This window comes from Accipiter gentilis, chromosome 9 (assembly GCF_929443795.1).
Source record: "Accipiter gentilis chromosome 9, bAccGen1.1, whole genome shotgun sequence".
Taxonomy (NCBI): domain Eukaryota; kingdom Metazoa; phylum Chordata; class Aves; order Accipitriformes; family Accipitridae; genus Astur; species Astur gentilis.
Window position 1 is genome coordinate 32,595,722 of NC_064888.1, and position 136,978 is coordinate 32,732,699.

Below are 136,978 nucleotides of genomic sequence, written 5' to 3' on the forward strand. Positions count from 1 at the left end.
GCTGGAGGCTGAGGCTTTGCTGCCTGCGCAGGCATCACCAACCTGGTTGTTTTGAATTTTTTTGTTATATGCTTTTCTGACCCTATTCTGTTCCAGACTACACCTATGGGGAAAGTATTTGCACTTGGGGCTTTCCTCAGTTAAGGGTGTTTCACAGAGGTCGTCATACGTCTTCTTCAACTGAAAAGCAAAAAATTGCTTTTCAATTGAAAAGACCATGGATGTAGCTCCAGGAAGAGGCTTGACAGAGCTTCACACGTTTTACAATATGTTTCTCAGCAAGATGTAAAACTTTCTGCCTTGTTGCTGTTAGACTCCTGCCATAACCACATGGGCACACAGGCACTTAGATCCAGTCTAAATCTGTTCTCCCCCATGCCAGTGCTAGTCCTGGTGTAGCCCTGTGGTTGTGGGCACACAGGGTACCACTGCAGGGAAGGCTGAAGGAGGGAGCCAGGGAGAGGGCAGGCACTGCCTGTCTTGCTTCAGCTTGGATATCTGCAGTTTCAAGTGGCTGTTCCTTCAATAAAGTTGTTGCCCTTGCCATGGTGCAAGGCATTTTAGCAGCTACCCATCATCAGAAAGAAAATCTTTTTCCCCTACAGTCCTGGTCCTTGTCACCTTCTCCTGCCATTGACAACAGCTCTGGTGCTCCTTGAATGCTTTGGATGAGCTGGTTAAATTTGCTATGCTAAAAAATATCTGCTCATCACTTTTATATTTTTCTATATTTTTTATTTTACATTTTTCTGAGCCGGGTGTCTTGCAGGGCTAGCAAGCTAGTTTACCTGGAGAATATGCTGGGCACTGAGGCTGCAGGAGGTAGCAGAGAGGAGCAGGACCTTTTCTGTTTGGGCTCACCCCACATTGTGGGGCCCCACATGATGCTTGTCCCCATGCCTCTCCCCAGCTGGGTGGATGGCAGGCTCTGTGCTGCTGTGGCTGTGGGTCCCTGAATGAGCCAAGCGACGGCTGACTTGGGTAGATGGCCCACCAGGGTTTAGTTACGCTTTGCAGATCCTCCCTCTGGCAGCAAGGAGCAAGTGCATAGTGTGTGCTGGTGTCTGCTCCACCAAGTCTGGGGTCTGTGGCCCCTGGAGAGCTCATGGACAGATATGGGCCAGTGCTCTGCTCCCCATAAACCTGTTCACATTGCCTTTGGTCATGGTGAATAAGCATTGGCTGTGACACCGACACCCTTCCTGTAGACCTCTAAGACTCACAGTGACCCAAATTAACATCACTTTTCTCAGATGCATGTGTCACTCATCTCATCTTCCCTCTTATGTCCATCCCCACAGCCCTCTGGGCACATGAGGCTTCTACAGTCCTCTGGCCTCTCTCTCTTGTCCTGGTGTGGGCTCAGGACGTGGAGGCAAGCATGCGGTGCAGCTCTGTGGGACTCTGCCTTCATGCAGGATCCTCCAAATCATGCGCGACAGGAATGGAAAACTGTCACTTGATCACTAGCTGGAGGAACATGTCTTACTGAGCCAGCTGACTGTGCAGCTGGAAGAGGTTAAAAATCAACCCTGCAATAATATATGTGGGTAATTGACTTTCTGTTGTTTTTGTAAGTAGTGCCGCTGTCATTCAAAGCGACCTGAAGCAGGGCAGGGCAGGGGGAGAGGGAGGAATGGGGTGGGGATGGGCAGGAACTGGAAATATTTGTGGTTTATGATATAAAACAAAGAAGAAAGCCTTTGATTTTTGTAAAGGGGGAAATGCTTTGCTAACGTTCCTCTGTATAGCTCTGTTGAGAGGGATTTATATATGTTTTCCTCCATTATACCAAAGATACACTTATCTGCCTCATTTGCAGTGCCAAGAATGTCAAGCCTTCTCTTCATCATTCATGCACTGATCTTCCTCAAAGGACATAGACATGAAGAGAAGACTCTTTTGAACATCTTCGCCATGCAGGGACCAGGTGAATTCTTCTTATTTCAAAGGCGCTTAGCTAGCAAAACCATCAGAGATTTAACGCAAACATCAATTCACCCACCAGGCTTCATTTTCACTGCACAGTTAACCTGGCCTAATTTCAAGTAGAGACCTGCCCATATTTCTGTGACCTTGCTGATGCTGTGCTAATCTGTGTGTATCTGGCCATGGAGCCAGACTTTTCTGGTGCTCGGAGGCTGTAGGATTCTTTCACAGCCACTTGGCTGCCACAGGGGAGCTAAAGGAGGTGCACTGGGGAACCACCAGAATTCAAGTGACTTTAATTTTCCTGTCTGCTGTCACAGTGCAAAACAGGTAAGGATCAGTCCCAGATTCTGCCCTCTACAGCCAACCAGGTAAGCTGGTCTGGACTGGGAGCACGTGCTGGCCCAGTCAGAGGTTTTTCCTCTGTGTATGACAAGAGCCACTGATTTTGTGTCAGAACATGAGTTTGCTGTGCAGTGGAGAAATATCCCCAGAGCGGCTTCTCGGGATGTCATCATAAGTCTGTAGTTGTGGAAAAACAGGGTGATGAGACCTGAATTTCTAGTGTTAAAATTGGAGAGGAAAGATATTGCAGGGTTTTTTTTTAATTTGTCAAAAAGAAGTCACCTTTGAAGGTCACCTTTTAAGAATTCCTTGGCTGTTCCTGGCCAGACGGTATGTGAGAAGCAATACCATTTTCTGTGAAAACAGCTCTGTAGAAAGGGAGCACTTTGTTTTCACAAGGGAGAAAAAAAAATAAAATACAAGTCCCTGTGCTGAAAGGTCTGATTATGCTGGACCAAGCACAGAATCTATTACAGAGGTATTAATTGCCTGCACTGTTTATGTAGTCACACATTACACCTGCTATTTCCCATAGGAGTCTAACACCAGCAGTGTTTTCCATCCCAAACTGGATATGATGCTGAAATACCACACAGAAAAGGAATTTGCGAGGAACAGGCCTGAGCTGTGTTAAACCAATGACTTAACATGACTTAAAAAGAAAAAAGCCACCCAGGAAAACCAGATGATGAAATTTGCCACCATTCAATTAAAAAGTCATCCTTTCCTGTTGTTCAGTGAGCCCTGGGCTTTCCAAGTTCACCAGTCTTTCCTGGGATGACTGACTCATGAACCTGATAGGAAAATGCACCTGTTTTTAGCCAGAGGTTAAAGCAGCTCTCCAGTTACCACAGTAAACAAAGGATTTATTTCTGTCCTTAGCAGTTACCCTGCAAAGTCCAGGAACACAGGAAGGGTGGCAGGAGCAATTAGGTTTGAGCCAAGTTTGCTGAAGTCACTAGAAGGTCTGTGAAGGTTCATGCTAAGGTGCTCGTAGATTCCAGTGGGACTTGGCCCATGCCTTTTGCTAGAGTGAAAATGGGAAGGAAGTTTGGTTGCAGTGATTGTGCTGACTGTTGAGGACTCCAAGGAGCTGGAAGGTGTCTGCCATGGTGTGGGACACATATTCTCTCCTCTGGCCTGGAGATGTCCATCTGTACTCTTGGCAAAAGAGTAGTTGTCAGCCACAGAGTTGTGATGGGTATATATGTATTTGAGACTATGAAACTGATCAGAGACTGCAGTACTGGCAACCATGAAAGTGGCTAAAGTATTTGGAAATGAGAGTGTTGGATATATTGGTATCATGGAAGCTGAGAGGTTCAGTTAGCCAGGAGTCACTTATTAATCCCAGCATGAGAAATGAGATGTGTTCGATCTCCACTGCAGAGTGCTGAAAAATGCACACACAATTCAGGTCAGCACTCAAGATGGTATAAAGACAAGATGGATTTTAGCCTTTATTTAACTGGATTTAATTATATGCATGAGCTTTAAAGTGCATAAGGCCTAATGGATGGTGAACTAAGGTCTGGTGGAAAAGGCAACAACAACCTAAACCTTAAGCTTGTTTGTTAGACGATATGGCATGACTGGACCATGTGATGTTTCAGGGAGAGATGTTAGGAATAAAGCACCCAGTGCATCCAAAGCATTTGCCAAGATTTCCAGCTTCACTCAGAAGACTCTGAGCACCGACCTCGCCTGCCTTCCGTACCAGTGTGGCTCAGGAGCTTGGCTGGGACAGATAGGAGACAGTGTTTCAAACCAGGCTTCCCTGAGATGTCTCTAGGGCCCTCAAATAGAGCATGCTGACACTTGGAGAAGAACAGGAACACTTGTATTTTTGGTTTGGAAGATCCGTGTGGCTAGGAAATTCCAAATAACAAAATTTAAGGAAAAGAGGCAATCATCAAAGGCTCGTTAACTTCATTTAATTTTGTTTTAATTAGTGTTAGCATGCCAGCTACTGTGACAGCCATCTATTTGTATTTTTGGCTGTGCTTGGTTTCAGAGAATCCTATTCTTCAGTCTGGATAAAGTACAAAGTCTCTCTTTCTCCTTCAGATAGCACAATGTGGTTCCAAATAAAGAGGAGAGCTACCATTAAAAAAATCAGAAATTATCGTAAAAAAACTGCTCATGGAACTAAGACCTGCCGAGACATGGCTAAATGTAATTGCTTGTGGCAGATGTTCATGAGCAAACTGGAAGTTTTTAAATTGCTTAATTATTGGATAAGCAGTAATGCTCAGAAATGAAAAGGATACAACTTTAGTGTGCCACTACTTTAAATGACTGCAGCACGGTTCTGTCCATCTCAGGAAGTCTGTGCCATGTTGATTCACAGCCTGATCTAGCTTAGATGAAAAAGATTGTTGTAACAAATCACCAGCTGGAATGTTTTGAATTTCCAGTGCCTGTGCGGTGCTTGGCATCCACACAGAGCAGAGCCACCCCAGGTGCTTCCACTTTGAAGATGATCAGCTCCAGACCCTCACTTTCATCTTGGTCACATATCCAGTTGAAGGGACCTTGATGTAACTGTGTCTGTTTCACATTTAAAAGAGAACTGCTTAAAGCTGTTTAAATAATTTGTGCACGCATCTAAGAATCTAAAATCTTTGGCCATATCAATTAATTCTTGAAGCAACCTCATGAGGTGGATATTATCCTAATTTATATAGGAGTTCAATGAGGCACGGAGAGTGAATGTTTTGGGTTGTGTCAGTTCTGTAGCAGGTAAAGGACACCAGCCCTTACCACCCTCCATGAATCACCTCAGTGGGCTGACTAATGTCCACCTGGTTTGTGTCTGAACGATACAGCTCAGAAATGTCATATTTGCATCCTCAACACATTGCCCCTCCTTCCCTGCTGACTGCTACCCAGACACAGCATGGTGAGGAAACCTGATGGGCTGTGCTGGCTCTGCTCAGTGGGGTGAGATTTGTTGGCTCCCGCGTGCAGCAGTGGACCCAGATATGTTTATGGCATAGTCCTGGGGTTCCTCCAACACATGCCCATTTTCTGGCAAGGAGGAGACCCAGGAACATATTTACATTAATGTCCAAGGTCTCAGCCCCTCTCACAGCTCCTTCATAATGTCTTTTTGGTTTTGCATGCTGGGGTGAGCTTCCAGCTGGTGGTTTTCCCTCCGCATCCCCCAGTCTTGGAAGTCCCTCATCAAACTTCTTCCTGGGAAAGTTGGTAGTTTGTAACAAGAAGGCAGGGAGTCCCTGGCTCTGGAGCCTGTCTTTGCTAGCTGGCATCCCAGGCTGTGTGCAGTATCACCCATACCCTCGGTGACTCGCTTGGGTCTGCCTTCACTGCCTGAGCCGGCTCACCATGGGATCAGGCAATGACCAGCACTGATGCAAGGAACGGGGCAGCAGACCCTGACCGAGGAGAAGGGAAAGGTCACAGCCTGGTCCTGTTGAAAGTGTCATGAAACTGCCCCCTAAGACTGATCATTCTTAAAGAGTAATCCAGTGCGGAGTTCCACCAGTAACACCAACACAATGAATTTGTTTTGATTTTCTACTATGGCCTGTCTCTCTCAAGTGCCCCTTTTACATACGGATCATCCGAGGACCCCACGAACTCTGGCAGCCTCCTGCTTTTGCTGTGCTTGAAAAAGTCTTATTCAGTTTTATGCCTTTAGCAAGGTGCTTTTCACTTTCTTGTACTTTTTTGTAGTTTCACATCCACTTTGTCAGACTTTGTGTTCTTTCCCATCTTCCTTAACTCCCTGTTTTTTGAAAAAATTATTTTTACATCTCAGAAGTGTTACGTGGTTTAATCACATTGGCTTACTTTTCCTTTGAATATTTTTATTTGATGCTGAAGCCTGCTGTAGAGTATCTTTAAACAATCTTATATCAGCTACAAGTGCTTTGCTGTTTTTAGCTGCTGATTTCAGTGAATTTCCTCACTTTTATGTGGTTCCCCTTTTTAAAGGTAAATATTTAATTTGGTACATTCAGGCTATGTAGATCTTCTGAGAATTTGAGTCACTTATCTTTCTTTCCCTGGAGTGAACTGTTCTGACATTTATACTGTTTAAACCTGGTATAATAGTATTTTACTAATTAGCTCTTTCTAGAAAGTTTCCCAGATATGTGTGTTGCCAATATCCTTATTTAAAGGCAGGCATTCTAGTTCACCTTCCTTTATTTTCAGATGCCTGCCATTTGTACAGAAATGGTTTTAAATGTGGTCATAGGCTAGCTACCTATTTTTGTGTGTTTTGTGTGTGCGTGTGCATGCACCTTACTTAATTTGGGCTTCATTTATAGAGACTGATCTTCTCTGTTTTCCACTTATTTCCATTGCCTTCTGTCCTATCCTTTTTCTTAACAGAGAGATTTGAGAGCTTCAGCCAAACTGCATGTTCTTCCATTCCTCTCCCTTAACCCCAGTCTTTAATTTAAAACTCTCCTGCACGTCTAACTCCATTAAGTCCTAGCTCCTTTCTGTCTTGCTTAGATCTCTTTATTTTACATAGGCTCCACTTTTCTAAATAGCTTTCCCCTTTTTTAACAGACACAGCAATGTCTGTAACAACAGCCTTGCAAGCTTCAAACATTTATTTTGCATACATAGAACTATTTAATATCACTTATCGTTCATCTCCAGGGTTTGAAGTGCTCTCCCTTGCCTGCCCACTTGTGCTCTTCCCTTTGCCACAGTTAATAGCACAATCAGTCATGCTGGAAAGTTACACCCAACCAATATTAGGAAATGCTCCCTGCTGCCTCGTAAATCCCTGGTGCCACCAGTAACAGCGGAGGAGGTGGAGGACGAGGAGGCGGAGGAGGAGACATTCCAAGCATATGGACTCTCAGGCAAGTGAAATGAAGCTGGGTAGGTCACACGCACTGCTTATCATGGTCACATTCGCTCATGGTGAAATCTTGCCCACTCATCATCGGCTGGGAATGTCACCATTTGCCGTTCCGGTGGGAATTCTGTGTTCTTTGGAGACTTTAGCCTCACACTTTAGCATTTTGACAGTACCTCTGAGGCAATTGAGCAGCCCCCTCCCTCTGCCCCAGCTGCATATCTCTTCCCATCCCTCCTTGGTGCGGGCACAGACGTTCATCTGACCCACTGTGAACAGCAAAGAACAAGGTATCACATCAGCCTCACTGTGTTGTTAAACTACACCTCTTCCACGCTGAGTGTGAGACAGGGTCTTCAGTGTTCATAGGCTCTGTATTTACAGTGTTTTCCTGTCCTTTGGATAGTTTCCTGTCGTAATGCACAGGGACCGATCAAAATTGGGGTGCACTGTCTCAATGAACAAGACGAGCGCAGGCTAAGGCACAGGGATGTGATATATGCACAAGGAGAACAAGTGTGACTTCTCTCCTCTTTCCATCTCTAGGTGCTCCCCAAAGCTCTGCACTGCATCTTGCTGCCATGCTGGGCTCCCTCTGATCCATGACCACAACTCTGTGCATCAGACGTCACTCCAGAACAGCACAGCTCTTTCCCAGGAGATAAGCAAGGGGGTTTTTTGCCTACACAACAGCTCTCCTGAGCTTTCCCATGCTGGGAGGGAGGAGATCCAGCTTCCTCCCTGTCCAAGTGCCAGCCCTGTGGGCCTGCCATGCCACGGCTGGGAACATCCAGGGGCATTATGCAATTTGCAGAGGCGGTTTTTCATGCAGCCTGGCAAGGCAGGGGCTGATAATGGCTCTCCCTTTGTAGCACACAATCCAGCTCATGATCTTCTCTCCAGTACGGGCAGCCCACGGTGTTATGTCCTGTACTGCTGTGATGATGAGAGCAGGGCTGTGCACAGGACAGGGAGCCCTGCAGCGCTTTCATCAGTGAATCACCTACCCTAAGTACTAGTTAGGCACAAATCATTAATGGTCTAAAAAGGGCTGGAATAAGCTAGCTCAGCTCCAGTGGAAGTGCAGTTTGTGTCTTTTTCAGGAGGCATGGGAAACCCTTCTTAAGTCTGTTTTTAAACTTCTCAACTTTGGCTTCAGAGTAATGCCACTGATTTCATTTTCCAAAGGTCACGGGAGAATTCTCTTCTGCTATCTCCAAAGGGCATGACAAATGGTCCTCTAACAAAGTAATGAATTGTTCAACACAATGCACTTAGCAATTACCTTACCATAAAGGTATTTACAGCAGGTATAGTAAGATAAACCAGTTTGTTTCCTATTGCTTTTCAAAGGGGGGGGGGGGGGGGGGGGGAAGGGAAAGGCTGTAGCCATTTTGTGGTGAGTTTAAGGGATAAATATAATTTGATGTCTTTACTGAATGCTTTCACGGGTCTTAAAATATATTTTAATATATTTTAGACCTAAAATAGACCTAAAAGTCTATTTATAAACTATCCCTTTTAGAGATCAGAAAACATATTCACTTCTGTATTCTGTGTACCTATTTAAGTTGTATCCAAATTTAAAGTTGTTCATAACATATTAACTCAGCACCTTTTCTGAATGCTCCTTCCCATGCAGTCTTTATTTACAGGATCCTGTGCTGTTTGCCCCAGTATCATTCTGCCTCCTGCATGATGTTCTTTCACATTTTGGACTCAAATTCCCTTCTAACCTGGTGGGCAAAGGAGTCAGCCATGCAAGAAATTAGAAGCAAACACTACACTATGTTACTGAATGCAAATCTGTTACCAGCACAAGTCTAGGTCCCTTTGGCAGGAGGGAAACCAACCTTGCACCAGCAGCAGAGTGTTTGCTGGCCTGTGGGTTAGAAACACAGTGTCACTGCAAATCTGGTTAGACAAGTGTGTGCCTGCCTCCCTGACCTCCCACTTGGCAGTCTTTTCTTTGCATTTTTGTCCGAGAGGCTGATGTGGGAGTGAACAATGGAAACCAAACTGCCCCTCCAGGCCTCAAGCTGGTCCCAATACATCCTGGTGCACGTGCATTGGCTGGGTGAGGTGAAGGAGAGATTTCATCACTGCAGCATATGGATAAGTAGAGTCCAGTGAGTATTTTTCACCAGCATGAAATGAAAATGAGGAGAACATTTGATGTAAAGGCTGTCTGTGGCTATGCAATGGGCGGGTGATCATATCTACTTTTGCTGCAGCAGAGAAGGCAGTGTAACAGCTCTCTGGAGCGAGTATCCCAGGAGAGCATCTATTTTCTTGGGGCTGGGGGCTCAGACGTAGCCCTGGGCCAGAGGCAGTACATCCATGCAGGATTTCCAGCTCCTATTTGAAAGTCTGGGTGACCTTCAGCATTCCTGCTATGCCTCTGCAAGCAAAGCTCCCCACTCGGAACTTTCTTTGGTTGGCACACCACTAGTAAGAGGGAAGATGTTGTAGGTAAAGCATCGAGAAATGGGTGGCAAAGGAGAAAGGGTCTGTGACTCTGCCACCAAGTTCTTGTGCAATCTTGTGCAAATCATTTCTCACATTTGTGCATCCATTTCTAATCTGTGATGTGAAAATAGCAGTAATTCATCTCACCCATGTGCTGTTGTCCTAAATTATAAAATCTTCTGAGGAAAAACTGCTTATTCCCAGGTTAATATACAGAATCTAGCCCCACAGGGCACTTTTTCCCCTACCTGTTTCCTCATGTTGTGTCTGGGCTTTGCAATAACTGTCATGAGGGGTAAACCATGACATCTTTGTGTTACGTGCATTTGTGTCCAGCCTCGAAACGTTATTTCATTCCCTGAGGTGTGTGCTGTTATCAGGCAAATGAAATGTCCCAGTCCCCTGGTAATTATTCATTAGGTAAGACTTAATGTGCGTGTGCGTGCAGGGCTGGCAGCTACAAGTGGATCCCACAGGAGAGGTCTGTGAGCCAAGCTTATGTCAGCTTTAGGGCAGGGATGGGTGAGTAACTGGAGTAAGAATAACAAAATGGTAAGATCAGTAGCAGTTTGCCCAAAACTTAACCCAAACCCTTTTCTTTTCATCCCATGGCAAAACTCACCGTTCAGATCAGAAGGCTATGAGTCTTGGGGTGGATTTGCATGCACATTTAGAACAAATCACAGATCTGCACTGCAGCAAAGCAATGTTTGGGACCCAAATTCAGCTGCCACCTGTAACTGTTCATTCTACCCATACTTCGCTGAGGTCTGAAAGATATATCTAGCTTCTTGTGTTTCTTAAACACTTGTTCCCTGTTTGGTACCAGGATTACTCTTTTCCTGTTCAGAAGACTGCCTCTGCAATATTTCCTGGCTGAGTAAGGGTGGCAGCCTTAGTTGCACCGGTTTTGACCAGAGAGCATCTGGAAGTCCAGGTGAATATAGGCACAAGCTAAGGAAAAGCATGCAAACACACGGTGGACATTATACCAAAGAAATCGAGTGGAAAGAGATTACTTGGCTGACAGTTAAGAGTGGGGGATTGATGAGACACACAAATCTCAGACAAAACCCTGTTCCTCTGGGAGTTCAGGCCTAAGACTGGACTGGTTGATGTCCAGCTGTCCTAAGCTGCTTGATATAAGACCTGGACACTGGTGGGATAGACTGGACTTCGAGGCTTATTTTAAAAGAGTCTGATACATTACAGGTGCGGAAGAGAGCTGCTTGGGGGTTGTGGGAAGCAAACTTTTTCTTGCAGGCTCCAGCAGCAGAGACATTTGGAAGGGGAAGAGCACTGGTGACATTACAGCTCTCAGGGCTCTGGAAACTCTGCCTGTTTAGCTTTTCTTGGTTTCCACCATCTTCTGTTCTGTCTCTGTTGTTCACCCACATAATTACGTAAGATATTACCAGCTAAAACCGCATCTGCCGCCTTAATAGATGGCTCATTATCTAGGGAGGGAAACAGAAAGGGCAAAAGCTTTTATGTGCCAACAGCACATGTTGATGTTCATGTGCACTACAGGAGAAGGAAAGGGTGTAACTCATCTGTCCTGATTTATGGCCAGATGGGCTGAAAGAGTCAAGGTGTAATGAAGGTCAGTGTGGCTGGGAATGGGGTAGAGGCAGTACAAAGTTACTCTCTTGACAAAAAAGCAATTAATTCTCCAACAAAGTCCCTCTTTCGTGCAGCAGAACAGAGTGAAGCAGTTCTTGCTGTATTTAAAAGTACTCCCACAGCTTTGATCTTTTCCTCTTTTCTGGAAATGTAAGCTTGTAAAGAGGGTCTGGTCTCTTCTGGGATGATGTATTGGGCCATGTGGTGCTGGCCTTGCAAAGCAGCGTAGGCAAGCCTGCTGTTGTCTGTACTGCATCATTCTGGAAAAAGTCTCCTAATATTCTGGTTACTGCAGTAATGGCAACACACTGCTGCAATGCCCGGGTACCCTGCCTGCTTGGAAATGCCATGACATCACTCCTTCTCCTAACAGTGTTTTTTTGTTCAGGTTTGGCCACACACCGGATAGTTAGCTATGAGTGAAAATGAAAAAGCAAATGAAAGAGAACAAGTTCTTCTACCAAAACTCCATCTCCAAGGACCTTAAAATGTGGAGTGTGTAACCACACTAGCTTGCAAGCAACCCTTTAGCCCTGCATACCCTTCAGTGTCAGGTATATCCCATTCCAATCAGTATATTGTGGCAACCATCTGTAGACAGGTTTTTCTTTTACTGATGTTTAAAATAAATGCTTGTTTTGAACTCAGGACAGAGCTGTATTGGCTCCAGGTATCAGGCCTGGTTTCAGAAGAGCTTGTGGCAGATATGTACTGATCTAACCATATGGTGGTGGGTTTTGTGCTGCTACCAATGCTGGCAGGAGACCAAAATGTTGCTGTGGGCTTCCCCAGCCATTAAAATCCATGAAGTTTTGCAGCTGTAGTTTCATTTCGTTTCACTGTCTGAGTAACCTTCTTCTTACTTGATTTTCTTTTATTTCCTCTATAGGTTTCCCGCACAGAAAGTCTAAGATTCCAAGTTGCATTTTGAGAAAGTTTTAAAATTAACTTCTCCATTTATGCAAGATGACCGTGGGTTTTGGTAATAAAATGTGCTGGGGGCGGGGGCAGAGGGAAGAAGAAGACTTCTCAATAGGGGGTGAATGCTGATGACTTTAACAAAGTCACGGTGTAATACGCTGTTCTGCTGACTTCTGCCTTCTTTAATTACCTTCTGAATCCTGAGAAGCTGAACCGTGCCTCACCAGCTCATTATGCCCCCCCCCAGGTTTGCTCTCCCCAACAAATAGGTGCTTTCTCTGCAGTCTCTGGAGGCTCTTTGTTGCTGCTCTGATACATCAGATGTGTTTGTTTTGCACATTGATGTTTGTGTTTTCCGCACTGCTTGTGTTTTCCAATTCCTTGGAGCAGTGAGGATGCTGCTGAATTATCAGAATCGAGGTAGGATGCTGACTTGAGGTTACTGTCAATGGCCTCATTATGTTAACAAGGGATATTTTAAGAAACACAAAAGATGTGGCATTTACTTTCTTGGGAGAGGGAGGGGAGAGAGAGAGAATGTGTGCGGATGAATGAACTTACACTGCATGTCACCCCACTGGCTCTCTACACATTGTTTGCTAGCCAGAGCAGCGATGGCTTCTGATGTGTATTCCTGGGCTGCTCGCAGTGTGCTTGGCTCGCCCATGCATGCAAGGCAATGCGACCTTTCTCTCTGAAGAGCTCCTCATCTCTGTCCTGGGGCGTCTGGGTACCTGAAATGGGCACAGCCTTAACCGGCACAGCAATGGGACGTGCAGCATCACAGCATCTTCGTGCAGATGTAAGTCAGGGCTGCTGTGGTCTTGTTCCCTCCTTCGAGCCAGCACTAGCATCGGTGGGGCTGGAAAGCGAGTCAGTTTGGGACACTGAGCTGGGAGAGAAGTAATGCTATGAGAAAAAAAGTAATTAATTCCCTATACACTTGCCTTCTGGAGGAAGACCGCTAGGTGTGGCCAGGGCTAAGGAGAAGGTGGCACCCTAGTCTTCTCTGCTCAGATGGGCTCTCTCCCTCCAGATATTCTTGAGGGAGAATATCAAAGAGGAGGATATTGCCTACAGATCTTCTGTCTTAAATGAAATGGAGACCTGTGCACAGCCCACAGCTCTGAATCAAAGGGAGCAAGTTCATTCCCTTTCTCCCTGTTGTCAGGATGTTGGGAGGTAGTTGGCATAACCCTTATCAAAGGAAATGTGGTCCTTTCCTTAAGCTTGTCTGCTCAGTGGTGTTGTGAAAACACAGATCGATAAGGTGGCACAATTCCTATCCTATGACCAGTATTCAGCAGCAAATGAAGCACCCTTAGGTTTAGCATAGTATCATTTCATGCATTTACAATTAAAGACTTAGATAAGATTAATTACTTTTAGGATGACTCTTTACAATTGTCTCCTTATAATGGAGTTTGTAACCAGTCCAGTGCAGCTTTGTCACTAGGAGAAATCGCAGACAATTTAACAGTTGGATAGAAAACGTTTATTTAACAGGCCTTGAGCTTCTTCTCTCACATTTCCCTTAAGAGAAAAATAAAGCCCTAGCAAAGAGCACATGCAACACTGATAGTGAATTTGATAGAGAATTGTCTACACCTGGGGTTTTTACTTTATTTTTGTTGCTCCAAGCATAAATATTTTAGGCACTCTGTTCTTCTAGATCCCCTGAGTAGATGAAATGTAGCAATACTACAACAGAAAAGAGCCATACATGCTGGATGGAGTGACCAGATTCCAGTACCTATCTCTGACAGCTTTTTTTCTATACAAAATGCTGAGAGAAGAAGAATCTAAATTATACCACAAAACATCAGCTGTGTATTTATTTATTTGTTACTCTGCCTTATGTGCAGCTGAAGGACCAACAGAGTCCAACAAAAGTGCTGGCTCTTCAACTGATGGAGGGACTGCAAAGCAAAACCCAGCATGCCACAAGGAACAGGACATAAACAGAGTTGGGTGGGATTTCCCTGGAGGAGATGCCACTGCCTGAGGAAGAGCCCTTTGACTCCTCCTCAGGCAAAGCGCTGATGTTAGTATGAGGAGAAATGGACAGGCTCTCTGGTCTGCTATCACCTGTAGACCTCGACCACGCCTTGGCCAGGATGGCTACGTGAATTTTATGGTTGTGCCTGGTCTTACAATATATGGACCAGGAAGCATTATCTTTAGGGGTATGTCCTAATTTATCCCACATGGGACAATCATTTCTGGTTTTCTTTCCCAGGGCAACATGCAGGGAGGTTGATTAGTACTCACTGTAACACTGCTCACTCTGCTTGGAGATTAAAGCACAAGCAATAAAAAGCCCTTAGCTACACCCTCCAAAAGCAACAACAAAATGCCAAGATTTCAGGGTGGGTTGTTTTTGTGGCCCGTTTCTGAATTTTAAGCCTTCCTACTGCCCCCATTTTTCAGTCCTGTGAACTAGAAACCAGTGCTTTCACTTTTAATATTAACTCTTGAGAGTCTTAGATATTGCTCTGACTCCCAAGAAGATGGGCTTCCTGGAAAACACCCTATATCACAAGATCTGTGGTAGAAGTCTTGTTTAAGCTATTGAATTGTAATGCAAAAAAACACAGGAGTTGTTAGGTGGGAAAAGTGCAACTGCCCCTCAATCCGTTCCCATTTTCTAACAAGCTCTCATTTGGTCCCTAGTTACAAGATCACAAAGCAGTTGCCTTCTCATGTCTGGAATATCAGCAAATCCTCCTCCACAAAACTGGAAATATTTTTAATAATAAAATGAGGGGTGAGATTTTCCAAGCTTGGCTAGGGGAACAGAAGAACTCATCCCCCTATGATGAAAAAGGACTGGATCTCTACATCGCCTGGGCAGCCCTGCTTGCGACATCATAGCTGGAACTTCTCAGTCTGTCACGTGCCAAGAAGTGACAGCAGCGGAGGACCTCTGTTGTGAATGCTGGCCATGCACAGATAGAAAAGGATCTGTTTCAAAAACAAAGACCTCCTGAGCTGTACTTCTGTGGGTGTCTGATTGCAGTTTTGTTCAAATGTAAGTCAATCACCTTAGTTAACAGCTCTACCCAAGAGGCAGCTGTAGGACTGATCTTAATGCATTGGAAGCATTGTTTTACTGCAGGTTTTATTACACATGGAGTATTTGCATCACATCGGCTTCCCATGGCATGAGGTGTTTATCTCCTGGGTGAGGATTAGCACAGCGCAGTACCGTGAAGTCTAGTATAGCTGAGTAAGTGGTTTAGCGTAATCCTCCTGAGAAGGATTGCTGTCCTGAAGGGATTCTTGGGAAGGCTCTATGCCTGCACCAGGCTTTTAGATGACTTACTCTCAGTCTGGTTTTTAAGGGAGCTTTTTGGAGTTTGTGCAGCTTTTCTGTGAGGCAGTCTGTCTCCAAGACATCTGGGCAGTGGCTGGGTCAGCAAAGACCATCACAAAGCTTAAAGATGATTGGTGTCGCTGTGTGAAGAAGACCCCACCGACTCATCAGACGATCAAAGTATGACTCTGACAAATGGGCACGCCAGGACAGAATTCAAACAGGGTCCTGCCTGGACAGTCGTGTTTGCTCTTGGTGTCTGGCATATATAGATGTTGATCCCCAACATACTATTGTTTTGCATTAAGACACTTTTGGAACAGCAAATCATGCTCGGGACTGCTCCAGGAGTGCTCTGCAGTATCCAGATAAGAGTGCTGCCACTGCATGGTCCAGGCACTTGGAAATCTGTTTCCTAGTGTTTAGAATAAAGAGCACACAGGAGCTCCTCAAAGTCACAGCAATTTGCATCCTATATCCTCTCTTCTTATTTTGTTATTAGCCACTTCGTGAAATTTTCTGGTCTGGGTTATGTAGGAAATTTGGTCCCAGGTCACACATCTCAAGTGCAGAAGAGACCTTTGAATTAAAGTTACTAAACAAAGTTTTCCAACAGGAAAAGAAACCAAGCAATACCACTCTGTGTTAGAGTGACATTTCTAGACCAAGAAGGTCACACACAATGACAAAAGAGAACGTCCTACACGATAACAAAACAGAAATTATGGTAGCTGCAACAGAAGCCTTGATGGTGAGGGAGATTTTAAGCAGTCCAGATATAAAGCATATCCTTGGGGGCCTGGCAAGGATGCAAACTTCTCTCCCACACAACCTCAGTCACTCTTGAAAAGCCAAGTTCTGCAATTTTAAAAGGCAAAAATATTACAGCAACAGGGACAACAAACATGAAAAGCAGATGTTAAGTGATTACTAATGATCTTATCAATATGTTGTATAATCGGGAGGGAGAGGAGGGAGAAAGAAGCAGTCAACATTCTCAGGTTTATTTTTTAATTATTCAACGATTATTGATGGGACTAAAGCAAACTAACACCAGGGTTTTGCAGAGAGGTTTCAACTTTATAATGGAGAAGGCATTGTGGTGTTTGGGGGAGAAGGGCAAATGCACTCCTGCAGTACAAAAGAAGCCAAAGTAAGAATCAAATACCAAGATCTGTGGAAGGATAGGGCTTTTGCCTGGACAGCTAATTGTAGCTTGTTTTTTCAGAACCCGAATGCCTGGAGACACCTACAACAAATTGAAATGTGTATTGGTGGGCATCCCGGCATGGTACCCAAGGGGTGGTCTCACACCCACGCTGTCCCGCTAGCGGTGCTCCGGTGCAGGCACTTGCCGTGTGCTTTGCTGGGGCAAGCAGGTTTGTGACAACCATGTGAACATGTTGCAGAAGCTGCATACGTTTAGCTCTCCAGTTCAGAAATAACCCAGAGAGATGATCAGACAATTGGGAGACATAATTGCTCTGGCAGCCCAGCTGGGCCACAGGATATTTGTGGGCAACAGAACTGCAGCAGGGAAATCGGAGCAGTTGGTGCTTCCCCTGTGCAAAACAACCAGGGCACAAATCCCAGCTGTGTGCTTGCAGCGCTCCTTTTGCTACTGGATCAAGCTGTGAAAAGCACTAGGTCTGGTCAGTTATTTAACTGTCAGTCATGAACTTTACCCTTGACCTTTCTGAAAAACTCGGTATTTTACTGTTGCATTGAGAACCATGAAAAACGCAGGTCCCCTTTTCTCACAGCATTGCAAGTCTCCCTGTGGATCATCTTGTCAAATAATTTAACCCTGCTCCCAAGCATTAAGATTTTCATGCCTTTTCCCCATTGACTCTGCTCTTTGGCAGTCTTAGAAGTGAAAAAGGGGTCATTTTTTCATGAAAATTTGAAGGTTGGCAAAGGTCCCTAGAGTCAAATAGCAAGAAAATCACTCACTCACTGGGAAAGCCACATGCAGCAACTAAATGCACATATTTATGCAGCAATTTAAGTAATTTCTTAGAAACTGTGTTGCTTTGATATGTTGTCTGTGCTCTTCTAGGTCTGGCTGGTTTTCTTCTGTTGCTAAGAACAAAACACACCTTATTTTCTGCAGAAAACAAAGGCTTGTTTGGGATCATTACAGCTGGTGTTGCGTCCAGGCTGCTGATTGCCGTTTCCTTTGGAGATGAAGCTGGTTTGGAAGGGTCCCCCCGCCCTGAGCCCTGCTCTCGTCCTGCCCACCCGCTGCTGCATGCTGTCCCCTTCCTGCGCAGGGCAGCCGTGGGTGGCCCACGCTGTGACCCCAACCACTGAAATCACTGGAGGCGTTTTTTAGGAGGTTACAAAGAGTGGTTTAACCTGGGCTCACAGAGCATCCCAGTGAAAGAAATAACCTAGCAAGTCAAATGAGATCATTTTCTGCTAGATTAATGAGCTGAAGCAGGTCTTACGAGCCCTGAAGCCAACACAAAGGAGGCAATGGGAACTTCTCCCCTGAGCAGGGGTGAGGACAGGGACGAGCAGGGATGGGAGGAGGAAGAGCATTTCCCACTTTCGGTCGCAGCCTCTCCGCCACGACGTGTCATTTCACCCTCTGTTGTGCCGTTAGCGTTGAAAATAGCCCTGCTAAAAAACACAGGCTGCGGTTTGGGTTTGGATGGATTTTCGTGCACACAAACCTGGATCAGCCCCAGAGCACAACCCCACCACCGCTTGCACTGGCCCCAGCAGAGGAAGTGATTTGGGGATGAGGGAAGCAAAGAGGGAGGGAGGGAGCTGGCAAGGGGGCTGCTGAGCTGCCGGGAGTGGGAGGGGGATTCCTCAAACCCCCTATCAGTCAATCGTGACATCAGCTGCGTCGTACAGCCACTTTCCTGCCGCAGAAACGTGCAGCCTGCCCGGCCGCGCTCTCGCCAGGGCCGTACGTGGTTTCTCTCCGAAGCCGCAGGGTCTGACGCGGTGGGTGCGCTCTCCTGGCTCAGTCATGCTGCTCCAGCCCCGCTGTGGGATGCTGCGTTCGGGAGCCTTCCGCGGCGCAGGGCTGTCTGATGGATCTCCCCTGCAGTTGCCGTGACAAAGACGACGTAGACGCTGATGTGAGCCGGGCTGCAAAACCCAGCGTGCGACTTCCTCTGGAAAGTGGAGGCAATCTCCTCCTCCTCCTCCACCTCTGGTGACAAGCGCGGGGACCTGAGCCAGCCTTCCTCCCCGCGAGCACGAAGAGAGCATGACTTTTGGGACCAGTGGTAGGGTCTCCTTCAGCCGATTAAGCCAAGACTTTCTGGAGGTTGTGCTTTAGTCAGACTCCAGCCGTAAGGCTTGAGTGGAAACACCGAGTGACGCATTAAAGCCTACACCTTATAGGAGGTCAGACTAAATAGTCCACTGGCCTTCAACTCTAACATGGGAGGAAGTTCAGTTTTCATTTCACTGCTAGTTGCCATAATGGACTGTCCCCAAAATGTTTCTATCACAGTCCTCGTTGCAATCCAGGCCTTGATGCAACTGAACTTTGAAGAGATTTGGCCCTACTTGTACTGCGGCTTATTTTGCTATTAAAATTAATTTTAATTTCTCATTTGTGAATCTTGTTACTGCTACCGGTCCCTGGTCCTTTATAGATCAATGCAATAGCTGAACGTGTTTAGCTTTGCCTCGTGCCTGTGAGAGAGTGGAGCCTTTTCACCCCAGTTGATAGCTTGGGAAATGGAGGCACAGGCAGACCATTTTAGAAATAAGTTGGGCATTAACTAGAGCCCTGGGTTTACATCCCTGCTTGACCACAGACATGCTTTGTCACCTCACTTACAGGTGTGTGTTTGGTTTTTAATCTGGTCTTAAGTGACTACATACGGTTTAAGGTACCAGACTCAGTTCACTGAGTTAATCTAAGGACCTGAGATGCCAGACAGTTTTTAGTGGTATATGGGCACTTCGGACAAAGCATCAGATACTTTTTTGTGTTCTTAGGGGAAAAAATTGAAACCAAACTTTCTCAGGAAATTTGTGGCCCAAGCAGGAGAGAGGACCCAGGTTTTCTGAGCTCCAATGATTTCAACTTTCTTCCCCACCCCCCAAAGCCTCTCTGAGAACATGTGCTAGGAAGGATGCCTGTTTAGGTACAGTGCAGACCTTTATTCTTCTCTCCTCACAAGTGTAAACTTCTAGGAGGTCATGTATGTTTGGCAGGATCATTTAATATACCCACTTTGTGTACGTAGACAAAACGTTGGGATCAGGACTGAATGTGTGGTACGAGGAGAGAAATCCCATCTGTGCAGTGGAGCAGGAGCTCAGTTTTGGTTAGGATTTCTCCCCACCAGCTGGTCCGGAAAATTACGTAACATAGAAAGCCAAGTAATCCCGTTTTGTGTAATAGGTAAATTGATTTACGACCGTCTCTTAAGGCAAAGAAGATATACACTATGTGTCCTCTTTTAACTGTACTTCTTTTAAGAGTGCAATCAGCAAGCTATTAATTAGTTGGTTAGCTTAACAGCCTTAGGGGAGGCTGTGCCTGTTTTCCTTCTCCCCAGACCACGCATCCCACTCCTGGGAACTGCTGAGCTCTCATGTCAGGAAGGGACAAGAAGGTAAGGTGAAAAAGAGTAAGGTCAACCAAGCTCCACTTCCCCACGAACAGACATCTTAAGTAATGAAGACAAAACCCCAGGGAAGAGAAGACTCCACGAGAGAGGGGCAACAGGTGGAGGAAACGTGAAACACATCCCAGGAAATCCATTATGGACAAGTATTAACACCTCATCTGCCGCACATGACATCGTATCACTGTTCCAGCTGCTGAGGCTTTGGATCGTCTTGTGAAACTTGTTCGAAACCCTGGAGGAGGATTTTGCTCCTAAAGCTCTCCAACCTGTTTCAGCAGGGGTTTGTGGGCAGCTAACAATTACTGGCAGGACAAGGCTGATGACCTAATGCCTGTGCTGGCATGAAGAAGACGAGCTGAGGCTGTGATTTAGGCCTCTTTTTAGGAACTATTAGCAAGGGAGAGCCCGTTTGCCTTTTTCCCTGTAAAATACAAAGCAAAGATGCAAACCAAGGCACACATACACACACGTGGGTGATTGACTTGTTTGGCTCTTGGTGCCTTAGCCCGGGCACCTGCTTGCATAGCTGTGACACCAGAGGTGCCTTTGGGATTTCACGTACTGCAAAGACATGTCACGTACTGGGTGGCATCCTTGAAAATCCCCATGATAAGCAGAGAAAATGCAAAGCTAGAGAGCAGGTGGTGTTGGAAATGAAGAGGCCGATGGGAAGGGAAGGGGGAAGGGAAGAGCTTTTGGATGCCATTCAAGATGGCTGGATAGAGACACCATGGGAGTATTTCAGAAGAGGGAGAACAGAGCTGGTGAGAGACCAGTAATGCTGTGACAGGAAGCCAGTGCCGTTTGTGAGCTTGGGGAAAGGAAGTATAAGGGGGGTAAGGTCTTGAGCCCAATGCTTTTTCCTTGTGGAAGAGAGTTTCCCTTCCTTAGTGGTACAACACCCTCCTTCCCACCCAGTCCCCAGGCTTTAGGCGGTGTCTGTGCGACCGACTGATCTTTGCAGGGACAATTATAGATGGTCTCTTCTGATAATGCGCAAAGCAAGAGCAAGGCATGTCCTAAAGGTCAGGAGCTGGCTGGCCACATTGGGGTTTCACATCTCCTGGGAACCCAAACGCTTCGTGTTGCAGTGAAATGGGAGCTCACAGGTGGGCTGCTGCGGGAGAGGGGAGAGAGGAAGCACCTGTGTCCTGCCCTGGGAGGGAAGGGTCTGGGTACGGCCACGAGCGCCGAGCACGGGTAGTTAGCAGAGCGGCGTGATGCTCCGTGCCGCCCGCCGTGAAGTCAGAAAACCCCAGAGGATTGCCAGCTGCTGGGAAACGCGCTCGCAGTAAGGCTGGAGTCAGCCAGCCTGTGAATAAAATCATCAGCTAATCATCCTTCACTGACAGAACTCGGTGTGCATATCGTTGGGGGATTCCTGTTTTCACAGATCATCTCAGTTGCTTAATCACGTTTGATTTCCTGGGCTGAAGTGCAACTTAATTTCCTAAAATATGTGCCCGACTATATTCTGCAGGTAGCTATTCTTGATGTGCTTTGCTTCCTCGATTTCTTCTGACGTGATGCTTTAGAGTAGGGATAAAGAGAAAACAGATTCCATTCCATTGACATCTGGTTTTGTTTTAAACAGCAACAAATTTAATGGCAATCTAATTTAAATTTGCTTGTTATGGAAAAATTTTAAAAAATTGGGAAAATTAGATATTTCGTTTTAATAACTGGAAACATGAAGAGATCAATCACATTAAAAATATATCAATGCAGGACAAAAGTTTTAAAGTTAAGAGAAAATTGATCTAAATGAGAATGTTGAAAATTAACACTTAAACTTCACTGATACTGACACATTCTTTCTTTGGGGATTATTTTTTTCCCCTACAAAAAATAATTTGGCAGGCTTCAAAGTAAGTATTCTCCCTCATTTAAGAAAGTCGGGAAGGGCTGAGAGGGGTGGAGAGACCTTGAATCAGTGGCAGTTCTTCATTCCAGTTTCACTATTGGCCCCTGCATCCCTACCCTGGATGGAACCAAAATCCCCATTATTTGTACTGGAGATTCTTGCTGGAGGCAGATCAGGATTTATCTTTCCCAGCAGGAACCTATTCCAAAATTACATTGAAACCTGAGGAGAGGAAACAATCTCTGGTTTCAGCTACGGTCTCCCTTTGCAGGGCAGAAAGAGGAGGTAATGAGCAAAGGCACTCAGCCAAGGCTCTGAAATGGGCTTGTGTAGGTGAGGGAAGGGCCCCTTTGTGTCTCAAATGGAGTTGAGCTCCTCTGAAAATCTGTTTGCATCCTTCAATGGGAGCTGCCAGCTGCTGAAGTCATTGAAAAACCATCCTAAGGTGCTAAAACTGCATTTTCACATCTCTAACAGAAGTGACTATTTTTCACGCATGCTGATTTTGCATGATGAACAAAGCCATGGATTGAAATCACCTGGGTTTCTGTAGTGGTGGTGGGGATCCTTATATCAGCATGTTTGTCACAGGACAGAGCAGGGCATGAGCAGTGAAGCTTCTCGGGGTCTGGGTGAAAAACAGCAGTCAGAGGGTTTGTCCTGCCCGCTTTGACAGCAGTTGCCTTGTCAGGGCTTGTGTGTCAGATGGAGAACAAGGGGTGGACGGCTACGCTTGAAGCCTAAGGAGACAGAAAAGCCGAAGGGCAAGGGCTGGCTTACAAACAAGCTTCTGAATGCCCCCGAAGAGGAAACGTGTCCTCTCTCTCTCTAGCCAAGCAGGCTCCTTGCTTTAACAGCCCCATGCCGCAGCAGCTCAGCCAGAGCCACTCGCCCTCAGAGAGGGTCCATCCGTGGCTGCTCAAGATGCTTCCAGGTCCGTGCAGACAAGGCACTGAGCAGTCTTGGTCTCCTCTGCAAGCTGTGCTCCAGAGGCAAGAGGGGAATCACGTCTCGGGCAAAGAACCAAGCAGTACGGCGCCTGTGCCATGAGATGGACGTCACCACTTGCTGGAGATTCGCAATGTGATATTCCCTGGGGCTGGACAGCAGCACAGGCGATGGATCCGTGACTCGTTCTCTGTGTTATATCTTCTGTGCCTGTTGCACCTTTACTTCTCTCGTCCTTTTCCTCCCCATCCATAAAGCTCGACCCCGTAGATGTGGGTGCCTCAACTTTGTCTACTGCCCCAACAGTACGAGCATGGGGAGCAAGTCAGATCCTTCATGCTGGTACAAGCAGAAGCCCCATTCTTCTGGGTCTACATGATTCAGCTGGTGATGTGTCCCCCAGCTGTGCAGAGCAAGAGAAAGAGCAGCTAAGTCAATCTCTGCTGAGCCGAGATTAACTTAGAATACTCTGCCTCCTCATAGCAATACTGGAAAGAAATCATTTAATTTAAGAAAATGTCCACTATCTAAATAACAGCTGCTCTGGGCTAGTTTAATTTGTGTTGTAGCTGTGTGTTTATTTAACATGTGACTTAATGCTACAGAATTCACTGCACATGGGTAGCAACAGCAGTAGCACATGCCACATTTTCTGCCTTTTGAAATGCAAAGCGTTCTCTCACAGAAGATCACACATGCCCTGGCTGATGGCAACCACATCCTTTTGCACAATGATTTAAAAATAACACTTGCACACCCAGAGCGGGCAGAGCGGGCTCAGCAACAAGCCACACTTTCCCCTGTTTCTGCAGGTTCCTGAGAGCACAGCTGGATGTTTTTAGACCATGTTAGGGATGTCCCAGGGAAAGGAGCCATGGAAGGGGTAGCAGAGGTGGCGCTGATCATAGGAGGTGGAGGGAGAAATGACTAAGTAGCTACCAATTTTAGGAGGCAGATCCAGTATCAATTTATTATTGCACATTTGATTGTCTGTTGCAGATTTCTGTGTCATCATTCTGGTGCTAAGTGATTGTATCTTCACTCACTAAAAAAAGACGGCTAAAGGTTATGCTGATTTGAAACTTGACTCAATGTTTTTAAGGCCTGACCAAAGTCAGAAGAGAGAAAAGATGGTTACCTGCATCTGAATCACATATTGCCGTGGTTACAACAGGCAGGGTTCTTCTTTTGTGGGGGATGCTTGGGACCATCTATGATTTCAGACATTGGTGACTTGATCTGCCTCTTTCAATCATAATGGTAGAAAATTGGTAGGTCTTTTTAGAGCTTGACCTTCATGAGCGTCACTATCAGAGACTTCGTTTGCAGTCATCATAGACAAACATTCTCAGTATTCAGTGGTGTATGTGGTAGCACAGGATTTACTGTGCAGCACAGCCTTAGCAGAAACTGGTTTGAGAAGCATTGATCTATAGCATATTCCCTCCTGCTTTGTGCATCTGGTGCAATACATTACCAGCCATGGTCCTCCCTTGACTTCCTTGTGGGGTCTCTTCAACGGATTTGAGAACACAAAAGGACAAAGAAGTATTTCTTCTGGCCCGTCTGCTTGCCACCTTCTATATTTAAGTCCAGTTTTCTTGTAAGGGGGCTGGTCGGGGCCATCCTGGCTCATAACACAACTGAAGGAGCCCTGGGGAGCCACTGTCATCTTGGAGTTGAGTCACTCCTGGAGACATCTCTTTTCTTGCTGCTGATATACACCACACAGCCCTTGGCTGTATGAAAGTTTTGATGTGTCACTTGTTGGCTTATAGCAGAACTGGCAAAGGTAAGGAGAGTGCTCAGAGAAGCTTCTGTACAGAGAGCCAAGCAGGCAAGGTCCGACCAGCTAGGCTGGGGCTCCAGGACCTGTCACATCTGGGGTGGTGCAGGGACAGTGATGAGGGAGTAGTCATTATACTAGGGAGAATCAGATTAAAATATCAGGTAGCAGTTTTTAGAACAATAGAAGACGCTTTTTCACACAATTTGTCTTGCACACAGTGGTGAATGAAAAATCCACTGAGACCTATTAAATACAGAGATAGTATCTTTGGTCCAGGAAGTCTCTGGTATTTCTGGGGAAGTGTCACTACAGGCTTTCCTGGCATTTATATCTTCCCTAGGCATCTGCTACAGGCCACTGTCAGAGACAGGATACGTGGCTACGATGACCAGACAGGTTGGCTGCCCTAGGAACAGCCTGTCCCTGACACAGGTACAACACCCCACTTCAAAAATCCCTGTCTTCCCATAGCTCGTTTGCAGCTCCCTGCTTGGATGGAAGTTTTCAGTGCAGAATTTTGCTCAGTGGTGGCAAGGAAGCCCATCCCTCTCTGAAATCTTCATGCCGTTGGAGTGGGATGGTTGGGTTTGGGAAAATCTTGCTGGACCACAATGTGGACTATTTCTGTGTGACCTGGTCCTGACTAGGTACTAGCTAACTAGCCTGGCCCCGATGTGTGAATGGAGCAATGTTTTGCCAACGTGTGGCTTTTCGTCTGTTCACATAGCCCTGGAATCTTCAGACAATGGCCCTGCCTGTTTTGTCAAGGGCTGCACAAGTCTCAAGGACAGTGTTTGGAAATTTGCTAGATTTTCTAGCAAAATGTGTAGGTTGTTCAAAACGGCAACTTGTCACTTGCGTCATCAGTGCCACATGTTACCAATACAGATTGGTTTTCAAAATGAGACTGGTGAAGGAATTCAGAGAACTTCAAAGGGGTCATCTTAGCTATCCTCCAACTTTTCTGGCCTTACGTTATGAAAAAGAGTGTACAGGACGGGGGAGGAGGTGTAAGAGAAAGCAATGTGCTGGGTTTTGATGGTTCTGCATATCAAACTTGTTTCCAAGATATGGCGATACTCCTCAGCTGCTGGTGTCCATGTCTGGCACTCTAGAAGCGCTGCTGCATCAAGCTCCAGCCTTTCACCAACAACCTTCAGAGCCTGCTCTTTGGAAGCTGCGGCCAAAGGATTTTCTTGCTGAACAAGAAAAGTTTTCTTTTTTCATTAAAGGAACACATATTTGTATGGGCAGGAGGTTGTGATAGTGCCACAAAAGAGTTAAAGGGGATTTCCCACCGGGACTTCTGTTCCCTGAAGAATCCTTGAAATTTGTGGTAGTACCTGTGGGCCAAGGATCATGTGCCCTCCTTGGTGTCTTGATGTAGGAGGTGTAAAACAGCACGGCTTCGTGCAGAGATGCTGTCGAGCTTTCTCACCTGCTCAGGGCTTCATTTCTCTGCTGTGGCCATGATCTCAGAGGCAAATCCTGACCAGTAGCACACAAAAATAGCCAACTGCTTTGGGAATGTCTGGGGTGAACCCTCACTCTGGGGGCAAAGTATTATTTCTACTCTCTCCTACCAGATAGGCATCAGAGGTGAGTCAACCTCACAGAAGATGAATTGTGCAGCCATAAAAATGTAAGCAATAAGGTAAGCAATATGGTTTTCATTACAGATGAATGCTGTTCTCCAGGGAGCAACATTAGTGCTTTAAAGAACTGAGAATTCTTCTTGATGATATTTTATTTTGATTCCTCCTCCAGGCTCTCAGAGCTGCCACTCAGGACTGTTGCTTACTTCACAAAGATTTTATTTCTGAAGCAGCAACAGGACAATAACTAATTCCGTAGGTAATCTAGAAAAAAATTTCCTTTTACAAGAAGACAAATTGGAACCAGGAAAGACTCAGCCACTTGGGAAACTGCATGCCCTATGGTATAAAGCCAAACTCTCCTGTGCCATCATGGTTTTGGATTCAGAGGGGCCAGTTTGCTGCACACAAACACAAATTTGGAGCCAGTACCACATCCCTTCTAACATGATCGTTTCTCCTGGACTTCTCTGACATCTCTGTTCTTCACAGGCTCCCCAGATTGACACCTGCAACCTCCCTCAGCAATCCCCTGCATTTTGGGACTCCTAAAATATGGGCTTTTGAAGAGGAAGCAAGCTGCTCCGCTGCCAACAGCTGCTTCTGGTATTGCCTAAGGAACAGCAGCAGGGGAAAAGCTAGCACTGATGAACCACCACTGCTTTTAGACCAGCACTGACACGAGGTCCTGCATACGTTACTCTGCCACTCACCAAACTGCAGTGGTGTCAGTAAAGCAGTGGATGTTTAAGACAGGTGACATGATAACCTGTGAACCAAGGCAATATTCTGCTGCAAGTGACATCTGCTGACAGCCTTAACTGGCAGCCAGGCTGCATCTGAAGTCATTTATATCTCAATTTCTGGCACAGTGGAAAAGGTAAACTTTGTTTTCTTTAAAGTGAAAAGGGCTTTTTTTTCTTTGGTTTTTTTTTTTTAATTTAATTTGACAAGGGGGAAATAAGCTCCACATAGCCAGTGGAAAGCCTGCTTTAAATGTCAAAGCATCTACAAACACGAAGTGAACACCTAAAAGCCAAAATGTGTGCTGATGCTCTTTTTCCAGTACACTTGGCCATCAAGCTGACCAGCATCAATTCACTGACATTCAGCATTCCCAGATATCTCAGAGCTGTTTACGAGTGCTCATGGATGTCCGTTTGATTGAATAGTGAATGGCAGCCAAGCCAGAGAAACTCTGTCGAGTATGAACTGTTCGTTTCTCCTACTCAGGGCTCCTTGTAAGAGAATTAGTCTTTAAAATATTCCTTTTCTAAAAACAGAGGGGAGGGGGAGAGGGCTTTGGGGGCCAATGAACGAACAGGAAGCTACTTCCAGTCGTTTCTGTGCAGCATTGATTTGACTTTTCACCATCATTGGCTGCACAGAGCCACGGAGCAGATTTCTGGGTGACCTGAGCACAGATGAGCTGATGGATCGTTACTGACACATGCCCTGTGTAAATGTGATGGCTGATCAGCACAGGGACGGGTGAACCAAGGAGGGAGCTGTGAGGGGGGTTGCTTTGGACCCTTCCCCACAGCTTCTGCAAGGGTCTGGGAAATAAGCAGAGTTAAGGTGAGAGTGGCACAGAGAGGTGGCATTGGCAGAGGCGTGGGTTCGTGTCGGTGGTAGCAGCGCGACCCAAATTGGTGAGCGGGGCGTTCGTCCCCCTCCCTTAGCGAGCAGTGGGGCTCGTTCCTCTGGCCAGTGAACCGTGGTGGGCTGTCCAGGCACGAGCGCTGCAGCCGGTCCTCTGCTGACAGGTCCATCATACCTGGCCTCCCTCCATCCACAGGTACCTGGTACATCGCCACCAGTCACAGCCCTGTCCCTTCAAAGCCCAACTGGGTGGCTATGGAGGGTAGAGAGGACAGGCCTCCTTCCCCTTCCTCCCATAAGTCAAACACTTTCTAAATGTGCCACTGCAACAGGGAAATTGGCTTTGTCTTTGCAAACGCTGTTGTGCCAAATGATGCCTCTGAGCCCTCCTGCTCTCTGCTCCCCATGCCCCTGAGTGCTCTGGGGTGGAAATGCAGGAGCAGTTCGAGCTGCAGCCGCAAGCAGCCTCACGAGACGTCAGCAGACTCCCCCTAATTATTTACAGAGGAAACAAGAGGCTTCTTAGGCTGCTACGCATAAGATGAACTTAAAGTCATTTAATATGCTGCTGAGTTTAATGCTGCTTCGAGAGTGTCCTTTTCTACCGTGAAAATGGAAGCGAGCACTTGGCTCATCACAGCAGCTCCTGCATGGAGTCAGCTCTCCTCTAGGACTGGGAGTGCAGGTAAGGCACGGCGAGGAGCCAGGCTGGCTTCCTGGCAAGGATGAGGAGGGAGAGGAGGAGGACTAGGTGAGGGAGGGATGAAGAAGGGCAGTCCTGCCAACACAGCAGGAGTCAGTCTGGCTGTGACGGGGCTTGTGCTCTCTGGGAAGATTTTGGCCTGACAGCACGGTTTGTTGCAGAAATGTGATGGATTTACCTTGTTGAGGAAAGAAAGAAACAGGTTTGCTCAGGTCCCTGCTGCCCCTGGCTCTCCACTCTCAGTGACACTGGAAAAGATGAAGCGGTTGGCCACTGAAGAGGCCACCAGGTAATTTCAGTCTCCAGCAGGTTGGCTGTTGGCTGTCCCACACAGCATAAGTTCCCTGGGAACGTCAGATGACAGGAATCCATACCAGAGGAAGAAAATACACAAAGCTGGTTGAAAATGCTGCTAGCCTGGGCTGGGGTTAAAGTCCATTGCTTTGGTCACACCAATCTTCCCTGTGACTCCTTCCCGTGCTGCTTTCTTTATCACATCGAACGCAGGCTGCTCAGGCTCGTTTTTGAGGCGCATCCCCACCCTCCCTCCCTCATCTCTCTCTCCTGCCTAGGATGTCAGGCCCTACCTTCCTTAGCTGGTGATCCCATTACTCAGTTGTTAAATCCTTTAACCACCAGTACGTTATTCTCTCCCAAGGTGCCTTTAATACTCTACAACTAGTGTAGTGATTCTTACCGCCTCCTAGTATCTCCCGGGGCACCTGTCTGCCTGCATCCATCTGTTATCTTTTTGTCCTAAATTGTAAACCTGTTGAGACAGGGGCTTTCTGTTTCTTTTGCACCTGGAAAGCCTGAGGACAGAGGGTTCCCAGCTGGATTCAGGCCTTACATCTGGTAACAGGTGATTTATATTTCACGGCTGCAGAGTTGTTTGGCTTCTTGGGGAAATCTCCTCCCTGCAGTAAAGACCAAGTCCTCGTTACCTCACAGCAAATAATCAGATGAGTAAATGAACCTGAAATTTCAGCTTCTAATCAGAGGGTTTCCTGAGGGAGGACAGCCCTGGTCCCCCATGGCCAGAGGTATTCATCTCTCCTTCCTAAAAGAAGAGACAAAAATATTGGCTTAAAGGCAGGCAGGTTATACATGAGTGACAAAAAAACCCCACCAACTTGTGCCCTATTTGTCCCACATACACGGAGCAAAAAGGGCAATCCCTTCGGAAGAGCCTGGGTGCAGAGCGAGGACAGCAGTCCCACGCCATCGCAGTCAGGGAGTCGCCTAAACCGAGAGCACGAAGCTCAGCTCCGCAGCGGGTGTTTCGCTCCCACCAGGCGAGAGCAAGCCGAGCAGTGGGGCCACAGCACCGACCTCCTCTGCTCCCCCTTTTCGGCTGCCCGGGCTGCTCCCCACTAGCAAACCCCCAACCAACGGTGCAGCGCCGCAGCGTTTACCTGCTCTCGGCGTTGCACCGTGTCAGCCCTCCGGCGCACCAGGCACGTCGGCGTGCCCCGGCTCGCGTGAGTCACCCCCGTCACGGCTGTGATCTCGGGGTGCCCGTGGGTCCCGCTGGGGAAAGCAGGCTGCTGTCTGCAGAGGTGACGTTGCTAGAAGAGCACTAGCCTGGTTTCAGTGTCCTGGTTTTATTTGTTCGTTCAGTGGTTCCACCCTGCACCCCACCCCGACGGTGGTTAGTGCGGCTTTAATTACTAGACGTCCCGGTGGGGATTGCGTTAGGCTGAGGAGATTAGACCGGTGTAGGTCACTCTGCCAGGGCAGGTGAGCCATGGTCAGCAGGATGCCGTGACACACTGCCCCGAGCAGCGGCCGGCAGGATCCGGCACGGCTGCAGCTACTGAGCCGTGCCGGGGCAGTGCTGGCAAAGCCGGGGCACGGCCGGAGCGCCTGGCTGAGCCCCACGTACGTGTGCCCCTTGCACGGGCTGTGGCAAGCAGTACCAGCGCAGGCTGGTATAAAATAACTCCCTGGGATGTACTTGTCTCAACAAGCCTCAAGGGCATGGTTTTTCCCAGAGGCTTCTAAACAAAACTGATCTCCCCCTGCCAAGACAGCCTAACTGTGTAACGGTGATGGGTTTGTGGCTAAAGCCCGGGACAGGGGTCCACGTGATGTAGGTGCGGAACCATCCCTGCCGCTGCCGCCTTCTGCGCAGCCTCAGGCAAACCCCTTAGCTTCTCCATGCATCGGTCTCCGCGTGGGTCTGGTTATGACCAGAGGGTCAAGAGGCTAGGGAGCCTCGGGGGTTCCCCCAGGGGAAAGTGCCCCACGTGCACTCAGAGGGGTTGCTAGTAGGTGGTCCTTATCTGTTTCTTGGCTTTTTTTTCTTCTTCAAAATACTGGATCTGGCTGCCCGACTGTTGCAGCTGGATGCAGCGCTGCCCGCCTGTGTGAGCTGTGGACCCCTTTCTCCGGGCTTGGCAGCCCACAGCCCCTCCGCTGAGCAGAGGACCACCGAGAGAGTGAGTCTGGCTTCACAGCCCAGCACAGGGCAACTGCAAAGCTCTTTCTGTTCTTTCAGAAGCTAATGTAAAAAATGATGATAAGCTAAATCTAGATCTATGCAGCAATTATGTGGGATTCCAGACCTTGCACCTGTAGCATAATACATAACAGAGCCAGATAACTACCTCGTCTAATGATTGCTCTGAACAGCATACAAATCACATTTTGCAGGGTGAGCTGAAAGCCATTTTTCAGTCAAAGCTGATGAGCTTGCAAAGACTTTCTTTGCCCAGCTCTCTCTGACTGCAGGTTTGTCCTCTTCTCCTTGGAATCCTTCCTGTTATTTTTCTACCTTCCTGTCGCAGGATGCAACATTCATTACAATAATAGATCAAACTTTGAGTGGAAAAACTCTGCTTTACAGTTGTCTTCAAGATTTCCCAGTTTTGTTCCTGTTTACCGATCCGCAGCCCTGACCTCTCAGCTTGCCCTGCCAGGTACAACATTGGAATAACATGGCAAAAACAAACCCAGCGGGCCCGTGTGCATACCCATTATTAGCAGGTAGAGCGATTTCGCGGGACACGTTGATGGGCAAAAGATGGAACATGAAGCTTTTAATCTGCCCAGCACTTTTCAATCATTACATGTCTAGGCCTTAACATAATTAGGTTTTTATACCGACGGGTATGAAATGATCTTATTCAGCCAGCTCACGGTGGCTAAGAATAACCGAGGCGGAGCCCCGCACGTCAGGGCAGCCCTCCCAGGCAGATATCAGCATTTTATGCAATGCAGGTGGTCAGACACTGGGACAGGGTCCCAGAGAGGTTGTGCAATTGCCATTTTTACTCAAAACTTAACCGGGGAAGGCCTCAACATGCAAAATTATCCCTCCTTTGAGTGGGGTTTGAGACCTCGAGAGACCTTCTGAGGTGTTCTGAGATTCCGTGTGCTCTGTCAGAGCTCTTGGAGCATCACCAGCAGTTGGAGCAGGACTCCCTGCAGAAATCCTTCCTGGTGAGGACTTGCCACCCTGACAGTGACCGAGCTGGAGAGAGGAAGCTCAGTGCTGCATGAGGACATATACAAGGCATCGGGTGTTTGTGCAATTTGCTAAACACACACACAGCTCCTGGGCAGAACTGGGGAGGGGACACTGCTCTGCTGCTTCCCGTCCCTCGTTGCAGTCATAGCTAACACAGGTTTAGAGGACTATTTCCAAAAGCATCTTAAAACCAAAGTCCTGTTACCTGGAAGCAGACCTGAAGTCCTCAGTACTTAAGTCACATATAAAACACAAACGTGGGCATGTGGTAATGAAATTCTTCTCACCTAGTATTAATCACCCAAACACAAGGTGTAAACTAGTTGTATAATTCCTCCTATAGTTAGAGAAGCGCCTGTAAAAGTCAGTGCCCGTTATCCTCTTAGCTGCCATCTTAAGACAGGATAAGTCATTCTCTGGAGGTACCTTTGCTTAGAGACTTAGATACTGGGGAAGACCAAATTCCTCAATATCAAACAGGCATGGGCAGAAGAGGAATCCCGGCCTAATGATGTAGCTTCTCTGGGAACTCAGCCCAAGCTTAAAATTTTTGTATCTATTTCTTAACCTGAAAAAGTCAAGTGTTTTTTATAAACCCTGAGTAGACAGCCTGCTCTGGCTCTCTGCACCTAAATGCTTTTGAAATCTGGTCAGAGGTGGTCTCTGCAAGTGCTCCAGATTCTCTAGCGAGATATATGGGAGGAAGTTTTGAGGCGGAAGAGCGACATCGGTGCAAATTTGTTTGGAGAGGTTTTTGTTGACTGCATTTCTGTGGGGTTTTTGCTTGTTTGTTTCCTGTTACTCTTATGTTATCAGCATGAAAATATTAAATTATGTGACCAGTGTAGCCAGTAAGACTAGCCACAACTATTATATAACGTCTGGTTGCAGTAAACATCTCAACGATTATTTCTTTGATTGCAGTGCAGACGTGTCCTGTGTACAATATGTGGGTTACTGGGTAGAGTTATGTCATGACTCAAGATGAGCCAATATCATAAGCAACTGTTAATGAAGGGTGGGATTTGCATTAGTTTCTCTGTATTGACCTATTTCAGTTCCTACCGAAGGTAGCGGCTGACAGGGGAGGCCCTCGGGAAGGGAAATCTCGGATGATTTATGGTTATTGGGCACTTGCTCGTGTCAGAAGGTGGGGGACGGGTGTGAGAGGGGCGTTTGTCACAGCAGCATCTCAAGGACGGGAGGAGTGGTCCTGCACTCGCCCTCACGCTCTGGCCTCCCTGCATCCCGCATTGCACCAGTCCAGGGCCTGCAAGGATATAGGTGCAGGACAAAAAAAAAAAAAAAAAAAAAATCTGTCAAGGGTGGTTGCACGTAAGCACGGTCTCTCTGGCTCAGGAAACCCTTTGGCCACAGGAGGGGAGAGCGTGCTGGGGAAGCTTCGCTGCCTGTTCAACCTCACACTTCTCCTTTAGGCATCTCCTGTGGGCAGCCACTGGAGACAGGATACTGGGTTAGAGGGATCCTTGGTCTCTCCCAGGGTGGCTGTTTTCATGTTGTATGCTGCTAGATAGTCCAAGACTCATTCCGTATTAAAAATAAAATCCTTGAACTCACATATTTCCTTATGGAAAAAACTAGCTATCTTGGGATCCTGCGTATATAACTGGAATAACTTTTGTTCTCTACCCCAGCAAAAGAAAAGCAAAAGGCTTTTATGTCCTGTAAGATATTAATGAACAGGGTTTCCTCTGAACAGAGGATGTTTGGAGCACTGCTAACATCTCCGCTCGGGAGAGGTTCGGTCCCTCGCACTGGGGACAAGTGATCTTACGCAGCCTTTCTGAGCCATTACAAACCCACATCCCTCTGATTTTAGTAACAACTTTTACCAACTCATCCTCTGGCTGTACCTATTTTATAATAGTGGGGTTTTACAGAAAATAGCACCCAGCTCTCAAAGGAGGAGAGTTAAGAGGCTTTATGACATTTTAAAGGTAGGGATGTTAAATTTTGCTCCCAGTTTCACCTTTCCTTTGAAAAGGGAAAGGAGTAGAGCAGTTTCCAGGAGCCACAACCCAGCCCATTAGAGGTAGTGTGAGATGATTTAACCCATCTAAAAAGGAAAATTAGGCAAAGATGGCAGAAACAGACAGGTAAAAAGTGACTTGCTGACAGGGAGATAAAAGCTGTACCAAGTCACAAGCAGATTCAGGAACAAAGCACTGGTCTCCTGACAGCCAGTCCACCCTCTCTCAAAGTATTATTCATCAGGTAACAAAATTATTCTCATGAATCATTGCCTTGTAAGAAATTTTGGAAAGCTCACAGCAGTGATGGAGTGATTGACTGGATTTTGAGCTTGCCTGCTCAGTCCTGGGAAAGCCCCATGCAAAAGAGGGAATTGGGACTGTCGTGGTTTAACCCCAGCCAGCAACTAAGCACCACGCAGCCGCTCACTCGCTCCCCCCCCGCACACACACCCAGTGGGATGGGGGAGAAAATCAGGAAAAGAAGTAAAACTCGTGGGTTGAGATAACAACAGTTTAATAGAACAGAAAAGAAGAAATTAATAATGATAATAACACTAATAAAATTACAACAGTAATGATAAAAGGATTGGAATGTACAAACGATGCACAGTGCAATTGCTCCCCATCTGCCGATTGACGCCCAGTTAGTCCCCAAGCGGCAATCCCCCTGCCCCTAGTCCCCCCAGTTTATACACTAGATGTGACGTCCCACGGTATGGAATACACCGTTGGCCAGTTTGGGTCAGGTGCCCTGGCTGTGTCCTGGGCCAACTTCTTGTGCCCCTCCAGCTTTCTCGCTGGCTGGGCATGAGAAGCTGAAAAATCCTTGACTTTAGTCTAAACACTACTGAGCAACAACTGAAAACATCAGTGTGTTACCAACATTCTTCTCATACTGAACTCAAACCATAGCACTGTACCAGCTACTAGGAAGACAGTTAACTCTATCCCAGCTGAAACCAGGACAGGTACCCAAACACCTGAAACGCTGTGCAAGCAAACAGAGAGCATGAGAGGTGGGCAGTACACTGGTTCAGGGGCGGGGGTTTATAGTCTAAGAGATTTTCAAGAGTTCCTCTGCAACTGAGAAGCAGAAGTGGTTTGGATTTTCCTATTTCGAAGCCTTCATGTCTATAGTCCAATTTAGGATGTAATTAAGGGATTTTTAAAAGAGAGTACACCAAAAAGAACTTAACAACAACCAATCTCTGGTGTGTCTAATGCTGGAACAACCCCAAACGATGCCACAGATGAAATAGGAGCTTTCCATCTGTACAGTTTCACTGAGGTACATATTTATTTCTGGTAGGGTAGCTGCCTGGTTTACCAGTGTGGCTCACGTACTGCTGGTGCGAACGGGAACTGGCAGGGGCATATAGGGCACAACTTTGTCCATCTGCTTCAGCGTGTGGGCTAAGAGGAGCTCGGTTCACTCTGCTCCACTGTGCGGGGGATGGCTCAGTGTATGCACTGCACTGGGGTGGGGGTGAAGCAGCTAGCTGTTAAATCAGTGCAGCTGCCAAACTGCCCCCTGAGGTGCCCCTCTCCTGCATCAGCAGCCTCCTGGGTGGGAAGGATGGCTCTGTGCTTAGCTCAGGGCTGGCTGGGGCGGTGGGAGGGCAGATTGCCTGGCTGAGCATGTTCTGCGAGAGGTAGACGTTAACCAGAGTTTACTGAAGAGCGAACTAGAGGCATTCTGAGTACCCTGGGAACCCTAGAGTGCATAGCCCCAGCTTGGGAAGGATGTTGGATCCATCCTACGTGGGCATTACAAACTATCATTAGCTTTATCACACCAAAATTTTTCACCATAGTATGCAAAGTTGACTTGGCAATAGCCCAGAATATTTTCCACATTCAAGTGTGACGACTACACCTTCCCTTTGCATTCTCCACTGCTGCATATAAGATTCCTGTTAAGCATCTTATGTTATAAATTCCTTGGGACAGAAATGGTCTTTTGGGTCTGTGTTTATCCAGTATGTGGCTTCCTGCCAGTCTGGCCAAAGGCTGGAGTCCCTTAGTACCTTCACATCACAGAGAAAGATTAATCATAATAATCCTCAGCCTCTTGCGTGTCTAGGTGATGAATCCTTCCCTCACCTTTGTAGTACCAGTGCATACAGGAGATCCATCAGGAGGGTGTGACTTTACAGTGCCCAGGTACAAAAAGTCCACTGATATTTTTCATGCACATTAAGCATCTGGTATCATCTGCCACTTCTGAAGTGCAGTAAACTGTCTCCTATGCTGTGCTCAAGCTTTCCACAAGAAGCACTTTGCCAGCGCAGAGCGGTTTGTGCTCTGAGCAACACTGGCCCCTTTGTACAGATGGGAAAACCGAGATGCAGCGTGGGGAGAAGATAATAACCAGCAGGCGAGAGAGGAAACAAAATTCACCGTTTGGACCTTTATGCTCCATTCAGATCACACTGGCTCCCCTGCAGCTCCTCATCACGGTGTCCTAATTCCTGGGAGCCTCCCGGGCGCAGTTTTGCAAGCTGCCTTGAGCTGGGTGTAACGTAGCCCTTATCTGCTGCTGCAAGCGGCTGGATAGCAGGATGTGTCCTCCTGGGGGTGTCAGGATTGAGTCCCCTGCAGCTGCATTGCCCCGGCTGATAAGACCCCACCGGCCACGCTGGCAGCAGAGATGTCAATGGAGAATTTGAGGACTCAAGGCATGAGGGAGGAGGTTTGTTGTTGGAAAGGCCTAACCCATGGACTGGCTTTTTTGTAGGAGGGAGTACTTGATGTGGGTGTTGCAGAGGAGCCGGGTCTGTTTTGTGTTGCTTGAGTCACGAGGGATCGGTGCTTGCAGGAATAAACGTGCCAGTAGTAGCATGAGTGGGTGGGAGAGGAAAAAATATTTGGGGCTGGTGCCTTCCACCTCCTGCTCTGGCTCAGCCCCATCGCCTCCCCCTCCCCGTTCCTCCTAACCACAGCAAAGGCTGCTTGGCTGCTGCTAAAGGGGAGCAGTTGGAAGCTTTACCTCAACACATTGCTCATGTGCAAATTAAGCAGCAGCATAAACAGGGAGGCGGCAGTAAATGTGCTTTATCTGCCGGGACAGAGTCCCACCGAACCGAGTGGGAGCTGGGTGATAAACGCTCCATCCTTAAGTCAGCCGTCTGGCAACTCTTGCCAAGGGACTCAGCCTGGAATGCGCAACCTGCCAGTTTGGATTAATGGAGTTGGTATAATATCAGGCTTAATGCCTGGTTACGGTCCTCCCATTTACTATTTCCTACACCTCATTCTGGGTGTGTCTGGACCAAGACAAGCAGCACTGACCACTGTAAGGACTTAGCTGGCTAAAAAGGGATGTTGATGCATGAAGCCTTTGGTCATCTTGCAGGTCCTGAGGGTGGCTCAGTGCATTCCTGGGCCTATTTTTTTGGCATTCTGCACCGTTTTGCTCTAGTTCATCTACATCCACTTCTCTCTTCCAGGATCTGGGGATTTCTGTGGCATGGGGAGCGGGGCCCATCAGAGGGAAGTCACCAGGCACTGTGTTACGGGATGTGGGTAGGAGCTGCAGCCAAACCAGGGCAGCTGCATTAGGTCTCTGTCCACCCCGGGAGGGAGCAGCTCCTACCTTTATGTAAGGATGTGGGTGTTGCTGGGAAATCAAAGGTCATCCCCTAGTTTAGGAGGTAGAGGCTTGAATGGAGGAAGGAGAAGCTTAGAGCCAACACCCGACTCTGCCTTGCATTTAATTATCTAATGTGTCAATGCACAAATATCAGCTCTGCTGACCTCAAACATGCAAAAATCCTGAGTCAACCCACTTCCCCTTGTCCCCCAGTGTGGGATTTCCATGCAAAGAGAATACACTGGGGTTCTTGTTTCCTTCTTATGTCGAAGCCTTCAGGGGTCATGGTTTGCATTCGTCTTTAATCAAAGCAGCTGCCTTGAGGTAACCTGTAGGACCACAGGAGATGGGCTTGGAGAACACTTCACAAGCTAATAAAAAACTCTGAGTCAGGTCCTGCCAGCTGGGTCGCTGAGATTTTGTGGTTAAATACAAGGTCCCAGAACCCTGCAGCAACAAGAGGACCGGGGGTAAAGCACTGCGTACAAGTGGAGATGTGATGATGAGAGGGTTGGTCAGGGGGGTTCAGTACAGCTCTGAACAACTTGCTGGTAAGGCTGCAGCCTCTTCCACTTCGTGATCTGGCCACTGCTTCCCTGAGAAGGATGGATGAGATAATACCCACAGGTATCATGGCAGGAAGGCCTCTGGGTTTGCATGTGTTGGGTTTTTTTCTATGCAAGGATTCCTAGCACTTAGGAATGGCTGGTCCTGGTCAGAAACTTATCCCAAGTGATCTGAGGACTCCTTTGTTAAATGACCAGCAGATGTTTGCTGTAACATGGAGCAATTCTCTACAGAGCAATCAGCTTCACAGGAAGCACCTTAAATCTCTAAATCGGGTATCTTGTGCTTTACAGGGACTCCAGACAGATGAGTCTTAGATGAGAGGTTACAGCAGGTGCGATGCCCCACGGCCCAGGTAGCAGAGGGACTTGGGTTTGTCCTGGGGTGTTGTCATGGATGCTGAGGGTTTCCAGCCATACTCCACTGTAGGGATTTCTCTTATGGCTTCTTTGTAAGCATAACTTTATTTTTACATTTCCTTTCGTAGGATTGGTGAAATTCCGTTTTTGCTCACACCAGTATTATCTGATGTGGCTCCACTAAAGCTAACATTTGCTCTTTGGGACTTTTAGAATAAATATTGCATTGCTTTATCCCCCAGCCCCTCAACATATCCATATATTAGCAACTCCAGGCTGGTTTAGGAACGTGTTTTATCTGCAAATTCCAGTTTAGTTTGAATTTTGCAGCTGACTCTAAGCCATATTGCTGGTGGTTTCAGAAAGAGCCTTGAGCACTTTGAATGAGAGGGAACCTGTCAAGACACAGTCTTTGTGCTTAGTGCTTTTACGGCTCTGCTCTGTGTTAACCTGCCTGCACTTGGACCACGAGCCTCTTTATTTCCCCTGCCCTTTCATTGTGGGATTGCTCTTAATGCTGATGGATCAATAAGGCCTTTGTACCCTTCCACCTTCTGCAGGTGCTCCCCTTTATTTAATGCCAGCTAAAATGTTTTAGACAAAGCACAGAGACTCAGCCCACTTGTACTGGTTGGGTAGGTGCTATGAATTAGTTGGCAGGTTTTAATCCAGTAAAGCCTAGTTAACACTGTCCTTGTGCAGTAAGCTGATTATGATAAATAGGCATGCTGTGTCTTAGCAGACGCCTGAAATCAGATCAACCAAATGCAGTTAGACTGGCCAGGCGACTTTTTTTTCCTTTCTTTCTTTCTTTCTTTCTTTCTTTCTTTCTTTTTTTTTTTTTTTTTTTTACCTTTTAACTCCCTCAGTGGTAACACTGCCTTGGCTTTGCAGTGAGGTCTGCTTAGGATACAGTGATGGCAATTGGCTGCCGTCCACCCGCCGAGGTCACTGAGATTAGAGGAGCTTCTGGAGGAATGCTGCGAGCTCACGTGAACCCTTGGCGGCTGCTGGCTCCCTTGCCCTTCACCAGCAGGGACTGTGCATCCCTGCCTGGGAGGAGGCTGGGGCACACTGGCGTGGGGTACATACAACTGGGAGGAGGTAGCTGCAGCAAACCCAGATTTTTTCCTGCCACCGCCGACTTTAACGCCCTCTGCCCCGTGCGTGAGACGGGACAAGTGGGGTGCTTTGCCCTCCACCTTCCTGTTTGCAAGTGTAAGGAAGCCTCTGGCTTCCTAGAAAGAAAAATGTCCTGGTGCTCACACTCTTGAGTTTTCCCACTGGCACTGGGAATGCCCGTGTGCTGCTGCCCTGCTCCGCAGAGGACAGGTCGGAACATAAGAGTTGCCTCCATGAACGGGGAGACTCCGAAGGGTTTGGGAGTCTGGGGCTCGAGGGGGACCTCTGAATCCAGCAAGGAGCTTTCTGGTTTGGGGCATCCCGTTGCCCCTGCCCTTTACAGCTCATCAGTGTGAGAGCATTTTCCGCAGTTCCGCGGGGGTGATCCGGGACACCCCAGGCCTGCGGGGAAGGTTTCCAGTCCAAAGCGGGGCTCCCGAGTGAGTATTTCAGCATTTCATGTCTGAATACAGGCTCTGTTGAGCAGTGCGGAGAATAAAGCTCCCATTTAGGATATTGCTGCTGCCTAAGAGGCTTTAGGGATTGTTAAAACTCTTGTCTCTCAGGAAATAGTCTGGCTTCATCTGTTGCCAATTAGAGCCATGGGGCAGTGTGGAGGCCCAGGGTGAGTGTTTGCAGCTCGCTGACCTTTCTGCCCACCTTCGGGGCCATGCATGGGGGTAACATAGGAGCACAGATAGGAGGGAAGCCCCCGCCACAAGGAGAAGGTGCCAAAGTGATTGGGATGTGGAGGAAGGATCGGGCATCTTTCAGCTCAGCGCTGACATGAATTAGGGCTTCCCGTGCACGCGCACATGGGGGCTGAAACATCATCTCACAGTTTAGATCTGTTTGCCTCAAGGGTATTAAACCAACCTTGAAATAGGAAACAGGACATCAGCCAGCCAGTGGGAGAAAGCAGACCGTGTCCCTCCTGTAGTGCCCTGTCTACGGGGCGTCTGCCCCTGCTTGCTCCCTCCATCAGCGCCCCTTGGGGTAGTTTGGGCATAAACAAGACCAATTCATGTTTGGGTTTTGGGCTGCCGGCAGCGCTGCGGTGAGAGGGTGGCTGTAACCTCTCAGCATGAAAGAGCACCAAGGACCCGCCGAACAGGAAACTATAACAAATTCAATCTTCTGCGGGTCTCCAGGGGAAACCTCCTCCGAAGCGGTTGTAATCCTGCTCTGGGTTATTGCACAGCACGCTGCTGGCTGCGCTCGTGATGAGGGAGCCGGGCGGCCGCACGCTGCATGGCTGGACGTGCGACTGCGGGACGGCTGGCGGAGCCGGAGCTGCGTGGGAAGCGGAATATCTTCAGGTGGTGGGCAGGGTCTGGTGGAGAACTGCCACTCCGTGTCCCCCGTCCACCCTGCCCAGGCACCCTGGCATCATGTGTGCAGGGAGGGGGCAGCGTGGGGTGTCCCTCCGAGCCCCGCGCTCGGCAGACCGAGAACCACAGCTGTGGGTTTGCTTCCTCCCACTGCAAAGCAGATGGTGGGGGTCAGTTTCCAAAGCCTTTTGCTCCCCAAACCCCACAGTGTTTGCGCACTGCTGACACAAATTAGCGGTCAGCTCTCCCGGAGTGCTTCTGAGCACGTTATGAGTTTGTAGCCCCAACTGCCTGGAAACCAGGTACCCCCAGGAGCTTGGTGACTTTGCTTTGTTGTTCATTTTGGATGCCAGGTTTGAAAGGCGACCTGTGGCTTTGTACTTATTTCCAGCTTTTGTTGACCTACCACATTCTTCCAGCTCCAAGAGCCCATGTTTCACTCATCTCGACCTACCAGTCTCCAGGTGACAGACTCATCCCCTGGCAGGCTGCCCCTTGTTCTGCCAAGGCAGCCCTTCCTCTGCAGCCAGTCATTTTCCCCGTCGTATCTGCTTTCGGGGTCAAGTCCCCAGTTCACCTCCCCTGGGTCCTATTGGGCTAGTAAGTGTTGACTCATCTGTGGTTTCACTCCCCTGATTTTCTTCTTTCTTTATGAAATTGGGGCATGCAGAAGGCTAGACCACCCGGGAGATGGGCGGGCTGCCCCTACTGGTCCCAGTGCGGCCATGGAGAGCTGTCAGTGCAATGCAAAGGGCCCCAAACCCTCTCATTTCTGCACACAGCTTTGTGAAGGAAAGCTCCATGGAGGGACACAGCTTTTACGGTGCATCACTCTGCCCTGTCCACTGTGCTTCACTGAGGAGGGGGGAAAAGCAGGGAGAGATCCTACAGATCAGGGAAGGCGCTGAGGTGTCAGACAGATGTGCATTAAACTTTGTAGTGCCTGAGCAACGGTCAAGTGGCAGCACGGTCTTGATGAGTTAGGGAAAGACAACCTTTGCAAGACATTTCTCTGAGTTCAAACACCCTTGGGCAGGCTGGTAATAAGCCAGCAGAAGCGGGGGGGGCTTCCCGTGATAGATACCTAATGCCAGACGCCAGGGCTCTGCTTTATCAAAGGTCCCTGTATGCAAGGAACATCCTCTCTCACCGTGCAGCTGGTGAAGTCCACATGGGGCTTCACAGGGGCTTGAATGGAAGAGGACTCAGAACAATCACAGACAATCTGGCCTAAAGCATCGTCACTTCTCACTCTTGTTTTTAGGTACATCCATGGAGGATCAGTGGGCAGGAGAGGGAACTGGCAGTGGAGAGTCATGCATGCTCCTGAAAAACACAAATCTCACCAAAGTCTGATACAGGAATTACTGAAAGAAAATGTAAGGATTATCTGGGGTTTGGGTTCTTCAGTACCGTGTTTCTCTGGCTAATTGTTGTGGTTTAACCCCAGCCAGCAGCTAAGCACCACGCAGCCGCTCACTCATTCCCCCCCCACACCCAGTGGGATGGGGGAGAGAACTGGGAAAAAAGAAGTAAAACTCATGGGTTGAGATAAGAACAGTTAATTAGAACAGAAAAAAAAAGAAACTAATAATGATAACACTAATAAAATTACAATAATAATAATGAAAGGATTAGAATATACAAGTGATGCACAGTGCAATTGTTCACCAGCTGCCGATCAATGCCCCGTTAGTCTCCAAGCAGCGATCCCCCCCAGCCCCACTCCCCCCAGTTAATATACTAGACATCTCATCACACAGTATGGAATACCCCGTTGGCCAGTTTGGGTCAGCTGCCCTGGCTGTGTCCTGGGCCAACTTCTTGTGCCCCTCCAGCTTTCTCGCTGGCTGGGCATGAGAAGCTGAAAAACCCTTGACTTTAGTTTAAACACTACTGAGCAACAACTGAAAACATCAGTGTGTTATCAACATTCTTTGCATACTGAACTCAAAAACATAGCACTATACCAGCTACTCCGAAGACAATTAACTCTATCCCAGCTGAAACCAGGACACTAATTAATTGCCTTAATGAGGGTGAGGCTCTTATCAGATCCAGGACAGAGCCCACTTCAGGGAGAGCTGGGGGCAAAAATGAAGGGTAGATTAACATGTAAAGAGTGGTAGTGAGAAGTAAAGTTTCCTTTTGACCACAAGCAAATTCAATCAGGCTCTGTCCTTTCCTCCTCACTTTGATGTTGGGGGCCAAATGCTGAGAGCTGCTTGCTGGCTGCAGAGTCGCTGGGAGCATTGCTGAAAGCCGGGGAGGGGAGCAGCGTGCACGGCTCCCTCCCACGCTCGCGGTGCTCACCGGGAACACCGCATCTGCACTGGTGATGTTACCGCATCTCTTCTCACTGGAAACAGGAGCAAAATCCCGGGAGCTGAGGGGCTGGCAGTCCCTGTTAATAAACAGGTATGAGGAATACTTCTAGGCCTGAGCTGCGAAAGCAAAACGGGTGATGCCCAGGCTTGTCCTCTGCGTGTGCATGTCCCATGTGTGCACAGAAGCAGAGCCCGACCCCACGGGTCGCTTCCCAGCAAGTGCTGTGACTCCCTGGGCAAGGCAGAGCAAGAACCCATCCTCCTTCTACCCTCAGAGATATAAAGCCAGGTTATGAATGGTGATAGAAGATGCAAGCTCTTCCCGGTTTCTTATATAGCTTTTTTTTATAAAATACTATCTGGCTGCCTGACTACAGATCTGCGTAGTGCCAAGAGATACAGCTGTGGGTGTCGAACGCTCCCAAACCTGCTGATGTTTGTCGGTGCTGCAGGTGTGCTGCACCTCAGTGGGCCAGGGACAGAAAATGTAGGTGGGAAGTGGGTGTATAATGAAACCCCTGCACCCTCACGCTGCTGTTGGATTGCATCACACTTCAAATCAGACAAACAAATCAATGGGCCGGGGAACCCAGCCGTTCTGCCTGCTGACTAATCTCCCCTCCCCACGCCCCTGGCTGCTGAGCCCTGCCGTGGGCTTTTGGCATTGATGAGCCTTGTGGTGTGGTTTGGTAAGAGCTCAAAGCACCTTGAATGGCAGGAGGAAACCCAAAGCTGGGGACAGTTCGCCAAAGTGTTTCAAGCAGAGTGTAGCAGCAGCAATTGACTCTCTAGAGTGTGCGATGTTATAGAATAAAAGCGTGGGTGGCAGGGGATGTTAATGTGCTGGCAGTAATTCCCAGCTCTGTGACAATGAACCACTGATATCATCACATGCTGGGCCAGATCCAGCATTCCTCCTCTTGCCTGAGACCCTGATGAAAGCTATAGGGATTGCCATCCAAGATAATGATTGCAGGATCAGGCAAATGATGACACCCTCCTTTTCTTTCCTTGTTATCTCTGGCACTGCCTCTCTCTCTCTCTGTCTCTTTCCACTACTTGTGATGTTTCATTCTGTGCTCTCAAAGTGTAAGGAGAGCCCACTGGAGAGCTCTAGAACATACATGATCCCTGCAAACTCCCTGAGCTTATACGGAAAATAGTCTTCTGCTTTGTTTCCAGCAATTAAATTGCATCAGGAGATGCCCAACTCCATGTAATGTCTTGCTGCTGTTACCCTGGCCAAGCCATTGCTGGATGGTCTATAGTTAGGAGCAGCCGAGGAGGTGGGCTGTGCAGCAGCGCAGGGGGAGGGGGTCCAGGGCACCCTCTGCAGTAAGATGTCCTGGAGATCCCCTTCATTAACACCTTTGAGACCCCTCTTGACAAGGCCCGGCGCAGATTACATGCTGAAGAAACCTTACCAAGCGTGTTTGGCCAATTCAAGTGTTTGTATGATTGCTGCTGCCTCTGTTCTCATGGCCTGCTAGGGCTTCCCACGGTGCAAATCTCTGGATCTCTGCAGGTTGAGCTACTCCAGTTCTTTCCCAGCGGATGGCAGAGTGAATTCGTCTCTCCTCCTGCACATTGGGAAGAAATGCAGGCAGCGTGACCTGGATACACTGTTCCACCTCCAGCCTTTCTGCAAGCTGCAGCCTTGGAGAAAGTGAAACATTTCCCCTGCATGTCTCCCCTGCTGACAGGCACCCTGAATTAAATTGGAAAGGGCTGGCGTTTGTGAACAACCCCAGATATGGCCTGGGAGGCTGATACAGCTTTTTAAGTAACGCTGAGCACTAGCTGAACAATGGAATCCTAAATTTGCCTGAGTGAAATCACAGGTAACTAACTGAAGTATCAGTCATGGCCTGAATTGGAAGATGTGCCATCAAAGCTGCCGGCACCGGAGGACCCCCACACCGCTCCCCTCGGGGACGTGTTCCCCCTGTGCTCAGCAGGCAGCTGGAGCAAAAAGCTTTGCTGCTGACCAGCCAGGTGACAGGGAACACAGCGGCCCTGGGACGGGTGCAGTGCGCTTCCATTCCAGGCAGATTCGAGACATGCGTTGCTTTTCATGGCGTGCCGGCTCCCGGTGCGGAGGTTGGCTGTTGAAGAGGGATGGAGGAGGCAGAGCCGTGGAGGTGTCTTGCTGCAAGCACAGGGGCATGAACATGGGAGCCGGCCCGGGGCGGCAGGCTGCACCCTCCCTCTGATGCGGGGGTCAGTGGTGGGCCCACCCGGGATTAGCCGTGTCCATCCATCTGCCTGCTCAGGGATCTCCGAGGCACAAGGCACCTTTGGGTGGGTATTAGTCAAAGCACAGTTACCTTTTATCCCATCTGGTGGCTAAGGCTTAATTGGAAGTGCAAGCATAACCCAGTTGGGTTTTCCATTTGTCTCTAGTATGGCAGAAGGAGAGTTTCTCCTACTCAGTGGAGGACAACTTGCGTCAACCCAACTTGTTACAAATGGAAAATTAATCCAGATTCAGTTAACAGCTTGTGCACTGGTGATCTCTCTGCCCATGGGCAGGCAGGAGACTTGTGTACGCTCACATTTGAACACTCTTCACAGCAGATGCAAGAGAAATGAGAAGTTGAAGAGCATGACGTCCCTGTAAGGGCAAGGTGGTCCCGGGTTTGGGTGGAAGCAGAACTGTGCTTCAGAGACTGTTTTAACAGCTGCTAGTCTCGAGTGGGTGCAGCCACAACAGATATAAGTACTCAAGTTTCTTCCCATTTTTCTGTGTTGTCCGAGGACCTGAGCCGTGCTCCTTATGTTCGGGCCCTGGAGCTGCAGAGCCCCAGGTGTACCTACCACAGCAGACCAAGGGAAACCGCGCCGATGGGGACCTGCCAAAGACAAATCCTCTGTCACTCAGACATGCTGAGGCTGGAAGCATTTTTCATGTCTATTGGGTCACCTGTGTGTGAGCCTTGTCCTTTGAGGTGACAGTGGCCATAGTGAGGCGGATCCTGACTGTGTGGTGGCCTCAGGGACCACCATTCCCACCGTGAGGGCTGGGGAGGCCGGATCCCTCCTAGAAGAGGGCTGGTGGCACCATCCCGCTGCCCCGCTCAGTGCAGACCCTGGCGTGGGGACCAGGAGCTGTGAGATCCCTGCCTCCAGCCCCACACACGATCACACCAGCCAGCTCTGCTCCCCCCTCTCTCTCTGCGGCACGGCATCTTTTTCCTTCTCTATTTCCCTTCTGTAAGCTCTTTGATCGCTGTGTGGATTCAGTGCAAAAGCTGGGTGTTCCCGTACACATTTTTGTCATTTGCCGTTGCAAATATCAGTTGCTTTGACGACACGTTACAAATTTGTCTTAAAAATATTGATTTAGTTTAGGGCTGGTGCTGCAAGCATGCAGGAAGATGTCCTTGTCAGCTTTTAAACACTTATAGCTGTAAAATAGCCGCTTTCCCAGGAGAGCACACCAGCTCACCCATTAAAGGATGCGCTTTCCTGCCTACTCATTTCACAGCGATAAAAAGGCCAGTCTGAACTATTACAAACACGGCTTATTTGTAGCTACAATACAATGAGTTCCTAATAGGTTTTAGCCAGTGTGTCTGAACATGGGACAGCCATGTGATCCCTGCATCTTCACATCATGTATGCGGTTTCATCATTTTTAAGGCGTGATGATCTGATCCAGCGATTCCCAAGCCAAACCCTGTAATTCCTACTTGACTAGAGCATTTTTTGATTTGAGGACATCAAGAGAGGGAAACTCCACCACTTCCTTTGGTAGTTTGTTCCAGTGGTTAATCATTCTCGCTAGTAAAAATGTAAGTCTCATTTCTCACATGAACTTGGTTGACTTTTTCTTCCCATCGCTGCCGTTTTGTGCTGGTCTCATCCATCGTGTGCAGTGGAAATGGGCCAGATGACTGAGAGCATTTCAAGTTCAAATTCTAGTAATCCTGCAAAATTTTCTATAGGACTGCAACTTATTTTCTCCAGGGAAGTGATGGACAAAATATTCTGCAGCAGCTGGTGAGAAATAACCCTTCTGACTTGAAAGAATTGACCTCCACATACTCCTCCCTCTCTGCCTCCAATTCTGCTGCAATTTTTTTCTTCTGCAGCTAATTAAGAGGGAATTCCCCCACTGGAGAGAGAAACAGAAGTAGAAAAATCCCTTTTCGGGAATAGTCACTACGTAGCTAATCAAGCTGGGATTGTATCGTTAGGAGGAACCTTTCATAAATCAGGCCCACAGCAACCCACAGCAAGAGCATCTTTTTTAGTTCTGCTGAATAAGCTGGCTGACAACTTGCTGTACAGATGCAATCCAGCTCTCATGTGTGAGCGAAAAAGAAAATGCCTCAATATGATTAATTACAGTTGTTTTTATAAATCCTTTGCAATGTACATTTCAGCTACAACCACCTTGCAGTTAATCAGGTAGACAGAAGCCTGCTGTAACCGAAATCTGACATAAAATCTGTCTCTGCTTCCATATCCTTTCTTGAACTCTGATCTAAAAAGAAAAGAAAAAAGTTTAAGGAGCTGAAAGAGAGAATTCCTGTATCTGGAGGTTTTTGCAGTGTTGTACTGAGGCCGAAGTTACAAGCTGGAGCTATTAGCATTTAACAGCAAGGAAACATCAACACAATTGCTGCTTGCTGATGGGCTTCATCTCCCACTGACCTGTGCTCACTGGAGAGTTAATGGGATGGTATTTGACGTGACAGCAATGCACTCGTAATGTCTCGTAATCCCAAATGTCGGGGTCAAAACGCATGTCAGTCATTCCTCTGGGCTGTCTCTAACGTATCCAGCTGACATGGGTGCCTGAACTGCCTGGAGTGGAGGGAGGGAATCATTTGCAGCAAAGTGTTTAATGAGTGTCCACCACAAGACAGGGTTTATTTCTGGCTGTGGCTCCTTCTGCACTGAGCTCAGCATGTCACATCACCTCCCACCTCCCCGGACCACGTCTGCATGGTAGCCAACGTGAGAGACACTCACTGTAGCTTCTCCCAGGGTGTCCAAAATGATTTGATTCAGGCTGACAGCTACAATACACAGCAATAAATATGTATTGTAATGATCCTGTCAGTCGTGACTGGACTGGAGAAATGCCTTCTACCCAAGTACTGAATTTGAGGACAAAGAATGGAAGCTGCATAAATGGATAAATTTGCCTGCTGCGAGAAATGGTGGGTGCTAAATCCTGGCCCCAATTAAGTGCTTTAGGGTTGGGGTTTAGGACGGGATTTTTTTTTGTTTTGGTTGTGGGAGGTTTTTTGCATTTCTGTGTCCTTGTGTCTAGGTGCAGCAGCTTGGAGGATGCCAGGATCAGCCAGCCCAAGTCACTCTCTCGTGAGCTAGAAGACTGCCCCATTTATGGCTGGAGGAAGGCATTTCTCACAACAGTTTCAAGGCTCGCTCCAGGTCAGATGCCTGTGTGGTCCCCATCACTGCCTGCCCCGAGCTCCTCTCTCTCTGAGATGTACGAAGTGATCCGTGGCTCCACGCTCCTACCTCCCTCAGACAATGCCACAATTTTTCCCTTATCTTCTTAATTTCAACCCTTCTCGGCTCTTATAACTCAGAGGTGGCAGAACAAGGTGTCCTTTCCACCCTCCAGGAGGGCAGTCGAAGGATCTTGCTGCTGTCACCGACCGGCGTGACTTGTCCTGGGAGAGACAGTCCTGTGTTTGGTCACGGGTATCTGATGGCTTTGGGCATGGGATCTCTCCTCTCTCTCCAGGTCCTCGCCTGCATTAAGAGGGATGTTTGAATGTCCCCCTGTAATTCCTGTCTTGGTTATCTTACTACATGGCAGGAGGCAGGAGTTTCTAGACTCCTGGAGTGCAGAAACTATTTGGAAAGAACAATACACTGTATGTCGTTCTCTGAAACAGGCAGAGCATTGCCAACGTCAAAGGGCTGGAGGATCACAGGTGGCTTTTCCAAACATCAGACCCCATTTTTCCTCTTGTGCACTAGTGTAGATGTGCAACGCAGGAGGCTTTCACTTAAGTGTCAAGTGAAACACAAAATGAGTTTGTTTATGTCTGGCTGCAGAGTATCTGGAGCACTTCTCTTTTTGATTTATGCCGTGGGAAACAGAGAGGATTGGAGCAATAAGGCCCCGACACGTCGCACTTCCACGCTGCCCCAGAGCTCTTCCTGCTGAAGGCAGGCAGCCCCGAGCCCCCATCACTTGTGCCCACAGCTGATCACCCCATTGCATCAAAATCCAAAGTGTCTCAGACAGGCAGAGCGGGCTTTGGCCGCCTTCGGCCCCTTCCTGGTTTCCAGTTCTTTCACAGGGTAAATCGAGCCTTTGTCCTGCTCAGCATCATGAGGCCGGGCTTCCCGCAGGCAGGCACAATGCCCTCTTGTTAAGGAATAAGCCTGTAGGGAGGAGGCTGAGCCTCGTAACACCTTCCAGCACCGGCCCCTGGGGCCTGAGCTAAATAGTGTGAAGGTGAGTGTTAATTGAGGACAGGATGCCTACCTGCTGCTCCTTCAGGGGAGTCGTTGCCCCCCGGTATCCGCACTATCTCCCTCTTGCAGGTTTCTGTCCCCACAGCAAGAGCAGCAGAAGCAGACACATCTACCTCTCACCTGTTGGTTTTTTTTTTTTTTTACAACCTGGGTATTATCTTAAAATAGAGCCACCTACGCCATGCCGGGCTGGATGGCCAGCATGAAGCAGACACGCTGTTTCACCTCTCTGGGCTTAAAGCTGCAGCATGGAAAGGGCAAAGAAAGTTCGAAGTGTGAGCTGGTCAAGCTGAGCCCTGTGGAAATGACAGTCTAACCTCTGTCAGTCAGAGTGAAATCCCACAGTGAAACGTCTTTCTTGTCCCAAATTTACCGTAGGTCTGCCCTGGGCAGAGAGGACTCATATCTCCGCTCAAGGCCCCTGCAAGGAGCTCTGGGAGGCTCCAGACCACCTTGAGGAGAGGGCTTGGGCAGGCGGTGGGAAAGGAGAGCAGATACTTAACCTGCCTTTAGGAACAACGGTGGGATATTGCCAAAATGTGCAAATAGCTCTCCTGTGGTCTCCCTGTGGCAGTGAGGGTGGTTTCTCCCCTCTTTAAACACACCAGTAGAAAATGCACAGGCAGTCTTGCCGTGCTGACTTTGTGACACGGTAGAGTCACCATATGGTGCCACCATATGGGAAATACATGCCGAGCTGTGACTCTCCAGGCCTGTCTCATCCTGCTGCTGCATTTCTGTGGCTACAGCTTTCCTGTCCCTTTGCCTTCCCTCCACAAGAAGGGAGCGGATGGAGGGAATCCCTGGGAAACTCCGTCCCTTCCACATCCCTGGCTGTCTTCCGTCCCTGCCTCTGGAGGTTTCTGTTCAGAGGCTTCACACCATGTGTGTGCTTCTTGGTGGGACACCTCTATGGTCTAATGGTATTTCTGGCTAGCTAGCAGCGCATGATGCACGGAAGGTGCGGCAGCAATCCATGTGGTATAGGTATAGAAAAGAGAGTCCCTATCACCACGCGTTCATAACTCATCGCAGTGCCAGGCACAGCCCCAGGAGCAAGCTAGCAATATCACAAATGTGTTTTATTCCTTGAAAAGCTTTAGTTGTTCTTCATGGCTGCTCAGTTCGTGGGGTTGGTTTAGGATAAAAAAACCCAGAGCAGCAGCTTCAGCAGCCTGTTGTCTGTAGGGTCAAGGACAGGGACGTCCCGGCTGCGCAGCAACCAATTTCTCTAGGACTGACCTCCCCTGGAGGAACAGTTTCTAAAGGCAAAGCTGTTTCATCTGTCTCTAAGTCCCATGAGCTCAGGTGCCCAAGATCTTTCCAAACCAGTCCAAATAAATATTTTTCCCCTTCCTGGTAGATAAGAGGTGTACTGTAAACAACCGAAAACTGTCAGTGATTCAGCCAGTGAAACGTGTGTCAGATGTCCCAATGCCCAAAGCAGCACCACCAAGGTCTGGGTGGTGGCGTGTCCCAGCGACCAGCCTTCCCAACCGGGAAGCTGCCCCTCAAACCACACTTCCCAGAGCACTGCCTCTGGAGTGGATCCCAAGAGGTCCTAGGGGTGCGGGGAAGGGAACGTGCATGTGTCTGTACCACGCTCCTGGAAGAGGAGAGTGGTGGGAATGAGGCAAGGAGGGTCACTTCACCACCCCCTCCCAAACCGGGCTTCCAGTATCACCGCAAGCAATGCTGGACAAATGTTCTGGCAAGTGACAAATTGTTTCCCAGCTCAGCCCCATTCCCTTCCCACCTCTTTTTCCCTGTGAGTCAACTTCTGCCTACATAGATGCTTCCGGACCAGCCTGAGTGCCCTCTTCGTTGCACGCTGATGGGATGGTGAGTTTGTACTGACGAACACTTTCTTTCCCTGGATTTCTAGATTTTCTTGCATGTAGGCAGAGAGCAGCGTGATGCTGTATGACTGAAGTCCCTGCTCACATTTCATGAATAATAAAGACTGCCAAAGCTCACAGCCCGAAAGCCGTGTTTTGTAAGGCTTCCTGCACACATTCACACAGCAAACATCTGCGGTGGTGTGAAATGTGACGGCCCCGTGCTGGTCTTCAGCCAGAGGTCACACTCCCCACCCCGGAGCTGGAGGAAGGTGCAGGATGGTGCAGCCCCTCCAGCACGATGACCTCTGGCTCAGCTGGGACCTTTCTGCAGATAACAGCAAAGAAAATTGAAGCAGAACCCTCTGGGTGCAGGAGGGATGGAGCGAGCAGCAGTTTATAGGGTTAGCATTTTCCTCCTGCTCTGGAGGACTGGCTGCTACTCGATTTATCATCAGGACTGTAGGATGGCACTATCTGGTAGCCATAGGCTATAAGGTAGCCCTAGAGGTCCTTCACCATGGGCAGTCCCTGTCAGAAGGGGCATTTCCCAGGAGGAACTTGGGAAGGGCTAGGGGAAGGGCCTGGCTTTGAAATTTTTTCTTTTTAATTAAAGAAGAGAGTCTTAATAAACCTGGAAATCCCCCTTTTAAATTTGATACGCCAGCCTTTTCCAGGCCCCCAAGCCCTCGGGGAGGACGTCATAGGAAGTGAGATTAAATGCACTTGGAGGGACGAGAGAGATGGGGACCCAAGACCTGCCTGCACTTGTGTCAGCCAAAGCATCACCTGAAGGAGCTCATTTGAAAGTAAGCCCATACAGGAACAGCCTCTTTCTCAGAGGAGACCACCCTTTCCCAGAAACAGAAGCTAAATAAAAGATGACTTTGTCTGTACCTACAAGGGCTTGCTGGGGGGTGCAGTCTGCAAACTAAGTGGCAAGGCAGTTTCTGTTGCAGGAGTTCCTGTGCAACAGGCCTTTTGCCATATCTGCAGGGGAAATCAACTGTGTCACCCCACGGGCTCTTTTCTGCCAGTAGGAAATTGTGGCGAAGACTCGTACTGTGGGCAGCAGCATTGTATTGGGAAGAGTTTCCGATACAAAGTTGACTGAAGAGAAGCCAAGGTGCTGCACTGGTTCAGCTGTGTGTGTCTGATAATACCAGTATAAGTCAGGTCCTGCTGGTCCCAGATCATGCCCTTCCTACGGGACAAAGGTGAGCAAATGCATGGCAGGTATCACCTAATTTTTTTAACTCTCCTGTTTGTAAATGAATGGCATTTTTGTTATTATTTACTTCCACATCTACTTCAGCTTAAAAATAGTTATGTATTTTATGGGCTTAGGATATGATACCCTCTTACTTTGTGAAATACAGGGGTGGAACATAGTCCTACTGGCATGAAACAGTTTGGTGCGTAGAACGAATGCTGTAACAGGCTGAAAGTGATGGGGAAGTTTTATTTTATAAAGATGCTCAAGTGGGCTATGCCATCAAAAGGATACAAAGTCGAAGCCACATCCTGCCGACTTGGCTAATCCATAAAAGAGCTTCCAGTGTTTTCCCTTGGAGTAACAGCTTTAAATTTTAATAAGCTGTAGTGTACTTTCACCGGATGTCATAAGCTGATACAAAGTTTAAATGGGGTTAAGTAAGTAGGAGCCTAGGAGAAATGAACATAAAAGATGTGGATTATTTCCTCTCTTTTACAAGTTTATTTCACTAGGTTTATTTGGGGAAAAAAAATATTTAATTCAAAATTATTTTTTTTCCTCTGGGTGATTCAGATGCCAGGGGAGGAAGACAACAGTTGAAGTAAACATAGAGCAACTTCAGCAGAAAGGACACTCAGTAAAAAGAAATTAATCGAGTTATCAAATCAGGTTACTTTGTCATTTAAAAGATTTTAGGATAGTTAGCAAGTCACAGACTTGTGTGCCTGACCATGATCCACACAAGCCTGTAAAACAGGGACTTATAGGAAGATTCCTTGGAAGGTCACCCAGCTCACCCAGGGCAGGATCGCCTCTACATAAATCTTTCCGGACAGACTTTTGTTCAGCCTGTTCTTGGAGCCCTCAGCGGTGGAGAACCACAGCCAGCGACGCCAGCTCCGGTGCTCTCTGCCGCCGAGAAGCTTCCCTCCACCTACAGCAGCCGTTCCTTCCTTCACTTTAAGTCCATTACCCCTTGTGTTACCCCCGGTGAGAGAGGAGGTCTGGTTTATCTCCTTCCTCGTCGCAGCTCTGGGTAGCATGCTTGCAAGCTGCTGTCGCCGCAGCCTCCCCCAGCCCGCCGGCTCCAGCTGCTTCCTCTTTCCCCACAGCTGCCTTCTAGATACCCTGCAGCAGACCCAAACACCACCCAGAAATACCATCCAGGGTGATATCCAGAGGGCAGACCAAAGCCTAGACCTGCTTTTTGTTTGTGTTCTCTTTGCAAAGGTGGGATAAAAAGCTTTTCAGGCACGGGATGTGCAACGCCAAGCTTGTGCTGGAGTAAGAGAGGGAGTTTGTAGTCTCCGTCGTGACCCACCGGTCACCCTGCCTGTACCATGCCTGGGGACCCCTGAAAACAAGCAGGGGCTGTGGGGTGTGGGGGGGTTCCTGCTACTGGCAATGCTGTAGAAAACAGAGGTATAATGGTTTTTACTGCATGTGCTTGTTTTGTTTGCTTGTATCTGTGTAGCCCACTGAAATGGCTCCAAAACATTCTTGGCTAAAAGCACAAGCTCTCCATTTTGAGCTTAAAAAGTCGTTTCTGTACCCAGGAGCTGTACTTATTCTCAGTGGAGTGGGCATACTAACACGCACTGTGCAGTGGATTATATTTATGTGATTATACCCTCTAGGCAGCAACCTGGTGCTTAAGAAATGAGTCAGTCAGAAAGACCAAGGCAGAGGGAATCAGATTCAGCGGTGATAAGATTTGCTTCCAAAAGATCTGGACCAAAGTAACCAGCGTTTCTCCAAGATTTGCTTGTCCTAATAGTCAATTAAATGGCATGTCTAAGAATATTTTATGTCATTTGATGGCTCCCAACAGTCTAAAGAAGTGGTAACCGCACACAAGGACTAGGATTCTTCGCAGAGTGCGAGGCTGGTTGCATACCAATGGGCAGGAATAGCCAGAAGATGCGAGTGAAAACCTGGCCGGGCTGACGATGGCTGTGTTAGCGGGGGGAGATCTGCCGGTGAGGAATAGGAGCAGGTTCCTGGGAAATACATCCGGGAAAAGGGAAGAGGCAGGACGAGAAGGCAAGAAATGCGTGCGGGGAAACAGCAGCAGGAAGAGGAAAGAACAAATGAGAACTGGCAAGTTGATAAAAGAACAAAAGGGCTTTGTCTCACATTAAAGGCAGCTAACTACACAAATCATTTTCCCATGTAAGCAATTACTGCAGCTACCCCAGGGATAGTACATGGTTGCAAATGGGAAGAGGGGTTCTTAACTGGGTCTGGCAAGTGCTCCATCAATACGGCTCGTGATCCTCTGGGCCATGTCACGCAAGCGGAGAAACTGAAACTTGATTGTGCAGATAGCTGGAATCCTTGTTTTAAAAATTGCCTGTCTATCTGTACGCAGGAGTAAGTAATCAGCTAGTGGAACAGAAAGAACAGTGGCTTCTAAAAGGAGACAGGAGGTTTGGTTTATTCCTCTTTCATTCCTGACAGCGGCTGTTGACAGCAGCTTGCAGCAGTCAGTGGAGTCACGTAGGCATGAGTCAGGTAAAAATCAGACGTAAGTCTGAGATTCCCTTTCAGCCTGATTTTCAGAAGTGGTGAGCGCAGGCAACTCCCATTCAAGCCAACGCACTGTTGAGCTTAGTTCTGTTTTATAGCAGCAGAGCTGGGAATACAAACCAGGTCTCAGAGACACTGGGGCCACCATAAACCGAAATTTGGTTGGTTCTTCCTGATTGTATAGGTTGTGGCATGCAATTTTTTCTAATTTTTTAGGAATAGTCACTTATGATTATTGATTTGTTACAGAATGCAGATTTAAAGTAAAAAATGTATGAACTCTTTTTTATTGAAAATGCCCACGCCATTACTAACCTTTTTATTAGCTTTCTGGGGGAAGAAAAAAGATTCCAGCTCAACATCAAATCACATCTATGAGGCCATGAAGCGGGGGAGGTGGTTGTCCTGCCGCAGAGTCTGTGTCTGAGAGGGCTTTTCGCCCTCTGGAATCAGCTTTTGGCAATGGGTCATTCTGTTGGGACCGAGAGAAATTTGTAACAAGGCTAATGTTCATGATCTGATCTCTTCTGTTAGACTTTGTCTCAAGAGTGACCAAGTCGTGACACCGATGAGGTCTCAGCTTGACAATCTCCTATTGCCACTGCTCGGCTGCCCTTAGCCCTGGGTATAAATTTACCTGTCTTCCAGCTCTCCATTTACCAGCACAAACTTATCTCACTGCTTGTGCTGTAAGTGTTTTGACATCAGCCGCTCCAAAAATAGAAACTGATGTTATGTAAAAGTTAATAACATTAAAGAAATGCCAACCCATCTTCTCTGCTGTCTTGTGCTATGCGTTGTTCGTCTGAGGAATTTCTTGCATTTCACAACCAGCCGGAGGATGCGGGTTCAGGATTGCGCCCCAGCAGGGATACGAAGCAGCTCAAGCCCCAGACTAGGACTCCACAGCATGTAGGTTACTCTCTATACCACCTTCCCCACCGATCTCCCGCGTGACCCTCGATCCGCCTTCCCCTCAGTCTCCAGCAGCCAGAGCCCACTGGCTTTCTCTCACATTTGGTCTTGCTGAAGCCTGGGGTTAACTCTTCGGGGTGACAAGCACACACGCAGCACCCAGCACAGGGCGTCCCTTGTCTCGGCTCAGGCAACTCGAGCCCTAGAAACTTGGTCGATCCTGTCTCTTTTGCTTCCAAAGAAATGCCGTTCGTTTATTCACCTAAGTGCCTTTTTAAAGCTCCTTTTGAATTTTGTTCTCCCCAAAAGGCAGCATTGTGCTCTTCAGCAGTGCCCGCTGGATGCTACCCCACGGATGCTGTGCCCTGGGAGTTTTTACCTGGGGTGGGGGTCCAGCTGTGCCCCCCAGGAGCTGGGGCCAGCCCTCCCCAGCTGCAGGGAGAAAATTTCCCCTCCCAGCACTGAGAACAGGCAGAGACAAAGAGCCCGGAGGAGGTGGGAAGGGGAGAAGGGAAGAATGAGCTAGGTTCGGGGAAATACAGCCTGGAAGAAAAGGAAAGGACCAGCTGATCTGAAAGCCCCGATAAAAGCCCGAGACAAAGGACTAAAGAGCCTGGGAGATTATCAAGGGGAAGCGGGAGGAGGAGCAGAAAGATGCAGCAGAACCTTAAGCGGGAATGATGTAAAGTGCTGCAGGGAGGAGGGGAGTTTCCTACCTAAAGCAGAGGGTGGTTTAAGTTACCCAACCACCTCCATTTACAGGAATCGAGCCCCTTTCTCCCCTCTGGCTGCGAGCCCCTGACAAACGAAGGAGCTGCTCCGGCGCGGAAAAGCATCCATGTCCATCCCACAGCCCCGACAGCATCAGCCCCGATTGTTCATCTATTTCCAAGCACAACCGAGTCATTTCGCTGGTGGGCAGAGGGGTCAGGGACACTCTGCATCCAGGACCCTGCAGTGGAGGAAGCATTAGTACTGCTGTTGTCAGCCTTGTTATTTTCTTCTAATAAAAAGGTGGTCATGACTCACTCCATTAAGAAACAAAAGCAGAGCTGTAATCTACTGAAAGGCAGTTGTTTGGATGCTCAGCATTAGGTGTGTAAATGGAGGAAGGTCAGCTGCAGGTCAGGTCTGGTGATATACACCCGCCAGTCCAGGCCAAACTTCAGGTATTCGGCAAAGAGTTTATTTTCTGAGCTGGTGGGATTTGCCCCCTCCTTCAGACTAGCATTTCCGCCAGGAGGAGTCGGGGGAAGCTCTTTCCCACCCCTCCACATTTCACTTGGGTTTCCTGAGAGGAAATGATGCTCTCGTGTGACTGCGCTGGCCCCCTTCTTCCTCCCAGGAGGGAGAAGCACGCTAGCATCTGCCCGCAGCCCCTCTTCCCCTCCCTGTGCTGCACTGGGACCAGTTCGCCAGCTGGGCTGTTACTGGGGGGCGAGCCCCGAGGGAGCCAGGCTGCTTCTTGGGGAGGAAGAAGCGGGTCCTGAGGCTGGGCGGCAGGAAAGGCAGGTTACGTTCAGGCGGTGCGGAGGTTTCCTGCGTGAGCGGGAATAAGCGCCTGCGCCCCTGCCCGTGCCAGATTCCCACCTAGTGAAAAATAACGGGCCTGCCCGTGGGATGATGTCAAGGGGTTTGGGCACGGCCGTGGCGATGCTTCTCACGGTGGGGATCGGGTTCGGGCAGAGACGGCGTTGGCACATGGGGACGCCTAACCCAGCCCCGCGGTGCCGGCAGTGCCCAGCTGCCTTCCAGGGTGGGCGCAGAAGAAGGGACGGAGCCGGGCGGCCATGGTGGCAGTGGCCAGGTGAAGACAACCCCCACGCTAAGACGCTGTGTGAACATCTGCCCCTACCCACAAGCTATTTCTATTTTTGTTCTGTCTCATACCCTGACTGACTCAGAGGAGGGGAGCGAGGCGGGGGGGCAGGTCAGAAGGAGCCAGCCGAGGGGCTGCAGGGGGTTTCAAAGAGGAAGAGGAGGAGGAGGAGGCGCTTCGAAACCAGTAGTTGCTATTCCTTCAATCAGCTTGAACGTTTTCCTCCTCGCACAGTCTCTTTCACGCTTCTCTGTTTCAGCTGCAGGCAATTTGAGGCAGGGATGGCACTTCCTGCCTGCTTTTGAGGTGAACATACTTTCAGGGCACCATCAGAATAAATGACACCCTGCTCTTAGACAGCTCCACTGTAATCTGCCCCAGCTCTAATGAGCTTGGCTGGAGCTCATCCTTTTGCCTAACTTCTTCCAGGGATTTCCAGTTCTCTTTTTAGTCGCTTTGCAAAACTTATCTAAAAGGAAAGGGCAAGTGCCAAATTTCCCAATTTCTGTGCACCTTAGCGTTGTGACTTGTGGACATAGGCGCAGACCGAGGTCCGCAGTGTAAGTCTTGCGGGTCCTTGAGGCACGGTCTTGCAGCCTAGAAGTTTGCCACAAGGAAAGGGACATAAGACACCCCCCAACGAGACGTGCCAGCAATTTTTCTGTTGCAGGTGGCCCTCCCATCGCCGCCCCCTCCTCCAGAGCGCTCATTAGCTCTGCAGAAATGGCATATCTTGCTTTGTCCCAAGCTGTTACTCCTCGTTTCCTCCTTTGCCGCCAGACTATAAACCTTGGGCCAGGTAACCACATCCTTGGGGGTGTTCCTCTAGCAGCCCACGCTTATCGTCCGGCTCCCAGAGCCACCTTGATGCAAACCGCGGCCCAGGCAGGGGACGCAGCTCTTTCCGAGGGGCTCTAGGAGCCAGCAGCTCCCATCCCCTCAGCAGCTGTGCCCTCGCAGGCAGGTGCAGGCAGGCCTGCCCGTGCGCAGGCTTTGCTGGGGGTGAGGACATCCACAGCGAGGGGGAATAAGGGGAACTGAAACCCCCTTTTGCAACCTGGTGTGAGAAACCCGACCCAGCGCTGCCCTTCCTTCTCCTCCTCCTCCCCCCGCCGCCCCCCGGCACGCTTCCCGGCTCTCCTCGCTGCTGGGGAGGGGGAGCGGTGATGCTGGGATGAGCCTCAGGCCGATGACTAGAGAATTTTTGCGGCGTTTTTCAGCTTCCTCTGCCTCCGAGCCTGACTAACGCTGCCTGCGCGGCCGCGGCCCCCGCCCGCCGCCGGGGAGGGATGGAGGGAGGCGGGGGGGATCCCCGCCAGGGGAGGCGGGGCACCCGGCGGCGCGGGGCGGGGGATGCCCATATTTGGAAGGCGGGCGCGTCACTCCCCTTATATGGGCAGTGTCGTCAGGGCCCGGCCTCCCATTCATATAAATGCCCGGTGGCGGCGGCCGGGATTCCCTGCCCGGGCTCGGCGCGGTGCCGCGGTGCCTCCGTCCTTCCCTTCCTTTCCCTCCCGTCCCGTCGCCGCCGGCCGAGCCCCTGCGGCCCCGCGCTCCCCCGCGGCTCCCGCGCTAGCACCGGGGCTCCCCGGCGGGCACCCTCCTGCCGCTCTTCCCCGCTCCTGCCCCGGCTGCGGCGGGGCGTGAGTCCACGGCCGACATGAAAGTCACGTCCCTCGACTGCCGCCAGCTGAGGAAGCTCCTGCGGAAGGAGCCCTCCCGCTGCCTGGTGCTGGACTGCCGGCCCTACCTGTCCTACTCGGCCTCCTGCCTCCGCGGCTCGCTCAACGTCAACCTCAACTCGGTGGTGATGCGGCGGGCCCGCGGCGGGGCCGTGCCGCTCCACTTCGTGGTCCCCGACGCGGCGGCCCGCGCCCGGCTGCTGTTGGGCGGCGAGGGGGCGGCGGGGACCGCCCGCCTGGCAGCCGTGGTGGTGCTGGACCAGGGCACGGGGCACTGGCAGAAGCTGAAGAAGGACAGCACGGCCCAGATCGTCCTCAACGCCCTGCTCTCCAGCCTGCCGGAGGCCGGGGCCAGGGTCTGCTTCCTGAAAGGTGAGAGGGGTGACGGGGAAACGGGGGGGAGCGGCGCGGAGTGACCCTCAAAGCTCCCCCGGGTGGCGGCGGCCCCGCGGTGCTCCCGTCCCCTCTCCTCCGCCACCGCCGCCCCGCAGTTAACCTGATTATTGGCGGAGGGCAGGGAGGTAACGCCGGGATTTCGTTTCTTTTCCACCCACTGGAAATAAATCCCGGATAGACTCTGCGGGCTGAGCCCAAATGCCTTTCCGCTCACCCCCGCCGCGCGTTTAAGAGGCTGATGGAAAGCAAAGAATATTAGGGAAGAGGAGAAAAAGTTGCAGATTATCAAAGGGGGGGGGGGGGGGCGAGAGAGATCGCGGCTGCGTGGAAAATAAAATCGGCCCGCGGGTAAGAGGAGAGCCGAGGCCACCGCTCCCTGCTCTCAGCCCGGTGACACGGGGCGGCCCGTGTTGGGCGCCCGAAACCGGGGATCGGTGCCCGTTCCTCCACCCCGGGAGGAGAGGTTTATCTCGCCGTCGGGCATATCGAGGCTGGCAGGGGAAACCCATAGCCGAAACTCCGGGGCTTGTCGGGGGACAGAAATACCTTCCCCCCCCCTCCTGCCACACGTGTGTTACAGCCCTTTGATTGCGGTTCTTTGTTTTCCTTCCGTGTAACCCGGGGATAATAAAACGATTAAAAAAAAAACAAAAAAAAACCAAAAAAAAAACCAAAAAAAAAAACCAGCAGCCGCCCTTGCTCTGTCCTCCCATCCCTGCCTCCGCTCCATTACTCCTGGCAGAGCCTTTGTCCTTTTGCCCTCTCTGTTCTCTCAGTCCGTCCCACCCCCCGCTCCCCGGTGCCTCCCCGCGGAGGGGAGCAGTGCCCACCCGGGGACGCTCCCACCCCTAGCCCCGCACACCCGGCTGCCGGGACCGCGGGGCTCCCCGGAGCGGGGCCACGCTGAAGCAGGGGTTCCTGAAGAACCCTTTGCCATACCCTGAGGCCACGGGGAGGCCATAAATGGAGGAGAAAACCAGGCGATGTTTCGTGAATAAACTCTGCCCCTGTGTCCTCACCGGCCAGGGTTAATTCACTTTTATTAAGCCTTTTATCACGCTAGTTTTTGTCCCGATGTGCCCAGTTTGTGCGTCCTATAACGAACAGTGCCTGGAGAACATCCCCGCCAGGGTAGAGGCACCTCCAGCCTGGGTATTGCCTGATACCAAGGGGGAGGGAGACTCCCAGGGCAGTTTGCACCACCATGGCTCTGTCCGGGCACCACCAGCGTGCCCTGGGGTCTGACAGTCTCCCCAAAAAGCACCAATTCTGCTGCTGCAGGGCAGGGATACCTGCACTGTGCTGGGCCAGCCAAATCCTTAGAGACCTCATTAAACTGGAGATGAAGAAACATCTCCAGGGTCATGCTGGGAAGTCTGTGGCAAAGCAGGGGCTGAATTAAGCTCTGCTGACTCTCAGCCTGCTCGTTTAGCCACAAGACCGTCCTTCCCTCCTCGTGTACCAGCCCCACGCTTTGAAGTGGTGACTGTGGCTGTGGGCAGTTTATCTGGGGTGGGGTTCTGATGTAGGCCCCGCTTTGTGCCTTTTGTGTATTGCAAAGTGTCTTATCTTGAAAGCCTGTCGAATTGAGGCTGACAAGTTTCCCCCTTAGTGGATGAGAAAGTTTCCTCCTTTTCCTGCTGCTGTTCCCCTTTGCTAGAAGTGCTCTGAGTCGCAGGATCAGGCCCATGAAGTCCGCAGCTCCGTTTCTGATCCCGTGTGGCCCGAGGAGCTGGTGACTCAGTGGGCAGCGTTGCTGATTCACCGGGGCCACGGACCCCCAGGAAGCTCTTGTGGTCTGGGGAAAGATCTCTGGGACAGTGGGGTTATAAATCATCCTGAAGCACTGGGCACTGATCAGAAGAAAGAGTCCTTCAGGGGTCTGTAGCACCAACCTTGCAAACAATGGGCTGTAAAACCACCAGAAAAAAACCCAACCTCCCTGAGGTTCCCCCTTTATAGTCCTGTTCTCCCTAGGTAGGGGGGGAGCTGGGAGGAGATGTTGGCTACTTAAGGGCTAAGGTGGTCTGGAAGTCGCAGTGATGAGAGAAGATATGAGCAGGTCACCCCCACCAGGTCACCAAGCATCTTGGGGATCTGGCCCCAGGCAGGGCAGCAAGTGCAGAGCAATTTGCACACCAAGTTGCATGCTGGCTCTGTTCCTTCCCTTGCTTTCTGGCAGCTGTGTTGAGTGTGTCACATCTTTCGCCTGTGTAGGTGCAGTTTCATCCTGGGTGAGCTCAGGTCCAGCACAGTGAGAGGGGTTGTGTGTTGGGGGGAAGAGCTTGCAGAAAGATAAAATAACGGATCCTCCCTTGGTGCTGACAAGGATTCTGTTATTTATTGATTAAAACCGAAGTGCGGCCCAGCTTTCTGTGATGAGCAATCTAATATTTGCAGAAATGACCTCAGGGAAGCTAGGTTGAGTGGGGAAGGGGAAGAGAGGAGATTGCTGGAGGATGGGATGACAAGATGACTCACTTTAAGAATGGCCTGCAAATATCCTGATCCCTAAGGCTTGTAATTAACCATTCACCAGCTGCATGCGTTAGCTGCCCCAGAGACATGAGACATGATGTCTGTTCGAACACACACGCTGATTTGGCTGGGGCAGATTTCTGTGTTCATTCAAGAGTAAAAACAACAATGAAGGGCATAAATGGGGATAATGTCTATTTATATAAACTGGATGTACTTTTTCTGTGCGATGGCAGTGGTTGGGGGGGCAGGAGAGAGATAGTCAGCTATGCAAAACAAGAGGTTTTCAAAGTCCACCCCATGAAGGGCAGGTGGAGATCAGAAGAGCAGAGGCATCTGGAGAGCTTCTTGTGTTTGTTTGCTTTTCACACTGCCAGTTGTTAGGGATATAATTTTATCAACCCAGTTGTTGTGGATATAATTTTATCAGCCCCCCCCCCTTATGGTCTCCACAGTCACTTGGCTGCTTGACCCACTGCCTTGCACTGTGAGCTCAGGGCGAGCTGGCTGAATGTAGCTGGGGAGTAGGAGGAAAGGTGCAGGTGCTGAGTGCCAGTTGACTGCAAAGTCACCCTCCTGCCCTCCGTCATGGAAAATAGACTTTCATCCCGTTGAGCGGGCTTTGGATCGTGCCGGCCACTTGCAACACGAGGACCCCACGGCAGGACTGAGTGGGCGACAGTAGCACGTCATGAATTTGAGCACACATCTGCTCAAACATTGCGAACAAATGAGACACCGGCATTAGGGGCTGAAATGTCAGAGGTGGCTGTACCGGGCAGCCCTGGCAGCGAGGGCGGCAGGGGCCCTGCGGCTGCTCAGATATTCAGCGTTTCCTTTGTTTCGAAACCCTTCCTTGTACCGGGGCACCCACACCGACACCGCTTATCAGGGCGGAACAGTTGCAGTTGAATGAATTGCATCGGAGGGTTTGCTTTCCAAGCCTTGTTTACTTGAGGGCCACATTCTGAAGGATTATTGAATCTAGCTGTTCAAGAGCTTTCGCCTTTCATTTCTGTTCTGAAAAAGCACGGCTGGCAGACACGTGGCACGCCATTGATGTTTCCAGGCTGCTTCTGCTACCTGACCTGCTCATGTTCACTTTGGAGATTGTGTGCTTCCGTGCAGCGTATTCCAAGCCTGGAAACAGGCAACAATTTAGCTGACGACAAACTTTGAGTAACAATGTAATAATAGGATTAATTCCTTTTCATTAGCGGTGCACTGAATGAAACGAATACAGTACTTAACCGTGCAGAATAGCTCATGTGGGGCTATTCAGTTGTCAAATGCTGTCACAGGATTTCATTAAGTTTTATAGCTGTTATTTAATAGATTGGTTTCAGTGGGACTGTCTTCGTTACCTTGCTGTCTCGTGCATTGTGGTGGTTAATGGCACATTGGCACAGTTGCAAGCATCTCCCTCTTGTGCTTATGTCCATTCAAAAATGCAAATAACATATTTCTTGTTGTCACAGTGTATATAGTAATGACAGATTTAGGGAGGATGACTCCTGAGTATACAAATCTCGGTCTCTAATGCTGGAAATAGTGCTCATATATAAAACCTGGGGGAGGGAGTTTAGTCCCTGCTGTACTGGAGTTAATGGTTGCTAGACTCAACAGAATTACATTTGCTAACAGTTTTAATGTGCGTCCACTGGCTTTTGGCAAGTTAATAATTGTCAGCTGTATCAGAGTTTTTTCTTCGGGTGCCTGAAGCCTTTTAAACAAACCCATTTCCCCAGGGGAGCACTAACCCTCATTAACCCCCCAGGGCCCATCGTTGTGCAGCACTATCCCACTGCACTGCAAGTGCCGGAGCTTCATTTCTCCTCCACTTTAATTAAGCCAATTTTTGGAAGCACAAATGTTCATGTCTTTTTTTTTTTTTTTTTTTTTTCTTTTTCCCTTAGGGGGATACGAAACCTTTAATTCGCAATATCCTGAGTGCTGTGTGGATGGAAAACTCATTTCCCTGGAGAGGACTGAGGCGGAGAGAAACCTCACCAGCCACTGTGAGAAGCAGAGTGCCAACCACAAACCCGCTTACGACCAGGTGTGTGTCATGACCTTCCCTCGGGTCTTCTCCCTCCTGCCACCGGGCTCTGTTGGAGGCTGGCAGGGTGCCGGTGGCCCTCGCACCGGTGTGGGCTGTCAATAAGTTGTCGCGGTCCAGGCTGGCAGCCTGTGCGTGGAATAAGATGCCCTGTATGTGCTGCTGCTCAACATCGCCTCTGCCCGGCTTCAAAAATTAGGCAACGGCAGGAGGTGTTTCTCCCTGTCTAGCCCCCAAAACTGTATTTGTGACCCATCTTCATCACACAGCCAGGGAGCATGTGATCTGAATGTCCCTCTTCCTTCCTTCCTCACGGAAATCCCTCTACCAGGAGAGATGCTGGGGAAGGGAGGGAGCTTAAACTTTTGCTGTGACATCTGGGAACATGCCTCCTCTGAGACCCCGGGAGCGATCTGAGGCTGGCGGAGGGGGCCGGAGGCCACGGAGCCGCTTCTGAGAAGAGGCAGTGGCTCTCGAGAGCCGCCCTTGGGCAGGGGGAGTGGGGTTTCCACGGGGGAAGTCGCCTCACGCCTGCCCAGCTCGGGGAACACGCGTGCTCCAAGATGTCACCCTGTGGTCGGGCGCTTCCGCCGGGGCGTGCGTTTCCTGGGGCTGGGGGAGCCCCCGGGCGATGCCCCTCTGCTCCCCTGGGAGGACCTCCTGCCCCGGGCTCCATCCCACTGCCCCGGGTGGCTCCTGGCTGTCCCCGGTATGTGTGGGACCTGCCGGGTGGGCAGCTTGGGGTGGGGGGTGGAAAGCCCTATTTCTCACAGCCGGGGGCTGGCGGCAGCTCTTGCGCATCATGGAAAGTTACCTGCGATCTCCGAAACCCTTGTGTCAGGCGGTGGCTTTTTTTTCTTTCGCGGTCTCGTCACCCAGCCTTCGCTTGTGCTGAGGAAGGAGGAACTGAGATGACATCTCGGAGCGGGTGACGTGGCAGGTGCTGCACCCCAGGGAGGTGCAGGAGGACGGGGAGCCTTGCTCCTATTTTTTTGCTTTGCTTCACCTTTGGAGGTGTGAGCGGAGGAGCTGAGCTACAGCAGCCTCTTCCTCTGTCCTCCTCTTCCTTCCTGCTCGGACGTGGCTCCCCGCCTTGCCCATATTTTGGTAAAGCCTCAGAGGGAACGGGCCTCACATATGAAAGTGCTTTGTGTGCGTCCCGAGGGGCAGCACTTGAAAGAAAGCCAGAAATGTCCTGCACTCAAGTGGGCTAGATCTGACTTTGTACCTCACAGATGTGGACAAGAAAATTAAAACCTTTTTCCTGTGTGGGCTTTGCCAGCACAGTCATTCGCTGGACGGCAGCACTGTCGTCCAAAAATGCCAGGGAGGGAGGGAGGGAATGGGCACCCACTCAGGCTCCTGTGGCTCTCTTGGGTATCAGGACTCAAATACCCTTGAAAAGGAATTACATGTTTCTGCTCCTTCTCTTCCAGGGCGGTCCAGTTGAAATCCTGCCTTTTCTCTACCTTGGTAGTGCCTATCACGCTTCCAAGTGTGAGTTTCTTGCCAACCTGCACATCACGGCCCTGCTCAACGTCTCCAGGAAAAGCTCAGAGTCCTTCAAAGACCAGTATTGCTACAAGTGGATCCCAGTGGAGGACAGTCACACAGCGGACATCAGCTCACACTTCCAGGAAGCCATCGACTTTATCGGTAAGTCCAAATGAGCACATTTCCAGATATTCGTGTATTTTAAATTCATTTATTTTAAAATACATATTGGTGGGAAGGACACATTCTTTTCTGTATGTTCCCAGATGTCACAGCAAAAGTTTAAGCTCCCTCCCTTCCCCGGCATCTCTCCTGGTAGAGGGATTTCTGTGAGGAAGGAAGGAAGAGGGACATTCAGAGCAAGGTCTCTGTCCTTCTCTCCAGGCTGGGAGGCCGAGGAAGGAAAATGCCTCCTTGACTGCCATCAGGCAGCTGAGGCGGGTGAGCTGGTTAGCTTTATTTTCTTTTCAAAGCAAGCGTAGGTGTAACTTCAGCACGGCAGGGAGCAAGGAAGTATGGTTGAATAACACCAAAATCTATTGATTTTTGTAAACGAAGAAAACGTACTGGTTCCGTGGACTTGCATGCCAGACACTGTAAAAGCCAGGTGAAGCAGAGTCAGATTACTGCCTCGCCGCGCTGAGATATCCCAAAGCCGGGGCCTTAGAAATCCAGTGTCTCCCCTTATCATAGACCTTTTTCCATTTCTCCTTTTGCTCATGTCGGTATCTCACCCTTTAATCAAATAGCCCAGTGCAAAAAACAATGGGGAGGCCTATAGAAAACTTTGGGCCACCCTCTCCCAAATCTTCCTGCGTTAGGCTGGGTAGGTGAGCAGCACACCAGCCGTGCCAGGTAGCACAGGGAGAGACTCTCCTCCCTGGGAGGCACAGGGTGGTTTAGCGGGGTGGAGCAGCCTGAGCCTGGGTGGAGATGGTGTTGAAATCGGTGCTGTTGCTCTCCAGGAACATTCAAGAGAGAAACAGAATAAAAACCCAGTTACAGACTCGCTGGACTCATTGCTCAGCCGAGTTCAAGTCCTTCCGACAATGCAGGCAGAACTACAAAAACGTGATCTGAGGGTGACCTCTGAGCCCTTCCCCTCCCTGGTAAGGGACTTCTCACACCTTTCAGGGAAATGCTAATTCAGGGCACTATTCTGTCCCATCCCCAAACCCTTCTGACAGTTGTTGAGTCACTTGGAAATTTTGCAGATTTTGAGGATGACTTTAGTTTTCACTTTCTTTTAAAATTGGGCGTGTGGTATAGATGCTGGGGATGACTCAAATCCATATCTTCCTTATTTTGTGCCATGGTTAAATATAACCAGTCGTGGTGGCACCAGTCCCCTGGCAGACAATAGAAGACAGGCAAATGATAACTTGTTCAACTCTGCGTTGTTTCACTAAGCACTACACTCAGTGCAGTTATCCATAAATTGGAGCTTGAACACATTGCTCAAGGCAATAGAGCAGAGAACATCTATTTTTGAACTGTATTTTTGTGTGGAAAGGCTTATTTTAAGCACATTCTCTTTAATCTGATAACAAACATTGTGTTGTGTGAGTAACCACAGTGGCTCCTGTTGTGTAAAATGGGTGCTTTGCATAAGCCTTTTATATCCTGACTTAAGTCCAAGCATCCTTTAACTAGGCTGTAATTAGCAGCTGCCTACCAGTCCTCGTGTGCTTTGTGGTGAGGCCACAGGGAGCAAGCTCAGCCTCTCCACCCAAGGGTACCCACCACCGCTCAGCTCCTGGTGCCGCTGTTTGCTGCTAACTGGCCAAACAGGGAGCCAGGTTCAGACTTTTAAAAGTCCTGTTTTTCCAGCAAAGCTGATGAGAAGGCGGCAGCCCTTCGGCTTTTGAAAGACCTGATGGTGGGAGGGCTGGCCAGGCTGGGCTTGGGTCAGGACTTCGAGCCGCAGGCAGAGAAATGCGGGTACAGCAGAGAAATGCGGGTACAGCAAACACAAGCATTGCCCAGATACCTGATCTCTGTCTCGCAACGCTCTGCAAAGTCAGTTGTTCCAAAAGAGAACTAGGCATGTGGGAAGGAGACAGGGAAAGACTCTGAAAAAATGCAGAAAGAACCAAATCAAGATCCACAAATTCTGAAACCAAGTGTCATCTGCAGCTCAGCTCCATCTCAGGCTAGGTTTAGTCCCCCTTCTCTTTTAACCTCCATGTAACCCTTAGTACCCAACAGAAGAGCAACCTTCTCTTTGCTGGTGGACTGGCTGTGTGCCATGCTCCACCTCCAGCACTGGGTGCATGTCGGAGTGGTCCTCTCCATCCCCAATGACAACTAACGTCTGTAATGACTTTTTTCCCCTAGATTATGTCAGACGAACAGGGGGCAAGATTCTGGTGCACTGTGAAGCGGGGATTTCACGCTCTCCCACCATCTGCATGGCGTATCTCATGAAGACGAAGAAGCTCCGCCTAGAGGAAGCCTTCGATTACATCAAGCAGCGCCGAAGCCTGATCTCACCAAACTTTGGCTTCATGGGCCAGTTGCTACAATATGAGTCGGAGATCTTGTCTTCTACTCCCAACCCCCCCGTTGCCTCGTGCAAAAGAGAAGCTGCATCATTCTTTGCAGAAGAACTGACATTAGGCAAAAACTTTGAAGGCTCATGTTTCGCCTTTCCTACCTCAGTGTTGAGTTCTGTGCCCATTCACTCTCCCGTCCACCAGCTGAAACTCAGCCCAATGACGGCATCTTCATCCTGCTGAATGCCCTGGGGAGATTGGAGCTGGTGCGGTCCTCTGATCCTAACTGTGACCCCAACAAGAACATTTCATGAACGTGCAATAGAGAAACCTCATTGACTTAGTGTGAGATGGAGTGGTTGTCGTGGGTCATACTTCCTGTATGCTGTGACTGTAAGACGCAAGTGCTCTAAGTGTGGCAGGTTTTCTGAACCTCTATTGTCCTTTTTTTAAAAAAAGAAAAAGTGCTTTTTTAGGTTTTTATCCACAGAGCGTGCACCCACTACTGTATTTCCAGATTCCTGGGGAGCAATGAGAAATCCATTTAGTATGTTCTCAGTTCCCATCTCCTTCCCTTCTTATTTTTTAAAAGACCCTTATTTAAAGTTTCAAGCAATAAACAGCAGCAGTGGGGAAGAAAGCAAAATGAAAAGCACCACCTTTGCAACTACAGAGGTGGTGGGAGTGAATATTCATTCTGCTTTTTTTCCTGCTTTCCTCCTCCCCTATCCTGTGTCATGTTTCAGGCAGCAAAGGGCTGGGGTGGCAGGAGGGAGCTCCTTTCCCAGGACACTGTTGCACAACCAGGTGAAAATCCCCTCCTGCTCCAGCCTCTGAAGTGTCAGGTGTTGACCACAGTGTAACTGGATACCAAACCAGACCGTGGATCCATTCAGGTGTGACATTTCCTGTACTTCTGCATTTGCCTTTGTACTGGATGTGCTTTTAACTAAAGCAGGGAACTTAACCAAAGTTATCAGGCTACCCTGCTGAGCTATTATCCTCCCATCTGTTATTTAAGAACAGCCCTAGAATACTTGAATGTCTCCATCAATCCTCATCCAAGTTACTTCCCATCAGATAACACTGTAACTGCTGGATTTTACACCAAATAACCTGACAAGCTCAGCTCCAAGCCAACTCTTCCTTCATCCCTTCCCAAGTGTTCCCGATGTGTATCGTGTGTGGTCAAGTGGTCTTGTTCAATGTTAAGTGGCTTGCTTAGCGAGTGTGGTCACCTCTAGTCAGACTTTGTCCCCAAAAAACAGTTTCTCTCTAGCTCGTATTGGCTCCTGTGTCTGCAAGGAGTCCTGAACGAGCGGCTCTCTTTGTCTGTTGACCTTTTTACTTTTTTAAATATGTAATATGTATGGGAAATGGCAATAATTTCCAGGAGATCTCGTGAATGTGAAAGAAAACCCGCAATGGTTTTTATGGAGTGTAAAAAATAATAAAGGAAAAAAAAAAAAAGCCAGGAAAAGAAAGCTGTTTGTTGTACTTGGAGTGAGCTGCAAAAGTGCTTTGGGAGAGCTCTGTGGCAGGAGAGGTCACCTGAGAAAAAAGCCATGGCCCGAAAGAGGTGTAAGGAGGTAGAAGAGAAGGGTAAGCATCACTGGGCTCTGTGCTGAAAGCCTCCAAGGTGCAGCTCTACAGAAGGGAGAAGGTGAGGGGGAGGATTGTTTTAAACAGAATGACATGAGTCACAGTGGCGTCACTTCCCAGCAGCCAGGCAGGCACTTCTGTTTTGATTCACGCATGTTTTATATAAGATTTGCCATCTTGCTGAAGATGAAAATCTGAACTAAGCACAGCCTCCACTTCCTTCCCAAGCATATGCCATGGGATGCTGCATGCCCTGGTCCCTGGCGTGACGCTCGTGGGTGGCCAAGGCCACCCACGAGCGTCACGCCAGGGACCAGGGCATGTGGGTAATGCTCATCTTTTCACTTTTTTTTAATGAAAAAAGTTAATTTGAAGTGCCAGCACCTCTGAGCCATTTCATACCCCTTTTCAGCTGGAAGGTTTTAGGTTCTTTCCGGCTCATCGCTGCAGCACATTTATAATCTGCATTTCCAAGTTATCGAGTGGGAAAATTTATGGTAGATGTCTGGGTTACAAAGCATCTATGCCCTGTGGGCTTCATCTGTTTGTAACTTCTTATCCCAAGGGAAGCAATTCTGATGGGTGAGAAGCTGTCGCTGGAGATGAGCCTTGGATTTCTTCCCTGTGTCAGGGGGACATGGCAGCTGCCCTGCCTGGGCTCTGTGAAACCCAAACATGGGAACCAGCAGCTGGGGAGGTGAGGCAGGTGATCTAATAAGAGCAGATCAATTAATTTTCTAAGAGATCTGATTGCTCTGGAAAGTGCTCTCTGGAAACTCGTGGCCAGTTGCAGTGAAAAGGCCTCTCAGCCTTCACAAGCTCCCCCAAGCAGAAAGGCTGGCAGGCTTAGCGAGAGGGGCCACATCCCGACCACAGATACCTACCGCCTTGACAGAAACAGAGCAGCCAACAGCTCTCATTAAAACAGCCTAAAACCCCTTCGGGGGAAACGACCAGCTTTATTTCTCAAGGATGAAGAACCTGAGACCCTTTGCAGAGCCGATGATGTTCTGGTTAACAGAGGGACTGCTGGCTTTGGCAGATTTGACCACAGCAGCTGGCAGAGGAGCCAGGTATTTAGCAGAGAGGGAAGGCAGCTGCTCTGGTTTTGGAGAGGGGCTCTGATCCTGGGCATTAGCACAGTGCATCGGTGGATAGTGTTGGCAGGGGGAAGTGCTGGGCTGGGCTGGAGGGCCAGAGCCCTGCGGGACCCTGAAAAGGGGCTGTTATGCCTGGGCACAGGAGCTTGAGGTTTGTGTTCCTGCCCAGGGCACCGTTCCCCTCTGCTTGGCTGGTGGCAATCCATGTCTCCTCCCTGCCAGGCTGAAGGGAGCCCCAGCATCCAGGGCAGAGTGGGATGTGCCTCCCAAAGGTACGTGCTGCCATGCTTGTGCTGGTGCCTGCTTTGCTGTTTCAGTGCTAATGTAAGACCTCTGCCCCCAGCTCAGCTCCTCCCTTGGCCAGCTTGGCAGATCCCACCTTTCTGAGGGGACATCCCAGCCATCTGACTGCAGGGCTCTGGGGAGAGAGTAGGTGCTCACCTCCCTCCCTGGCCACGCTGCTCCCATGGACAGGGAGGAGCTGAGGACCCAAGCACTAATGTGTGAAGGTAAGCGTGACAAATCAGGATGGCACCTACCTGGGAGATGGGCTGTGTGAGTTTGAACGTGCATGGGCAGGGCAGTAACCCTAGTTCTCTGCTTCCAGACACCAGCACACAACAGCTACCACCATCCTTAGGGAAAGGAAAACTCTGACAGTGTTTTGCAGCTTGCGTGCTGAGCAAATTCACCAGATTGGGTAGGATGGAACATTTAGGGGGCTTTTGTAGCCCAGATGGGCTTGGTTTCGGGTAGCTTACTCCTAGGGATGGAAGTTAGATCAGGCAGGTGAGTGGGTAATGTCAGAGGTGAAGGGTGGGGGCTGACAGTGATGGGGGCTGAGCTGGCTAGTTCAATGTGCCTGTGTCCATCTGGCAGCTAAGCTTGGTGAAGGAGTGGGGATCTCAAAACCAAAGTCCTGAAGGAAAGTAGAGACCTACGTAGCTGTAACAGCAAGGGAAGGCTATAGCAGGATGCTTTTAGACATCAGAAAATGCAAGTGAGGGAAAGATGCCAGGAGTGCTGTGCCCTTAGGCAAAACTTTGATTAGAGCTTATTCCTTGTGATACCTGAATCCAAAGAAGATGAGAGGAAATGTCACAGAAAAGGGGATTTTGCAGACTCTACTGCCCATGGAACTGCTGGTTCAGGGCTGGCCTGGGACATGAGCACCTCTCTCCATTGACACGCCTGATGGTGTACCCTTATGTCCTGGACTCCTTGGTGTCATTTGGGAGCTGTTTCAGATTCTGGTGTGGGACTGAAGAAGGCTTGTGCTACACAGCTTTTAGTCCATTGCTTTTAGGCTTGCAAAGAGCAGTCATGTTGCAAGCATGAGTGCAGTTGCTCAGCCTCTGTCTCTGCTTTGCACATGCTGCCTTTGCTTTCTGTCTCCAAGACAAACAAACTCTTCAAAAAACTGCCACAAAAATACATGTCTTTACATCGTTGCAAATCAGATTGTGAAGAGATCTGGGGTGGGGGCGGATGGGTGGGTGTTGTCCTCAAGTGTCCCTATGTGTTCTTACACTTGCTGGTGTGATTTGTACCTACGCTGATTACAAAGGCTTCTCCTGCTTCTCTATTAAAGGACTTTCTAAAAGGCAGAAATTACATCCTGACCAGTAAAACCCAGGTAAAATTCACCTGCTCCATGAGGAGTTTATACTGAGGTGCCCATCTCCAGTCCTTGAGCAACACAAGGTAGGTAGCTCTTCTGAGCTCCTTGCCTTCTAGTGGCGAGCTTCTTTTTTCAGGAGACAAAGCGTGAATGAACAAGGTATTCTGCAGGCGTTGTTATTTGTATGCTAAAAACAATAGTTGCCTTGCTGGGAAGTCAGAGGTCCAAATGTGCGTGTAATATGGCAAAAATAAGTGAGGCTCCAGGCATGGTGAATTTGACCCTCCATCTCCACTTTTCACGGCTTCATGCTAATTGGAGACGAGACACGCTGCCAGCTCATTCTCTGGGGAGAAAAAGGCAGGAACCAATTTGCAGAGCCACATAAATATGGAAGTAGGATTTTTTTGGCGTGGGAGGTGTTACCAGTGCCACACATTACGGTTCCTTGGCTTTATCACATTGTAGGCTTTTACCGAGACATGAGTAAGTTCGCTAAATAAGGAATATGAAAATAGCTTGTGAAATAGGTTGAGTCATCAGAGAAAATCAAACAAAGTTCTGACACTGGGGCCTCAGTTGTAAAGTCCTACTTTGTTTTACCATTGCATTATGAACTATGGGGTCATTTCAATCTGTTTATTTCAGCTTCAGAATTCAAAGTACTCTGACATCTAAGTAAGGCTTACCAAATGGGTTCATTTTTCTATTAGCAGCACTGCTGTATCCCTATGCATCCCACCTATGAACACTTGCAGGGAACATAAAGGTTACCAAGAGAAATGGCTCCTGTGATTATAGCTGAAGTGCTCAGCACTTCTTCCAGCTTTCTCTGGTTATTAAAGAGGATTTATGGCCCCTAGATATCCCTTTCAAGTACTTGCCTATCCCATGGAAGTCACTGACTGTTATTTGTAGCTCCTGGGAAGCCTAGCAGGACCTGCTATGCTAGGAGCTGTACCAACACCAAACCAACCCAGAAAGCCAGCAGCTCAAGACCAGGAATGACCGTGGTAGATAGAAAGGGAGAAAGAAGCTCAAAGCCCCTTAGGGACAGCATTGCCCTAGCACTGTCATATTTCTCTCAGGGATTTTTTGCATATGCCAGAAGACAACCCATGCTAGGGACACCACGGGTAGAAAGCACCTCTAGGAGAGAAGCATGCACGGGATCCATGGGAACCATTAGACATGCTGTACGTGAGCAGAGGTGGGAAACACTTGTAGTATAAATCCTACAGCTACATGATGCAGGGGTCCCTGCCCCAGCCTCAACCCATGCTCGCTGTGGTCACAACTAGGATTTCAGGACAGGCAGCCCATAAAGGTGTCTGATCTGCTGGGACTGTTAGACACTCAGAAATGGCAGGCAAAATGACAAAGACCTCAAACCCCTTTGGCATAACCATTTTTCCAGATTTGGTTTTACTGAGCTACTCTGTTAGTAAAGTTACTCACATGAGTAAGCGTTCATTGGATGAGGCTTAAGTCTCCCAAGTGAAGCGATAAAGTAGTTTTTCATGGGCTTTCTTTTTGTGTGTGTGTGTGAATAGTGGTTTATTTCTGTCACACAAATACTCCATTTCTGAGACTCCTTTGTAAAGCAGACGGCGTTTGATAGTGAGTCATCTCTCGTTATTAAATTGCCCATACACTGCAAGCTGCCTCCAGGCCCTGATCCAAAGCCTATTGCCTTCAGTGGGGAGGACAGCTCCTGAACACAATGGGCCTCAGATCAGGCCCTGGATGAATCTTTACATTAAATCTTTATTTTAAGGAACCGTTTGTTCTAATTGGAACTAAACTTGCTGCTGCATTGAAATGGAACATGAGGTCTACAGGACTCAGGCTGGAACAACAGCTATGTCCTCTCTGCTCTAATGCCTCCAACCATGTTAAGTCAAGTTAACTGGAAAATCAATTGACACGAATTCCAGCATGACTATTAACTGCCATCCGGCAGGGCCCCGAGAGGCTGGCCAAGATAAAGCAGATTTCTAGCAGGGATGGAGCAGAACCATGCGTGTTCATCTCCTAGAGATGCTTTCAACCCGAGGTCTTCCTAGGATTGCCCACGTTGCCCCGAGTAATTACTGTGGCTAACAGAGAGCCCGGGGGGTCAGGCAGTCTGGGATTGATTGTGGGCTCTGCCCTTGGCTTTCCAGGGCAAGCGATGCAGCTGCTCTGTACACTCCTGCTGGCACAGTCACATTTGTCAAAAGCGTAAAGGAAGTGAGTGAGACCTGGACTGACCGAGCTGACCAGATGGATCCCTTGAGTATATAGAAAAGGATTATACCAGCAAAACTCTTTTCTGCAGCACAGCTCATTTCTCCTGCAGAGGATGTTTCTGCTCTGTTGGTAAAATGCAGAGCTTTGCTGATGTGGTTTTGCTCATGCAAGAAGCATTTTGCTGCTAGAGTGGACCTGAATTTCTCTAAATGTTTCTCTCAGGCTTATCCGTATGTCTCTGCGTTCTGCCTTGCATCAGGGATAATGATATCGATCTCATTTTGAGAAAGACATAAAGCTTTTTTCATATGTTTGCAATGCACATTAGACCCATGGACAAAAGCTATCCTAAGCACAAAATCTTGTTACCATGATGTATTTATTGTACTGTGCTTGTGAGGCCATATGTTCCATATTACAAGAGAGAGTTTGTCAGGGTTTTTTTCCCCCCCAGGATATAATGTTTTACTTAGTTAAAAACAAACCCAATCGGACAGTGCTTTCAGACAACCACCGCAGGGTAGAGCAGCCGCTCTGCCGGGAAGCAGGCGATGGGAGCCCTGGGTGGGTGGCAAGAAATCTGCGTGCTACCGAGTGCTAAAGCATTGACATGGTTCAGTTTACTAAATCCAGCTGTGAAGAGCAGCTGGTTTTCTGGCAGTCAGCATGGCATACGCAGGCGGATATGCTCAAGAGAATTGATCAGGGGCCACCAGTGGGGCAAAGTGAGAAGGCGAGGGTATGTTGTTCCCTGTGCTACTAAGTGCTAAAGTGGCTCCTGGCAGTTCTGATTACTAAACCCAGCTGTGAGAAGCTTTTCTGGACTTGAATGTAACATCTGATGGGGATACGCCTCAGCCGTGTGCGTGGGGAAGAAGGTGGATGCAGAGGGCTTCTACATAACCGGCTACTGCCCTGCTTGATGCTCTGGCTTGTGGGATCCTGGGGAAACGTCACTGGGACAAGCGGGGGATGTCTGCAGACAGCAGGGGAGGTGCTGCCAAGAGGCTTCAGACAGTGTTGTTATCCCGGTTTCTCAGTTTCTCTTCCCATTTCCTTCTCTTCAGCCCCCCTCCGGGAGGGAGCTGAGGATGCCAGGGGAGGCAGTGGGCACAGCGGGCCAAGGCAAGGGGAAATCATGTAGAACAAACAGCAAGACGCTTCCTTGGAGGGCTGGAAAAGATAAAAAAGATGCCCATTATCTGGACCGAACTGTGAAAACCTGCACCGGTGAAGCCTGCCAGCTTGGGTGTGATAAGAGAAGGATGTCCTGCTGCCTCTGGGCTCAGCCTGGGAAGAGCCTGAGAAATGCTGAGTGCTAATAGGGAGGGAGGTCCAAGATAATCCCTGGGGTAGTGGTTTCAGTTTCCATGATAAAGCTGGAAGTTATCTTTGCTGTCCTTTGATCTTCAAAGGACAGGAGGAAATTTCACACTTATGGGAGGCCACCCAGTGTCAGGTGAAGTTGCTGCAGCTTGTGAAAGTCGGTCAGATGCCATAAGGCCATAAGGCAGCTCACCTGCCTTAGTGTGAAAATGCCTCGCAGAAAGGAGTCTGCGTTTTCCTGGGGCTGGTTTTGGTGCCCTGGTTAGAAAATCACATTTGTTTGTGGATCTGGAGGCTGCAGATGGATGGCTCAAAGAGGTAGTAAAATCCAGGCAACGTGCTTCGTCAGTTTGGATGTGTATTACTTTGTTGGATGGATGTGGTCAGCCAAAATAATGATTTTTGTTCTAATCTGATCACAAATTTACTGCAGCCACCTCCTTCCAGGGTGCTAATGAGGAGCAGGGGCGGGAGGAAAGGGATTTTCTGGTATTTTAGGATGCTCTGTGGAAGTCAAATGTCCAGTCTGACATCTCTGTCAGACATTATTTTGTTTGTACTGGTCACAAAGACTGAAAAAGCTGCCCCTAAACAAGGCGGCACAGGTCGCAGACCCACGCAGGCTCTCTCTGCCCCTTGCCCCACAGCCTGGCTCACCACACATGCTGAGCGCAGGCGTTCAGCCGCTTCTCTGCATCCACCCGCCGGTTCCCCCAGGGAGTCTCTGTGGCCCTTGGTTAGTCTGTGTCCTGGCACTGCTGGGAACGGGTTGCAAAATATCTCTTTGGTCAATGGTATCATCCAACCAGCAACACCTCTGGGGATGGGACAGGCACCGCTGCTTCCCCTCGGTCCTTCACCCACTCTTTCGTAACAGCAAATAATCAGTCTTTCTGCAGACACAGCTTCAGAGCAAGCAGTCAGCCCCACAGATGGGGTGCATATATTTATGTCTGTGTGGCTCTCTTACTGCCAAGATCACATTTACTGCTCTCTCAAACACGAAGAGATTCATTGGAAGTAAAATTGACTGTTGTTAATTCACCTCCTGATCTCCCAGGCTCGCGCTGCTGTCTGAGCGGGTGATCTTTCACCTGGAGTTTGGGATTAGGCAGGTCTTCAGAGGTCACCCTGGCTTATTATTTATTTTGATGAGAACCCGTTGATCCTGTCCTCCCAGGGCTGTCCCCAAGCCTTGCTGGCGGATGAGCAGGAGTGTCCCCCGACCCCAGGAGCATCATGCAGCCCCCCGAAAGCAGCCACCCGCCTGCCCTGACGCTGGCGAGCTGGCGCCGACCCAGCCCCTCTCTGGGGCAGCCCCCACCGAAGCCAAGGGGTGCCGTGGGCTACCACCCTCGCTGCTGGGGCCGCCACCGGGTGCAACAGCTCTGTGGGGTCCAGAGTCCCTGACTCGCTTCTCCTTCACGCCCGGCCTTCCCAAAAACAGGTCTGGGGGTGCATCTGGGGGTGCCCTCCAGCAGGGCTGACCCCATAAACAGCCCACTGCGGGGCCTTTCCCTCTTCTGGGGGTTAAAAAACAAAAAAGGCGGAGCAATAGTTTCTTTCACTGAATTTCCAAATGCAACAAAGCTCTTTCTTCGTTGCATCAGAGCAAAGAAAAACATAGATGGTTTCCACCCTTCAGCAGGATGAGGCCCCTCTCGCCCCACAGCCGGAGCCGGCCCGGCCCACGCCGCCTGCCGGCAGAGCTCCTGGCACCGCACGGCCGTGGCAGCGTTCGTTTCGTGTGTACGCAATGGCTTGCTTTATGGAATTAGCGAACCAAGTGAAATTAATTCAACCACAACCACATTTTATTCATAGAGAGGCTCGGCTGAAAGACGATGAGCATAACAACTGCTTTCCCTTAATAAATGTGCAGCAGATTCATTCATGATAAAACACACCGTTCTTAAAAGGAACCTTTTTCTATTGCTCATTTTACGCCGTTTTTTCACCCTGCCACTCTCTTCTTGACAAGCGTGTTAGCTTGCTTAAAATGTTGTTGTATGAATGGGTTTATGGATGAATACTTAACAGTCAACAGTAATTATTTACCTTTACACATTCAAAGGATCATAAAAACCGAGAGAAAGTTTTTTTTTTAATTTTTAAAAAGAAACTGCCTGACTGTTTTGAGCTGTTTAAAGTGAATAGAAACAGAGTCAGAAAAGAAAAAGCAAAAAAAAGGCTCCGGTGCTTTTCATGGTCCGCAGAGACACCCACCGTGAGGAAATAACAGGAGAGCTTGGCAGGTCTCCCGGGGCCTGGCGGGACGGCTGCCTTTTCCCCTCCCAGCAGCTTATAAAACACAGAGCAGATGCCTCACAGAGAAAAGCTAATGATCCGCGCACGGCGCTGGGCAGCGGAGGCACAGGGCTACCCACTGCCCGCCTGCCTCCCGGAGCTGGGCTGGCAGGAACGGCTGAGCAGCTACTGCTCTGCTCTCCTCCCAAATCACAGGAACAAGTGTCGTTATCAACACTGATTGCACGTTTGCACTCTGTATATAGGTATATAGACGCCTTCCGACCTACAACCCCTTACAGCGTATCCCCCCTGGCACCCCCCAGGGCCCGCTGCGGTTGCAGGCAGGGAGCTGGAGTGTCCGCTGCCTGCTGCAACGTCGGCATCAGAGGCAAAAAAGAGCAAGAAAATGGTCTGGGGGTGCTTAAACGGGTGCCCACCTTTGCAACACAGGTATTACTGACTAATGCTGTGCAGCCAGCTTCTGAACCTGTAGTTACATCACATCCACCCCTTATCAAACAGAGCTTTTTAAGGGTCTTGCAGGCTAAAGTTTTGACAGGCAGTTGCTCACTGGCAAATTACAGGCTTTTCTGCAGGTTTTGGTGAGGGGTCAGACTCTTGCGCGACTATAGGGCTTGAGGGCAAAAGAGCTTGGTAACTTAGCTCAAGAAAAAAAAAATTCTTGGAAAGGAAACCTATGTGTGGCTGGCTTGCATGTTTTTCAGAATAAGTGTTCTTTGTTCCTCGAAAGCCTGGTGGGTTGAGCGCACTGAGATCGATGCATGTGCCCAGATCTGTTGAGAAAGGGCTGGTTTCTCTCACTTGACCTGCTAGAACCTCCACTGAACTCAAAGGCGAGAGAAAGATGCGCTATGGCCTTGCAGCCTTAGGATTTGCACTTGACATGGGTAGTTCAGGAGGAGAGGTATTCTTGGCTGTCCCACAGTTACCTGGCTTGACCTTGGGCAAGATACCTTCTCACTGCCCTTTTTTGGCAAACTGAAATTAGAATATCAGAATACCTGGTTATGTGTTCAGAGTGCCATTAAACACCAGGTTCTGCGTGGTCTAATTAAAGTGTCAACCAAAGCCCAGTTCCCCAGTTTGCTCCTGAGATTCCGCTGCAACACCAACACAAAGGCGAAGTGCCCCTGCCACTTGCTGCTGACTGCAAGTGATGATGCACATGTGACTGATGTTGTGATGAGCCTACTGATTTCTACAGTCATTTAAAAATGGCAGTAAATACCTCAGTGATTGCAGCCATTCATGAATGAAAGCAGTCTGTACACATATTGGTTCACAATTGAAAGTGGTAATAGAAGAGGTTAATAATACACTTAAAATGCTTTTTTTTCCCCCAACACATTTAACATGTTTTTTCCTAAGAGTAATTTTACTATTTGAGAAGAGGAAAAAAAATACTACAGACTTGAAATCCCATGTATACGTTCCCATTAAGCATCATGAAAGAAATGCCTGATGTATTTTTATGCCGATGAAGCCTAGATGAATTAAAGCAGTGTTCCCACTTTCTCCTTTCTAATGCTAATGTTTAATTCTAGCATATTTATAGAAAAACACTGCTTATAAAACAGGGCCATAGAAAAAAGCTCTGCAGCACCTACTGAAGCGAGGTGAACTCCACGCATAGCAAGCACTGATTATATGTTTGCAGGATCTGAATAAAGTGTGCTGTTTTACCAGCTGCCAGCTTTCTGCACTCCTACAGCCATGGCAGCTTGACGGAATAAAAATGACACGCATTGCCCTTGGGTTGGGTGCATATATTCAGCATGGACTACAAACCCAAAAGAATAACAAAAAATATAATACCTACCCCGACTCACCCCTCCACTCCTTCAAATACAAATCTCCAAAAGCTATGTGACAAAACCTGTATGCAGGGGCCTACAAACGTATCTGAAACACTCTTTGAACTAGCAATCATTTGCCACTTAATCCTTAATGAATACAGTTGCTATTTTTGCAAGCACGTCACACTGGTGGGAGTGTTTGTTGATGAAATATCAGTGAGATTTTATTCCTATGAATAAATATAACCTGGTGTCTGTGCACATCTGTACACACACATAAGTCATCTTCAAACTGCAGGAGTGTGCTGTATATCTGAAGTCCTCAAGAGGGAATGAACACCTGGGGATAAAAAAAGATCCTAGGTCCTTATTTGTGCCTGTTCATAATACGGAGGGTGATGCACTTCTTGGTACACCTCAACAACAGCAAGCTGTCTGGGGCACCAGATGTGGACCAGCAGGTTGTGGGATCTCAGCTCTTAGAGCTTTGACTCAAGGCAGGGTTTTCAAGAGGACCTGGTGCATCCAGGCACAATAATGTCAGTGCAGCCGTCAAGAGAAAAGGCAAAATTTTCCTAAGCTGGTGGCAACCCTGGTGACTCTGAATCCCTTGTTTATGGGAGGAAGATGAAATCCTTTCTCTGGGAGTCTATGATTAAGTGAAAATAAGTTTCTGAACTACAAAGGAAAGCTCAAAAACATGATACAAGGCATCCTGTACCACTAAAAGTGGAAGTCAAAGAGGAACAAACTTTAAACCCTGTCAATTTAAAAACATTTCTAGGCCTGTTACTGCCCTGAGAAAGAGGCATGAATAACAGAGGGTGGTCTTTCCACCCGTGGTTTTTAGCAAGAGAAGGCTGTTATTGAGGAGATATCCCAGCCATTTGTTGGGACAAAACCTTCACTGATGTGTTTCAGCAGAGGTCAGACTGCACTGCCTGCTGTGTGGTGCCAATCAACAGTCTCAAATGTATAAAACGTATTGCTGTTTTCTCCTGCCTGAGTGCATCATGGGGTGATTTTGCAAATTACAAGTTTATTTAGAATGTGTAAATCTGTGCAATTTATTTACATGCAAATACTAACACAAAAATAGATGTAAATAACTCTTTTAACCAGGTATAGGATTGGTTAAGTGTATTCTAAGGAAAAGTGGGGAAATCGACTTCCCTTTCTTTTCTAAACTCTCTTCTCCCCCATGCCAGTGACTCCCCTTGGACAGGCCAGGTAGCTGGGATCTGAAGTACTGGCATCTGTAATTCACTTTGCCCCCGAAAAGGTGAAGAGTAAATTCCATTATACCAGCCAATCCCAGAAAAATGTTGTGAGACTCATTTAAGGGTTTAAAATTTCCTGAAATCCTAAAATGAAAGGGATTCCGAAAATGCAAATGGAGGAAATACTTTTTCCCCTAAGTTCCACTGAACTGAGCTATTTAAAAGTAAATGCAGAACTGTCAGGCAGGAAATTTCCATTCTGAATTTGGTTTTGGCGCAATCTTTATATGCTTTAGTTTTTTAAGCACTGTGCTTTCTGAAGAAACAATGAACTATTTCTTTAAAGGTGCAGGTGACATCTGTTACAATAGCCTCCTGATGGGCCTCTAGTAAAGTAATTTCCTTACATGGGCAGTTAAGAATAGCTGGGACTAGGGAGATTTTCCCTTTAGGCAAGGAACGTAATTCATCCATCTATTATTCTAGGAGACTAGACCGTTCTGTTTAAATCTATTTTTATTAGTGTTAAGAGGATCAGAACAAGAATCCTATTGCGTGTGTAGAAATCTTGGCTACGGCTGCATTTTTGAAGGAGCACTGTCAAATGGAAAATTGCGCTTTCTCCGAGGCGTCGTGGCGTCGTCGTGGCTCTACCGTTGTCACAATAACACCTGAAATTTCTGTAACTGAAAGAGATTAGAAGAAAATTTTGCTCATTTTGTGTGTTTGACAGCTTGCCTTTTCTTTTGGGGAGCTGAATAGTGGCTCTCTGGGAGATGAAGGAGTGGGTACAGGCTCAAGCTAATCTTTCTGTTTTCCTGGGAGTATTTTGCACCATTCCTGTTACTTAGCTCACCCCGGGCACGTATTATTTGGCTTTTCGCAGTGGACGCAGAGCTCGGCTCTCAGAGGCGCCAAGGCCTGCCAGGGTGCCCGGGCCCTGCGCTGCGGCACCTCGCACCTGGAGGCTGCTCGGCCCTGTCCCACGCGGCTTCGTGTTGTCTCACTGGAAGGACTGGAGCCGGCAGAGTGGGAACAAGGAGCAAAACCAGATGTAAATAAGCAAAAATTGGAGAAGGGACTGTAATCCACGCCGCACGGCCCTACGCTGGGAGCCTCTGGCCTGGTGGGATGGCTAGGCGAAGTGGTGCACTGGGGGTGAGGGGGCACGCTGAGGCCCAGCCGCAGGCCCTAACGCCTCCAATTCCTCTTTTTTTTTTAAATTTTTTTTTTTTTTTTTTTTTTTTGAGATCCTCCAAAAGAAGACATGATTTAAGATGAAGGTTTTATTTTACATTCCGGGTGCACACTTTTACTGCCCTTCCACCCCAGGAGAGGACTGGGGAAGGTGTACAGCGCTGCTCTCCCTGGGGTCAAACCTCCGCCGTGTCCCGTGTCCCGTGTCGTCCCGTGTCCCGTGTCCCGTGTCCCGGCCCCCGGCCCGGCAGCGCCCCCTGCAGGCGCGCCACGCCGCGCGCCCTCCCGCCCCGCCACTGTCCCCCGCTCGGCTCACACTTGCCTTTGGCGCCCAACCCGCCCCTCAGGGGGAGAAACCACTTTTCCCAACTCTCTGGGGGGACCCTTACTGCGAGGGGAGGCAGTGTCACCCGCCTTTTCCGCTTCAGAGCACCTTTAAAAAGGGCAGAGAGGCACTTTAGAAGCCGGAAGAAAGGGGACTCCTTCTTGTCCCTTGCGGTGTCCCTTCTCCGGCAGAGCAGTGGCGCGTTCCGTGCTCCCCACCTCCCCCTCTATCGGGTGCTGAGTAGTTCGCGCCGGGTAGGGATGGGGAGGCTCCGCCGCCATTTTGTTTGCGTGAGGGGTGAGCGGGGCGCTGTGCTGGGAGGTTTGTGGTGGCTGAAGGGGCGGGAGGAGGCGGCGGCGGCGGCGGATACGGAGACCCGGGGTCGCGCCGAGCGCTCGTACCGCGAAGAGTCAGTGAGGGCGGGCTGAGAGACGGCAGGAGGCACCGAGAGGGGCGCCTCCCCCATCCTTCGCAGACATGTACATCAAGCAGGTAGGCCGGCGGGGTCCAAGCCGCCCGCCTTGTGCGGTGCGGCCTGGGCCTGGCTGGGTCGGTTTGGCCCGGCCTGCTCTGCCCTGCCCCACTCCGGCGCCGACGGGGTCTTCAATCTCTGGGCGAGCGGCAGAGCCAGGTCCCGGCCCGCAGCAAGAGGCCCGCTGGCTGGTGGCGGATCCAAAGGCCTTTGCTTGGTTCGTTGCTGTTCCGCGGGGGAGACGGCCGTCCTTGCTGAGGGGGAGCGTTCCCGGTTCAGCCATGGAGCAAGTCCGCCGTGTAGGGTGGCGGGTGTCTTTCCTCCCCCTGTTCCCGCGGCTGGTTTCATTCATTGCAGGTGTGAAGTGGCGTTGGGGAGAGGCTCTCTTGGAGCCAGGACTTGGTCGCGGGCTCTGTGGGGACCCTTTGGACGGGGCAGCCCTGGTGTCCCGGCCCTCCAGGCGGCGGGCGACCCAAGGCCTTAGAGGCTCGTACCCACGCGGGGCTCGTACACAAACAAAGGGCTCTTCTCAGCTGTCAGGCGGCATCTTTCAGCTGTTGAAGTTGTGGGTTCTCTTCTTTTTTTTTTTTTTTTGTTTTTTGTTTTTTGTTTTAATCTGTATGTGGTTTTAGCGAGGAAATGTGATTGTATTTGGGGTTTCAATTGAAACTGGTTCTGTGTGCCCCTTCCCCCGGGAGAAACAACACCTATTGTTTGTACTGGGATGATGCTTTAGGCTCCGGGGCATGGACCATTTAACCTGTTATACTTCATCCCTGACAAAAAAATCTACAGCTGACGTTCAGTTAAAAAGAAGTTCCTTGCATGGACTTTTTCCAAACAGCTTTTAAGATTGAGGTGATCATCAGTGTTACTTCTGTAGTATATCCCTGCAGTCGTATTGCACAGTATATTGTGTAGTATGGTTGAATTTTTATGGCTGCTTTCGTACCACTGCCAACGCATGTTCATACAAAGCCTACTAGGATTCTCGTTTTTCAGTGGACTCAAAATTGACCTGGCTTTCTGACACCCTACGGGTATCTTTATTCACTTCTTCATGTTTGAAAGTGCATGTTCTACATAGAAATCGGGTTTTCATCAACTGGCTGACTAGGGAGTGTTTCAGATGCCTTTGGATCATGTTTTAGTAGATTACTCTTATCTTTGCAGGTGCACACATTGCTTTTAAAGTCTTTGCATAAGAATTCTTGTTTTCCAGATTTGAATTGCACAGAAGTAAACAGTAGTGAAGATGTATAGAATCAGAGAGTAAGAAGTCCAAATTAAGTCAGAACAGGGGAAATGAGTTTCATCTGGAAAAAGACAAATTTAGGTGGTCAATAACCAATACTGTTCTAGGAGCTATAGAATAGAGGATAACAAGGTGTGAACATGAGAAGAAAACAGATCAGACTGTATTTAGTTCCACCAATATCTCTTATTTTGTTGCTTCCCAGAAATCATTCCTGGAGTTTGAAGATTGAAATTATTTAAGTCTTCATCCGAGGCTATACAAGGCAAAAAGAAGTTATGAGGTTTCAGAATATGTAGGATGGATGAAGTGAGAAGCAATCTAGAAAGAAACTTTGAGAGGGGTGGAAAATGGTGTTTAGAGTCTGCCTGTATCATACTCTTGTGGTGCCCGAGTATGTGGGTGGTAAAAGTTTGTGCTTCTATAATAATATCCAAGAAATAATGATTTGTTGTTTTTACCTTTTTGTAGAGGCTTTCAGGTTCTTATGAGAATAAAGCAGATGATTTATTCCAGCCATAAAATCTGAAAGTTTTTAGAATATTATAGGTAAACTGAAAATACTGGAGACCAAATTTTTTTCCTATTTCTTTTTCTTGAAATCTGGTGAATTGGGAAGCAGCATTGTTTGCCAAAAGTTTGTGGGTTTTTAAAAATTATTTATTTTTCAAAATCAGAGTGAGTGAACGTAGTTGCTGTGGCCTAGAGTTGGTGGCAAGACCTGAGTAATATCTGCTGTTCCTCTTTTTCCTTTGAAAGCTGATTTGGTACTGAGGCAGAGCTTGTTATTGCTGCCAAAGTAAGTTACACCGTTTCTGTAACGCGCTACCAGAACATGGATGTGGTTCTGAAAGTAATTGTTTCTTGAGTTGCTCAGGTGTACAGTTAATGTAGGCTTTTGTACTAGGGGGAAAGGCTTGCTTTCATGTTTACAGTACTACTTCTAGGCTTTTCGCTGAAGTTTTGTATGTGCTTCTTGGATACCAAGTATTATGCCCATCTTCTGGAATGTGGGCTGTTTTAATACTTGAAGATGTGAGAGAAGGGACGACATGTTCAGAAAAATAGAAAATGGTGATGGGACCATGGACCTGACAAACAAACCAAAGTCTCAATAATTTCACATTCTAAACTTACACAGTAATAATATTGAGAAATATCTTGTAAGATGTTTTGCTGTCTTCCTAACAAGTGATTCTTAGTTTATGATAGCTATCATGGTGAAACATTGGCATTATTTTAACAATACCTTGCTTTTGTTGGGGAAGAACTGTGCGAAGGACATAATGATTAAATGTCAACTTTAGTTCTTCTGTAACTGTTCTTGTTGAAAGATCTGCAAACATCAAAACTTTTCAGGTGTCTGCTGTCTTTCTGATGTCTTACTGAGCAGAGCAAAGTTGCTGTACAGTCTTTCAGTACAGCTTTAATCTTTGGAAAAGGTTGCTTAATGCTGTAATGTGCATCCTGCAAGTTGGATCAATTTTGCTGCTATGCAGAACTGAAGTATTAGGATATTGTCACTGTGTAGCTTGTATGTTACTTGGCCTGGCGAACCTAAAATCACTACTACAATTGAATGGTTGAAGTTTGACATGCTGCTTCTAGATGACTGTTTGCTGTGTAGCTCCTGAAGTTAATTGTGTAGGTTTGTGTTTGTCTATTTAGGAAGTGAATTCACTAGAACCAAGCTAGCTTGCTGCTTTTACTTGTCCATTAGGTTGCCCAGTAAAACAAAATAAGACTGTATTCCATGTAAAATAGGTAGAGTCTAGTAGAGTTTTTGCAGTCTGCCATTGCTCTACTTGGAAAATTTGCAAATAGAATTCTTATGCTGTATGTGGATTGCATTATAAAAATTAAATATGAATTTGGCTCTACTAGGGTAAGTGCTTGTTATATTGGGGTTTTCTGTATGTAATATTTGATGCAAATACATATTTTTTGTGTAATTTGCTACAAAAAGACTCAAACTCTCGTTGACTGCGCTTTGGCTTAGATAAGTACCAGCATCTCTTGTGCTGTGGGGAGAAAAATCTATCCCTAAAGTGATGCTTAGGTGAAGTGCAAGTTTTATGATGTAAAGTGCTGATCTTGAGCTGGAAAGTTGAAGTGTGTGTGGGAAGGGCAGGGGAAATCAAGTATGTTATCATTGATGTAAATATTCTGTAAAAACTTATAGTTCAAAAAGTGCTTAAGAACAGAGAGAACTTTATTTTAATAACTCACTCTTCTCATTAGGTAATCATTCAGGGCTTTCGAAGTTACAGGGACCAAACTATTGTGGACCCATTCAGCTCAAAACACAACGTCATTGGTAAGTTCTGATATTTGTCTTCTAACACTAACTGGAGTTGCACTGTTATTTCAGATGATGCTCACATTAGAGTCCTTTATAGTTTTTAATATTCTGCCTACGTTTGACTATATTTTCTATTTTGGGAACTTCTTTACAGTTGTCTGTAACATATCATGAGGTGTATTCCACTTACAGCAAAGTAATACTAACATTCAACTTTACTGTGACAATAGTATGTCTGAGTCCTCAGAAACTGAGGTCTGTAAACTCCTTCATCTGTGCAGATCTCTGTATCAACTAGACACCCTTTAAAGGCTGTCCTTACAGGAACAGTAGCAGAGAATTTGGATTTTTTTTGTGTGTGTGTGTGCAGCTGTGATCATTTTTGATAAGTAAGCACACTAGTTACTATAAACTGCTGCAGAGAAGATCCTCTTTCTTCCTGCTTTGGAGGAATGAATTTCTGGAATGTGGAAAGTATAATATAAGTTTAAAAGTGTAGTTTCATAAGTAACACCCTAACACCTAATCTAGCAACATGTTGTTGTCCACCATTGTCACGCCTCTTCCTATTTTTTCCCCATGGATGCCTGGTCGTGCTTTTTCATTTGCATTGATTTTAGTGATTGTGCAGCAACTTTGAGACTGCTGACCCAACAGAAAACAGTCAGTTTTGGACATAAAAACTTAGTAGGCAGGATTTACTCTGAGACTGGAAAAACAGTGCATATGACTTGAATAACATGTCTTATTATGTAATGTTACTTTGGAGGGAGCTAAAACTTTATCCAGCTATTAGTGTTTTTAACAGGAAAAAAAAAATCCGGCTTTGCTATTTTTTGACTTCTTAAAGACCGCATAGCAATCCCAAGTAGTTTTGGGAATGAGGTGAATCTGGAGTGTATGTAGGCAGGAAGGGATGAAAAGCCTGGGATGCTCATTGCTGCTGGAAGACAAGCAGTTTCAAAATTAATACAGTAGGTGCTGATCTTAAAGGTAAGACACTGAGCCTTGCTGAAACATGTCGGAATAAACACTGAGATTGCTGCATGTCAGCATAGTGTAGTGTTCTTATACCTTTAATTTTTAAACAGAAACAGTACTTCTTCCAGTCTTTTTAAAACAAAACATTGCTGAATTAGCAAGTGGAGTATTAAGAAGTTCATACTCTACCTAGTCAACCTGAATGTACAGGCAAGTGATTTCCTTTGGTTAAATATAAAAAATAGATGCTGGGAGCAGAAGAACTGGATTTAGGTCTACTGTTCTTATCCCACCAGGAGATCAGTATTAAAAAGAAAAGGATGGGAATAAATAGGATTGGTTTAACCATTATTATCATTGTGGAATAGTGTTGGAGTTTGTAAGTCATTGTAATGTATTTGGGTGGGGAAAGGACTGCGCTGTTGTTCTCAGACAATGACTGAGTGATCCACCTACTAAGTTTGCCTCATTCCCTTGAGATTTTGTTTAGCTGTGTTAAATTTGGGTTCTGTTCTTAAATGTTTATATGCAACATTTAATGTACATTGCAGTGTTAACCTATGGGAACTTGAGGTTATACTTTGTGTTTTAATTTCAGTGGGAAGAAATGGATCTGGAAAAAGCAACTTTTTTTATGGTAAGCTTGGATTTCTTAATATAGTAGCATGGGGATGCTGATGATACCAGGTTTCTTTGTTTTTGCCAGAAGTTGGTTTACCAAATGTTCCTCCTCAGCAAGGAGTGGAGATTGGTAATTACTTGACAATGATGAAAGGCAGATCTCAGTGCACTTGTTCAGTACTTACCTTCAGCTTTTTCCCTAGTGTTCCACTTCTCTTACTGAGGGCCTTCTAAGACTTTTTAAATGGCAAAAAAAGTATTTACAGGAGGAAACAAATTCTAAAAGTCGCCCACCTCGAAAGCTGCTTGTGATATTTGCAGTTGCTTTAGACATTCTGTCCTGGTTTTGGCTGGGATAGAGTTAATTTTCTTTCTAGTAGCAGATATAGTGTTATGTTTTGGATTTAGTATGAGAAGAGTGTTGTAACACTGATGTTTTCAGTTGTTGCTAAGAAGTGTTTAGTCTAAAGTCAAGGATTTTTCAGCTTCTCATGCCCAGCCAGCCAGAAAGCTGGAGGGACACAAGAAGTTGGGAGGGGACACAGCCAGGACAGCTGACCCAAACTGGCCAAAGAAGTATCCCATACCATGTGATGACATCTCTAGTATATAAACTGGGGGGACTGGGGCTGGGGGGAATTGTTGCTCAGGAACTAACTGGACATCAGTCAGCAGGTGGTGAGCAATTGCATTGTGCATCACTTGTTTTGTATATTCCAATTCTTATTATTATTGTCTTTCTATTATTGTTATTTTCCTCCTTTCTGTTCTATTAAACTGTTCTTACCTCAACCCACAAGTTTTACTTTTCCGCCCCCTGGTTTTCCTCCCTCATTCCACTGGGTGGGGGGAAAGTGAGTGAGCGAGCAGCTGCCTGGTGCTTACTTGCTGGCTGGGGTTAAACCACAACATGTTCTTAGTGGCTGAATTCTAAGCTGGTTCCATAGCGGTATGGCACAGCTTATACAGCCTTTTAAGGTATGGTTGGTTATGAGGGGGATCTTGTGGGGTGGGAACATCAATGGAGGAGCAGAGATGCTAGTCAGAGGTGTTAGTAGCCTTTGTGATGGTAGATTTAATAAATTGCCAAGTGTTAAGTATTTTAGCAATATTTTTAACCTAGCCTGTGTGCTAACTATTTATAGAGGAAAGCTCGTTAATCCCTGCTTGTGCAGCATTGTTAATGCTTATGCAGTGAACTAGTAAGGTTGTGACAGTGAGACTTCTTCAGAGAAATTGTAGTGTACAGCAGCCTGAGTGATAAAGATCCAGCAGATTAAGATTTTTAGTGAGGAAACATTGTAAGATACTAGCAATGGTGTGACTGTACTATACAACCGTAACACAGTATGTTTTGAGTTAAAGAAACTGCTGCATACATCTGTAAAGGAAAGAATAAATCTTCTGTTTATTTATTATTTTATTACAGCAATTCAGTTTGTACTCAGTGATGAGTTTAGTCATCTTCGCCCAGAGCAGAGGCTGGCTTTGTTGCATGTAAGTGAAGGTGTATAACAAGACTAAAGAATAAGCTAATGCATTTGAATGTTACTAAAAAAATGATAAACTGCTGAACTGTGGATATTTTAAGCCAATTATTTTGAAAGCATCCTTAAACATTTTTTGTTTCCCTTTGGCAAAATGGAATTTATTACAAAGTAGTATATTATGCTGATAGTGCACACCGGTGAATGTGTATCCAAGATTTTCAGAAATAAAAATATATGTAGTAGATCTTATATAGATGCTCTTTGACTCTCATATCCTTGGAAGGCAGTGGGAAGTGGGATTGTCAGGGAAAAGGGGAGATGAATGAGGTCAAAATCCTTCTAAGGTGGGAATTATCTAACCAAAATATCTTCTTTCTTAGGAAGGTACAGGTCCTCGTGTTATTTCAGCATTTGTGGAAATTATTTTTGACAATTCGGACAATAGGTTACCGGTAAGTTGAATATACTACTTCAGAAATAGATGATCATTCCAGACTCTAGTAATCTCAGTATTATAGAAGTCTTCAGTACAGTAACTGCTTTTGAGTCAGTTCTGGTAAAAAGTACCATAATAATTCTGGGTTAGTTATACATACCTACTGCAAGCAGTTAAATTTACTGGGTTTTGTTTTCTTAAGATTGATAAAGAGGAAGTCTCACTTCGCAGAGTCATTGGAGCCAAGAAGGACCAGTATTTCTTAGACAAGAAAATGGTGACGTAGGTACTTCTTTTCCTTAGCTGAATGAGACTAGTAGTATTTCTGTAAAATTCTCTAGTCAAACCAAACACTTGCATCTCTAGCCTGAAGTAAATTAATTCAGCTCTGTAATACTGAGTACCGGTAGTTTGACAGCGAGAACATCAGTCTTTGTGCAGTAGGCAGCAGACTTTGAATTTACAGCTTAACCTATTCATTAATGTGGTGGTTAACTGCTTATATAGTATTTCTTTCAGGGCTTTTTTAAATAGAAGAGTTACCAGACTTTAGGTTGTTTCATATCCTTCCTTGTGTATCTTTACCTGTATTTGCCTCCTCTGCATTCCAAGGTGCTTCTTTCTCAACCTCTTTGCAACATGATAGTATTTTATTTATTTTCCATTTTTATTCTCTTATTTCATTTTAGAATTAGCTATTATTAAATAAGCTTCATTAAAAAGCATGCATTGCACACAGTGACTATAGCATGTGTTGCATAGTTGTGATACTTTGCTGAATTTTTACAGGTGACATTTTTACTGTAAGTGTTTTTAATAGTCATAATAACATTTCAGGAAAAATGATGTAATGAATCTTCTTGAAAGTGCTGGATTTTCTCGCAGTAATCCCTACTATATCGTCAAACAAGGAAAGGTAAGGTTCTTCTTCACGGAGTGGAAGAAATCACTATCAAGAGTATTGTAAACTCAGTTCAATTATTGCAGAAGTAAATCAAAACCTAAATCCCTTTTAGTTTTAATCAGTTCTTGTAGATGCTGCTTTTGCAAATACTACTGTTTTAATAGTTCGTGTTGATGTTAAGAAAAAAGTTTTAGTGTCTGTAATGTTGATATTCAGAAGTTTTCTGAATTTTCATGGTAATCTTTGCAATCATGTGCTTTTCTGTATACTTAAATACAAAGCAAACTTGATTCCTGTGACTATTTCAGTGTAAATTTATAGATTTCAGGGCCTTAAGATGAGGCAGTAAAGTAATTGTAGAGGATTTTAAGAGGTTAAAAATACTGTCAATGGAGGATGAATGGAAACGTGGAAGCACCAAAAGTGAACACAGAGCAGGGAAGGGGCTCACAGCATGGCCTGTATTAACTTGTCTTCAAGACCCAGGCATGCATACCAGAGCTTTCAACTAACACTTAGATCTGGAGTCAAAGGACAGATTACTTGTAATGGCTCACAGTGTGGGGATACTGGTAACAGTCAGCTCTGAAAGATTACTGAAAGGCATACCTGAAAGAGGAATGCAGGAGACTTGAGGAGCACTTGATGACAGAAGTAATGACCCAGCAGTACAGTCTCTCAGTTGTTTATCAAGATAAATTTTCTTATCCAGCTGAAGATGTCTATTTGGAGGAAACAACTTCGGCTGGAAAGTCAGTTGTGTTTTACAGTGGGGATTGGTGCACATGACACAGCCAAAATACACATACTGGTTTTAATATACAAATTAGAAACAGTTCCTTCTTACAAAAGGATGCAACCACTGAAATTCTATTGAAGGAAAGTGAGTTTTACATTGGGTTTAATTGTATGACTGATTTAATGTTGGATTAATGAGTGTTTCATGACCTGAATTATTCTAAGTTTTATAACCCCTACATTTTGTTGTGGTTTTATGGAAGCGTTTAAATTATTTGGTTTAGCACCAGGACTTAAGAGCCCAAGCTTGAGTTTCTCTAAACATAATTTTGGGTGGGTAACGATTTCTTCAGTTTACGTAATACTAGTATCTTGAGTTTTGGCAATAACTGGTAGCATTTGAAAACCAATAAAATTCATTACAAGCAGAATACTTGCCATCCTAAAGTAATTGTCTCAAAAGGAAAGCAGTATGGTATATACTAGGTATCTGAATCTTCCTGCCAAAACCTCATGCAAGCAAAAAAAGTGCAATCTTTGATCTGTTGTGGTTGGCCATATTTCCAGAGCAGGCTATTGAAATCATAGACCTTGAATTTTCAGATCAACCAGATGGCCACAGCTCCTGACTCTCAAAGACTGAAGTTACTAAGAGAAGTAGCTGGTACCAGAGTGTACGATGAACGTAAAGAAGAGAGTATTTCACTAATGAAAGAAACAGGTAAAAATAGTTTTAAGAAATGAATGTTTTACACCACAATAATTGGGTTAGCCCTAAAGGTTTATGGCTTTTTCAGTAGAGCCAATTGCTAGATAGATTTTATTTGTGGTATGTTAAATGGTACAGAGCATGTCATATCTCCTCCTTGAATTTTAAATATCTCAAAAGTTTTAGTAAGTCATTTCATGTGTGCTTTTAGTAATAAAACTTTTTACCTAGGTTAATAGGGATATTTGTACTGTTCAAAACACGAGTAATGTCAGCTAGCAGTGATCAAAAAATCAGGATCCCTACTGCTGTGCAAACACTAAAGTGGTAGTATAGTCTATCATTATTTTAAGTGTGTGAGTCAAGAGAGTACATGCTTGTGTTGCATTACATAACTCGTATCAGCAGTTCTGCTGTTAGGATGTTTTTGGGGGGAACTTCTGGACATGGGTTTTCCTTTTAACATTTCATAACTGTTGACAAATAGTTAATCGCTGGAGGAGATTTGGTAGCTTTAAAGGTGTGGGAATGTATTAGCGTTTAACTGAACTTCGGTCTTGTCCTCTTTTCTAAAGAGGGCAAGCGAGAGAAGATCAACGAGTTGTTGAAATATATTGAGGAGCGACTGCATACTCTAGAAGAGGAGAAAGAAGAGCTGGCTCAGTACCAGAAATGGGATAAAATGAGGAGAGCGTTAGAATACACCATTTATAATCAGGAGCTTAATGAAACCCGAGCTAAGCTTGATGAGGTAAAATATCTTGGCTAATGCAAAATATAACATGAGCTGTTGACGTGCTTTTTGACATCTCCTTGCATTCCCTGATAGAATCCTGTCCATGTTCTTCACTAATATAACAAATTGTTTTCTTTCTGGAACTACTACTAAAACAGAATCTTGCTACTTAAGCTATTGGTGATATTTCCGTACAGCTTTCTGCCAAACGGGAGACAAGTGGAGAGAAATCCAGGCAGCTGAGAGATGCACAGCAAGATGCTAGAGATAAAATGGAGGTAAAAATACTTTTAACAAGGGCTCTCTGGAGGTGTGTTTTGCTTTATGGGTTGGGTTTTTTGGGGGGGTGGAGGGGGGGGGGGGGATGTTGTAAAACAGTGTTAAATTCTATTTTATGTTTTCATCCTGTTTGGAAATGGGAGGAGTTGTTCACACTTTTAGTGTATCGTGATTACATAATAAAGATCTTAGGAGTTTTGATAGACACTGAAATGTGCATGCAGTGTTTAAGATACTACATACTTAAATTTGCATAGGAAATAGAACGGCAAGTTCGAGAACTGAAGACAAAGATTTCGGCAATGAAAGAAGAGAAAGAACAACTTAGTGCTGAAAGACAGGAGCAGATTAAACAGAGGACTAAATTAGAGCTGAAGGCTAAAGACCTGCAGGATGAATTAGCTGGCAACAGTGAACAAAGGGTATGTAACAGTGGTAAAGACAATGGCATTGGCGCAAGGTAGTATACCTGTACATTGAAGTTTTGGGTTTAGACTGTGGCCTTTTGGTGTTTTCTGAGGTTTGCCAGACAGATAGCTTAGTTTTTTGTGATGTCTTTAGTGTGCTTCTAGGGGATGTAAGTATAGACTGCTGTGTTACCCTTTATTTGTCATCCTGCATGTTGCAAAATCAAGCACCTATAATTCTCTTGATCTAATTGCTGCAAGTATTGGGAAGGAGGGTTTTGTTTGTAGCACTAATTTGAACTTTGTTGTTTGGCCCATACAAACCTTCCTTGCTTGCATGGTTTAGCTTTTTGACAATTCTTCATTTCATCCCTCTTTGCTGTCCCGATTGGAACTGAATTAACTTCTGTTAAGTGTTGACGCAGCATGCTATCAGATAAGCAATGGCAACTTGCAATGTTACAATTAAATTATTCTTTAGAAGGGTGTAGTTATCTAATAATACAGTTGCTGATATTACCTAACTTTAAATACTGCTTTGTTTGACTTTCAGAAAAGACTGTTAAAAGAGAGGCAAAAGCTTCTTGAGAAAATTGAGGAGAAGCAGAAAGAATTAGCAGAAACGGAGCCAAAATTCAACAGTGTAAAAGAAAAAGAAGAGAGGGGAATTGCTAGGTCTGTGGCATTTTATAATGGGGAGTCAAAGCATTTAAAAAAAAAACACCAAGATACTATCAATACTATCCATACGTGCAATTAACTCGGAGCTGTATTTCTTGCTTGAGAATGAGTAAGCTGTATATGTACTTACAGACAGTCTATAAAAAGCTTCCTTTATTGTTGGGGAGGGGAGCAGTATCTGGTGAAATTAATTTTTAAGCTTAACCACTTTTGTGGGCTATTGTCAACTTTTTGTTTTCTGAAGTCCTCTGGGTGATTTTGTGGTTATAACATGATCCCTTTCTTTTTGTTACTGATTTGGTGCTTAAATTTTAGAGTCTGGTTTGACACACATTTGAAAATTCTTACGGTAATTTTTCATGCTTGCTCTTAAATTCAAGATATCTTTATAATACAGTGTGTCTTTCCCTTCTCAAAATAGACTTGCACAGGCTACGCAGGAAAGAACAGATCTTTATGCAAAACAAGGTCGAGGAAGCCAGTTTACTTCCAAAGAAGAAAGGGATAAGTGGATAAAGAAAGAACTGAAGTCTTTAGATCAAGCCATCAATGACAAGAAGCGGCAGATTGCGGCTATACACAAGGATTTAGAGGATACAGAGGCAAACAAGGAGAAAAATTTGGAACAGTACAGTGTAAGTGTTCATCTTATTACTTCTCAGTATTTTTGAGAGAAAGGTTAAACAATCTAATCTTGAACAATTAGTCTTTAGTGCCTATTTATAAGGAAGATGAGACTTTCTGGTTGGGTGTGGTCTTTCAAAAATGTATTCTTGAAAACATCTGTAGATAAACCCAAAATTGCCTTTAGCACTGCATCTAATTTAACTCTGTATGTTGACTTTCTGGTACTTCCCCCAAAGTGTTTGGCCTGAGTTTTCAGGAAGACACTTTGTCCTGGTTTCAGCTGGGATAGAGTTAATTGTCTTCCTAGTAGCTGGTACAGTGCTATGTTTAGTTCAGTATGTGAAGAATGTTGATAACACTGATGTTTTCAGTTGTTGCTAAGTAGTGTTTAGACTAAAGTCAAGGATTTTTCAGCTTCTGATGCCCAACCAGCCAGAAAGCTGGAGGAACACAAGAAGTTGGGAGGGGACACAGCCAGGACAGCTGATCCAAAGTGGCCAAAGGGGTATTCCATACTGTGTGATGTCACATCTAGCGTATAAACTGGAGGGAGTGGAGGCAGGGCGGATCGCCGCTTGGAAACTAACGGGGCATTGATCAGTGAACAATTGCATTGTGCATCACTTGTATATTCTAATCCTTTTATTATTACTATTGTCACTTTATTAGTGTTATCATTATTAGTTTCTTTTTTTTCTGTTCTATTAAACTGTTCTTATCTCAACCCACGAGTTTTACTTCTTTTCCTGATTTTTCTCCCCTATCCCCCTGGGTGGGGGGGAAGTGAGTGAGCAGCTGCATGGTGCTTAGTTGTTGGCTGGGGTTAAACCACGATGGATTTAGATCAGCCTTGCTCTTGTCTATGTTGAACATGGCCCTTTCATATAGATAACAATTTGTTAAGTTTTTATAGAGTTCTATGTTGGTTGTTTTCATTTTTCTCTTATTTTCCCTAAACAGAGGATCTTTTAAACGGTGCTGCAAGCGCCGCACCTTTGCACTACGATTGCAGCTGGTTAGAATTTGCATCCCTATGCATGTTAGAAGACGAATCTGGCTCAGTATTATCTGCATAACTTCTAGATTTTAATTTCCATTTAGAAAGAGCTCTTGCACTGCAAATACAGCAGTACGATCCAAAAATATGACTTGTTAGGAGCTATGGGAGTGAAAACCCCCGTGCTTGCAGTGGGAGAGCATCCAGTGCCAGTGCTGCTACCCTGCATGTGCTGATAGACAGTGTTCTTGGTCTTTGCATAATATATCTACTAAAATCGAGGATCAGTCTGACAAAATCTAGGAATGTGGTTGCATGAAGCCAATGGTGTTCTGCTAAAATATTGTTTGGGTGGGGCCCACATTTGCAAAGTAATGATTCTCTCTCTGAGTTGGTGAATGAAAGAAATGGAATTTACCACTGACTATTATTGTATTGTACTGCTCAATAGGAATTCTACAGAATTGAAGAGGTTAAATTTGTGGTGGGCTTTTGATTCCTTTTATAAACATGTCTTTGTTTTCTTTTGCTCCTTAAGGAAGGTTGATTTATGCTTATGCTAAGAGTTTTATAGCTTTTTGTTGTTCAGAGAGGGGGGTGTCTTGGGTGAACGTGATGGAGAGCTTGCAAAGTTAGGTTGGAAAAACTTGGCTACGTTTTGAGAACACAGCTAGTCCTGTACGCTTGTAACTATGAAGACGTTATCCGAGTGCTAGCCTTGAGCTGCTTTGAAAATGGCAAGCTTTAAATGAGCAAGGGGAGGGTGTCTGTGCATTGGCTTAAACAGCATGCTGTTGACAGCAGCTGTGGTAAAGTACTAGTACTGCTGGAGAGCAGGCTAGGATTCTTGACTAATAGCAGTATGGCATGGTACACAAGACTAGTATGTATGTTCTTACCACAAATGTTATTTCAGAGCATGATTACCTATAGTAATGTGTATCATAGTTACTGTTTTTATTCAGTTTCTTACTGTGACTTAGCCATTTCACTGTAATACCCGGATGCATGGGTTAACTCAGAACCTGCCTTCCAGTCTACTTAATAACTTCACCTTGATAACTGCTCCCTTACAAAGATGTATTTATTCTTAGTGCTTTTGCAGTTTGTTGTAAATTGGTTAAGGCGTTTGTAGGAATTGTTTCTGAATTTTAAGTAGTAATTTAGTATTGAATAAAAGATTTTTTTTAACATGAGAGCTGTGGTTTCATACTGTTCTTTTCTTTGTGTTAGAAACTGGACCAGGATCTTAATGAAGTGAAGGCTCGTGTTGAAGAACTGGACAGAAAATACTATGAAGTGAAGAATAAAAAGGATGAACTACAGAGTGAAAGAAAGTTAGTAATTAATGGAAATATGTCTGAATCTCAATGTGAAGGACCCCAACTGTGTAGTTGTTAACACGGCATGTAGATTTTTTTAAAAATGTAACCATGTATGAACTCCTGCACTTTGCCTTCCTGTTAAATTAGCAGCCTTCGAGGATAATAATGAAAAAATCTTCAGACTTCATTCACACTTAAAATATTTTAATTATTTTTGTTTTGTAGTTATCTATGGAGGGAAGAGAATGCAGAACAACAAGCTCTTGCTGCAAAGCGGGAGGATTTAGAAAAGAAACAGCAGCTTCTCAGAGCAGCAACAGGAAAGGTAAGATACCTTGTAATTGAGAATTCCTTGTGGAAGCTTTTCTTCTTATTCTTAAAGGACAAGTCATAGCCATATCTGAAAGGTATGACAGTTATTTCTTCTGGTTATGGTCTTACTGTCATAATTAAGATGGACAAATTATATTTGTAAGCTGAATTGTTCAAATATTTATAGCTCTAGAACTACTTGGAAATTCATTTTGTTAGCTCAAGGTAATTGAGGAGAGGTAAGGAGACAAGATAGAAATGGAATACTTTTAAAACTTCTTATACCTTTTACCTTTAAAAAAAAAAACAAAAAGACCCTGACAAGTGGTGGACTCATATTTAGGTATCTTCCGTTACAGCTGTAGGTTAGTTAGCAGAAGCTTGGCAAAAAAGAACATTACGACTTTCACAAAGTTAAAGGTAAAATGGATATTACTTCTACATGTTTTTATTGCAGTACAATAATGAGTTATATTTTAACAGGCCATTTTGAATGGTATAGACAGCATAAACAAAGTGTTGGAGCACTTCCGTCGAAAAGGCATAAACCAGCATGTGTTAAATGGCTATCATGGCATTGTGATGAATAACTTTGAATGTGAACCAGCTTTCTACACCTGTGTTGAAGTTACTGCAGGGAACAGGTAATTATGTGCTTTTCAGTGTTAAGTTAAAGCAGCTGCAGTGTTAACAGTTTAGTTATTGGTGCCAGTTGCTACTGAAAGTGTTACTCTTGTGAACTTGAGCTCTTGTGCTTTTTTTGTCAAAGTGCCTTCTATATAGCATGATCAAACTGCTACTTCTTCAAGAAGGAACTAAGAAGAATTCTGCCTATTTAAAAATTAATCCTAGCTGCTCTTGATCTTGTCTGAAAAAAAAAACCCTAAAACAAAACCACAGAAAGACCCCCAAAAAAGGCTCCAGATCCACACTCTTTACCAGAAGGATTGGTGGTGAGGCTGAGCTATATTGACTAAAGTGGACAGCATCTTCCAGTGTGAAGATTTCTACAGTAAGCAATGCTGATTGATAACAATAAGAATTGTTTCACTTACACTAGAAAATGTCATGGGTGAGGATGGTCTCCAGACTGTCAAAACCTGCTATTTATAAGCTACCTGAAAAGACGTTGAATATTAATGAATCTGCGTCTAATGTGTGTTCTAGAAGAAGTAAGTGCCTGTGGGGTGATCGACCACTTCCTGCAGCATCTGACACTTCAAATTAATTTAAATTGTCTTTTTGTGTGATCAGTCCCCCATTCCAATACATGAGTATTGTATTGAATACAAATTCTTGTTCTAATGAAATATAGATAGTGGCATAAGGGCAGGAAGGAGGACAGAGGTGACATGATCTTGCAAACTATCACATAGAAATGTGGATGCTACCATAATTTGAAATGGCAGTCCCTCATCAAAGCATCTATGAACAGGTAAAACTTGTGGGTTGAAATAAGGACAGTTTAATGGGACACAAAAGGAAGGGAAAATAATAAGATAATATACAAAACAACTGATGCACAATACAATTGCTCACCACCTGCTGACTGATGCCCAGCCAATCCCTGAGCTGTGGTGTCCCCTGCGCGTGATGTCATACAGTATGGAAAACCCCTTCGGCTTGTTTGGGTCAGCTGTCCGTGCTGTGTTCTATCCCAGCTTCTTGTGCACTCCCAGCCTCTGCTGGCAGGGCAGTATGAGAAGCTGAAAAGTCCTCGACTTAGTATAAACGCTGTTTAGCAACAACTGAAAACATCAGTGTGTTATCAACATTCTTCTCATACTAAATCCAAAACACAGCACTATACGAGCTACTAGGAAGAAAATTAACTATTCCAGCTGAAACCAGGACAGCCCCCCCATAGTCTGGAAAAAGCAGTAACAAGCAAACTGTAGTTCAGCTTGCAAAAGAGATCACTTATTTCAATCCCTCTGATGCTAGTCCCGTCATGCAGAGAGAGATAGATGTGGTTTCTGTTTCTGTTGTGTACAGAGACATAAGATGCAAACTCTATAAATCCATGCAAAGAGGGCTGAATATTGTATATTGAAATGGTATGGAGGACAGAGGTTTGCAGCTGAACCAAAAAAGGCTGTGTATACGGTGACATGGTACGCGTGTTGAGGTGCTCTTGTGACTCAAGGGTGGAATGTAAAATTTCTGGCTGATCTCATTTTAATGAAAGTGAATAGAGTGTATCCACTTGCTTATTCTAAGGCACAGACTTGAAGGAAAAAAATGCAATGCACCTTTGTATTGATATGTTATTTAATGGTACTTCTATGCTTACTGTTCCCATATGAGTATGTTAGTGCTTTTAGCACAGTAAAGTTTTATTTGTTGGCCTTGTTAATTAGGTTGTTTTATCACATTGTGGATTCTGATGAGGTCAGTACGAAGATCCTAATGGAATTTAACAAAATGAACCTTCCTGGAGAAGTTACTTTCCTCCCTCTGAACAAGCTGGATGTTAGAGATACTGCTTATCCTGAGACTAATGTGAGTTAGAATTCTTCTTGAACCTTCCTCTACTTCATAATTACAAAGCCTCTTATTTTGAATTGTTTGCGTATATTCCATATTGCCCACCACTTGCTTTGCTGCTGAATGTCTGCAATTAAATAATACTTCTAATATATGCTTCTCAACATAAAAAAAATCTCTTGTTATAGGAAAATACTTACTTTCTTACCAGGTATTTGCTCTTTAAAGTTTAACTTCACCTTACGAGTAAATAGGTGATACTAAAAAGTAGAATTTTATTGTAACCTCATAATCAATAATTGCCTGAATTACTGAATTGTAATTCTTTAAGCTGAAATGCTGCCATGGATGAAAGCTGAAGAGCTGTGTTACATGTTATAGCTATGGACAGTTTCTCAAAGTCATTGGAAATGAGTTGTGTTTTTAAAAATACATAAATAAACCTTAAGTGGCAACCATTTAAAAATTAGCTCTGAAATATATTTCAAGAAAGTATCTGCTTTTACTTGAAATTTTAGTAGTGAATTAATTGTGTAAATGTTAGCTGCTTCCTACAATAATCATGGTAGAATAAGTTCTTTAAAAATAGATATTTTTTTTCTTTTTTCCTCAGATAAACATAGGAAAAATAAAAAGGAAACTATCATGACTTCTCGTTTGCTTATTTTGGAGGGTTTTACTAGTAAAATTGTGTTAATGTTTGTGTCCTGCTCTCTACAGAAAGGAATAATGTTTCGGAAGACAAAAATTTTACTGCCGATTTATGATACTTCCTCAACTTGTTTCAGCAGCAGTTTAATGCTCGGATGAGATTCCTGGCAGACTCTTAACAGCTAGGCTTGAGCCTTAAGTCAACTAAAAGCTAAAATTGCAAAATCTTGCACTTGATTTCCATAGAGTGTTTATGTGTTTGTCTTGGGAATGTTCAGTCAGTGTGTCATCCTTCTACCAACTGACAGCTGTTTATTTCCAAAGTATCATTCACAATATTGTGTTTTGATTTTAGAGTTTGACATCCTGTTTGTAAATAATGATATACACAGTTCCAGAAGTTTCATTCTGATGGATTTTATTGTTTGTGAAGCCAATGTTAATCAGTGAATTTGAGATGCTAAACTTTTAGACAGTCTTGTTATAAGGTTAGAATGTATTCTGTTTTTACTCTTGATGGTAGTTTTTTTTTTATTCCAGGGCGCTCTTGAATTCTGTGTATGAATTGGTTGCAATGTATTGTCATATTTGTATCAGTATGTTCTTCTCATTAAAATCACTGTCACTTTAGGATGCTATTCCTATGATCAGTAAACTGAGATACAATCCAAGATTTGACAAAGCTTTCAAACATGTTTTTGGAAAGACTCTGATTTGTCGTAGCATGGAAGTGTCTACCCAGCTGGCCAGAGCTTTCACTATGGATTGTATTACTCTGGAAGGTAAACTTTGCAATTTTATAAATTATTTATTGTAACAATGGGATCCCTGGAATATAAGGCTCATTAAACACGGTCTGTTACTGTTGTCAACATAAGGTTATTTTAAATAATAGTATAATTGAGATATACAAGGTTGCACTTGGTTAAGTACAGTGCTTAAAACCACAGAATTTCTTCACAAACCATTGAATTTTCTTATCTAAAAATTAGGAGTTATGTATCTCCATCCTGAGAATTGTAAAGCATATAAGCTTTATATTATTTTGTATTATGTTTTATCCAATTTAACAGGCATTTGTTTTCCTGGTGTATTTATGGTGTTCTCCACAAACTTAAACCAGTGTTTAGGGTGTGAATGGATGGCCTTAATTACTGATAAGTGCAAGGTGAATTCTTTTGCTTACCAGATGCATTTAGATGTTGTTCTCTGAAATAATCTGTATTTCTTGTTAATTGCCTGTACTTGGAGGGCATACTCCCTGCGAGGGCATATTCCCTGCAGGCTTATTGTCTTTTTTTCTCTTAAAGTCAATCTGAAAAAATTCCTAAGAATGTCTGAGGAGGAAATGATTAATTTTTCAGTAACAGTGTACTCTACCAGTCACAGATGCTGCTAATTACTCACCCTCTCTTTTGTTTTCTCCCTCACAGAAGATCTGAGTTTGTTTTTTTTTTTAAACTGGTAGTGCCAGGCATTTGGATTTTTCCCTTAATACAAGTATTTTTTTTCCTTCAAGCTGCATGGTTTCAGAAGTTCATTTAAAAAAATAATTAGCTAATGCTTAAAGGAGATCATAGCAGTCTGTGTTGGTCTTGAGAAAGGAAATGCACTTTAAATTGAACACAGAAATAAGCATTTCCCGAATTACTGTAAACATACATACATGATTACTGATACTGATGCAGTGCTTTTGTAGGTTAGTTGAAATGTTCTAGTTAATCTACTAAGTTGTATTGTAGAAAATGCTCTGAACATTATGGAGAGCATGTAGTGTGCAGTTTATAGTCTCATTCTGTTACACTCTTAGGTGATCAAGTCAGCCATCGTGGTGCTTTGACTGGGGGTTATTATGACACAAGGAAGTCTCGGCTTGAATTGCAAAAAGATGTTAGAAAGGCAGAAGAAGAACTTGGTGAACTTGAAGCAAAACTCAATGAAAACTTACGCAGAAACATTGAAAATATCCTTTTGTTGTTCTTGGGGAAAGGTTCTGTGATAACTAAGGTTTTGTTTTGCAGTTACACTAATAGATGAAAAAACAGGAGACTAGCTTTTGTTAATGTTACATGTTAGCTGTGGCATTTGTTTTGACTGTTGCTTGTGCAACCTGGTTCTGTATGTTACTGTAGAGATTTTAGAAGCAAAGAAATCAATGGTAAAACAGAAACAAACAATAACCCTGCATGTGAAAATTGGTGTACAACCATTGAAAATAACAGATCTTAAAACATATCCGTTGTTTGTGTGCCTGAATTGCATTTTTTTAAAAAAATCATTTTTAGATCAATGCAGCTACTTAAGAAATTGTTTTTATACCACTGCTGTTAATTTTTTGGTAAAAATTCCATAGTGGGGAAACCTGACTGAAAAATAGTAATTGAAGCACATCTTGTATAATAATTTGCTTCAGAGAGCGGCTGGTGCTGTAGACTTCAGGAAAAAGTAGCATTAGTAATCCGTCCCTGTTAAAATTTGATCTTGACCTTTAAAGCTTAGAGATGAGGTTAAACCCTAAATTACAAGGCTTTCTATTCCTTCTAGAGTTTGTTGTAGTAACTGCTATAACCAGATATTCTTGTTATCTGTGTTAATCTTCACTGCTTCTTCTGACTCATGCTATATTTTTAGTACTTGTGTCCTGAATTGCTGTGTTACATAGTCCACTTATGCTGTGGGGAGGAGATGGAGAGCATTATATTATAATTAAGCTCTGAGTTACTTGACAGTATTGATCTTTTCAGTCTCTTTGTACAAAACTTCAAGTAACTGTCACATTTTTCTCTAGCCCCTTTAATGCTACAGTGTCCTTTTGAGATCCAGTATCTAGAATTCAGGAGCAAGGGAGGTTTATACAATTTTCTTCTCCATTATCCGGGTCATTCTGTCCTTTGAACTGAATGCCTATTGTTTTTTGATCTGCAGCAGTGCATTAGAGACATTTTGGGGGCAGCAGATAAGCAGAACACTGAGGCCTTTGCTTAGATCCACAGCTGATTAGCAAGACTTACAGAAGCATATACCTATGTCCTGTTAAGTCAGTGAAAGAATGTCAAAATGATCTGTTAAATGTGACTTAAATAGACTGAATTTGCCAACTGGCTTTACGTGCTCCAGCAATAATTGGAATGTCTTTCACTCTTCTTACTGTTATCTGTAGGCAATGTGCAGACCCAATTTGTGTATCTACAATTAAGTATTTATCAAGTACAGCATTTTCGCCTTCCTTAGGTCTTTTTTTTTAAACTACAGATATGTAGGCATATGGTTTTAAAAGGATTTGTGCAGAAACTAATTTTAACACTAATCCCAGTGTGCGTTGTACAGGTAGCCTGCTTCTTGTAGCTAGGAATGGGAGCTTGAATTCCTGCTGCTTGTAGTTAAATTACCCAGTTACGTGTTAGACCGTTTGATTTCAGTATTACTGACTTTTAACCAGGACTACTATTCTGGAACTGAGAAATCTTTCTTGCTGTCATTTAAGTCAAAATCTTTAGGCTTGGGTTTCTTTTCGAGGAGGGATCTATAGGGGATGTAGGTAGGGTGTTCTGTGGCATACCCTTCAGCTGTGGTAGATCAGTGACTGTAATAAGAGTTGTTATGGCAGTCTGACAGTAACTTTTAGAACATAAACAGACCTCAGTTGTTTTGAAAGTAAATTATCCATTCCTGCTACTGTTCTGTAGCTCATTCAGTTTTCCCAAAATGTTTAAGTAGTGAAGTGTTTTACTGTAACCTTTGCTTAGGGGAATTATTTAATTTTTAGGGCATTTAAGTTATGCATTAAAATATACATTGTAGTAGGAGTAATGTGATGTTAGCGAGTCAACATAAATTAAAACAGAATATTCTGCAAGCTTTGCATCATATAACTTAAGCCATTATATCAAAATGCGCACGAAGAAATTAAATTATACTTTTTGCCTCAGAATTGAGTAAGGGATAATTGTATTGTTCTATTATTTCTTTTTAAATGTAGGCATCTGCTCTTCTGTATTTTGTAGGATTTGAGTTTTCTTTACAAGTTCAAATGTATCCCTGTATTCTTCTCAGTGCCATGTTGTAAAAATAACAGCTAAATGAAGCTTGCTTGTTTGTTCTGGGAGTTGATAAGGGTGCTCAATTCAATTTTCTAGATGGTTCTTGATTTCTCCTGTACAACTGAATGTTTTGGTTTTGTGGGGGTTTTGTTTGGTTTTTATTTTGATGGCAGCCGAATATGCCAAATGGAATAAAAATTGAAGGTACTAGTTAGGTATAAAATGCCTTTTGAAACAAGGTCAGAGTTTTCCTTAGCCCACGGTATGGATTAATAATGAGATTGACCAGCTAATGAACCAAATGCAGCAAATTGAGACACAGCAGAGAAAGTTCAAAGCCTCCCGAGACAGTATTTTGTCAGAGATGAAAATGCTGAAGGAGAAAAGGCAGCAGTCTGAAAAGACATTTATGCCTAAGGTATAGTATGGGAATATTGAAAGCTGTACTGGTTTTATATTAATTGTTTCATTAATATCACTGGTAAGCTTGCATTCCTTTCTTGTGATGGTTAACATCATGTGAAATATGAAGAGATGACTAGAGAACATCACAAAAAATATGTTTATGTAAACAGAAAAGTGAAAATTATATAAATCTACAGATTGCTTTGAGGAATGATTTTTGTCTAATATCCGTTCCATAGCAACGCAGTTTGCAGAGCTTGGAGGCAAGTTTACATGCTATGGAGTCAACTAGAGAATCATTAAAAGCAGAACTGGGGACTGATTTGTTGTCTCAGCTCAGTCTTGAAGATCAGAAACGTGTGGATGCTCTCAATGATGAAATTCGACAACTACAGCAAGTAAGGAAATTAAAATGTCTTGCCATTAAATGGGTACCTCTCTTCACAATAAACTTATTTTTTGTCCTTCTGTGTGAAAAGTCACTTATAAATATAGAGTAATGAAAGCATTGTTTCATCAGTAATAGGTAGGCATGTTTGGAGTTCTCTCATTTGCAGAGTATATTTGCATGTTTTTCTCAATTGCTGGGTGAATGTTACTAGCTGTATTGTATGAGAATTATGGCTATTTGTGTTGGAATTGTCATAGCTTCCTTGCCCCTACTCTTGGACTTTTTAGATTGTATCTATTTGTATTTATTGTTGTAAGGAATGATGTACAGTGTGGGAAAATAATGCCTTTAAGCACATAGTAGATGAGACAAAAACTAAGGTTTTGGTCTGACACCCATGTTGTTGAAAAAATACTACTGCTTAAGTATACTCTCTAAAGTTCTCCTGGGTTTAAGAATTGGATTCAGATGCTAATACAGTTTAAGAAACTTACTGATTTGTATGGTTGACTTTTCCACTTAAGACAGTTGCAAAAATACTTGCTACTTGGTTCTTTCTACCTGTTAAAATTAGAGCAACAGTCCAAAGAATTGTGCAATGTTTTAGTACAGAGTTGTGTAAAAAGTGGGGGTTTTTTGTCTGTTTGTCTTTTTTTTTAACAAGGAAAAGATAGTTGTTTGAGTCAGTTAAGGCAATTAATATACTTTTTCAGGAAAACAGACAGCTTTTGAATGAGAGGATTAAACTAGAAGGCATTATCACAAGAGTTGAAACATACCTCAATGAGAATCTGAGAAAACGCTTGGACCAAGTGGAACAAGTAAGGATTTTCTCTTAAATGTACTTTTGCAATCTGTTTGTCGTTTATTTCCAGGCCTTTAATGTATCAATTATTTGATAATGCAGGGTAATGAATGAGTATTTCTCTGTGATGGGGTTTGCTTCCCTATATACAAGCTGAGTGAAGTGTTTTACTTGCTTAAAATACTGTGCTGAAACGTATGTGAATTTTTGACAGAAATCCTACTGTAAATACACAGCCTGTGTATAAATAGGACCATCATAATGACAGGTTTATTTGAATATCTAACTGTTCTCTAAAACTTGATAAAATAGTTAATATACTTACATGTAGAGTAGCAGACGATAACTTGTTTGTCTGGCTTAAGCTTTGTTTCCCTCTGTGCTGAAGCCTGGTGGCATTTACTTTGTCCCATAGGAACTGAATGAGCTTCGAGAAACAGAAGGTGGCACAGTTCTTACTGCCACAACATCAGAACTTGAGGCTATCAACAAACGAGTGAAAGATACACTGGCACGGTCAGATGGTTGGTAGCATCATTTTTCTTGAAAGAAAATTCTCCAGGGTTTTGAAAGTTCACACATACCATATTTTGGTTTAGAAATAGACCATAATATGAGATGTAATCATTTATTCATTAATTTCAAATACGCTGTAGTAGTTACATAGTGTGTAACAGATTTTTTTCAAACTTAGCCCAAAAGATAAGTGAAACAAGATTTTATGCAAGTGTCCACAGTTGCACACCATAATGCCAATAAGTATGTGTTGGTGATAACAGACTTCTGGCTTCAGGGCATAGTACTTCTGAAGCAACCTTAATACAAGCATGATCTTGTATAGTGCTTGAATTTTGTCTAAGCTATCTAAAACTAAGTTGTTGTCAAAGAGGAAATAGTATCTGTATGGCTTGAACTTTTTTTGCTTCTTGTTCTGTACTTTAACAATATGACCTTAGTATGTTTGTTAGGTTTTCTTTAAGCCATATACTGATAGGGAAGGAAAGAAAGGTATTTTCAGCTTTTCATCTTAAAATCAATTTTCTAGTCCTTAATAGATCTTTTTCTTTAGATTAGCTTTTTATTTCATAAATACTTGACTGGATGATTGCTGATTTTATGCAGGGATGTAAGACTTAACCACTCTGGGTTTTGTGCTCTCACCCAATATCCCAGATCTGGATAATTCTATTGACAAAACAGAAGCAGGAATTAAAGAGCTTCAAAAGAGCATGGAACGCTGGAAGAACATGGAAAAGGAGCATATGGATGCCATTAATCATGATACAAAAGAACTTGAAAAAATGACTAACAGGCAAGGCATGCTCCTCAAGAAGAAAGAGGAATGCATGAAGAAAATCCGAGAGTTGGGTTCACTTCCACAGGAGGCTTTTGAAAAGTATCAGACTCTAAGTTTAAAGCAGGTAATAAGTATGCTTGGTTTCATATTTCATGACCTGAAATACTAGTCATGTACATCTTGAGTGTCAAATGTGGCTAGAATTGCAAGTCACTTTGATTATTAATATTTTCCATTTACAGTTATTCCGCAAGCTGGAGCAGTGCAATACGGAACTGAAGAAATACAGTCACGTTAATAAAAAAGCTTTAGATCAGTTTGTGAATTTTTCAGAGCAGAAGGAAAAATTGATAAAAAGACAAGAAGAACTGGACAGGGGCTACAAATCCATCATGGAGCTGATGAATGTCCTTGAGCTCAGGAAGTACGAGGCTATTCAGCTGACTTTCAAACAGGTAACAAAATGACAACAATTGTAAAGATGCTGGTGCTGAAATCAAATTGTCCCATTATGTAGCAGCTATATGGGAAGAAGCAGATATTAAGTACTTCTATAATAATAGTGGCCAGTATCATGTAACTTGAGGCTTGTGTTTTGTTTTTTGTTTTTAAATACTGAAAAAGAAATAGAATAGCATTTTAAATAGGTGCTCATCTTGGTTGTATTACAACTCTAGCTCTGCTTTAAATCTCTTAAATGCTTCTTTTCTGGTGAATCTTTGTACTATGTATGACCCTTTCTGGGGAATGTCTGGTAAAAAACTGCACAAAATCCATTATCCAAATTTAGTGAAAGTAATTCCTAATATTAACAAAGGATATTAACTACAAAGTGTGTGAAGTCTTCCCTTAAAATGTCATTTGCTTAACTGAGATGTCATCTGAAGTTTACTGAAACAAATCATACTTAGTTTTGCTGCTGCTTTTAGGTTTTAATTCTACCATTTTCTTGAAAAAACTTTGAGAAAATTCTCATACTATAGGAACAGTTGGCTTAGATGTTTTTAAACCAAGCTCTGTATAGCCTATGTTTCTTAATTCTGCTTAAGAATGAATGTGGATCTCTTGCTTTGAAGAAGATATTTGGTGTGATCATGTAAAAACAGCTGTTGCCTGCATTTGGTTTAGCTATGTAAAAATGAGCTGGTGTATTGACTGTTTCTTTTTCAGGTGTCAAAAAATTTCAGTGAAGTGTTCCAGAAGCTAGTCCCTGGTGGCAAGGCCACGTTAGTGATGAAGAAAGGAGATGTGGAGGGCAGTCAGTCCCAGGATGAAGGTGAAGGCAGCACTGAGAGTGAAAGGGGATCTGGATCTCAGAGCAGTGTTCCATCTGTAGACCAGTTCACTGGAGTTGGCATAAGGGTAAAGAAAAATATTTGTGTTTCAGTACTCTGAATATTCGCTTAGATTGCCTTTTAACTATATTTTTAAAAGGCAATGTTTAATTGGTCCTGTTTATTTACTATAATAACAAGTGATGTTGTGGTTTAATATTTTGAAATCATCTTGCTGTTGTATTGTTTTCTTAGGTATCATTCACAGGGAAGCAGGGTGAAATGAGAGAAATGCAGCAACTTTCAGGTGGACAGAAATCCTTAGTGGCCCTAGCCCTGATATTTGCTATCCAGAAGTGTGATCCAGCTCCATTTTACTTGTTTGATGAAATTGACCAAGCCTTGGATGCTCAGCACAGAAAAGCTGTTTCAGGTAACTGTCTATCTTTATTTGTCTTCATTGTGGTTGAAGGTGATCGTCTGTCTTTTCATCCCTGATGTTTAAGATAAAAACTTCTAATCATAAAGGCACATTTTTGAATATCCCAACACGTGTGTTAGAATTTAACTTTGTGCCTTCTGAAGCTTTCATGAACTTGATTTTATGTAGAAGTTCTGTGTTGTCTGCTGCGTCAAAACGGTCTCCTTACCATGCTTCAGTGTGATGGAAGTAGTTGTGTTCTGAGATGTAGCTTGATTTTTAAAATTGAACTTTTAGCTCATTGCATTGTTGGGACAGTCCTTACTCAGTATTTCATCATAGAAGTTTAATACCCCACTGATTTTGTTGAGTGGCTGGATTTGTCAGACTTGATAGTGGAATTAATGATACTTAAAAACCTGGTATGGATCCGTTCTTGATTTGTGGGTTTCTCCTTTTTTTTGTTTGTTTGTTTGTTTGGTTTTTTTGTTTGTTTGTTTTGTTGTATTAACCAGAACCTCATTTTGAGTAAGGAATAGCAAACTCTGTGCCAGTCTCATATTAGGATCTGTCCCACTTTACTGAAAAGATGACACTCATAAAGAATTTTTGTGTTCTTTTTTAGATATGATTATGGAACTAGCTGAACATGCTCAGTTCATTACAACAACTTTTAGGCCTGAACTGCTTGAGTCAGCTGACAAGTTCTATGGTGTAAAATTCAGAAACAAGGTAAATCATGTTTTATGGTGTTTACTGAGAACCTTATCAAGCTGTGCATTTGAGACTTAACAAGAGTTCAAAGTGAATTAGTCTTATTTCAGTGATTGATTTCTAGTTATGTCGTAGTCTTGTGTACAAGTTCTCTCCTTCCTGAAAAAGAACTTAAATATCTACACATGTCCCTTGTCATGTTCTTTAAAGGAAATCAGAAATTGATTATAGGCCTGTTGATGAGTCCTGAGCCTTCAGAAATAAGTCTGTCTTATTCTACAGGAGATAACTGTAATAAATGTATACTTCTTTTTGTTCCACCAGGTTAGTCATATTGATGTGATCACAGCAGAAATGGCCAAAGACTTTGTAGAAGATGACACCACCCATGGCTGAACGAAATTGTACTTGCTGCTTGTTTGGAAGATGTGTATAGTGCTGTTTTATGCCAGGGACCTGTAAATTTAAAATATTAAGTATTTAGTCCTTGTTTAAAATAGTTTTTGAACATACATTTTAACCAAGACCCCAGAAGGCTTAGTTTCAGAGGAGCTTGAGTATCCATTTTGTCTCTGTTGCTGTATTTTATAAGATAATTGTTAATGTTACCTTTATACAGTACCTGTAGTTTGGAAATTTTATTCTCTTCCCTCAACTCTTTTGTAAAGTGTCTGTTGCTGTTTTAAAGCTTTTCAGAAAGTGGTAGCTATTACTTCTTAAGTATAATTTTATCATTTATATTGCCTCACATGGTTTTTTTTAATGGCTTCAATTAAAATGATTGGTTTTATCGCTGTAACTTGTATACATTAAGTTTTTGGTTTATATTGTCTTTATTTAGAGGATTCCACTGAGATGGAGTAAATACTGTTTGGTCATACTGGAGCTGCATAGTTCAGAAGTATGAGACAAAGCAATTCTTTCAAGCCATGCTTAATTCTCTTTTTCCCCTTCTTTGCACATTGCCAATGCCATCAGAAAACCGTCCCAAATCTGTGCTTGTCCAAATTCATTGTGTTCTGGTTATTGAACTGAAAAAAAAGTAAGTATCAGAAGACACCGAGAAGCCTGAAGAGATGCTAGAATCAAGACAATCAAGAAAAATCACAGCCCCCTCTTTTTCCTGGCCCGTGTAACAATTCCTCCATCATATCCTTCAGCCTGAGAGACCACTAGAACTTGAACCAAGTGACAGTCACCAGTCAAAATGCAAATCTCTTCCTACTTCCTACTGTCTAGGCTTTTGGCAAAGGGGCATTGAATAATTTGATGTGTTATTCTGGAATACTTAAGGTTTTACCATGAGCCATGTATTTCTTAGATAGCAAAGCAGTTGTAAAACCAAAATCAGCTGGTGTTGCAATAGTGTGTGTATATATATATATATATATATATATATATAAAACAACAACCTTAAACAGCACCTTATGTAACTATAAATAGTACAGTGAGAAACAGTGAACTTGTATACTGCATTTACTCTGTAGGGCACTTTCAACGAAGCAGAAAAATAAAGCTGTCTGGTTTTCATCTGCAAGCACCCTTGCTTCCTGCTGAGAACTTCAGGAAGTGCAGGAGAGGAGAGCGTGAAGTGATTGCAGGTCTCCTGAGCTGAGGAGTGTATATACTTGCTGTACAAGGCAGGGTAAGAGAAGAATACTAAAGTTGGTATGGAGTACTTTCCCCCAGGGAATGATAATCATGTAGGAAATGACTACCTGCAGTAGGTCTTAAGCCTGAAGGAAGAGAATGTTGTACCTGACATTACAAAGCTTTCTACAGTTCCTAGGGAGTCAAAGTTCCTAGCGAGTCAACTACCTGTGTAGTAGACTTCCCTGAGTGAAGAGAGGGTAGGGTACAAAACATGAAAACAAACTCTTGAAGCCAAAGTAACCCCAGTGCCCCTGAAATTTTTAGCACGTGAGTAGACTTAGTATTTGAGAACCCTTAAGAATTTGAGATTTGTCCTCTGCTTACAGAGCTCTGAAATACATACTGAGGGTGGCTACAGAGCAAAGCATTCCCTGGTTACTTGCAGGTGAAAGGATTGAGTTCAAAGTCCAGAGAAGGACCCGAGGACCTAGCCACAGATTCATATCTAAGGTTACTGATTTCATGCAGTTTCATTCAGCACATGTAAGGACACACTTGAAGTGTCTGTAATCTATGGCCATCAGATACATAACTTGCCTGTGGTAATAGCAGACTGTGCTCTCTGCTAATTCGTTAGGCTTGCGAGTGCTAGGGTGTCACCTTGACAGTTAGTTTGAATTTTGGAAGAGAGAAGCAGTTTATAGGCCATGAAGCTAATTACTGTGCTTGTTAAGACATGTCATACTAAATCCATCTTAAGACTGATCATTAATTTTATCAAATCTCATTAAAGTGGGAGTAGATTAGTAGAGCAGAGTGGTGGTCTGTGGGGTTTTTTTGTACAGTGCTTAGCATAATAGAGCCTAAATGCAGCTGAATAACTTGAGTAATTTCAGCTGTGTTAGGATTTGTCCTCTGGGTTGAGTCTAGCATTAAGTTTGTTATCAAGGACAGTAGGAAAATGGGTAACTAGCAAGCTGGTGGAAACAACTGGATGCTGGGTTGATATTATGCAGGGTAAGAATAAAGAAGCCTTTAGCTATCACTTGAGTTACTTGTCCACTAAAGACCAAGGTTTAGAACTACTTGGCACAAAAGTTGGGAGATTTATCAAGACATTCAAAATCCCTTTTCAATGTAAGTTTGGGGATTGGTGGTTATTTTTTTGTTTAAACCTAAATGACTGCTAAACTTTATTCTGTCCTTTAAAAGTGGCATTTCTAGAAAGGTTACCTTCTAAGTTGACACCTTGTTTTCCTGTGAGCATACACCCCTTCCCACATGCTCATTGTCAATGCTGCAATGCCTCTTTGCTGTGCAGCCACACACTGCAAGAGTGAAAAAACCTACTGGCATCAGTTCTTTCATCTGGTTCACTGAGTGCATTGCCAGTAATGCTGGCATGCATGGGACTGGAATGGGAAAGGCTGAAATAACTTACACAGCATCTCTTCCACATAGATTTCAAAGCACAGCCATTGTGTGGTGCTGTGGATGCCCTACAGTGAGCTTGGGTTGCTGAGTTAGAAGCTATAGTTAGAATTGAAGAGGGCCTCAAATAGGGATGGAGTAAGGTAGGTTATCTAGCAAAATCCTTACTAGCTCACTATTGGAAAATAAGGTGCATGAGAGAGAACTGTATGGAAGTAGGAAAATCAGGATGTCGTCCTTTGCTGTGTGTTTTAAGTCCTTGTACAAAGAGGGAAGAACTGTCTTGAAAAAATGGCAGTACATACAACCTGAAGGAGGATTTTGGTTTTCCCAGCCTGGTTTTGGCTGTGGTTAAGCTCAGGAGTGGCAGAACTCTGTCTGCCCCCTAGTGTTTTGCTTCAGATCGCTGCAAATCTGAAGATGTGACACAGCTATTGCAAAATGCGGTGATGGGTGTGATAGGTTTCCAAGGTATATGTGTTTTGTTGTGTTCTGTTTGTGATGGTTCATATCTGGTAGTTTTGTAATTTACAAGTTGCCTTTTCTGTCTGCCAGTGCTTTAAATTCTTCCTAAAGTCTTAAAAATAAGCTGCTTTGAGAGTTGCTGTGCCCTTGAGCTTCTTCACGGGTGTCCTGTTTTTTCCACCTGGAAGTTTAAGGTAGAATTCAGTGAAACTACACGCTTGCTCTGAACTGTAGGACATCCCAGAAATAGTAGAAATCCTGGGTGGCCCATAGTGTGCCTACTCTTTATGCTTCTCAGAAACATGGCAACGAGGGGTTGGTGGTTTGTATTCTGGGTCGGTATCGGGAGTACAGCTTCTGTTGCCCTAGAAAAAAATCACTGGTGGCATGATCCAGATGCATGCAACTTTGAGAATGTTACCATTTTATTGTCTTTTTTCTGGTTGTACTTGTACTTCCAGTAAAACACAACTGTTGTTTTCTGGATGTTCACCTAGGGCTGTGTTTCCTACTGCAAGCTTGAAGGTCACTGGGGAAATACCAATGTAACTGCTGAAAGTCTCCAGTATAGGTGTTCAACTGTTCATTTTCTTAATATGTGAAACTTATCAGCTGAATTGCTGATAATTTCTGATACCTTAAGATAGTTTTAATCTCTAGCAAACATTCTTCAAGTACTTCATAAGATTAACACCTTCGAGTTTTGTATTTTTAGTCTTACGTAAATGTTACAAGATGTAGTTTGTAACTTTGGGCAGGAGATGGAGCCAAACTGGACTAAATGCAAAAAGGAAATTTGCTTTATTGTTGAGGGTAAAATCAAAGCTTTTCTATGAGGTTTTCGGAACTCCAGAGACTGTTACCGTGGTCACGAGGATCCTGAACGAATAGAGGAATACAGATTATAAATAGTTTTACATGGACAAGAATGTAAGTAAGTGGGAATAAATTACACTTTTTTGCTTAAAAATTTATAAAAGCCTTTAAGATTTTTAATAATTTGCTAAAATGTTCTTATTGACTAGAACTGTGCCATTCCAGAAAAATATATGCATAAATTTGTAAAAACAAGCATTGTACAGGTAAAGTAAAAAAACAAACCCAAATAAACAACAACAACAAAGAACCCTGAAAAATTATCACAAAAGTATAAGAATCTGGTTCCTCTGTGAGAAATGACTAATAATTCTGTCTAGTGAATGAACTCATCGTTCTTGCCTTACAGCTGAACCTGTGGGTGTGGGAAGTAATGATTCCCAAGGCAGGGATGAACAGAGGGGACGAGCTTCTGCTGTTAAATTTCATCCCTTAAATTGGAGGTATGATGTGAGTGACCCTGACTACTGAAGTTGGCAACGGCTGGGATCCTCCTGGCTGCTCCCATCTGAGTGTATTTACCTGCAGGCACACGAGTACTTCTGAAGAACAGCTGCTCTGGTTTTGGAGCACCAGGTTCTAATAGGTAACAGCTCTTCACCTGGGGGAGGAATGGCACTTTTTATACTGACTCTTAGTGGAGCCCTGCTGATTTTACAAGCCGAGAGTCTTCAGATATTGTTTCAAAACAGTAATGTTTTTAAGGATTTTTTTTAACAGTTGGACTCAATGATCTTAAAAGTTCTTTCCAACCTAAATGATTGTATCATTCTGTGATAAAATATTTTCCTGGGGAAAGGTAACCTTAGACCCTGGAAGGTCTTTATTTCTAGCATCTGCTTTCATTCCTCATTCAACACAATGGATGCTTTTACTATCTCCCTAATAGTCAATAAAAGCATTCCCAGTAACAAAAGCTAAATCTTTTCACATGTGCACTTAAGTTCATTCACTAGCGATACTGTATTATTTTTCAAAGAAGGTTATAAAAGAGTGGATTTGGTTTTACAGGAAAGCAAATGCATAACATTTCCTTTTAGTGTGATTGTAAGCATACTTGGGGATTATTTTAATTGGAGGCATTTTTCACCTTGGTCTTGGCATGATGTGTCTCTTCTCCCTCTTACAGTCAGCTGAAGTGCAGAGAGAAACCAGTTACGCTGAGATCCTTATTTTTAGTTAGTCTGCCTTGCTCTTTAGAGTAGTTTTTTTTTTTTACTCTTTCCATCTCCGTTCGTCTTTCATTCGCTACCTTTGACTGTAACCACGAGGGGGCATCTCTTGTTTTCGTTAACCTTGATTGCCTCAAGTTCAGCTGCTTAATTTGGGTTTTCTGCCGATGTATTTTTTTTTTTTCGAACAAATGTTTTTTATATAATGCAGCAATGATGATGGACAAAATCATTGTTCAGTAGTCCTTGGATTTCTCTGTTGCTGCAGTTTGAGCCAAGTGTTAACTGTGTTCAAAGAGGATACATTTAGCCTAAGAATTTTTGTAACAGTGCTGAGCCCAGTGTCAGTTTTCAGTGCTACTGAATCAGCTGCCACTTCATGTTGCACTTAACTTCTAGAATTGCATTATTCTTCCGAAATACCTCCAAACTTATATTTGCTAAGGCAAAGAAGAACTTGCAGTTTCTTACTGTATTCATGGCTTGGATTTGGAATAGCTTTATTCTTCTGTGTGGAAATGTAAAGATGAGGAATGACATGCACGTTCTCAGGTTCTGATGCCTGACAGTTCCCACCATTCTAGAAATGAGATTTACATCGGGTAGGATCAGCATTTAGAATCCAATTCTGCAACCATGCCTGAGAGGATGTACCGGTAAGATATTTGTTGGGTTACAGGACCTCAATGGCATAGCGTTTGCATATACTATGCTTTAAATAGGAGGCATTCCAGACAGGGCATGTATTTGAGTCAGAAGTACAACATCTAATTGCTGTTGATATCACTAAAGGTTGTAGGCAGATGCTGCTGGAGCTTTGAGCATAATGAAAATTGTCTCTTTCCAGAAGAGCTCAAGTTTTTCTACTTAGAAGTTTGAGGATAAAAATGCATCCATGACCTTGAGTATTCAGATCACCCAAACAGCATCTAGCCAGCTGGATGCAGGCCTTCATAGTGCAGGGGAAAACACTTCATCCCCTTGCTTAAACTGGGGGGAAGTCTGAGCTTGTAAATTAACTTCTGGTCAGTTTTAGAATTCAGAATTGTAAATACTGCGTAGCTGGAATCTCTCAAGTACAGCTGTAGTTCACAACACTAGCTACTTGGGAATAAATTGCATTCCCACTGTTTTGTGACTACCTACAGACTGACAGATACTGCAGAAACCAACACTGTACTAGGGTTCCTCTATGTAGCTGCCATAACAGCTAGGAGGAATTTATAAATTTTAGAATATATATGTATATTATATATAATGTTATACATTAAAATATATTATAATATACAATACATAATTTATATAAAATATATCTAGAAGTTTTATATGTAAAATTTTATATATCTTTTATTTACATATTTTTATATTTGCTTAGAATATATAAAGACATATATTAAGGAAATACTCTTTTCTACTTTAGCCTAGCACTATATTCAATATTTTGTCTGGGTTTTGCTTGCTCAGTTGATAAAAGCACTGTAATGTAGATGAGGTATTTACACACAGTTCTTAAAATGCACAGTGGTGGTATCTAACACCTGTTTTAAAAACCACCATTTTACATTTTTTTGATTTTTTCAAAAGGCTCAAAAAACATGGTCCAGGACACTTCTGGAGTCCTAACATTTTTTTCTGCAGTTGCGCTTGCCTACAATACTACCATATAGATTTGCCACTGGATAAGAGGTTTGGGGTATTTGATGGGTTATGGTGTTGATTATTTAGCTTGAAAAGATACCAAGTCACCCATCACTGTTATGGTTACAACCACTTTCAGAAAACCAGTCTTTTGCCACGCATCTGTTTTATGCATCACAATTCTTTGACCACTTTTCAGTCAGTGCCCCAGGATTTTCCGTGGCCCTTACTGGAGGTGACACAGACTGAAGGTAAGGTTCAAGCTGATCTTCCTTGATTGGTGCCAGATCCTGGGCATTATTGGGTTTGTTTTCTGGTTCATACAGGGAACAGATTTCCAACAGAAAAATGTTCTGATGGAGCAGGCAGTGCTCCTGAGCCCAAGTTTTAAATCACTTGGCCTCTCTTTGCCTTCATGAATCCTTTCTTACCCTACAAAGATAATTACGCTGAAGCTTGTAAGATGGCTCTGATGCTAAAGAACAAGATTCAGATGAGTACCTAGACAGGTAGATGGATGCACAACTCGGAAGCATGGCAACATTCAAATCCCTTCTTTAATAAGGGACACTCTAAAAGGTGTTTTCACAACTGTACTTCTAGAATATATGTAAAAGCTTCGTGCGCGGTGGTCTGTGTATCTAGATTAAGTCTGTAAAAGGTCTCTTGCAAATTTCAGGGTAAATAAGAGAAGGGAACCCACAGTTGTGCTCCTTCAAAAGAGGTGGGGAAGTAAAGTAACTGGTGTTGTACTAGTGTGAGTCGCCTGAATCCCTCATGACCATTTGGAGTTGTCTCCTGGGGTAGACATCTCCATCTGCTATGTAAGACATCAAGGGTCCAAGCTGTAAGAGAATCACACCTAGATTAGATGTTCAAGGTAGGTCCTATAAATATTCCCTCAGTGTCCAGCACGAAGGTAAATCAGGGAGACCACAAACTGGATGGAGGAGGAGGACTTTGCTTTCATGAATAGTCTGGTGGGTAGATGGAGTAAGCAGGAGAAACTGGAGAATGCTTGTTTGCTTTCTGCTTTTTAGTTCCTCCTCTTCTCCCCCTTCCTCAGGAGGCTGGGGCACTCTCTGGATGTAGAGTATTTCTTCAAACTGAGTAAAATGTTCTCTGTCAGAATGGGGATCAGCTAATATTCAGCACAGTACACTTCTGCTTTGTTGTCTAATTCCTCCTTTTTTTTGAGTTGCTGAGTGAGGCAGCTTGGGCTGATTTCTGGAATGTGCAGCGAGACGAGGGGAAGGCATGGATGGATACAGCTGGCACGATAAAACTGGAGAGGAGGTTCCCAGGACAGGCTCTCGGTCTTGTTTTTATTTTGGCTATGTAAGAATTCAAGAGAAGTGGCTTCACTATGGGAGTCCATGGGGGCTCTAAGGTAGCAGAAGGGCGTGTTGTTCTGGTTCTCTGGCATACCACCAGCTTCTAGGAGAACAACCCAGAATCACAGATAAGGACTTTTGGATTTTAAGTGTGTTTGCTTATTGAACCTGCTTGTACGGAACAAGTCCCTACTCCCATCTGATCCTTCCAAGGTCACCTGGCAATAAAAGGAAGGACTGCTCAGTGGGCTGCAGTTTCAGATTGGTGACAAGAATTTGCAGCATTATTCATACCATGCACTCCTAAGGAATCCCTGAATGGAGCCCTGGGATCTACGTGTGGGTTTTTACACTGGCTGATTGTGGAGGTTGTGTTAATAACTCTTTGTTGTGTAAGTGCATAGATGTTGGCCTGTGTAGCAAGAGAGCTAAAGGGCTGGACAAAGGCTGTGATCAAGCTCTCTGGCACTTGCTTTGTGACATTCAGCAACTCAATGGCTGCTGTTGTCTTTGTCTGTAGGGAAGCTGTGCTCGCAAAACCACTTGGAACACTCAGCCTGTGCTACAAACAGCATTACTAATGCCACTCTGTTTCCTTGCTCTCTGTGAATATCTAGGTGCCAAAAAATCCAAGGCAGGGTCCAGGATGCTCCTGCATTCTCTTTGCAGAGAAACCAAAGAACATGGTCTGGGGAAAACTCCATTTGGTTTGCATGCCATCCCTCCTCAGCAGCATCACCAGCATTGCCAGCTCCTATAAGGTACTCTGCTTGGTGACTAGAGAACTTTATTTAGCAGGACACGCAATTAAGCAGCTCCAATTGGGAAACTATTAAGAGCAAAATAAAAAAAAATGGTGATGAAAGAAGCTAATTAGCTACATATCTAGAATCACATCCATGGATAACTTAGTTATGCATTGCATAAATGCATTGTTTATGAATAAACTGTAATATCCCATCAGTCCCTAACTTCTACATACTTTTCATTCCACCAGGGCTTGGATAATCATTTTATGAATCAATTTCCTGAGAGCTGAGCACCCTTTATGTTTTGTAGTTTCTCCTGGCTTCACCTTTCAGGAGCTGTGCACAGTGACCGCAGTATGGGTGTGTGTATAATGGCTTGGCAGGTCTCCACAGTTGTGGAATTTACAATCATTGCTGTGTGTGTAATGCTTGGAACAGCTTTTTTTTATTTTATTTCTGGTGGATGATGAATTAGGCCATCTGTCTCCCGTGTCTGCTGACCCTTCCCCCTGCTCTCTTCTTTCCTGGTATGTTGGCACTGTCACACAGTCAGCCAAGGTCAAGGTCTGGAGCCTGGGTCTGTGACCTTCACTGCTGAGACCACAATGTCTCAGTCCTCAGTTTCCTAGGGTAATTCTCCAGTATGTTATGCACCCACAGGTCTGAGATGCCATGCAAGGAGGAGGGATTTGTTTACAGTAACATTAAGAATGCGATAATAGGAACTTCCTTCATGCATGTAGCTAATACTTGAAGAGTACTTTTATTTAGGCCTGAAGTTAACAAGTGGGCTAGTTTTTCAAAACAAATGGAACACTTCCTGATTGGCACCAAAAATGGCAGAGGACACTTGAAATCAAATCAGTTGAACATAGGTCTGAAAATGTTAAATGTAGACACACTTAGATATCACTGAGACAGATGGAAGCTTTGACAAAACAGAAAGTCAAGTAAATTTGTCTTGGCTCATTCCATTTTGCTTCTTGCCTGAAATAAAAATATATGATAGTGACAGAAGTATCAGCAGGCAAACAGACATGAAGGTTTACCCCTATGAACCAAGGTAGTATTAGTAACTGTAGAACTTGGTTCAAGGATTTCTGAGATTAATGGGAATTTTTCTACTGAGTTTGTTGGGCTTTGGATTAAGTGCATAGGTACAAAAGACTTTACGTAACAGCTTGCAGTGGTGAAGATCTCTGCAAGCACTTAGGGAATCTGTGGGAAGCTTTTCTGTAAACAGCTAGATTTTTAGCATGAGTGTAAGACTGGAAGGCTTATTTACTTCTGTTGGCAGTCATCATAGGGATATATGAGTGCCTGTGCAGCAATGCAGGGAAGGGACTTTTGCAGTATTTCCAGTGGTGTTACAAAATTATGAGTCAAGTATATTAAAAAAAAAAAGCGCATATGGAAATCATGGAGATTTGTTTGTTTTTAAACAGAAGGTAGTAGGTTCTTTTTGTTCGATGCTTTCTTTTTGGCTGTTAAACATGCATGCAAACCATACTTCAAAGCACTTGTGTGTCCCCAGGAAGGCCAAGAACTTCTTTTTAATTGAAACCTGAAATTTCCATGCAGTGATATGACTCCATCACTGTTGTGGTTTAACCCCAGCCAGCAACTAAGCCCCACACAGCTGCTTGCTCGCTCCCCCTGGGTGGGATGGGGGAGAGAATCATAACAGTAAAAGTGAGAAAACTTGTGGGTTGAGATAAAGACAGTTTAATAGGTAAAGCAAAAGCCGCATGCACAAGCAAAGCAAAACAAGGAATTCATTCACCACTTCCCGTGGGCAGGCAGGTGTTTGGCCATCTCCAGGAAAGCAGGGCTCCATCATGCATAATGGCTATTTGGGAAGACAAACACCATCACTCCAAACATCCCTGCCTTCCTTCTTCCCTGAGCTTTATATGCTGGGCATGACATCATATGGTCTGGGATATCCCTTTGATCAGTTGGGGTCAGCTGTCCCAGCTGTGTCCCCTCCCAACTTTTTGGGCACCCCCAGCCTCCTCGCTGGTGGGGTGAGGAGCAGAAAAGGCCTTGACGCTGTGTAAGCACCGCTCAGCAATAACTGAAACATCTCTGAATTATTGACACTGTTTTCAGCACAAATCTAAAACATAGCCCCATACCAGCTGCTATGAAGAAAATTAACTCTGTCGGAGCCGAAACCAGGACAATCACATAGGGCTAAAAGATGGTAGAGAGTATCATCATATTTGCATTAATGTCTTTGGAAGATGTGATACTGAGCTAGTGGAGGGAATGATGGAATGAGATTTAATGGAGTTGACCCACAATGAGAAAGAAGGGGAAATTCCTACACATGGAAAGTAGTCAAAACACAACATCTGATGACAGAGCAGATGTAGGATACCTGGAAAAGAGTAACTCTTTTGTGATTCTAGATCAGTATTACCTCTGACAAGGAAAAATTATGAGTAGTGCTATGCAAATTCTATGCGCAGTATTTTTTAGCCCAACAACTCCAAGGGGTTGTTAGTTTTCAGCACTTTTTTTTCACTTGGCTAATTTCAAGTACATGTTTTTGCACCTGTTTTGGCTGCAGTGTTCAGAGGTTTGTCTTGTGGGTCCAAGCAGTCTTGTCTGGACATGAAGCAGCTGAAGAGGTTGATGCTGAAGGATGATCACTGCAATACAAATAGCTGCTCTATCCCTTGAGAAAAGTCCAGCCTCTTTAAAGATCAGAGCCTGCCTAGCCTCAACTGTGGTTGTCTATTAACAGATGAGATTGCTGCTCTGAGATTAGGTCCTGCCTATGCTGCACCAAAAAGTTGGTCTTAGAGCGGTCACAGGTATGTGAGTCCCCATGCTTGCCCACCTTGGCATACAAAGCGGCTACACTGAGTTGAATGCTGTGCTACCCCCTCACACCTCTGGTCCAGGTTATACATTAACAGGCACTTGCAGGACCACAGTATAGAGAATGAGGAGATCTGCTGTGAGGGAGCCTTGGCCCTCCCATTGGAGGCAGCACAGACATAGCCTCCACTCTTGCTGCTGGGATTTAGCTTAAAAAACCCTTAAGCCTTTCTCTTTGTGACTTTACTGGGATGACTTATTATGGAGTGGCCTAAAGGAAGAGAAAATGAATAGACTGCATCTAAACTCAGTCTGAGGAAAATGGGGCTTGGTAGTGGGGTGACTAATAAAAAGTTTAATGCGACTGCTTTCGTGATGCTTTTATTAGTCTTGAAGTGATAATGAGCCTTTGAGATTGGGCAACTTTTGATCAGTTCTCAGTGTATACCACAGCATAAGGAATCTCAGTTTCAAGAACAGAGATGGGCTTATGACTTGATATGAAAATCAAACATTCCCTTCATTGTTGTTATAATAGTTCCTCTGTCTTAATAATCCCTCAAAGACTGAAGCAGAAAACGGTTTGTTCCTTATAGGGAAGAAAAGTTTGGAACCATAAAATTTGGATTACTTTGAGACTTCTGTCTCTCTGACTTTACCAACTGGCAGAAAATTAGATGACATCAAAGAATCACTGGAAGGAGGCTTACTTGATTTTGAAATTTATTGGAAATTGTCACATGTGGTTGTAATGCTAACAGCTGCTTTCGTGTCACTTTACTGCAAAAGAGTGGCATTATGCCTGGATAAGGGTATAAAAGCTGGAACTGTGAACTGTGATAGAGACATAAATTGAACTTTCTGGGATACACAACCAGTTAATTCTTCTGTCTGTACTACATGTGTTAAGGGCTGAAAAGTGCAGGAGTTTGATTTTTTTTTTTTTTTTTAATAGTAGTACTGTTACAATGAATTAAATGAATTCTTAAGTTAAAATAAAGAATCTTACTTAAACCATTCAGATGAGTTATGTAAATAACAATCCTCTCCTAACAAAGAGTTGGAAAAATAGCTATTTTTCATGCTTCTTTTTATAAGACCTTGAAAATACCTCTATTCATTTTGAGTTTTCTCTGTGCAGACTTGGGATTTAGGAAAAACACAACCCTTTTTTTAGAACAGAAGTGAAAATTCCTCAGATGCTTATTCAGAAATGAATGACCTAACTAGAAGTTAGGTGAGAGACCGCTAAAACATACCCGTTTCCAAAGACCTTTCTAATGGTGGGTTCACTCTGCTGCAAGAGCTGATCCTTCAGCTTGTCTCATCTTTCAGTCAGATTATGTGTAAAGAGTGGTGATAGCTGGCTTTTGTAAGAAATTGAAATGTTTTAGAGCAGTCAATTTTGAATTAAATTTTCCAGGATACTTAGCTGTAATTTTCCAGTTTAAGTCCACGCTGGTGTGAGGACTTGAATAACAATTTTTTACTACGTTCATCATATCAATTACATATCCTTTGCAGATTTGTTCTACAATTGTTATTGATCTCTGGAAAATGGTATGGCAATATTTTTGCAGTTACTTAAATATATTTAAGAAAGTAAAATAAATGGTTTCCACAGAATCAGGAATGGACACAAGGTGAAGGAGCACACAGTGAACACTGTGGAAGCATCTAAACGCTCCATGGGAAGCTCAACCCTTCTGTAATTTCTACACGTTGATCTGGGCCACAGGGTTTTAGGGAAGGAACCCCAGAGAGGGAAAGCAGTTGCAGTAAAAAATCAGCTGTAAGCCAACATGCATGAGTTTTGTTGATGAAAGCCTACTTCAGTCTGGTTTATTGGTCCTTTGCCACCTGTGATTTGAGTAGCTTACCATACAACTACTGGATGCCTTGAAAGATTTTCGGAAAGCAGTCCGAGAAAGTATGCCTCTAATGAAACAACAAGATGTGATGCACAGTGTATTTGTGAAGGATTATCAGAGGCCTTGGGTATGCAGTGAGATACAAGGCTGTAGGCCAAATGCTTTCAGCCCCTATTAGTGTAATAATCCATAAAAAATGTGCCACCTTACCTATCTATCTGTAGAATTTGTGGAGAAAGAGAGTAAGAAATCAAAACCAAAATTGTGTAGGGTGTATCAATAACTTGTCTGAAAGGCTAAATTGTTTCCAAATTTTCACGTATTCTCTGTGACCTAAAAGACCAGCTCCTTAAAAAACACTTTGAAAGCCAAATAAAACTCATGTGGGTTAACAGTTCTCTACGGTAAGACTTTGACAGCATTCATAGTACATAAATCATGTTCTTTGGTGGGATCACTGTTGGAGTATATCTGAGATGGCTTATGGGTTTGGGACTTGGGTGTTCTGTTTGTTTTAACCTCCTTTCCACCAAAATTCACATCCTTACAACACCACCACAAACTGTGCCCTAATGAAGAATCTTATCATAGATGATTCAAAAAAGTTTTAAGACTAGTGATTTGTTGTTCATTTAAAGAAGTCCCGTTAATAGCAGCAGAAGTCCTGTCTTGTAGTCCTTGAGCTGGGATGGTGACAGAGGAAAAGATCACTTACCTGCTGCGTAGCCTGTCAGGAAAACTGTCTGGGAGGTGGGAGGGCAAATATGGGTTGAGAACAGCCTGGAGGAAGACTTCCAGCTGGATGGTGTATTTGCTGTGAATTTGTAGGCCTGCCAACTCCTTACCTTTGTGCACAGGATGTTAGTATTACAGTTTCCACTGAAATTCTTCTGGAATATTCAGTGAAGATGCTGAAAAAACAGCTTCCCTGAGTGTTTTATGCAATCTATTATGTAGAATCAGAGCTTGAAACAGCATGTCCAGTGGGAATGGGTTTGTTTTGTGTTATCCTTCCAGCAGGGGTTTATCCATGTGTGCTGGAAATTACAGTATTAAATGCTCCAGCATGGAAATTTTGTGTGAGGATTATCGGACTTAAGTTTTCTCAGTGTACTGCAGCCTGGGCCTCCTGTGGGCACAGGAGTCCTCTGGAACTTCCACAGCAAAGGTTTTGAAACACTAATGCCTGAAATTAGGAAATCTGAACTCTGCTGAAGAATAACAGAAGAGAATGTTTTCTCTGTTTCACTCCTTCTGCGTGACAATGCCTACTAAAAACCTTTGCTCCTCTCTCACTTCCCCCAAGCAATTTGTTTTAAGTTTCCCAGCTGAAACAGAGCCATAGCATTGTTCCAGCTCAGTAGAACTGCTCTGTTTTCTTAAATGGCCAGGCATAAACCTTAGATACCAAAAAGTTATATTTCTATTGCTCCCCCCCCCCCTTTTCCAGATTTATGCATAAATTACATGCACACAGAAGACTGCAGTGTTTCAGATATTGAGTCTCCTGAGCTGGGTCAAAGCTGGTTATCCTCAAATGAAGCAGAGGCAGCTTTGCGGCTGCTGCCTCCTCAAAGTAGAGCTTCAGTTGCTTGCTGTTGCCACCTGTCTTGTGCTGGATACCGCTCGGCACATTCAAGGTCAGTCTTTCCCAGTCTCACAGTGTGTGGTTTTGAGTGCTCGCATCCGATTCCTTGGGATTGAATCCCTACTCTAGGTCTGAGACCTGTCCAGGGATGGGACATGTCTGTTCTTAAAATAGATCCACCAGATGTTTAGTATCTGAATGCAGTGTGATTATTTAGTCAAGATTATATTTCTTTGGGTTTTAAACAGCAATGTGATTGTGCTGTATTTTTAATTCTGTGGTCATATCAATGAGTGCGCCCAGTGGTGGAAGGCAGTTGTTTTTCAATCCATGTGATGTATCACTACCACGTGCTTGGTGCCTTGCTGCTGGCCTGATCCTGTGAGGTGTTCATCACAGTCCAAAAATAAAACTTGCTCACAATGTGATGTATGGAATAGTCTTACAGGGGAAGGGAAGGGAGAGCTTTTATTGCTTGTATCACTTGACATTGGGACTGCATGAAAACTGGAAAATATTACGCCAGAGTAGTAGCCTTTCAAATCACCTCTGGGTTTGCCAGCAGTGAATGCAAAGCTTTATAATCTATTATAAAGCTTTTTTTCATCCTTCCATTAGCTTTTGTTTGGAGAACTCCTTTCTTCTAGTGAGTGTCAGGTAGTCTTGATGGGTAAAGAGACTGTTTCTGAAAAACAGTTGCGCACATTTCTGTCCGATTCTCATGGTCTATAAAAAGGTTATATTAATAAACAAACGATTGTTATAAATATATGAAATTCCATCACTTGGCTACACAGACCTAGCATTTCACTGCAATCCATTCGAGCTACAGCTATGCCTCTTCAGCCTTCCTCTGCTGAGGCTGCAATGCTCACGCGATAAAACAATTGGTCACACCTCATTATTGAGGTTATTTGCAATAGTGTACAAAGGACCAAGTAACAGATGTTTTGAAATGGCTAATCAATTGTTATAGATTCAATTAAGTTGATGCCTGCACATCTTTCCAATGTGCTTTTTTACTAAAGCTAGGGAAAGGATCTTAATTACAAATTCAGTCAAGCCTCTGTGAGGTTCAAGCTTCAACTTTAGAGTATAAATATTGCTTGCATGCAATTATAATATTCTATATTGGCCACTTACACTGGCGTTTTGCATCTCTGAATTTCACTCTTGGAAAGTTACATTTGGACTTAGATGTATGACACTTGTTTGGAGTGACAGACACAAATCCCCATACACCAGAATGAAAATTCAGCCCTAATCATCAAAGGGAAGTGAGGACTAAATGAATGTGTGTCATGCGTATCCAATTTCTCCACTGATCATCCAGAGCAAATAAATCACAGCGGATGTTCTTCCATTTCTTCTTTGTTTAAATAGCTAGAAGGAACTCTGTGTTAAAGTCACCCTGGGTTTCCCCAGGGAATACTAAAATAAATTAATATTGGCTGATTAAATGTTTTGACCCATATTAAAGCCACTGGAAAATAATAGGCCTATTTTGTCATGGCAGCACTCCAGCTTTTTTGTGTACTACTGGAATCAGAGGATAAAACTGGGGGAGCACATCTCAACTAAACTAATAACCAATTTCATCCATTTTTTAATAAATCCTTTTTTCTGGGACTGTACTCTGAGATATTTTTCTTGTGCATCAGTCTCTCAGGGATGTCTAGCGTCCAGCTGTGCTAAGATCTCTTGTCATCTTTCCAATGTGCATCAGAAAAGACAGCAGAAGTGATCCACAAAAGAGAGAAAAATGGGGAAAGGCATTGCAGAAAGATCTGGCTTGATTAAGGGGAAAATTTAAAATGGCACAAATTGCAGATAGGTATCCAAGTCACATTGATTTTCAATGAGAATAGGATAGCTTACAGTCCGTCATCTCTCTGAAATGTCCCCTTACACCCTAAGGCAATTTAATTTGGAAAGAATTGTTGGAAGAAATCTGATAGGTGTATAAAATGAGCAGTATAAAAAGCATGCTGTCACAGAAAGGGCAGTGCCCCGAGACTCAGAACCTGCTCAAAAGTTAATTGAAATCAATTGGAAAGACTTCTGTTGACTTAAACAAGCTCTAGATGAGTCTTTGAGAGAGCTAGTTTCAATACCCAGGTTTACCACAAATTTCTTGAATGACTCAGGGCCATATCCAGAGTGGTGGCCAGATATTGTAATGGGACTGCTCGAAGAGGGAAGAGTGTGAAAGGTTCTCCACACAGCCCCACACTTCAAGGCTTTTTTCTGAAGTGGGTTATGACCTGCTAATGTAAAACAAATAATAATTTCTATGTAACCTGTGGCGCTTACAGTGGTAGGATGCTGTCAAGACAATTTAAAAACATTTTGACAATGAGGATTAGGCATTTGGAATTATAAGAACAGCATCTGTAGTCAGATTAGCTTGGATAAAATGTTAGGGGCCACCAATCCTTGTGTTTCAGAGCGTAAACTCACCACCAGCTGGAATAATGAAGCAGATACCTCAGTGGAACAAAATGTTACTGTTAAGCAATTCATGGTATCATGTACTGTGTGCTGTCATCCAGCCCCACCTTTATGTGGATGCTCCCTTGGAAAGGGCTCTGTTCTCGCTGCCTGGGGAATGGCAGAGCTGTCTGTAACTCATGTAACTGGGGCCATTTCCTTCAGGTGATGGAGGCTCCTGCTGGGTGCTGCACCCTCAGACCTGCTGGGCTGGGTCCTTCTGGCTTCTCTAATCTCCCGTAAGCTTTAGGAGCGGTTTTGGTGCTGTTAAGGCTCAGCAACCTACAGCAGCTGGGCAGTGCCTTGTGGGATGGAGCCTTAGCCATCTCTCCTGGTTTAAAAAACATATATATATACACACACAGTCCTATGTCTCTCCAGGGTCTTTTGTTGGTATTGCCTGTTTGTGCTGAATCCCAGACCCAGGGTGGTGTTTCTGCTGCGGTGCTTCATCACTGCTCAGGCCGAGGGCCCTGGGGGTGAGCGCTGAATGCCTCTCAAGGCTCGGAAGAGCTGAGGTTCCCTACCTACAGTTTGGTAGGTGGGTGGGTTGGTTGCTACTGCTTTGCAAGAGGTACCCGGGAGACTCCATCCCAGAAGTCCAGCCTGTCCTTGGCTCCCTCTGCCCTCCACCTCCTAACTTCTGTCCATTTTTAGCCATTGCTGCCTCCCCTCTGGCTCCCAGCCCTCCTTTTCTCTTTCAGAGCTCCAGGCAATAAGGTGCAAAAGCTGCACCTTTCCACCGCCTCCCCCTGTCCCGGTGCAGCGCTCATCCCCTTCAGAGGGCCCAGTAGGAAGGCTGCTCCTCTCAGCAGGAGATGGGCTCACAGTCCCTGTGCCTTGGGTTGCCTTAACCAGCAGTGGTGGTGGTTTGGGAAGCCAGGATGAGTGTTAGCCGCCCTCAGCTGAATGCACTCAGCGCAGGCTAGGTATAGATCACCACCAGCCAAGTCACTGATGGCTCAGCCAAGCCCTATGTGGAAAAAAGCAGGAGATTGTTCAGATGACTCAGAAAAACTTTTTTACATAGCACTAGTAAGGCAGAAGAATGACCAGGAAAAAAGATTAAATTTAAGGAAAAGCAACACAGAGATTGCATTTTTTTCCCAAGCTTTTAGTCACACGGGACAGGGAGAAGGGCCCACCATTTTCTGAAAATTTTGGGATCTCTTCTTTAGAGAGGATTTTGTTGCTAGGTAAAAGTTTACTGACACTTTCCGGTGCCAGCTTGCTTTAACGTATCTAACAAATGTTGTCTTCCAGGCTGTGATAGTGGCTGCAAGCCCTACTTATTTAAGTTAATGAAGATCAATTAGAAGTTAATTAGGACTTTTGGCTTTTCCTGCCTACATCAAGAACGGAGCGGGAAAGATTTCTTGGAAAATACAGTTGAGTAGAGGATAAATGTATGCTACCAGACTGCGATGTTTAATAGACAGTTTGAGCATCATGATCTGTGCCAGTGAAGCAGAATTTCTAGGGAGCTCATTTCCGAACTCTGACATGCCTTGAGTGATGACTCCACTGGACCTCAAGTAGCTGGGCCAGGAAAAAGATTAAGAGTGATTCTATTTCCTTACCTCATTCCCAGCTCCCTGGGATACCATGTGCCTGCAGCTTTGTGTGCTGCAGGCAGTGTGAGATGAGGAGCCTTAGTTCTGCTGCCTACAAATCCCATATGCCTTTTGCACTTAAGGCGAATGCCTTAAGGAAGGGTCCATGGCTGACTTGTCTGCTTGGTGTTGATGCTGAGGGCAGATAGGGTGTGTCATATAAACCATGCTGAGCAAACTCCTGTCACCCATTTATACTGAAGAGGGCTGCGTGCTTGGTTCCATACTGACAAACTTTTTTTCCCCATTGCTTCTCCTACTCCATAATATGCCCTGGAAAAGCAAATACAAGAAGAGCAGTTGGATCTCCTGCCACCTTCACGTCTCTTCTCCACAGCATGGAGCTGCCGAATGTCTTGGTGAAGTGTTTGGAAAGTTGTTTTTCACAATGTGAACTAAATAATTCATTGTCCTGTAATCATGTCCTAGGAAAGGACAGACATTTTAGCTGGAGGACTTGAAAAATGTCAGCTGGAAGCAAGTACTGCGGCCAAAGAACTGCTTCTGGTCATTGGCTGAACTCCATTTTGTTTCAGCTTGACCCAAAAAACAACTTTTATGAGAATGTTTTGAGAACTGAAGGAAGTTGTTTTACACTTAGATGTTAACTCCAAAACAAAAAGAAGAATAATCCCTGATCCTGTGGAAGCTTCACCAGAACTCAAACCTAGAGAGAGGTGACATGCCTATGAACTGAATTCCTGCTGCTTTGCCTTTTGCATGTTTATATTAGCCAAAGTACCTTCAATACAAAAAAAGAGACCAGTCCAGAATCTCAGAAAACTGGTAATTAAGGTATCTTTGGGAGATGGGAACCTGCAGTTCAAATTCATGCTCTGAAAAGGCAGAGGGGGGGTTTGAACTTTCCTGATTTTTCTCTTTCTTAAGAACCTATTTTTAGTTACTTACAACTTTATCAAACTGGAACTATTCAGGATTAATTTTTCCTTCATTTGGGGTCTGTCTTACCTTCCCTCTGTCTGTCCTTATCACTGGGCTTTTGTTTATATCACAGGGGTCCTGAGAAGTTTCCTTGCTTCTCTTGAGCCTGTGACCTCACTTGTAATGTCTGCGATGCTGCTTACAGTTTTAGTGTCCCTTTTGAACTGAGAGGGTAAGGACACAACTGTGACTGTGAGAAAAATGAAGATGAATTATATCATTCTTTCAGGAGTGTTACCTTTCTCATGGGCTGAGTTCAACACGAGCTGATTTATAAGTTTGCCTGAGGCTGCATTTTTTTGGCAACTGATCTACTTACTGGAAAAAATTGTGTGAAATCTCAAGTTGTCTACAAAAAAAAAAAAAAGTGGAAAGGGGAAAAAAAAAAAAAGAAAAGGAAAGGTACTATTTTAAAAGCTGCTTTTTTCTTTTTTTATAGCTTTTTGTCCTGCAGGTGCCCAGTTAAAAAGAAAATGGAAAAGTCTCTATATTGTCACTACAACCTAATTAATTTCCTTGTAAACGACTAAAGCTAAGGGAGGTTTCAGTGCCTAGAATGGATTGTGTGTTGTTTGGTTCAAGGACACTACTGTGAGTTTTCCCAGTTTTATAACCGAGCATTTCTGGAAATCAGAATTAATTTCATAAGTGATTTCACATACGGACTTTCCCTGACTGAAGGGTGGTTTTTTTTTTCCTTGAATCCTGAGACTGAACTAATCCAATGGCTTTGCTTCAGCCTGTTTATGGACGGTATGGTAGTTCTTGCATTCCAGACTGTATGTGCGTAATGTTTGGAAGATTAGTAATGATGTGTTATCATAGCCAAGGGCAGTCCAAGTAAAAGCTTTGTGTACTGTGACTGCTGGGTGGGTTTTATGCCACTTCTTTCACTCCGGGTTTACTAGCCACGTTCTCATTGAACATCTTTTTTTAACAGTGGAGGGAAAAGGGCCTGGGTTTATGAGTGGATTGAAGCATCTGACTGTTTAGCCAGGATTCATTTTTAAGTGCAGAGTATCCTGACTTGACAGTATTTATTTTATATTTCATATGTGGAGACATGGCTTCTTCAGGGCCATGATAATAGGCCAGATACTGCCTATTAGCTAAAATATTTAATAATTTGGACTTAAACAAGCATCGGTTAAACTAAGCTTTCCTTAGGCTCCAGTTCAGGGCTTCCTGGATGGAACTGAATTTAAGACGTATTCCATGTGTGAAATCTTGCTGTCTCTTAAGGGTCTGTGTCTGCAATGGCTTCTGTGGCTGGGAGATGGATGCATTTCTTAGAGAAACTCCATGACTTACCTTCTTACTAGATACAAATACTTAAAATGTTTGTGTAATCTCTGCTTCTGTCTCTCTCCCTAAATAAAACAGCCTTTTCTTCTTCCCTACTTTGATTGTATCTATTCATCATTTTCAAGACCCTCTTTAGGTGCATGGTTGTGCTATCAACGTGAACTGTTGGCCATCTTAAAACCTCCTGAACTGTGGGCTTGTAAGGGCTGTGAAGAATTGCTGGAGCCCGCAAACTACACAAGATATATCAACTTTTGCACTTCTTGCTTTCCAAGGGATTTTGCTTATTGCATTGCCACCCCAGAGCCTGCTCGCTTCTGTAATAATGGAAAATGGGACACCTAAGAGTCATCTAATCCCTCGCCCTGCCCCAAAGGTGGATCATGTTTAAATCATTCCTGACAGATGTTTTGTGCAACCTATTTTTAAAACTGCTAGTGTCGGAGGTTTCAGAATTTGGCATACTCTCTCATTTGCCATTAGGAGGTTTAATCTGAACTTCTGTTGCTGTGATTTAAGTCTGCTTTCTTCCATCTTCTTCACCCTGGGTATCAAAAACAATTTATTCTGTTATTCTTTAAAGGTTATGTTCTGCCTTCAGTCTTCTCCTTTCTCAACTGAACAATACCCTTTCCATCATCCTTTTTTTGTGGCTCTGCTTTTGTAGGCTTTTCATTAGTCCTATACTTTCTTCCGAATTGCTCAATCCACTTCCTACTTAAAGTGCAAGTGCCAGACTGGATGTAGTGTTCTTCGTGAGGCCTAATCACCACCAAGAAAAGTAAGGGGCTTACATCAGACGAAACTCCTATTTGTACAGCTCTGGTTGATGGATGCCTTCTCTGCGACACCATGATATTGTTGACTCATGTTCAGCTCTGATCCTCTGTAATACTTCCCAAGTCCTATTCAGAACAACTGTTATCCGTCTAGTCATTCCCCATCCTGTACTTTCCCAGACTACATTTGCCCTTCATAAGTACAGGACTCAGCACCTGTCCTTGCTCAACTGCATCCTGTGTTTTTCAGACCGTTTCTCTGATCTCTCCAAATCATTCTGAAAACTTTCTCTGCTCCAGTTTGCCTACAGCACCTTACACCACATGCAGGTTACAAATGTGTGATCTGTTTGTTCTGTTACCCAGACTGTTGAATAACAATTTAGGAAAAGGACTTAACCCTTACAGATTCCCAAATGATACGCCTTTCTAGTTTCACAGCGAACAACTCGTACCAGCTGTGAGTGAAGTTTTCCAAGAAGCTGTTCATCCTTCATCTTGTAGCCTCATCTACAGTGTGTCACTAGTTTTCTTTTAAGAATATTTTCTGAGATGGTGAAGTTTTTGCTGTGTTACCTGTGACCATGAGTTATTGCTCTCCAATTCACGTTTCTTTTTATCCCAATATTTGTCCATGCTGTTCCTTTTCTATGCCCTTTCTCACAAGATGCCAATAAAGAAAGAGGTAAACTTGCTACTAAAGTGGGAAGTAACAAAGGAGAAGCCCTCCAGAGTTCAAGTTCAAGTTTTTTTAATTCTTATTATTTCCCTATCCTAGATGTCAGATGTTTCAATAAACTAATACGTCATCACAGATAATAATGGTTACTTTTTTCCTCCATGGTTACAATAATGGTTTGGGGTTTTTTTTCCCCTCCATAATTGTCTCTTGGGACTGCTTTGTCATTTTTCAGTCCCTATGATAATTATTTACAAAATCTATTTCTACAATCCAACGGATATTTTTCAGATTCCTAGTAGGAATATGACTTTAAAAGTCCTTTTAGCTTTTCTAAAGGGGAAGGACCTAGCAAAAGGTTAACAGCTGTGGTAGTTCAGTAAAACAAGCAAGAACTGTAGGTTCTGAACTGAAAGGCTAATTTGAGCAGATGACCTCAACAGGTGAGCAGATCATTTCAGGTAACTTCAGAGTCCTTTGCTTCTCTGCATTAAATGTCAATGTGAATTTGTCTGTTGACTCTTACTCTGAATATATAGATTGCAGGAACTGAGTTAGATTCCAGGTCAGCAAGATCATGTTTTCCACTGGAAGCATTCCAGATGATGATAAACATCATCAGATAACTTCAGGCTCACCACGAATGTTGATGAAAGCATACCGCAGACTTCAGGGACATATAGTCTCACCTACCTTATCTAAAGGCCATGCGGGTTGTTTGAAATCAGTGTAGTAGCTACGCAGCGAGTGCTGCGTGGGTTTAGCACGTTTTTGCAAGACATCTCTTTCAACCGTAGAGCTGGCCTCGCTGCAGCGGGCTGCCTCTCGTTACACGCCTGCGGGTCAGAACGTCAGTGGATTCCCCAATCTTGTTCGCTCAGGGCCCACAGTTCCCTCAAGAAGGTTGTCTCAATGTAATGGCTCAGCGCCACTGTCTGGCATGCAGAACATTCCTGGTTTGTCTCTGGAGATCCGAAATGCAAGTGCTGACATGTAACACCACAGCTGTGCAATTTGTCAGCAGGGAAGGGGGAAGGAGCTCTCCCTCGGCGGGTCCGTCGGGAGGCAGTGCAGCTCCGGCGTTCCCCCTGCACGAGCTTCCATGCCTTCCCAAAGTCGGAGCACCTAGGCAGGTCAGGCCGGCGGACGGGCCTGGGACAAGTGGCCTGTCAAAAACTCAGTCCTGCAGAATATCTTTCACAAGTGAGAGGTCCCAGGAATAGATCTGTTTGCCATAGACCAGATCAGCATGTGCCAATCATTTAAGTCCAGGCCAGCCCTCCTGACAGGGGTAGGTCTCATCCCCAGCTACTTTCAGTGATATTTACCTTTCCTACTGCCCATCACGTGCTGGGCTTTAAGGACACCAAAGCAGGACTTAGGTATAACTACATCGGTCACCACATCTTTCCAGTATGTGGATCTGAGAAAATTTTCATCAGAAAAATAATAATGAAAAAATAAATCTGATTTTAGGTTGGAGACAGCATGCCAAGCACAAAACCCCCGTGGATTGTACTTCTTGAGGAAATAAAAGGTTTTATTGGTAGCTACCCACTCTTCTTTCTTGTTTTAAAACCCAGATGCTTTAAATGCTCAGCTGAGTCCCTGCTGGTGTTCAGCATCGGTAGCAGTGTACAAGAACTATCGATAACCAAGTGTGTCTCTAAATGAAGAGGGGTTTGGTTTGATACTGAAATGAATTGCAGCAAAATTCATGCAGGAGTCTTATGATAAAATTCATATTTTGATTGGTTAATAAGGCCCAATGCTGCAAAGTGATAAAATGACTGTGGCCAAACATCAGTTATAGGTGCATAAGATGTGCAGTGTTTGGTACTGTACTACTTAGGCATACTTCTAGAAACCAGTTGTCTTCATATACAATTTTAAAAGGCCCTACTTTGCATTCTAATTTACGTTCAGTTTGCCCTTGAGCATCAGTAGTATTCATCCCTATCAAATGGTACTTAGCAGTTTTGCAAAAATCAGTGTTTTTCCACGGGGAAAGAAAACAGTAAGGTTTAGACTTTGCCTCCAGCTATGCATATAGCCATACAGCTTGCATGCACATAAAGAAGAATTAGTATTTACAGGCTTGAAAAATCAAGCTTTTTAAGGGCTGGATATTATTTCTAATCTAATATGCTTAAAAATTAAAAATGACTGAAGTAAAATCTGTACTAAATATGTTAATTATGGCTATATTCACTAATAGGAAAGTGGTACTAGTTATTAGCCACAGCTTTGGGGATCAGAGGAAAAAGTCCCTGATAGAAGCACACATGCATTAGGAAGGGGTGGGGTAAACAAATAAATAAGCAATTATTGTAAATTCTCTTGTGCTTCTGGGGTCATGAAGGATGAGAACTAGAAGTGAGGATGACTGGAAACAGACCAGTTATGCCATGATATGAATTGAAGTATGTAATAGTGAAGGCACGGAAAGATAAGTTGGGTTATTAACATG

At 45.1% G+C, this 136,978-nt stretch overlaps 2 protein-coding genes across 4 annotated transcripts; both read left to right on the top strand.

Annotated features, from left to right (window-relative positions):
- The first annotated feature begins 59,572 nt into the window (after positions 1-59,572).
- On the top strand, positions 59,573-70,178 carry DUSP5 (dual specificity phosphatase 5). The gene is made up of 4 exons (XM_049810244.1): positions 59,573-60,157; positions 64,576-64,718; positions 66,155-66,374; positions 68,550-70,178. The coding sequence occupies exons 1-4, from the start codon at positions 59,764-59,766 to the stop codon at positions 68,948-68,950; spliced, it is 1,158 nt and encodes a 385-aa protein (XP_049666201.1). The 5' UTR covers positions 59,573-59,763; the 3' UTR covers positions 68,951-70,178.
- Positions 70,179-83,700: 13,522 nt separating this feature from the next.
- SMC3 (structural maintenance of chromosomes 3) lies at positions 83,701-112,538 on the top strand. Of its 3 annotated transcripts, XM_049810225.1 has the most exons (29): positions 83,701-83,889; positions 87,366-87,441; positions 89,006-89,044; positions 90,458-90,525; positions 90,899-90,970; positions 91,157-91,236; positions 91,792-91,870; positions 93,200-93,317; positions 93,881-94,056; positions 94,239-94,319; positions 94,578-94,742; positions 95,281-95,402; positions 95,830-96,043; positions 98,266-98,369; positions 98,583-98,682; positions 99,153-99,313; positions 101,030-101,171; positions 102,439-102,589; positions 103,618-103,770; positions 106,114-106,265; positions 106,492-106,650; positions 107,357-107,464; positions 107,864-107,972; positions 108,622-108,869; positions 108,988-109,200; positions 109,916-110,107; positions 110,275-110,452; positions 111,066-111,172; positions 111,479-112,538. In XM_049810225.1, exons 1-29 carry the CDS (start codon positions 83,875-83,877, stop codon positions 111,548-111,550), a joined length of 3,654 nt encoding a protein of 1,217 aa, XP_049666182.1. In that variant the 5' UTR covers positions 83,701-83,874; the 3' UTR covers positions 111,551-112,538. The 3 variants fall into 3 exon arrangements, with proteins under 3 accessions (XP_049666182.1, XP_049666184.1, XP_049666183.1); XM_049810227.1 differs by lacking the exons at positions 109,916-110,107; positions 110,275-110,452; positions 111,066-111,172; positions 111,479-112,538 and having other exon boundaries at positions 108,622-108,872; positions 108,986-109,137; XM_049810226.1 differs by lacking the exons at positions 83,701-83,889; positions 87,366-87,441; positions 89,006-89,044; positions 90,458-90,525; positions 90,899-90,970 and having other exon boundaries at positions 91,167-91,240.
- The last annotated feature ends 24,440 nt before the right edge of the window (positions 112,539-136,978 follow it).

Excerpts from the sequence above, each read along its gene's own strand:
- SMC3 (XM_049810225.1), top strand. Across the intron at positions 87,442-89,005 it reads CTCAAAACACAACGTCATTG|TGGGAAGAAATGGATCTGGA; the intron begins GTAAGTTCTGAT and ends TTTTAATTTCAG. Across the intron at positions 89,045-90,457 it reads AAAAAGCAACTTTTTTTATG|CAATTCAGTTTGTACTCAGT; the intron begins GTAAGCTTGGAT and ends ATTTTATTACAG.
- DUSP5 (XM_049810244.1), top strand. The coding sequence starts at position 59,764 with ATGAAAGTCACGTCCCTCGACTGCCGCCAGCTGAGGAAGCTCCTGCGG. Across the intron at positions 60,158-64,575 it reads CAGGGTCTGCTTCCTGAAAG|GGGGATACGAAACCTTTAAT; the intron begins GTGAGAGGGGTG and ends TTTTTCCCTTAG. Across the intron at positions 66,375-68,549 it reads GGAAGCCATCGACTTTATCG|ATTATGTCAGACGAACAGGG; the intron begins GTAAGTCCAAAT and ends TTTTTCCCCTAG.